A 144,179-nucleotide genomic window follows, 5' to 3' on the forward strand; every position below is an offset into this window, starting at 1 on the left:
AAGGTAGAGGGCTGAAATTTTCCACAAGTAATATCTGTTTTAAAAATTCAAGTACAGCGACGAAATTCGACATAAACACGTTTTATACGAATCAAAATTTTCCTAATAAATTTTATGAGGATCGGCCCATAATTGCTCCATATATACTAAAACAGTAATGAGCTGTTTTAGTATAGTATATTTATAGGAACCAAAATTTCTCTACCAAATTTATGATGATTGGCCCATAATTAACTCTATCCCCCATATAAAGTCCCTTACAGAATATGAGCGTTAAGCTCATTACTGTTTTTTGGCATAAACAAATCTTGTAGGAACCAAAATCTTTCTACCAAATTTTATGAGGGTTGGCTCATAATTGACCATATAAGGTCCGCTTCAGAATATAACTTTAACGTTCATTACGGGCTTAAAAAAATACGAATACAGCGATAAAATTCTGCATAAACAAGTTTCCTACGAACCAAAATCTCTTTACCAAATTTTATGAGGATCCGTTCATAACTGACCCAACCCCTTATATATGGTCCCATTTAAGATTATTAATGGCTTAATATTTATAGAAAAGGAAATCTTCCTACCAAATTTGATGAGGATCGGTCAATCAAATAACCCCTCTTGCAAAAAAACAGTTTGTGGTTATAAAAATTGAACAAAAACATTTTTTTTTTTAAACTAATATTTTTAATTCGGAAGAGCTCGGTTCATAGTTGACTTAAGAACTCATTAAAAGCCCTTCTCCATGTATGTATCACCCTGAGGTTCATATTTATATCGATATACTAATGATAAAAAGTCAACATAAAACTTATAAATGAGATAAAAACAAAAGCATAGATTCAAATATATCACAGTTTATTTACAAGGGAATATTCCTTTCACGGTATACGATTTGATGGTGGGCATATAAGATTCGGCATAGCCGAATATAACACTCTTACTTGTTCATATTAAAAATGGTTTTTTGGTAGAAAATTTAAATGATCGTTTCTTTTTTAGTGATATTGCAAAAGATTATTTATGAAAAAAGGGAGATTTTAATTATCGCTATTATTCCCTTGAAATTTTAATTTTTAAGTAAAAACTTTCATTAATGTAATTCTAAAAACTTTTTGCAGTATTTGCAGCTTTTAAAAAATTTTATATATTTTTAATATATTATGTAAAGTCTGTAGCACTTCCTAAAAATAAAAATTAAATTCCTTCACATAAATTAAAAAAAAAATAAAAATTTTAAAGCCAAAAAATTCCCCTAAAAAGTAAATGAAAAAAAATATACACACTTAAATACTCAAGATAAATCTATACACACAAAAAAACCAAAATACATTTTGAAAATTAACGATTAACAAGGAAATGACAAATGATGTTGTTATTTTCATTTTCATAGCTCCCGTTGTTGGTAACGTTCTTTACTACCCCACTAAGAAGTAAAAGAAAGACAAAGTATTTGTCTCTAAAACAGCAGCAGCAGCAATAGCAAAAACATGCTGATTAGCTGGCTTAAAGGAAGTTAAAATGATTGATAGAAATCTGATTTGATTTAAACAGACATTCAAACAAATCAAAATAAAGGTAAAATCGTTTTATTTGCAATTTTGTAAATCATCAGGGAACGCCTTCAGTAGACAGATTTTTAAAACAAGTAGCAAATATTTGAAAAATAAAAGGGGAAAGTGTAAAACTTTTCAAGGACCAAACCATTTTTATCTATACAACAAAACGAAATGATGTCATTGCGTTATATAGTATTTGAATTAAAACGCAATTTTATGAATAATTGCGATTTAACCCATGAGCAAATAGAATCTATAGATTAGTTTTCTTTTGTAAATACATATTTCTACTTTTGCTTTCTTTTGTCAAATATATGAATTATAATCAACATCCTTTGAACGTTTCTAAATGTTTTTGTATAATAAAGTTGTAGTAAAAAAGCGGAAACCGGAAATGGGAACGGATGCTTTTTACAAACATATCAGAGCGCAAAAATCAAATTGGTTGCCATTTAAAAATTACTCTTATGAGTTCACAGAAACATACATACATACATACATACATACATACATACATACATACATACATACATACATACATACATACATACATACATACATACATACTAACAACGTAGTATACAAAATTTACATTGACATGTGAGTCAAATAAATGTATGTAAACAAATTCTCTTCTTAGGTTTTTGTTAACAAAAAAAACTAAAACGTTTAACAGAAAAAAAAAAATATCAAAACAAAAACATTTCTGAAGACTTTCAAGAAGCCAATATTTGTGGAGACAGTTTTATTGTTTAGCTTTTTGTCTTTGGCCAAGTTAAAGCAACAATTGTGATTGGGAACAGTTTGCTGTCATGTTTACAGCAACAGAGAGTAAATATTTTTGAGAGAGAGAACGGTTATGTGTGAGAATAATAAAGAAACTAGTGATAAAACTCGTTGCTGTTTTTTGACATTTGTGTAGCTATTTTGGTGCTTTATTTAGCATATAAATGTACTTAAATTAACATTGAATTAAAATTGTTTAAAAAATAGATTTATGATTATAAGGAGTGAGCTAGAAAAAATTATTACAATTTATTTTAACAATTTGTTGACAAAAAAGTGAATTTATAGAAGAGAGGTTATATGTAGAAAAGTGGAAATATCGGTTATCATTATAAATTTTCATCGTAATACTAATGTTTATAAGTGAATTATTGATATTCAAGTAATTTTCTGAAGGGAACTTTGTATGGGGGATAGCGTCAAATGGGACTCAAAAGCCTATTCTTGGGGGCTAGGTGAGATAATGAACCGATTTTAACCATCAATAGGCTTCGTCCTTAGGTCAAAAGAAACGTTTGTGCCAAATTTCATCAAATTATCTTGCGACATGTAGTCATAGTCGTAGTCATAGCTAAATCGATTCAGAAAATATTTCTGAGCCGATTCGTATTCTTTAAGTGTAAAGCTAATAGTTCTATTATTCTATTTCTATATTCCTAAAGTCGGACATATCCTGGCACATATTTCCTTTGTTCTTTAATTCTTTTTCTACAGGAGTCATAGGCCGAAGTTCTGAACAGTTTTGTGGTTTTGCCTCTCGTGCTACAAAATTGTTTTTATTGTTTAAATACCACTTAAAAGTCATTTTCCTTAGTGGCATGTTGTCAAATCGGACATTCTGAATTGTATAAAGATAGACAAACTCCGTAATAGACATTTCTGTATTTATCGAGCCTGATGTCACAAATGATTGGATTCTATTACTACAACTGCAAATGGTTTGCCACACAAGAAACATCATGGGGAATTTTGTTTTATTATTCTTGAATATTACCTAGGCCATCAGTCACAGAAAAATATTGACCCAGAAGTTGTGAAAAGTCTCTCAATCCAAAAGTTTCATCTTCCATCACATAACAAGTATATTTTGTATAAAATTTAAACAAATTTTTTGCTTTTGAGTTCTTTACCGAATTAATCTGGAACTTCTGAACTTTAACTCAGCTTTAGCTTTGGCTCCGCGCACAAAAGAATCAAAGCATTTAACTTTACGAGCTGTTTTTCCAATGGAAGTACTCTTTGGAACAGTGGTTCGACTTAGTTTGCCTTATCAATATCTGCTAGATCAATATCTGGTCACTTTAGCCACATATCCGAATATAGATTTCACCGTGTATCGGTCATTTAACCAGCATTTTTTCCCACGATGTTGAGTTTAAACCACCCATGAGCACACTGAAGGACATCTACAATAAACGGGACAAGACAAAGTGCGAAACTCTGCCCTGCGAGCTACCGATTTCCGTGGTACAAAATTATATGGCTTTCTGGTTTGAAACCAGGTCAAATCATTATAAGGAATGGCCGAAGATAGTATATTTGACAGTACAAGTTTATAGTCCCGACAGACTGGAGATACTGGAAACACCTCTTTTCACCCGGAATGCAATCACACCAAGATAGGAGATGTTCATCAAAGTAACATGCCCCTTGAGGGATTTACACACATAATATAGCATTGTCTTATAAGATTTTTGTACTTTTATCCACCGATCCTATATTCGAGTGGTACTACATGTCTATGATTTTTTTATCCGTTCTCGTTGACAGCAAGATTATATGGTTGTCTGGTTCAACCCCAGGTCAAATCATTATAAGGAAAGGCCTAGGATATATTTGACACTAGCACCAGGATATATTTGACACTAGCACCTCTTTTACCCCGGATTACAATCACATCAAGGTGGGGGAAGTTTATCGTCCAATGTTCAGAATCTTAGTTTGCAGGACTTATATCCTTTGACCTTTCCAATCAGTGTGCCTGAGGAATGTAATATTTGAAATAACATTGCTTCCAAGATAGTTTGGTCTAACTTTCAGCGATTCACTGTCCTCTCCGCAAGCTCTACATTGGTTTGAATCCATTGGTCTAATTTTGATTAGTTGTATCCATAAACCGGTGTGTCTATTCAGAATACGTACCATTATACTAACCTCGGTCTTATTCATTCTGAAGTGATTTCTCGTTATCCTTTTTTTGGAGTCATCTAAATAACATAATTTTTTTGATACAATCACCCTTAAGAAGTGATAGGGAAAAAACGCTAAATTAACAACACCTAAAAACTGTTGGCTGGTCGACTGTGACTGGAAAAACTCAACACACTCTTGCATTTCGCAAACAAATTCAAACATTTCAGTCTTTACGCGTACGTTGAAGGCATATAACGTATTTGTGTTCGATTACGCATTGCATTGTATAACATTTACGTTTTTCTTTCGCAAAAGAAACCTACACACAGTGGAGTGGTGAATTACCGAAATAAAAATCGAAACAAATACACCACACAAAAGAAGTGAGAGCAAAAACCCAGAGACTCACTCACCCAAAACAAATCAGAAAATATTTTTAAAAAGCATCACACTCAGAAAACAACTAATAGTTGTTGTAAATACAAGTAGAATGTGATGATGTACGTAGCACGGGTTCTAAATTCAGTTGCACGGTGACTTGCAGTAAAAGCGGGTCTTGTTTTTTGACGCATTTTCTTAAAAATAATCAAAAATAACGTGTAAACGCGAAGCGTGTATAATATTAATGACGGTCGATTTGTTATTGGAATAAATATGAAAAATTATATTTTGCTTTTAGTATAACAAATAAAAACGCGTGTGAGTGTTGTGACAAAATTATACAAAATAAAAGGAAGTTATAAATTAAAAAAAATAATTAAAACAAAATTGTAGTTAAAAAGAAAATATTGAAAATTTAAAAGTGCTTTAAGGCAAAATAATTGAAGTATAAAAATTGAATTGAAATTTTTATTGAAAAAAATTATTGAAAAAAGGTAAATTGAAAATCTAAAAGTTTTTTTTTGTTTGTTATAAAAGAAAAATCCAGTTTTAAGTTGCAAGTTTTGTTTTTGTGCTGCTGTGTTTTGCAATAAAATAGAAGCAGAATTATGTGATGAATTTATTGTTGTGTAATGAATGAAACGAGGAAGGAAAAATGAAAACAAAAAAAAAATCCTTGTATTTTGGCACAAACTAAACCAAGGGTGGATTACTTACAAAAGAATGGTGGTATATAAATAAAATGAAGAAAAATATATAAAGAATAATAAAATAAAAACAAAATCAGTTAGTAAGAAGAAGTTTATTACATATTTATTTACTACTATACAACAGCAATAAAAAAATCCCCTTTTATTTAAAAAGGACGAAGTTTTGTATGTCCTTTTAAAAACAGCTTTTAAAGTTAACAGCTAATTTTTATGGAAATTTAATTATTTACTTTAAGAAATTACAAACATTTAAATCAATAGATAATTTGAAATTATTTTAACAAATGTTGGTCATAAGATTAAGCAAATTCCTTAAATTTTATTTTGAAACTCACACGCATACTTGAAAACACTTTTTGAAACTTGAGTTGGAATCATTGTACTTTAACAAGAATCTGATGCAGACCTTCCTTCCTTACAACCGCCCGTCCGTCCGTCAGTCAGTCATTGAGGCAACATCAGTAGCCACTTCAGCACTTGCAACATCAACAGCATTTATTTATTTTTTTTAAATTTTTTCCATCTTCAATATATTTTTTTTTTGCCATTTTTGCAAGCATCATCATAGCACAGTTGCCCAAGTGCCTGACAATGGGTTTTTTTTCCCTACTTCTCCTTTCCTACTCAATGAAATGCTGTTTCTTGTTTTAATTTTTTTGTTTGTTGGTTTTGCTGCACATGGTTTTAGCGGGTGTTATAGAGGCTCAAGTCAGTTGAGATTTTTTATATAAATTTTTTCCTTCAATATTTTGCAATTTTGGAGCGGATGGTGTGGGCGCCATATGAACTATGTACATATATATGTATAATTGTATATATTTCAACTATACATATTGAAAATTTTTGTGTGTTAAAAGTTTGGGTTCTTTTCATATTATTTAGCTTATAAAATTTTTTTCCTTTCATTATTATGATTACAAGTGTTAAAGCCACTTGATTTTGAAGAAAAAAAAAGAAATATACAATTTTAAGTAGTAATATGGTATGTGTGAATAAGTGGTTATTAAAATGTAGAATAAAATATGAATTTATATTTGGACAAAAATTTTGTGGGGAAAATGGCAAAAGTTGGTAGTACAAGTGTGTGATGATGAAGTGTTGAATGTGTGGCACAATTGATATGAAAAATTGTGTTATTAAAAATGCGTTATATGTATATTTGCAACAAGTATTTTAGAGTATTATATACAATATTTTTTCTTTCATAATGACAGACAGCAGTCGACCTCGTTTTAAAGTGGTTTGTTAAAAAAAATTTTCACGCCTTAAGTGTTGCTTTTAACTTGTGAGTGAGGCTGATTGAAGAATAAAAAAAGTTTCAAAGTAAATATTTATTTAAAATGTCCTTATTTATGGAAATGGAAATCAAAAAAATTTATTTTTAATTTATAGAATATTATTTAGTTTATCGAAAATTTTCTATAAATTTAAAATCTGAAGAAAATTCTTGATAATTTTTCAATTTTAACTTATAAACTTACTCACCCAAAACAAATCCGAATTTTTTTTTTTAAAAAGCATCACACTCAGCAAACAACTAATAGTTGTTGTAAATACAAGTAGAATGTGATGATGTACGTAGCACGGGTTCTAAATTCAGTTGCACAGTGATTTGCAGTAAAAGCGGGTCTTGTTTTTTTGAAAATAAAGAAATATCGAAAATTTCCTATAAAATTAAAATCTGCAGAAAATTCTTGATAAATTTTAAATTTCAAAAATTTTAACTTATAGAAAATATCGGAGTAATTTTTAATTTTTAGAAAACTGAAAAAAATAATTTAAAAAAAATGTATGTAAAAATTTTGTAAAAAAATTTTTTAAAAATATTTAATTTATGGAAAATTTTCGGAACATTTTTTATTTATACATAGACAATTTAAAATATTTGGATAAGTTTTTAATTTAAATTTTTAGAAAATTTAAAAAAAAATCTGTATTTAGAAATGATTAAAAACTTAAATTTTATAAAATTTTTGATAAATTGTTAATTTGAAATTTTTACAAAATTTTAAAAATTTTAATTTTTAGGGAAATTTAAAAAATTTCAAATTTTGGAAAATTTTTAGAAAATTTTAAAAATTTAAATTTTTAAGAAATTTTAAAAATTAAAATTATTTGAAAATTTTAAAAATTAATTTTTTTAGGAAATTTTAAAAATTTAAATTTTTAAGAAGTTTTAAAAATTGAAATTTATAGAAAATTTTCCTAAAATTTAAAATCTTTATAAAATTTTAAAATTAAAATTTTTATAAAATTCTAATGTTTAAAAAATTTTAAAAATTTTAATTTTAAAATTCCAATTTTTTGAAAATTTAAAAACTTTAAATTTATAAAAATATTGAACTTAAATAGTTTTTAAAAAACTTTAAATTTCTATATTTTTTTGGAAAATTTTCAGTCTGCAAAGAATTCTTGAAAAATGTTTTTATTTTTAGAAAATTTTCGAAATTTTTTAATTAATAGAAAAATTCCGATTCATTTTGTATTTAAATAGTAAATTTATAGAAAAAGTGTTTAACTTAAGAATTTTATAAATTTAAATTTTTTAAAAAAATTTGACTTTAGATTATACATTTTTTAGCAAAATTTTTAATTTCTATAACATTTTACATAAATTTTTAATTTAAAAAACTATTTTAGCAAAATTTAAATTAAAAATAAATTTGTATAAAAGTTTTAAATTAAATTAAATATATTAATTCTAAAAGTTCTCTTCAGAATAAAGTTCTATTACAAATTTTGAAAAATTAAAACTTTTTATGAAAATTTTCTATTAATTCTTTTTTTTTATCCAATTAATACAAACTTATGAAAAAGTACAAAGTTCTTATAGATGATTTTCGTTTAACTTCATTATAAAGAATTAAAATTTAATCGATTTTAAATAGCCGATGAAACAAATACGACACTTGTTAGGGATTCACCTATGGACCCCTAAAACAACTGAGGTATTTCGAAATCGCATTACAACATCTCCTATCTACACTTTTGATTGCAATACAACTTAAATAAACTTATCTAATTCAAACAATTATACTGCATTATGTAAAGTTAAAGTAAATAACTACACAGAGGAAAAAAAGCCGTTTTAAAATTATACACGTCTGGTACCAAATTGACACCAAAGTGTTTATAATTTTTCAATAACAACTGTTGTCAAAGTATGTACGAAAAGTTGTCAAACTATTAATATAAAAAATACACTACGTTATCAAATCAACAAAAACTTATGTGTTACCAAAATGACAACGTTATGTTGTCAAACAGAACGTTGCGTAATGGAAATGACAATAATGCGTTGTTGCAATGACAATGATTCGTTGTCAAAATTACAACGGTAGTTGTATACACATCCATTGTCTAAATATTAACAAACGTGATAAGCTCACCTTTGACGTATTTTCCTCTGTATAAAGCCAATTATTAAACGCTACCTTAGGCCGTTCCATAAATTTCCAATCTTTTTGCAAAATTCTCAAAATATCACATTTTAATAAACATACCTCTACTAGGTACTTCCTTGACTACCGTCAGTGGGTGAAATTTTTTTATTATTTTAACATTTATTACACATTTGTCTGTCATTTGCAAATTACAATCTTTTCACATTTACATTATTATACTTAAACATAAAATTCTCTTCATTTCTTGTATTGTTTTTGTAATTCTACTTAATTCATTGTTGTTGTTTTCTTCATACAACATTTAAATTATTCTCATTTAATTTTGTGTGTCTGAAATTGTTGTAAAAAAAAAATACGAGCAGTATAACTTGTATCAGTACTTGGGTACGTACTACTTACACAGAAATCTTGCACATTTGCACAACGACATTTATGTCGTTGGTATAAATAAAATCCAGCTGTGATTTAATTGTCCTCCATAGAACAAACTCGAAAAATGAAAAAGAAGAAGTAAAAACCTTCACTTGTTTTAATAACACTTGACAAAAAATTATTTTAAATAATTGTCTTATTGTTTTACATTTGCTTTCAACAACGTTCATTGTACCCCATACTACATCATACTTTTAAACGCTAGAATTTATTTTAAACATCTTCTAGCCACCTCTGAAATATAAAATTTTTTATCTCAATCCCTGAGTTTGTAGAATCGCTAAAGTCAAGCCAACGACATCAATGTAAAATGTTGATGAAGATGATGCAGCAGCAGCAGCGTTGTGGATGCTCCTACTTTTCTTCTCTTTTTTCATGAATTTTACCTAAAATACTTGTAGTAGAAGTACTACTTTTAAAAAATTGTGAAAATATTGTGCAAAAAAAAAAAAATAATAAATAAATAAAAGCATAACATTGTAAAAAGTCTGTCATGGTGAGGGAGCCAGAGTGAGAGTTAGAGGTAAACACAGTTTTTTTGACACAGATTGTTGTCTGTCATTTATTACATTCATGTCATGCCATTAAATGTTGGAATAACAACAACAGCGACAAAAAAAGTAAGCCAAAAATTAAACAAATACAAAAAATATATACATACATATTCACTTTTCCTTTTTATAAAATTTCACATACATACTTACAATACTTATGGTATTGTACCCTGAGTTTAATCGATTTGAATCTACAAGTATGATTTTAATTCAGGACGGAAGTGTGAAAAGTTAAAGATTTGCCTAGTTTTTCAAGGTCTTAGATTCAAAAAAAAAAAAAAAAAACATTGCAATCGATTCGAATTTGAATAAAATTTAACTTAAAGTTTTTGATCGATATCTTAATATGGTCCCAAGTGTATTCGGTTTTTATGCTGATCAGGCCCACATACCAGCTTGAGATATCTGGTCATAAAAGGTTATTCTGGTTCGAATGTCTGAAAAATAGAGGGAATCTGCTTTCTCTATGGATACCACACTGGAGGGCCATATCTGGACTCAGACAGATGTAGTGTTTAAGCAGGCTATCAAAAAAAGATCTCATGGGATTACTATGGATCAAAGGAGGCGATTGCTATAACAATGAGGAAATAGAAGAGCCTGTGTCTCTGTATCTAGTGTGAGATTTTCAGACACTATAACTCCATATTTAGCCTCAGACAAATGAAGAGTTTTATGTCGCTGTAAATATGGATTTCTTAAAAGATTTATTCACCCTATCGCCAATCAAAATTATACGTGACATACGTTTGCACTTTAATCGTTAATTTTCTTTTTTGATGATATTTTGTTCTATTTTTTTAAGATTAACGATATCCGTCGGTGGTTCGAAGCTGGAACCTTCGAAGATTTAGATAGATTAAGTTGAGTTTTTATTGGTACCCCAGCAGTAAAAGTTTAAGATCTTTTATGGTGACCGTGTCCACCGGTATAAAGTACGAGTTTATATGGTCTCCACCAGGGCATAATCTCAATATTTTACGGTCTCCATCAGTCAAAAGTAACCTCACTTTGAGGTAAAACGAAAGCACGCAGTTAATGGAGACAACGCATAACTTTGAACTGCAATATGAAGTAATCAGGCTTGGATGGTAATGACTACATTTTCAATTGCAATTACATTTTAAGTAATTGTAATTGAAACTTTACCAATTACAAGTAATTGTAATTGGAAAAACAACAATTGCTTATTGTTCAATAACATATTACAAGTAATTGTAATTGACCATGTAATGAATTACTTTGTGTAATCATTACCAACCATGCCTGGAAGTACTACATTACACCAGTGCGAATTAGACGTAAAACTTTCGAAAGCCAAGCATCAAACTCGAGCCTGGCCTTAAAAAATAATGACGATGACGCGAGAGTTGTTCCCAAACCCAGATCTGAATTACGACTGATGCAATTTTGTAAACAATGAACAGCTGTTCTGAATAAAATCAACTATTGTGAATGAATTGTTCACGACAAGTTAACGATGGAAATTTTCTATTCGAGGGGAATGAAGTAATTGTAATTGGTACAATAATTTGTAATTTTAAGGGAACAAAAATTTCCCTTTTATTGGCCATAAGGGTGATTACTTTGTTCAATGTCTATGTCCATAGAGAAGACCTGGCCCACTAAAGAACCTGATTGTTTGCCATATGGGAGTCTTTTACTCGAGGTATATATTTTTTTTATTTTTTTTAAATCTGCATTGGAAAATATAGGATATTGAAGTCTGAGAGGTTGTTCGCTAATTGTGAACTCAAATTGTGATGTACAACTGATGCATGTGAGCAGTAGTCTTAGTGGCCCCTTGAAATAATATATACGAAATATTAAAAAATCATAATAGTAGAAAAAACTGGTTCAATCTACCTGGTACCTAAAATATTTTATAATTCATAAACAACATAAATTGTTCACTTAAAAAATTTTCTTAAATTTCCGTTCATCCATAAAATTGTTGAAGTGGCGTTTCATAAATCAAAAAAAAAAAAAGTACTTCAGATTTAAAGCGGTTATAAACCAACATGACATTGTAAATAATATATTTCAAGAAGTAACACTTGTCAATTTAAAAAATATTATGAAAAATTTAAACACTTCACTTTACCATAAAGAAAATTTTTAAAGTAAAATCTTTCAAAATGATACTTTGATTATAGATTTATTTATGCAAATCACAGTATTAGACAACATTTTTTTTTAACGTCATATAAGATATATAATAGGACAAATTTTTCGTTGAATCGAAATTAAGTAGATTCAGTTTTGAATTTTGAATTTGAAGTTGAGGAATCGAATCCCAAACGAATTTTTAATTTTTGAATTAATCGAATAAAATAAATAAAATTCTTAGGATATTAAAACTTTCAACTCAGCTCTCGTTGAAATCTCAGCAACCCACGGGCTTTATTAAAATTAGAACATTTTCTGCAAAAAGAAATTCTAAACTACAATTTTCTGCAGATGGAAATTGAAGATTCAAAAATTTTGCTCATGTTATTGTTTTGTTTCTAGTAAAGTGATTTTATTGTTGTAAACAACAAAAATTATTTCTAAAAAAAATCGAAAAGACAATAAATTTTTTAATGAGTTGCACAGAAACAAACAATAATACACAGACTACTACATCGTCAAGATACATTACAAGATTTTCAAACAGGAATTAACTGAAAAAATTTCTTAGAAATCAACAATTGTTTTCTTTTTTTATTATTATTTTACAAAACAATAAAACGCCATAGAAAGCAACAGTATTTGGCAAAACAACAATAATAAAATTAAAACAATAGCAAATAATAATAATTTAAATCAATGATAATTGTTGTTTTTTTGTTGATTTTGTTGAACTTAATGAAGAATGCTGGCTGGCTGGCTGGGCTGTAAAATATCTATTTAAAAATATAAAAAGAAGATGAGTTGATATTTCAGTTGTTAGTGTTAATGAAGATAAAACTGATGATTTCCATAAAGTTGTCGCTGTTGAATGAAGATGATGATGGCGTTGAAAATCATCACTTAGTTAATTAATGTTTATGAAAATGTATATACAAATAAGTGTTAAAATTTTATTTCAAATTATTTTCATAATATTTGTAATTTTTCTTTTCTATTTTCTTCTTGTGTTTATTTTTGCTTGTTGTTTTATTAATATTATTATATTTTTGTTTTCTTTTGTTGGAATGGCAAAAAAACAAAAATAAACTTTTTACTTAAATATCTTTAGGGAAATTAAGAACAATTTATCTTTCGGGAATTTTTGCAAATTAGTTGCAAATAAGTAGGAGTATTTTTGTGTAAATGATGAATAAACTTGAGAGATCTTTTAGATAATTCTTGTGTAGTAAGAAGGCTAATAGAATAATTATGAGTTGTGGGGTTTTTGTAGGCTAGTCAGAGGTGGGAGGACATAAGGGATATTAGAGTTTTGGTTTTAAATTTAAAGAAGTTTTGATGCATGAATTTGTAATTATAGTTCAAGATATTAAAGTTTAAAGCTTTCATGGTTTAAAAGTTTTCTTGGAATGAAAATAAAGATTTATCCAAACCAAAATATTTTCCTGCTAAAAAAAGTTATTCTGTGAAAAAGTTCTTAAGCAACATAATTTAGTTTTTAACAAAAAAAACTTTCTATTAAAGGAAAACCCCTTTCTACAAAGTACCGTTTTAGGTAAAATAAATGTTGCAAAAAAGCTTCTTATAAAAAAGAGATTTTGTCCATCTTTAACATTTTCCAAAAAACTATATAAAAATGCTTACAGAAAAGTATAAATACAAAAGCTTTTATATGAATATATAGAAATATAAACTATATAAACGTTTTTAGAAAAGCTTTATACATAAAAGCTTTAAAAAAAAAAAACTTTATGAAGAAAAGTTTTTTACAAAAATTCTTTATACAGAAAAGCTTTATAGGAAAGATCAATAACAAACATGATTTTTCGAAAAGCGTAATACAAAAAAAGCTTTTTAGCAAAGTTTAATACAAAAAAGACTTTTTAGGAATGTTTTATACAATAATGCGTTTTTAATAAAAGCCTTATAAAGAGCTTTTACGATATTTACAAAAAGTATTTTATTAAAAATCTTACTAAAAAATCTTTTTATAAAATAAATAACCGCATTTCAAAAAATCTTATTACAATTGTTTTTTAATAAAAGATTTAAAAGAATTCTTTAGCTTTATTCAATAAGGCGTTTTTCAGAAAAGCCTTAAAAAGTGCTTTTTAGAAAATATTTCGACAAAATGTTTTTTTATAAAAAGGATTTCTTACAAAAAATTTGTCTAACGTTTTCCAAAAACCTTATAAGGACAGTATTTAGGAAAAAGTACTACTAAAAAGCTTTTTTTTGAAAAATATTAAGAAACTTTTTCTTAGACAAACTTTTAGGATTTTATCAAAATAGTTGAGAAACTATTACAAACAAAAAGCTTTCATGTATTAATAAAATTCGTTTTTACAAAAAGAGCTTTTTTAAGTTTAAAATATTACATTTAATTATCATCTTTATACAGAAAGTTTTTTATAAAAAAGTTTCTTACAGAAAAGCTTTTTCCAAAAAAATTCTTACAAAAAAGTTTTTACAAAAATATTTCTTATAGAAAAGCTTTTTACAAAAATTTTTCTTACACAAAAGCTTTTTACAAAAAAGCTTAATATAAAAACTCTTTTAACAAAAGTTTTATTAAAAGAACTTCTTAGAAAAGATTCCTATAAATAGTTTTATTTATTAAAAATCTTGCTACAAAATAAATCATTTTATAAAAAAAGCTTTTTACAAAAAACTGGTCTAATTATTTACAAAGAGATAATAAGCTTTAAGACATATTTGTTTTAAGTTTTTCTTAGAATAACTTTAAAGATTTAAACTATACAAACAAAGCTTTTTAATAAAATTTGTTTTAACAAAAAGAGCTTTTACAAGTTAAAAACATTCCATTTAAAAGAATCCTTTAATTAAAAGACAATATTGTTCTACTTGTTGCCTTTAATTACATAAATTATATTTTTGTGCAATTAAACTTAGCTACTAGTATCCGACTGCCCTTCTTTAAAAAACTTTTCTCTTAGCCTTGTAATTATTTATTTAACCATTTCTTTTTGATTGACTTAAAGGTTAAATATATGTATGTATACCTTTGAAAGCTATTTACTTTACAGCTAACACAAGATAACTAAATATTGAAAATGGGATTAATTTAAGTATTTATTTATCTGATACTCCAACTTAAAAACCAACAAACATACAAACGTAAATAAAAATTAAAATATCTATAGACTTTGCTTATCACGACTGGTATTTATTATAAGACATGATGATGAGACATACAATAACTTAAACAAATGATGAAACATTTTAAAGTTAAATATTTAAATGAAATCATTTAAAACTCTGCTCTAATACACATCATCATCATCTTGTGCAGTCTGCTCGATGAGGTAGAAAAACAAAACCCCCCTGCGCCTTAAAAAGGAAAACATCAAACAACAAGTGCACAATAATTTTTTTTGTCGTCGTCGTTTTTTTTTTTAATTTTTTTCTACTTTCTGTAAATATTTACCTACTTAAATCATTTATAGTCACAGTCGTGTACTTAGTGTATACAAAGTCTTTGTTTTGTATGCTGCTTATCAAACATCATCTTTTAATTTTCTTCTACAAAAAAAATTAGAAAAAAGATCACAAAAACAAAAATTGAAATAAAAAGTTATAATTTTTTTCTATCTTCAGCTGTAAGATTTTTTTGTATTTATACTGTTGCTGCTGCTGTTTGTTGCATGAATGAAAATAACGTAAAAATGATGTTGTTGGTTGTACGTACAGGAGTAGAAAATCTGTATGTAATAAAAAAATGTTTATTAAGTATAGAAAAATTTACATCTCGTAATTGACTTTTGAAATTAAGTCACTGTAATGATAACTTCTAAAGAGCCAGGGCAAAGAAAAAAAAAAAAATAAGAATAAAATATTATAAGAGGACCCCAAGGTAATGAATGAATGCTCCTGCAAGTCTTTGCTGCTGCTAGCTACTTACTACCCACATAAATATCCAAACATACCAACCATATAATATATATATAAATTATGAAGCAGCTAAAATAAGATGTAATAAAAAAAAAAGAAAAAATTCTAAAATATACTCAAGTACTTCATTAAGGTCTTTTAATGGTTCTTCAAATAAACAAACAAACAAACGTATAGAATAAAACAGAAGCAGTGAGAATATAAAGTGTATCAAAACATCTATAGAGTATTAAAAGAATTTTTGTAGTTTTAAAGGGGAGGTTAAGCATTATAAATCTAGATACTTTAAGTGTTTTCATTATTGTGCTTTAGTTTTATCATCTATTTATTTCTATTCATACTTTGACTTTACAATTTTATATGAATTTTAATTTTGTCTTGTCTTGTGTTTTTTTTTTTTTTTTTGGATTAGTCAGTAAAGTGAGTAAAACTAAAACAAACATAATCAAATTTACATTTTAAATCAATAAATTTTGTAATTATTCGTCTAGGTACTTGAGTTAAGAGAGTATGAAATTAACTAGTATTTTTAAGTAGCTAGGTTTTAAGTGTTTTTTGATCACTTTGGAAGATTTTTAGAGATTTACTCTATTGGGAGTTTAAAATTAGGGACCAAATTTATTAAAATAAAAATAATGTAAGGACTGTGTCAGAAAAAAACGTATACTTTTATTAAGTTAAATAAAACTTAAACCGTTCAATACTAAAATTGCCAAAAATACGTAAATTTATTCAAATATTGTAAAAATTCAGTAAACATTTCAATATTGATACACTTGATTTTATACCCAGCAAAAACTAACATTGAAAAGTAATATGCTAAAAAGCTAAAAAAAACAACTTTTCACTATATATTCATTAGCATTTTAACTCATTATTTTAACAAGGTGATAACATTGGAGGCAAGTACTTAGCTCGCTCGCTTACAAATCACTACTTAAATAAGTACTGACAAATTAGAGCTGGGCTTCTTGTTCGTTAGTTTACTGTCTTACTCAGAACATCACTGCTTAGTTATTATATTGTGCCCCAAATAATAGTTTTAACACACAATAAAATTGACAATAAAAACGTCAAAACTCAAAATAAAGTACTTACGTATCTGATTATATGTAAGTCATCAAAAGATTACTTAAAAGTAATACAAACAGTATGAAAAGTAAGTGGTTATATAAGTACAAGTCATTACCGAGTTTTTGCTGGGATAGTTGCTTCCCTGGCATTTTTTGATGATATAGTCCAGTGACGCAAAAAGTCGGTCATCTTCTGGGACACCTTTTCTGAGTTCTTGTTTTTTCCAAGAGTTTAATACTTCTCCACCGGCCAAAGTTTTGGACAATTTTGTGGATTTTCCTATCATGGTAACATAGAAAAATGTTTCTGTGCGTTAACAACAGCTAATCCAATGGAGCGATCCAATAAAATTGGCAATAAAAACGTCAAAACTCAAAATAAAGTACTTACGTATCTGATTATACGTAAGTCATTAAAAGAGTACTTAAAAGTAATACAAACGGTATGAGAAATAAGTGGTTATATGAGTACAAGTCATTAGCGAGTTTTTGCTGGGATAGTTGCTTGACTGGCATTTTTTGATGATATGGTCCAGTGACGCAAAAAGTCGGTCATATTCTAGAACATCTTTTCTGAGTTCTTGTTTTTTTCCAAGAGTTTAATACTTCTCCACAGGCCGAAGTTTTGGACAGTTTTGTGGATTTGTCTTTCGTGGTGACACAGAAAAATGTTTCTGTGCGTTAACAACAGCTAATCAAATAAAATTGACAATAAAAACGTCAAAACTCAAAATAAAGTACTTACGTATCTGATTATATGTAAGTCATCAAAAGATTACTTAAAAGTAATACAAACAGTATGAAAAGTAAGTGGTTATATAAGTACAAGTCATTACCGAGTTTTTGCTGGGATAGTTGCTTCCCTGGCATTTTTTGATGATATGGTCCAGTGACGCAAAAAGTCGGTCATCTTCTAGGACACCTTTTCTGAGTTCTTGTTTTTTCCAAGAGTTTAATACCTCTCCACCGGCCAAAGTTTTGAACAATTTTGTGGATTTTCCTATCATGGTAACATAGAAAAATGTTTCTGTGCGTTAACAACAGCTAATCCAATGGAGCGATCCAATAAAATTGGCAATAAAAACGTCAAAACTCAAAATAAAGTACTTACGTATCTGATTATACGTAAGTCATTAAAAGAGTACTTAAAAGTAATACAAACGGTATGAGAAATAAGTGGTTATATAAGTACAAGTCATTAGCGAGTTTTTGCTGGGATAGTTGCTTCCCTGGCATTTTTTGATGATATGGTCCAGTGACGCATAAAGTCGAACATCTTCTAGAACATCTTTTCTGAGTTCTTGTTTTTTTTCCAAGAGTTTAATACTTCTTCACAGGCCGAAGTTTTGGACAGTTTTGTGGATTTGTCTTTCGTGGTGACACAGAAAAATGTTTCTTTGCGTTAACAACAGCTAATCCAATAGTGCGATCCAATAAAATTGGCAATAAAAACGTCAAAACTCAAAATAAAGTACTTACGTATCTGATTATATGTAAGTCATTAAAAGAGTACTTAAAGGTAATACAAACAGTATGAAAAGTAAGTGGTTATATAAGTACAAGTCATTACCGAGTTTTTGCTGGGATAGTTGCTTCCCTGGCATTTTTTGATGATATGGTCCAGTGACGCATAAAGTCGGACATCTTCTAGGACACCTTTTCTGAGTTCCTAAATTGTTATTTTTCCAAGAGCTCAATACCTTTCCACAGGCCGAAATTCTGGACAGTTTTGTGGATTTGCCTTTCGTGGTACAACATTATTATTTAAATACCACTTTTTCCCATTGTGGTATGATGTCACATCGGTCCAGTAAATACATATAAAGACCTCCGAGCTGTTTAAAGATAGGTAAACGTCATTTTTTAGACTGTCCTTAACAGATATTTCTGTGTTAATCAAGCCTGATGTCACGAATGATCGGCTTCTTTTGACAAAACTGTAAATAGATTGATATCTCGTCTATCAGCGCCATACAAATTTTGACCTGGAAATTGTGAAAAGTCTCCCAGTAGAGAAGTTTTATCATTCTACCTAAAATTTTTAAAATTCTACCTAAACTTCTAAGTTATTAACCGAATTAATCTGAAACTTTCTGAACTTTATACGACTTCAACCCAGCATTAGCTTTGCCTCTGCGCAGAAAATAATCGAACTTTTCGAGCTGCCTTTCTAATGGAAGTCTTTAATGTTCTTCGCAACAGTTTTTTTTACTTATTTTGCCTTATTATCTGATAGACTCTTTCTTTCCGAACTAGCTTCTCTTTCAATGATCAAATCTTCCTTATAATGTTTAATGTTTTTGGAATAATCTTGAGACCTTTTGTGAATTTTATGAAAGTCCATATTGGACTTTTCGAAAGAACTGTTGGTAATTAATGTCATACGTTTTAAAACTAATGTGATCAACAAAATTTTTATTTGTTGGACCAGGGAAAAGTTTTGGCTATAATGGTTTGCATAGTTTTTTTCTGATTCACTATGTCTATTATTTCACATAGCACCCATACCAGCGAACGCCCCAAATAAATCTGTCAAGCACATAATTATGTTTATTATGTAAATATCTCGATAAAAATCGTTTTGTGTAAGTCTTGCTCATGCCAAATTTCGTTTTGACTCTAGAGCCCATACAAAGCCCCCCTTCAGAAAATGACTTGTCCACAATTCACTGACAAACATTTGTTTAGCGATGAAATTAAGCATAGAGAATTTTAGGTCCAAAATATTTTATGTTTATCGGTCCATATTTGCCCATGGTGAAGGCTGTTATATAGTCGGCCAAGTTGGACTATACTTTCTTAGTTACTTATCAACAAACTGGCACTTTAATTCTTCAGCTCACAAATTCCTACAAATACATACTCTACATTTTTAATAAATCTCGAAATTCCCTAGAATACTATTAAGCTGATAAAAGGCAAATATTTAAAAATATTTACCGTTAAAGAGATTAAAATCTGGAAAATTTCAAAAAACTACATAAAATATGTAATTCTAGCTAAAAAGGTAACATCATTCTAAAACAGAATTAAAATTTTTTAAAAAACATTTTCAACCTAAACTAGAACAATCAACAAACTAATTATGAATTATAACAAGCAATCAATTTGGAAAAAAATACATAAATATGAAAGTGAAATAGTTTCAACAATAAAAATAAAATCCAAAAGATAAAATCTACATACGTAAAATTGATTGGCTCTTATTTCCTAAAATTCAAAACAATTCTAATGTAATCTTCACATTTCACGTTATTTTAATTTTCAAATGAAAACTGGATAAAAAAAAACAAATTACAATTTAAAAATTAAAAAAAAGTTAATTTTCCATTTAATGCTTTAAATGAAAAACCAGAAATAAAAATCTCACATTACTCACACAGATACGCACGCACAACAACAACATTTTGAATATATCAAAAACAACGTCATAGAGAAAATATTTCCAAAATTAAGGGTGGTAAAGGCAACAATAAAGATTTTCACAAACCCTCCAAAAAAATACTCATGCAACAACAGCAACAATAAATAACTTTTTTTTAGCAGATGAGAGTTTTTTTTTTGGAAAAATTTGTGAATTTTGAAAATGAAACGTACAACAGCAACAACAACAATAATAATAATACCACAACAATAGCAACGACAACAACTTTGGCAGCCAGCAATAGCAACAAGATTTTTAACATCAATAGGAAATAATTGCGTAGAGAAACGCGTTGAGGCGTGTTGAACGCAATGAAAATGAAAAAAAAAAATATTGTTTTTCTTCTAGTTGATACTCTTCTACACACAAAATAACAACAAACATATAGAGAGAAAAAAAAAAAACAAGAATAAAAATTGTTACAATAGACTTAAACCAGACCGAGGGGAAAATACCTAATGAATGAATGACTGACTAAAAGAATGAATACAGTTGGACTGGCATGTAAATAACTGTAATGAATAATGAATGGGAGGAAATAGCAGCATCAACCATAATAATAACAACAACAACAACATCAAAACAACAACCATAGAACATTAAACAATTTAAGCTAATATGATTAAAGGTTTAAACAACAAAAAGACCGAAAACAAAATAAAATCATTTTTCTAAAGAGAGAATTAAAATCAGAAAAATCATATTCACATGAAATAAATTTTAGAAAAATTCTTTCCAATAGGATTCTGAAATATGTGAATTAATAAAACAAGTAAGAAAGTATAGTCGGGCGAGGCCGACCATATGATACCCTACACCAGTTATGAATATTAAATGTGATTTATTTTTCATAGTAAAGCATTTATTTTCAATATTCCCTTGTTCCGATACATTTAAGCAATTTATGGATGAAAAACTAATTTTCTGAAAGAGGCTTTATATGGGGGCTAGGGGCAAATATGGACCAAGCCCGATAAAATTTTGTGAATATATTTATATTTACATAATATTTTATTGTGCTGAAATTCATCGCGATATTTGTGTTTATAAGTTAATTTGGGACATTCAAGTAATTTTCTGAAGGGGACTTTGTATGGGAGCTAGGGTCAAATGGGGCCCGATCTTTATGAAATTTGGCAGGGTCATCAAGATTTCTATAAAACTTAGTTGTGCCGTATTTTATCGATATATCTGTATATTTAACATAATTATGAGCTCAGAAGCCCTTTTCGGGGGGTTCTGTTCTATGGGGGCTAGGTGAAATAATGGACCGATTTTAACCATTTTCAATAGGCTTCGTCCTTGGGTCAAATAAAACGTGCATGCCAAATTTCATCCAATTATCTTGAAAATTGCGACCTGTACCTTGCGCACAAGGTTTACATGGACAGCCAGCCAGCCAGACGGACGGACATAGCTTAATCGACTCAGAAAACGATTCTAAGCCGATTGGTATACTTTAAGGTGGGTCTAGGACGAATATTTTTGTATGTTACAAACATCAGCACAAATCCAATATACCCTCCCCACTAAAGTGGTGTAGGGTATAAAAAGTTTCTAAACAAATATATGGTGGAGTTTAAACAAATTTTAATATATACTAACTCTAGAAGTTCTAGGTATATATATAACATGTACTCGTTCCAAGCAATTTGGGGGTTAAGACTAAGTTTTGTAAGAAATTGACAACATCGGAACCATTAGTTCTGTGAATGCTTAAAGGAGTCGATAATCGCTTTACACTATCGTTTTGGAACCGGTTATTGATCGCTTATTTCACTCTCAAATAACTTCTACAGAAGCTTAGAGGACAAATACAACTTATTGAGAGCAGCTTTAGAACTAATTTTATTCATTGAATACTTACAAAGCGATATCACTAGTTCAAAATTCCTAATGGTAGTTTTCAAGAACTCATTTTCATAACTTTTATTATTTCTTAATTACTTTCGTTAAATTGTTTTTAATTCAGTTCCAAAAAGTTGTACTAGTAAGTCTTCTTTTGAACTAATGTAATACAAGGGTATAATTATCCAGTAAAAACTTTACTTATCCAAGTAATATTAAAGTAATATCGAAGTGGAAGTACTCACTTTTTGGACTAATAACTACTTCTTTTTGATCGACGAGGTACAAATGTTCTTATCCTACTTTCCCGGATTACAAACCAGCCTTACAGTTACCTATTGTATCTGTTAGTCTATCCGCTTACTCCATGTTTTATTAACAAGTTATTAGATCGAGCTATTTGGAATAGCTTTTAAACAAAACTATAAATCAATGTTAAAACAAATAAGTAAGAACGTATAGTCGGGCATGGCCGACCATATGATACCCTACACCAGTGAGTATGTTAAAAGTGAGGATTAGTTTTCTAACAATAAAGCATTTTTCCTGAATTCCGAAATATTTTATTTTACGATGACATTAATACCATAGTAGTGTTTAAAGGTGAATTTCCACATTCAAGTCATTTTCTGAAGGGGACTTTGTATGGGGGCTAGGGTCCAATTAGGCCCCATTATTATGAAATCACAAGAAAATAAAATTATATAAAACTAAGATTTGCCGATTTTTGTAGATATTGTACAATATCTAACATTCGGTAGGCGAAATAATTGACCGATTTCAACCATTTTCAATAGGCTTCGTCCTTCGTACGGTCAAAATAAGAATATGTGCCAAATAACATCAAATTATCTTGAAAATTGCGACCTGTAGCTTGAGCACAAGGTTTACATGAACACACAGACATACAGACAGGCAGACGGATGGACAGATGGACATATCTTAATCGACTCAGAAAGTTATTTTGAGTGGATTGGAATACTTTAAGGTGGATGCAGGAGCAATATTTTTGGGTGTTACAAACATCAAGACAAACGCATAATATCCTCCCCAATATAGTGGTGTAGGGTATAACTACTAAAGACGTTCAAGGCAATTGGCTACAATCCTGAAATTATATTATTTATAACGACAACTCATTACTAAGTAATGTATGAAATAACTATATTACCTTCAAAACTAATTACTAAAATTTTAAAATTTTATTTTATGCTTTCACCGAACGAGTTTGAGAAGTTATAGCGACATCACTACATACAAAGTTGGTATTCAGGAACTGGTCCCCATTAATTTTAATGCTAATCACTTTAATCTTTCATAAAAAACACTCTTTTAATCCACTGTCTTCAACAATAACATCAAATTTATGCTATTATTATTTGATATTGCTAAATTCAAAGCCAAAAGGGGTTAATTTTGAAATACATATGTATGAATCGATGAAAATTATGTTTGATACTCTACCACTGACTCCCTACCTAACTTCTTTGTTTTACCAGAGTGCCAAAAAACATACCCAACTAACTCTTAAATAAGGGGAAAGAGTTTCTGTAGTTTCACTAGAATTTAGTATGCACATATACATACATATATCTTACAAATACAGTCAGCAGTATGCAAATCGAATATATCTATGTATATTTCAGCCTTAGTATGGCTTGCCTTTTTGAATCGAGTTAGAGTACTACTATTCGATTTTATTCATACAATCTAAAAGCTGGAAGGCATTAAAGCATTAAAAACAAAAAAAAAAAAAAAAACTCGCCCCGCTTTTGCACAACATTAAACAATGAGATGATGATGATGTGGATGTTGATGATTATGATGATGTTGCTACAACTAAAGGCAATGATGACGACAAGCTTGATTCCTTTATCTGTGAGGGAGTGAGAGTGGCAATTGCAAAAATTTATACTCATAAATATGGTTGAATGAACAAACGTTACGTTTAAATGACCGAATGAATCTATTCTGTCCATTCTTGTGGCGCACAGTGGTATAGGAAAAAAAAAGAGGGAAATAATTCGGTAACTTCTAAACGGTTAATCCGATTTTAATGAAATTTGGTGTGCACAAAGAGGAGGTGTTGTCGAGTTTAGGTTTTGAATTTGGACCTTATAGGCCAACCAGGGGCCCGGCGGGGGGTCCTCAAATTAGGACACCTCGGCTATGTTAAATTTTTAAAACGATCCTATTTCTTCATTTGAGTTCCGATTTAAAAAAAATTTCGTATATAGAATCTCCTCATCGAGCACTATAAAAAATGTCGTCGTAGCAGTAAATTATCTCTTATAGTTTAGGAGATATTCGCATTTGAATATTAAAATTTTAAAATTTTTACCGTCCTTACTTTAGTTTTTTTGATAATAGCAGGTCCAAATATTTCCGATTTTCGCCATTTTTTTTTATTTGCTTAACAACAAGTTTATATACCAAGCAGTGAAAGAATTATGTAAAAATCATGACTGAGTCCAAAGTTATAGGCATTTAAATTTAAAAAATTAAAAAAAGGCGATTTTTTGTCATTTTTTTGGGAAAAAAGTATCTTTTTCTTTTTAAGTTATCTAAAAAGTTTCTAAGAAGATGTATATAGAATTTATACTTTTTGGAAAGCTGACTTTACATAAAATACGATAAATGAAACAAAACCTAAAAATTTTTGATACCGAGGGGACCAGGTCCATCCAAAAAAACCCTATTTTTTATGGAAAATTAAATTTTGAGCAAAAATTCTCAAATCGCATAGTCGATATCAAATTATAGTGACCTGTTTTATATGACCCAATAAGTTCTTAATCATTTTGTAACGGGTTTCGATAACCCCGCCCCTGGTATGGATATAATAGGCAAAAAACCAAAAATCCCATTTTTGGGATTTTTTAAAACTTTTTTGGGAATTCCGGGATTTCTAATAAGAAAATTCGAAATTTTTATTTAATTTTGGATTTTGAGTAAAAAAATCTACCTAACTGTAAAATTTCATCAAAAAATATTCATAAATAAAATTTTTATTGCAATTTGAAAAATTTGTATCTTCGCAAAAACTGAATAAAAAACATTTTTTAATTTTTTTTAAAAAAAGTATTCCGCGAATTTTTTAATTTTCAAAAATTATATACAGTTTTGAAAAATAGACAAAATTACCTTTCCATTGATATATAACATGCCTACCTAATGTTTTTTAAGTGACAAATTAATTAGGGAAAACTCAACATCTTTTAGAAAATTTACCTAGCACTATTATTTTCATCCATATATGTAACAAATTTAAGAGTTAACCTTATGGATGAAAATAATAGTGCTAGGCAAATTTTCTAAAAGATGTTGAGTTTTCCCTAATTAATTTGTCACTTAAAAAACATTAGGTAGGCATGTTATATATCAATGGAAAGGTAATTTTGTCTATTTTTCAAAACTGTATATAATTTTTGAAAATTAAAAAATTCGCGGAATACTTTTTTTAAAAAAATTAAAAAATGTTTTTTATTCAGTTTTTGCGAAGATACAAATTTTTCAAATTGCAATAAAAATTTTATTTATGAATATTTTTTGATGAAATTTTACAGTTAGGTAGATTTTTTTACTCAAAATCCAAAATTAAATAAAAATTTCGAATTTTCTTATTAGAAATCCCGGAATTCCCAAAAAAGTTTTAAAAAATCCCAAAAATGGGATTTTTTGGTTTTTTGCCTATTATATCCATACCAGGGGCGGGGTTATCGAAACCCGTTACAAAATGATTAAGAACTTATTGGGTCATATAAAACAGGTCACTATAATTTGATATCGACTATGCGATTTGAGAATTTTTGCTCAAAATTTAATTTTCCATAAAAAATAGGGTTTTTTTGGATGGACCTGGTCCCCTCGGTATCAAAAATTTTTAGGTTTTGTTTCATTTATCGTATTTTATGTAAAGTCAGCTTTCCAAAAAGTATAAATTCTATATACATCTTCTTAGAAACTTTTTAGATAACTTAAAAAGAAAAAGATACTTTTTTCCCAAAAAAATGACAAAAAATCGCCTTTTTTAATTTTTTAAATTTAAATGCCTATAACTTTGGACTCAGTCATGATTTTTACATAATTCTTTCACTGCTTGGTATATAAACTTGTTGTTAAGCAAATAAAAAAAAATGGCGAAAATCGGAAATATTTGGACCTGCTATTATCAAAAAAACTAAAGTAAGGACGGTAAAAATTTTAAAATTTTAATATTCAAATGCGAATATCTCCTAAACTATAAGAGATAATTTACTGCTACGACGACATTTTTTATAGTGCTCGATGAGGAGATTCTATATACGAAATTTTTTTTAAATCGGAACTCAAATGAAGAAATAGGATCGTTTTAAAAATTTAACATAGCCGAGGTGTCCTAATTTGAGGACCCCCCGCCGGGCCCCTGGTTGGCCTATAAGGTCCAAATTCAAAACCTAAACTCGACAACACCTCCTCTTTGTGCATACCAAATTTCATTAAAATCGGATTAACCGTTTAGAAGTTACCGAATTATTTCCCTCTTTTTTTTTCCTATACCACTGTGTGGCGGCTGTATAAAATTTTGAAGAAATCTACACAAATAACCAACAACAAACATCAGCATCAATCGACATTATCAACATCATTATTATCATTATTATTATTGTTATTATGCGAAATCATAATAATAATAATAATACAGCAATAACATCAAGGAGTATAAGTGTATTCATTCGTTTGGTACATTTAAATGCCAAACCGACCAAATAATATACAGCAATGAAAGGCGAAATGAATAAAAATGATTATTATAGTTATGTAGTAGTAAAAGCCACCAAAGGCTACGAAGATGCCATGGCGGTGAAGAGACAGGAGTAGAACAATTGTAGCAAAACACAGCTCAGTCAAACTCTGAAATGCAGGAAAACAAATCATCTATGTTAGAATGCCATATTGGTTTTAACAGGCGTAATATGTATTCAAATGGTGTGGTCACACTGGCAGTGAAATTTTAGAGAAAAAATGTATAAAACTTACTTAATAGAGGAACATTTTTCTAATAAAATCTTGCGGGCATCTTTCATAAAGAGAAAAATTTAAATAAATATTTTATAAAAAGAAAATTTTGCAAAAATTTTCTGTAAAAAGATAATTTTGCGCAAATTTTCTATATAAAGAAAATTTAACGAAAATTTTCTATAAAAAAATAAAATTTAACGAAAATTTACTATAATAAAGAAAATTTAACGAAAATTTTCTATAAAAAACGAAAATTTAACAAAAATTTTGTATAAAAAAAGAAAAATTAACGAAAATTTTCCATAAAAACAGAAAATTTAACGAAAATTTCCCATAAAAACAGAAAATTTAACGAAAATTTTCTATAAAAAAAGAAAATTTAACAAAAATTTTCTATAAAAAGAAAATTTAACGAAAATTTTCTATAAAAGGGAAATTAAGTGAAAATTTTCTATAAAAGAAAATTTAACGAAAATTTTCTATAAAAAGAAAATTTAAAGAAAATTTTCCATAAAAAGAAAATTAAGTGAAAATTTTCTATAAACAGAAAATTAAGTGAAAATTTTCTATAAACAGAAAATTTATTGAAAATTTTCTATAAACAGAAAATTTATTGAAAATTTTCTATAAACAGAAAATTTATTGAAAATTTTCTATAAACAGAAAATTTATTGAAAATTTTCTATAAACAGAAAATTTATTGAAAATTTTCTATAAACAGAAAATTTAATGAAAATTTTCTATAAAAAGAAAATTTATTGAAAATTTTCTATAAAATTAATTTAGCGAAAATTTTCTTTAAAAAGAAGAAGAAATTATAAAAAAAATATAAGAGATAATTTGGCAAAAATTCACCAAAACTTTTCCATAAAAGAGAATTGATCGACAATTTTCTATAAAGAAAAAATACCACAAAATTTTCTTTATAAAGAAATTGTATAAAAATTGTTCCCTAAAGAGAAAATTTACTTAAAGTTATTCATTCATTGAACAGGACCAGAGTTGCCCTCTTTTTTAATAGTACATACGACAAATTGAATTAATTTTCTTTTAAGACAATCAAAGATTATAAATAAATTATAAGGTTTCCTATAAATGAAATATAATCGCCATTTTTATTCAAATGCTAGACTGAGTGAACATGTTTTTCAAATAATTCTTCTATGTTAAGTATCCATTCGTAGATATAATCATAGTCGTAATAATTGTCCTCATCCATTGGATGGACTCTATACTATATGCCACACTCAATAATCACAATAAAAATCATGGCATCAAAAGCAAAATCATCATCAACTCAATTGAGTAGTACCAGCAACATAGAATAATCAAAGTAAAATCACAAATACGGAAATAGGTTTTGTTGAATATGTTTTCATATTAACATACATACATATGTACATGCACAAATGTTTGAGGACAAGTATGATTATAATGATTTCATACCGAAATATAATGATGAGCCATTAAAGATTGAAAAGAGTTACTAAAACTTTAGATACTCACAAAATATCCATTTACTACTATATTATTTTATAAGTTGGTCTTTCCTTTTTACCACTGAAAATACCCTTTACAATTCAATTTGCTACAAAATGTTGCAGCAGTCAACAGGCATTTGCCATTAAGGAAAGTATCCAGACTCTATTAAAACTTCAACTAAACACATTTTATGACCATCATCACCATCAATGTAAGCAGCAGCAGTCATCAGCCAAATAATAACAAAGAAATGAAAACAGAAAACAATATAAAAATATTAATATTATTTTTATACTTAAACAAAACTTCTGTGGTGGGGTATCTATCGTCTAATGTGCGAAAAAATCATTGATGCTTGAAAAAAATTAAATAAAAAATCATTAAACTTTAAATGAATCTCGCTGGCTATGGCCCAGTAAACACTAATGTGACATGAAATAAGTTTTGTTATTAAAAGATGAAGTCATTATAATTTAAATTTGTTTGTTGGGATACTTCTTGTGCAAGCTCCGCAAAGTCAGAATCATATAAATGTCATAGTATTATTTCCGCGGGTAAATTATGAATGAATGACTGAACCGCAGACCAACAAACGTACAAATTTTATTGTGTTATACGGCAGATTTATATATATGTATATTTTTTTTAACATTTCATTGAAAGTCGTGCCGGCAAATATTGTTGTTGTTATTTTAAACATATAATTTTCTTTGATGCCTGTTAATTTTTGTTAAATGTGGGGTACCATTCATTCAGTTTACAACATGTCATGTTAGGCCAGGCGATTTTATATGCCTCTGCCTGTAGCGGAAGGTGAAAATTAAGAAATTATACTCGTATTTCATTTATACGAAAAAAAGCTCTTTGGAAAGTTTCATATTTAATACCGCCAGCTTAATGGTTTAAATTATAGTGTTAAATTTAAAGCATAATTTTTAAATTGACATTGAGTACAAAAAAAAAACGAACACTAAACTGAAGAAGGGGAGATTGAATAAAGTATTTATTGTGAAAACTTATTATTACAGGGGTAGGCAGCTAATGATGAACGAGAGATTGGAGACAGAAACGGAAACCATTTATAGAATTTTTGTAAAAATAATATAAATTTATCAAAATATTTTTATAAAAAGAATATTTATCAACAATTTTTTATAAAAAGAAAACTTTTAAAAATTTTTTATAAGAAGAAAATTTATCGTAAAATTTCGTATATGAAGAAAATCTTTTGAAACTGTTGTATAAGAGGAAAATCTGCAAACATTTTCTGAAAAACGAAAATTTTGGGAAAATTTATCGTAAAATTTTGTGTTAGAAGAAAATTTATCGAAAATATTCATTAGAAAAAGAAAATTTAGTAAAAATTTTCCATAAAAAGAAAATTTAGCGAAAATTTTCTATATAAAGAAAATTTAGGGAAAATTTTCTATAAAAAGAAAATGTAGGGAAAATTGTCCTATAAAAAGAAAATTTAGGGAGAATTTTCCTATAAAAAGAAAATTTAACGAAAATTTCCTATAAAAAGAGAAGTTAACAAAAATTTTCTATAAAAAGAAAATTTAGGGAAAGTTTTCCTATAAAAAGAAAATTTAGTGAACATTTTTTATAAGAAGAAAATTTATCAAAAATGATCTATCAAATGAAAAAGTATCAAAAAATTTCCTATCAAAGGGAAATTAAACGAAAATTTTCTATTAAAAGGAAATTTAACAAAAATTTTCTATAAAAAGAATATTTTTGCGAAAATTTTCTATAAAAAGAAAATTTAATGAAAATTTTCTATAAAAAGAAAATTTAATGAAAATTTTCTATAAAAAGAAAATTTAATGAAAATTTTCTATAAAAAGAAAATTTAACGAAAATTTTCTATAAAAAGAAAATTTAGCGAAAATTCTCTATAAAAAGAAAATTTAGCGAAAATTCTCTATAAAAAGAAAATTTAGCGAAAATTCTCTATAAAAAGAAAATTTAGCGAAAATTCTCTATAAAAAGAAAATTTTGCGAAAATTTTCTATAAAAAGAAAATTTAACGAAAGTTTTATAAAACATTTACAAAAATTTTCTATAAAAAGAAAATTTATCTAAAATTGCCTATTAAATGAAAAATTATCAAAAATTTCCTATCAGAAGGAAATTTAGTGAAAATATTCTATAAAATGAAAATTAAAAGAAAATTGTCTACAAGAAGTAAATTGATCGAAAATTTTCTAAAAAAGGAAACTCATTGAAATATTTCTAAAAAATGGAAAATTTATCGAAAAAATTAAAAAATAAGAAAAAATTTAAACTCACCGTAACATTGCCAAATCTGAAACGATAAAAAATAATAAAAAAAAAAACATTTTTGAATCAATCAAGTCAATAAATTTTAAAATAAAAATCTAAATATAATTCTTTAAAACATCCCAGCACAATGTTTCATTACCATGTAATGAGTTAAAATGCTAATATTTACTTACGCAATAGTACTTTAAATCACTATGGTGATGACATTTGATGCAAGTACTTACTACAACAGCTTAGAAAAGGTAGTCAATTTAAATAGTACGTAAAATCATATACAGCTTCTATAGCTTTAGGGAGAATATGACTAATTAATTAGAAAGTATTTATATAACACATTATTAATAAGAAGTTATTAGACTACTTATATGTATGTAATCAGGACGATATGTAGTAGTTATTGAAAAGTATGTTAATTGGTAAGTAGTTACAACCGAAAGTCATTACCGAGTTTTTGCTGGAAGGACCCAAATTATATTTCGCATATAAATTGCACCTTTTTTTAAGTTTAAAACTTTTCTTTGGTGTTTAAATGAATATCAATAATAAACATTCATAGAAAGCTCTCTCTCACTCTCTTAGAAAGAGGAAAGTTAATGCTAATGATAGAACTTTTCGAAAACTTTTCAAATAAATGGATTTTTGTTTCGTCTATTTTGGCCTCACTAAATAACCTTGAAAAGTCAATAACCTGCAAAAAAATAGCATATCACAATGGCAAATAAACACACAACTGGAACAAAATCGTTGAAATTGCAACCAAATTGTTGGTCATTCAAAATGATTGCTGCTTAAGCAGGTTTTCTTATTCTTCTACTTTTGTATTAAAAATATATTAACGACAAAAAAAGAAAGGATTTCATTTAAATTAATTTGCAAAAAATAGTGAGAAAAAATGAAATAAAATGAATGAATTTCACACACACAATTCAATTCAATTGGGACAAATGAAGCCAATAAGCACTAAAAATACTTTCGAAAAAGCAGCAAAACAAACAACAATTGCTGCCATAATAAAAAGAACCATGAACAATGCAACAATAATATAGTGCACAACAACAGCAACAACAACAAAAATATCAAATTGAACTTTTGCACTTGAAACTCCTTAATAAAACTAATTGAAAATTGTGAATCTACAATTGTAAAGCATTCGTTGGTTGACGTTTTTCCATTTCATTTATATGCGCTAGTACTTGTTCATTTTTGTTGCTCTTCTCTTTTGTTTATTTTTTTAACTAAATAGTTTTAGCACTCTGCCCCGTTTTCCTCGAGAGCAGTGAACACCACCCCACTACTTTACTTAGAATTTTAATGGAAGTCATTTTTGTAAATTACAAAGAAAAGCTTGTTTTTTTTCTGCAAATTTACATTTTACCAATATATAAAGTCATCAAGGGTCTTTGGCTAAATGTGGGGTGGATAATATTGGGTGGTTGCTAAGTTAAATAAATTGCAATAAAATAAAATTGAAACGCTATTTTATAAAGAGAAATGCACATATTTGTAAAATATATATGCGATTTTAACAATGACAATAGAACAACAACAAAGACAATATGTATTATTGAGTTGATTTTAAATTCAGTCAATCCAAATGAAAAGCACATAGTACATGCAGAGAAATGACTGACAAATGATTTTAATCTCAACTAGTGAAGAGTACTTGTTCGAAGGACCACTATTAAAATAAATATTTGTTTTAGAAAATGGTTTAAATTTTTTGTAAATTAAAATGAAACTAATTTTTTTTAGAAAATGTATGAAACACATTTTTACCTTAAGAATTTCTTTTTTAGAAAACTTTTAAAAACTTTCCTATCAAAAACTAGTTAATGACTTTTTAGTGTAATTACTTACCTAACAACATACTTTTCAATAACTACTTCATATCGTCTAGATTACATAGAACTAGTCTAATAAGGTCTTACTAATAATAAGTTATATAAATACTTACTAATTCATTAGTCATCTTGCTAGTGAAGATGTAGATATAGCTGTATACAAATTTCGAAGTGCTTTACGTGAAAACCTGCCCTGAGGGCCTTATTTCCCGGTGGTCTTTTTCAACCGCTGGGCGAGCTTTTGTGACGACTGACCACCAGAGATACAATCCGAGACTGCTCAAATCGGCGACGGCTGGCCGCCTGTAATATTTTGGAAGCCGCGCCGCCGCCGACTTCTTTCGGCTCAAAAGCTAAGCAGGCTGAAACGTAGCCGCTGATAAAGATTGGAATCGCACATGTATTTCAGAATGTAATTTCATCAATTTAAGCCGAGTTGCCATGCCACTATTTTAAATTCTTATGGCAAATTGTGCTAATATTAAAATAGCGAAAACTGCTATAATAATGTCCATTTTCTGCGGAAAAAATTATATAGAGACAGGTTTCTATATAAAAGACATTTTTACAGCTTATAAGGTCAATTTCTGAAGAAAAAGTTAAATTGAACCGAAAATTTTGCCGCCACCGATATTTTCTATAATCAGCCGCCGCCACCGAACTAAAATGGTTGCGCCGCCGCCGATCATTTTGCATCGATTGAAACTCTGCTCACCACCGCCCCATTTTGTTTGTTACACACAGGTGGCAATTTACGTATATGGAAGTTCCGGTCCAGTATACGTGCCCTTTGCTCAAGTACTTGAGCTATCTAATCTCTGACCATTGCTGTCCCGTTGCTTAACTTCCGAGATGCAAAAACATCACTTCCGTTTACAAATACGCATATGGGATGGCCCCTGTTGAGTCGACAACAGCATATAGAGACGTAACCGGTAGACCGAAATTCGAATCTATCAAATAAGCCGAGAGTTTGTTCTTCCTCACAGTGACAACATACCTGGACCAGGAAGGAAAATCCAATGGTATTTCTTGTGTAAGATACCTTTCATCCATCATCATTTTATCCAACACACTTCTCATTCTTCCGACAAACTCATAAGAGAACAATATACGACACTCTTATTCCAGGTATACGGGTGGGTGGGGCTCTTATATCCCTAAATTCATCCCGTATCATATACAATTTACACCAACTCAATTCCAACGCTTAGTCCCATAGTCACTCCTCTGTGGGGTATATGTTGTCATTCGGCAACAGCAACGAACTTATCCCGAAATATAGACTTTACCGTACATTAGTCCTTTAACCGCAAGTACTCTTGCCCGCGAATTTGGGTTTAAACCACAGCCACTACGTGAATCCCGAAGGAACCTCAACCAACTGACCAGCCAGCACAAGTCTTGCGGGTAACTGACCACCCGTAGTAGGTGGTTTTCTAGAATGAAGTGACATCACCAGTTTATAGTCCCGGCAGACTAGAGGTATTGGTAGCAAATCTTTATCACGGTATTACAATACACTAAGATGAGGGTCTTTCATCAAGGAAACATGCCCCGGGGAGAAGAAGCTGTATACGTTTTTTCATGCGATTTACCATGACTACTTTTTCTAAATACTTGTTATCGTTTGTGGTTAGTACCTACTTGCCTCCAATTACAACGCCGTGTTAAAATAATCACTTAAAAAATGCTATTGTGTAAGTAAATTTTAGCACCCCTTACATGCTAATGAAAGTTTTTACTGGGTTTCTGATATATTATCTCCTTTAAATATATTTAAAGTAATTCTCTCGTTTGGAAGTTTTAAGAAAAAAAAATCCTTTCAATGAAAATTTCCTCAAAAGTCAATTTTTATAAATCGTAAAAAAATTATCATTTTTTAGAAAATTTCCCAAATATTTCTCTTTTTCAAAAATCTCTTTGTTCTTAAAACATTTTGAAAAAGTTGTCTTTTTGTAGAAATGAATTTTTTTTTTGAACATTTCGAAAAATTCTCGTATTTGTTTTGAATATTTTCAAAAATAAAGCTTCTTTTTGATTTCTTTTTCTAATTTTCCAAAAATTTTTCGAATATTCTTTCCGTTTCTTTGAAAATTTAAAAAAATGCTTGCTTTTAAAATATTTTAGATAAATTATCACTTTTTAAGAAAGATAAAAAAGTCTTAATTTCGAAATCTTAAGTTGTTTATATTAATTTCTCGCAGTGCAGAGACCACCCTGTTGTTATGACAAAGGTTATGTCTTACATGCCTGCATTTAATGTTTTTAAAAGTTCAATTATTTCACAAGACAGTTTCTTGTAGTAATATTTTTAAACAAACTCCTTTTTCAATTAACTAAAAACACAAAAAACACATTTATTGATTAACTTAAATTGCTGGCATTTGCTATAACATTTAAAGAGTTCGATTTGTTTTTAAAATCAATTGATTTTCAATTAAATAAATGACAGTTATTTCTCATATGACATCCGCATATAATACAACACAGAACTACAGCCATATCTCGTATCATGGACAATTACATTACAAACATTGTTAATAATATATCATAATGAAGTTAAATTTAACATGTATCGTCGATATTATAGGTAGTTTGTAATACATAGTTTTTTATAATAGTAAAGAGTATCGCATTTATGTGATGGCAAGTGTTTGAAGAAGCTGGTGTTGCAAACAATTGGATAATACCAAGCACTTGTGTGGTGGCATAAATGTAAAAACGTATGAAACGAAAGAACGATGATGAAAAAAGGAATGAGTATAATATTGTTTTTATATTGCGTTCAGAAGTGGTTTTTGGCATTGATGATTGATTGATTAAATTATAGTATTTCAAACTCTGTTGTACGATGTACACTTTTTTATATACAACATACATTCCACTTGATTCGGTATATTGCGCGATATGTACATACATACTGTATGTATGTACAAATTGTATGTAGTTTACATAAAAGTACTTGAAATGTATGTTAAAAGTCAGTTAAAGGTTAAATGTCTGTTTTTTTTGTTGGCCGAATATAATAACAAATTGAAAATAAAAATTTATTTACAAATAAGTTGTAAAAATAAATATTTATTTAATATTGTTTTAGGTGTAAATTTTTAAACGATTGCCAAATGAACATTTTGTAATACAATAGTGAATTAATTGGAATGGCTGCTAAAAAAACGAATGTTGCAAAATTATTTAAAAATATATTTTTTGATTAATTAAAAATTTATTTTTTTTTTAATTTCTTATTAAAGAAAATTATCGATTAACGCTTAACTTTTTAGAAACATTTTGATCAAATTTAATTGGTTTAAGAAATTTTCCATTCTAGTTCATTTCTAATTCAGTTCTAGTTCAGTTCTAGTTCAGTTCTAGTTCTGTTCTAGTTCAGTTCTCATTCAGTTCTAGTTCAGTTCTAGTTCAGTTCTAGTTCAGTTCTAGTTCAGTTCTAGTTCAGTTCTAGTTCAGTTCTTGTTCAGTTCTAGTTCAGTTCTAGTTCAGTTCTAGTTCAGTTCTAGTTCAGTTCTAGTTCAGTTCTAGTTCAGTTCTAGTTCAGTTCTAGTTCAGTTCTAGTTCAGTTCTAGTTCAGTTCTAGTTCAGTTCTAGTTCTAGTTCAGTTCTAGTTCAGTTCTAGTTCAGTTCTAGTTCAGTTCTAGTTCAGTTCTAGTTCAGTTCTAGTTCAGTTCTAGTTCAGTTCTAGTTCAGTTCTAGTTCAGTTCTAGTTCAGTTCTAGTTCAGTTCTAGTTCAGTTCTAGTTCAGTTCTAGTTCAGTTCTAGTTCAGTTCTAGTTCAGTTCTAGTTCAGTTCTAATTCAGTTCTATTTCAGTTCTTTTTCAGTTCTATTTCAGTTCTAATTCAGTTCTATTTCAGTTCTATTTTCAGTTCTATTTCAGTTCTAGTTCAGTTCTAGTTCAGTTCTAGTTCAGTTCTAGTTCAGTTCTAGTTCAGTTCTAGTTCAGTTCTAGTTCAGTTCTAGTTCAGTTCTAGTTCAGTTCTAGTTCAGTTCTAGTTCAGTTCTAGTTCAGTTCTAGTTCAGTTCTAGTTCAGTTCTAGTTCAGTTCTAGTTCAGTTCTAGTTCAGTTCTAGTTCAGTTCTAGTTCAGTTCTAGTTCAGTTCTAGTTCAGTTCTAGTTCAGTTCTAGTTCAGTTCTAGTTCAGTTCTAGTTCAGTTCTAGTTCAGTTCTAGTTCAGTTCTAGTTCAGTTCTAGTTCAGTTCTAGTTCAGTTCTAGTTCAGTTCTAGTTCAGTTCTAGTTCAGTTCTAGTTCAGTTCTAGTTCAGTTCTAGTTCAGTTCTAGTTCAGTTCTAGTTCAGTTCTAGTTCAGTTTAGTTCAGTTCAGTTCTAGTTCAGTTCTAGTTCAGTTCTAGTTCAGTTCTAGTTCAGTTCTAGTTCAGTTCTAGTTCAGTTCTAGTTCAGTTCTAGTTCAGTTCTAGTTCAGTTCTAGTTCAGTTCTAGTTCAGTTCTAGTTCAGTTCTAGTTCAGTTCTAGTTCAGTTCTAGTTCAGTTCTAGTTCAGTTCTAGTTCAGTTCTAGTTCAGTTCTAGTTCAGTTCTAATTCAGTTCTAGTTCAGTTCTAGTTAAGTTCTAGTTCAGTTCTAGTTCAGTTCTAGTTCAGTTCTAGTTCAGTTCTAGTTCAGTTCTAGTTCAGTTCTAGTTCAGTTCTAGTTCAGTTCTAGTTCAGTTCTAGTTCAGTTCTAGTTCAGTTCTAGTTCAGTTCTAGTTCAGTTCTAGTTCAGTTCTAGTTCAGTTCTAGTTCAGTTCTAGTTCAGTTCTAGTTCAGTTCTAGTTCAGTTCTAGTTCAGTTCTAGTTCAGTTCTAGTTCAGTTCTAGTTCAGTTCTAGTTCAGTTCTAGTTCAGTTCTAGTTCAGTTCTAGTTCAGTTCTAGTTCAGTTCTAGTTCAGTTCTAGTTCAGTTCTAGTTCAGTTCTAGTTCAGTTCTAGTTCAGTTCTAGTTCAGTTCTAGTTCAGCTCTAGTTCAGTTCTAGTTCAGTTCTAGTTCAGTTCTAGTTCAGTTCTAGTTCAGTTCTAGTTCAGTTCTAGTTCAATTCTAGTTCAGTTCTAGTTCAGTTCTAGTTCAGTTCTAGTTCAGTTCTAGTTCCGTTCTAGTTCAGTTCTAGTTCAGTAAATAAATAGATACACTTAATTAACCACGTTATAGTATAAATTATTTCACACAAAACTAATTAAATTACTATGCACAACTATCTTAAACCCTTTACTTTAAACCTTTCCATATGATTATCTAAATGTGTTTTATTTAAATTTATATTGCCAATATAAACTCTTAGCAAATTAATTAAAATCCTTAAAAATTATCCAAATGTATCCTATACATTTCGTAGGCCTATTTAAAGTTTAATAAATTTTTCATTACACAAATAGCTCGACAGAGTAGTAGCAGCAGTTTACTTGTTATAATAACGAAAGTAGTTGAATTAGTTTTGTGGGGTAGTAAAAAGTAACTCTACTGTGTAGTTATTAGCACAATAAATAACCTAATATGGTAACATATACATATGTAACAAGAAATGTATATAATAGTAATATATGGATGTACTTACATATGCATAGATGTATGTAATATAATATTTAATATATGTATGTATGCTTGTGTCTTTTAATGTAACAAAAAATATAGACATACATGGTATAATCATGTCACAAATAGTTTAATTTGTTTGCTAATATGGAAAACAATGTGTGCTAATACTAACACAAGTTCCACAAACACAATGACATTAACGACAACCTACACACATGGCTCTCGAAAACTATTCAAAGGAAATGGGCGAAAAAATATAGAAATAATTAAGGTGGTCATGATTGCCGAAAAAAATAATAATTAAAGTTTCTGACAAAAATTTTCTTATTAACCTATATGCAAAGCTTTAGACCTACAAATTTAATATGCAAAAGCTTTTAATTGAATTATCTGTAAATATAACAAGTTTATAGTGCAAATACTAGTTCATGGTGGTCGTTTAGAAAGAAAATTATCAACTTTTTCAGCTACCTTACTCTCCTCTTTGTTTTCTAATGTAAATAATATCGAACTAGCAATAATGTTGGGAAAATGTAATATATACAAGAAGACAATATTTTAAATTGCAAAAGCATTTTATACACCTAATCACCTGAGTTATTCTTGGAAAATATTGTTTATTATAAAAAATTCAAACTTTTTTGAGCTTTTTTAAGAAAATTAATTTCATTTGGTCACCTTAATTACTTACATCTGTATAGGTATAGTATATCTTAATATTATGTTAGTTTTTCTGAATGAAATTATATTTTCTTTCATATAAATTGAGTAGAAGGCAAAGAAACATTCTGCAAAGACTAAAGCAAAACCTAAAAAAATATATTATAATGGTTTCTATACAAACAACAAAGAGGTACAATAACAAAACTTGTATCTCCCTGAAAAACATATTATTAACTTTAATACAAAAAAGGTAGAAAAAAACATAAAGCCAAGTTAAAAGGCCAAGGCATAGTAGTTGTTTGTACTTCTTTATAATATTAAACCAAAAAATAAGACTGGATAGGAAAGGAGACACTATAAACAGGCCAAACTACCAACACAACACTCCTAGACCAGATCCCAGACACTTTTCATTGTTTGTATTTGAATGGACAGTGTAAAATATGTAGAAAAAGAAATGTTTACATTGTTGGTTCATACGACATAACAGGGCTTAAAGGAAGCTTAAGTTAAAAGGGACATTATGCTAAAAACTGTTCTGAATAAATGTATGCTGGTCTGTTTTTTTTTAGACAAAAAACCAAACATGTAACAGAATTAAATAGGTGGCATTAAATGCTTGAATAAAAAGAGACCACAGAACAACTGAAAATACTTTGTTGTTATTATTTGTTGGGTTTAGGGAAAAAATTTAAATAATACCATACACTTAAATAGTAAATTATGTTAAATATTAGTGGAAAATACTGAAATTAGCCAAACAAAGTTAAAAATAATTTTAGCTGAAAACACAAAAAAAAACTGGCATTTTTAAAGCCCTTTTATTATATTTATTAATAAGAACTTATTTTAGTAAAAAGCTCTTTTTAGGTTCAAATATGGTTTTAGTGAATCTTTTGTGAATAAAAATTATGAAAAAGCTTTTATTTCAAAAACAGCTTTATTTGGAAATTTTTTGTGCAAAAGCTTTTTTAGCTAAAGACACGACAAAAAAACGATTTTAAGTGAAAAAAGCTGTTAATATTCAAAAAAAGGTTTTAGTAATATGAAAAAGCTTTTAACTTGTAATATATTTATTAATAAGAACTTATTTTAGTAAAAAAGCTCTTTTTAAGTTCAAAAAAGGTTTTAGTGAATCTTTTGTAAATAAAAATTATGAAAAAGCTTTTATTAAAAAAAAACAGCTTTATTTGGAAACTTTGTGGAACAGCTTTTTTAGCTAAAGGTACGACAAAAAAACGATTTTAAGTGAAAAATGTTGTTAATATTCCAAAAAAAGGTTTTAGTAAAGTTTTTAAAAAGCTTTTAACTAAAAAGAGCTTTATTTCGAATTTTTTCTGCAAATTTTTATTAGGAAACTTTTAATAAAAAGCTTTATTCGACAGCTTTTTGTAAAGATAAATATTTAAAAAGGCTTGTTTAAAAATGAGATATTTAAAAGCTTTTTGAAAGCATTTTCTTGTAAAAAAATGATTTAAAAGATTTTTGAAAAAAAAACAACTTAAATTAGAATATTTCTGTAAAATGTGAAAATATTTATAAAACTAGAACTCAGTATTTTCTGTACGAAAGCTTTTCTGATCACTGCAATTTATGAAATAAAGCATTTTAGAAAAATTTCTTTAATGAAAACTTTCACATTGTGAAAATAAAGCTTTTAAATTGAGAATTTATTAAATACACTTTTTCTTCTTTCCCTCTTCCCTTGGAAAATATCTGCTGTTGGCCTTAATTTTATGAGATTTTTCTGTTTTATTTCCCTGCGTGTAAAACGTGTGGCTGACATAAAGATTAAGGACCGAATTATGTATGTATATAGTATGTTGGGTGCGTAAAAAGATGAGCGCTGTTTGGTAGTAGGTAGTTTTGGGCCAAATTAAAACAGACATAAACAAATATAAACACACGCAGTGGGATGTCAAGTTTAACAACAAAAACACAAAACGAAAAAAATCAAAAGCATTAACTGAGAAAAAGGACTTTGTTTAGAATATTAACTAACAACAGAAACAAGCAAAATAAAAGAAATAAAGACATAAAATAGACACAAAAGACCAGAGGCCAAGAGAGAGTTTAGCACAAGGTTGGTTGCCTGATACTCGAGGTCTGTTTTGTGTAGGCAGACGTGTTAGCCAGGTTGTTGTTGATGCTGTTGTTCTTGTTTAAGCATTTAAGTAATTTGCTCATTTGTCGCTTATTGTTGTTCTGCTGGTAGTTTAAGCGACTTGTTGTGTTTGTGTTTTTTTTAATCCTGTTGCACCATAATTTACATGCAACCATCATCTACCAGAACGTCAACCACTATAACATACACATACACTTTTATACATTTTGTTTTGTTTTTTGCTTTTCACCTTTTCTTTTGGTTTTATGGTAAAAAAGACCTATTTAAACTGTTTTTGTGTGTAACATGTATGTATGTCTTTTGTTAACTTTAGGTTAATATGAATATGTATGTCGGAAAAAATATATTGTAAACTTTTACCACATTGAGTGCCCGAATGAGTACAAGTACTTGGTTGTTTTAATTTTTTTTACCCGTTTTGTAAAACTTGTTTGTATTCCAGTAATTGCTTTGTGGTTATGTTGAATTTTTATGTTCCTGTGCTCTTGCTGCTGCTTCTTGTCTTACTTCCTTTTTGCATATGTATTAAAATACATACACATACGCTCGTTTTCCAACAGTTTTACTTTAGTTATTGCACTCTTTAGTTACTTCTTATTTCCCTTTGAGTACCACAGGCTCAGTCGTTACCAGCAGAGTAGTATGTGACATTATAACAGGCGACACTAATACCTGACAAAATGCCATTTATATGTAGAGTAAGTGAATAAAACGCCATACTCTCAAGTCAAATCAAAAGCTGCCATGGTGGCAAGAAAAGCCAGGCAGCCTTTCAACCAGCCAGCCAGTCAGTCACCCATTCAAACAAACGAAGTCAGACAATTTAAAATCTTATAGAAGTTTTCTGTTTTTCTTTTCCTGTTTTAATATGTTTCTTTAACATGTAGTACTAATTTGAAACTACTGCGTCGTTGGCTGTTAAATGCACCGGAAGAAACCAAAGAATATTTTAGGGATTTGTTGGTTGTAAATTCATAATAGATAAGGACAAAATACATATATTCTGGTTCTTTTTTAAAGCTTTTTATAAAAGTCCATTTCTCAAAAGCTTTTTACTAAAAGCTATTTCAACAACAATTAGAAGCATTTTTATAAAAATCATTTTCACAAAAAGGGTCTACTAAATATTTTCTAAAAAACTTGTGAAAGAGAAAGCTTTTCCATAAAATAGCTTTTACCCAGAAAGCTTTTTTTTGCAAGAAACGTTTCTGCACAAAAAATAAGGTTTTTTAAATCAATTTTTACAAAAAGCTTTTTTTAATAAAAAACTTTCACAGACGAAATCTATCAAAGCAAACACTTTTACGTTTCTGCACAAACAAAAAGCTTTTTTAAACCAATTTTAACAATTTAAAGCTTTCACAGACAAAATCTATTAAAGCAAACATTTGCACAAATAATTTTTTTAATGAGTATTTTTTAAACAATATAATAACATGAAAAACTTGTTCTCCTCAAAAATGCTTTTAAAAGCATATTTTTTTAAACTAGAGGATTAACGTAGAGGATAAACTTTATAAAAAATTGCAACTCTAGTTTTTCAGTGCAACTATATTTTTTCCCATTTTATGAGTCACTTAAGTCATTTGTATATCACAACGTGCTTTACCTCGTGTCTTGTATGTCTGTCTGTCTTACAAGAAAAAAATCCCTCAGTATATTTTCTTTTCTTATGTCTTCTGTCGCATGATTTGTGGTAAAGCGCGCATTATAAGGACTTTTTTAAACTGCCATTTGGCTTCATTTAGTTTCAGCTAACGTTTGTGCAATTTTCTAACAAAAAAAAAAAAAAAACTATAAAAGAAACTCTACCGAAATTAAAACTACAATTCTGCATTTTTAGTTATTTTTTTATTTTTTCCTTTCTACGCTTTTGTGTAAAAGCAATTAATTTTTAACTGCAATCTTTTATTTTAAAGTTACCACTACTCATACACATTAAACTCATTTCGAATGACGCCATAGATTAACATTTATATGCCACATACAAAAATCTACAGGCAACGCAGTCAGAGAGTCAGGCGAGTCAAGGTATAATTCGAAGGAACAGAAATAGTATTTGCACTATAAATTCTAAAAACACGTACACACAAATACATACATTTATAAACATACGGTTATATGACTCAGCAGCACCACCAAATCACAATTACGCGGCTGCGTTTTCATTATTAAAACATTAACTTGTGTGTGTGTGTGCTTACATTTACAAAACTGTAGTGTTACAATGTGTTGGCATGGTTGGTGGTGATTTAGTTAAGGCGACAACATCAATTGTGCGAGTAAAAGAGTTTGTATGCTGCACTTGGCCGGGGCCAAAGTAATTAAGTTAAGGTGTTAAACCTTTTGGATTTACTGATCCTTTTTATGAGTTTAATTTTTAAGCCATCTACCAATACCAACACTTATTTGCCTCATAGGACAGCTGCTGTTTAGATTTATTTATTTTGAAATAGTAAATTTAATTTCCTTAAAGAAAGTTTTCGTAAATTTTCTAGAAAGGATCTGTTTAAGTTTTTTTATTTAAAAATTACAAGTCTTACGGTTTTACGATAAATTTTTTAACATCCATTTTATTTGTAAAGAAATCTTTTCTCTTTTCTTTCTTTTGTAGAAAAATTAGAAATATTGTTTATATAGAATTTTTTTAATTTTTTCTCTTAAAGAAAATTTTGCGAATAAATCTCTTTTTATAGAAATTTTTTTAAAAAGTTAAAAAAAATTTCAAAATTTCTCTTAATAATGAAACTATCTCTTTTTCTAGAAAAATTTTTGGAAATTTTTTCTTTTTAGAAACTATTCGGAAATTTTCTCTTTTTATGGAAAATATTAGGAAAATTTCTCTTTTTATAGAAAAATTTCGGAAATTTCCTATTTTTGTGATAAATTTCAGAAAATTTCTTTTCTTATAAATTTTTTTTTAATAGAAAGTTTTTAAAGAATTGATCTTTTTATATAACGTTTTTGGATAATTTTTCATTTTACCAAAAATTTCTCTTTTTTCTAGAAAATTTTCGGAAAATTTCTCTTTTTTCTAGAAAATTTTCAGAAAATTTCTCTTTTTTATAGAAAATTTCTAGTTTTTACAGAAAATTTTCAGAAAATTTCTCTTTTTTATAGAAAATTTTCAGAAAATTTCTCTTTTTTTATAGAAAATTTTTAGAAAATTTCTCTTTTTTATAGAAAATTTTCAGCAAATTTCTCTTTTTTATAGAAAATTTTTAGCAAATTTCTCTTTTTTATAGAACATTTTTAGCAAATTTCTCTTTTTTATAGAAAATTTTCAGAAAATTTTACTTTCTTATAGAAAATTTTCGGAAAATTTCTCTTTTTATAGAAAATTTTCAGAAAATTTATATTTTTACAAAATTTCTCTTTTTTACAAAATTTCTCTTTTTTATAGAAAATTTCTCTTTTTACAGAAAACTCTCTCTTTTCTATAGAACATTTTTGGAATTTTTTCTCTTTTTTATAGAAAGTTGTCGGAAAATTTCTCGTTTTTATAGAAACTTTTCAAAAAAATTCTCATTTTTATAGAAAGTTTTCGGAAAATTTCTCTTTTTTATAGAAAGTTTTCGGAAAAATTTCTTTCTTATAGAAAATTCTCTGAAAATATTTCTTATTGTATAGAAAATTACTCTTTAAATTTTGCAAAAATTCTCTTTCTAGAAAATTTTGCAAAAATTCTCTTTCTATAGAAAATTTTGCAAAAATTCTCTTTCTATAGAAAATTTTGCAAAAATTCTCTTTCTATAGAAAATTTTGCAAAAATTCTCTTTCTATAGAAAATTTTGCAAAAATTCTCTTTCTATAGAAAATTTTGCAAAAATTCTCTTTCTATAGAAAATTTTGCAAAAATTCTCTTTCTATAGAAAATTTTGCAAAAATTCTCTTTCTATAGAAAATTTTGCAAAAATTCTCTTTCTATAGAAAATTTTGCAAAAATTCTCTTTCTATAGAAAATTTTGCAAAAATTCTCTTTCTATAGAAAATTTTGCAAAAATTCTCTTTCTATAGAAAATTTTGCAAAAATTCTCTTTCTATAGAAAATTTTGCAAAAATTCTCTTTCTATAGAAAATTTTGCAAAAATTCTCTTTCTATAGAAAATTTTGCAAAAATTCTCTTTCTATAGAAAATTTTGCAAAAATTCTCTTTCTATAGAAAATTTTGCAAAAATTCTCTTTCTATAGAAAATTTTGCAAAAATTCTCTTTCTATAGAAAATTTTGCAAAAATTATCTTTCTATAGAAAATTTTGCAAAAATTATCTTTCTATAGAAAATTTTGCAAAAATTATCTTTCTATAGAAAATTTTGCAAAAATTCTCTTTCTATAGAAAATTTTGCAAAAATTCTCTTTCTATAGAAAATTTTGCAAAAATTCTCTTTCTATAGAAAATTTTGCAAAAATTCTCTTTCTATAGAAAATTTTGCAAAAATTCTCTTTCTATAGAAAATTTTGCAAAAATTCTCTTTCTATAGAAAATTTTGCAAAAATTATCTTTCTATAGAAAATTTTGCAAAAATTATCTTTCTATAGAAAATTTTGCAAAAATTCTCTTTCTATAGAAAATTTTGCAAAAATTCTCTTTCTATAGAAAATTTTGCAAAAATTCTCTTTCTAGAAAATTTTGCAAAAATTCTCTTTCTATAGAAAATTTTGCAAAAATTCTCTTTCTATAGAAAATTTTGCAAAAATTCTCTTTCTATAGAAAATTTTGCAAAAATTCTCTTTCTATAGAAAATTTTGCAAAAATTCTCTTTCTATAGAAAATTTTGCAAAAATTCTCTTTCTATAGAAAATTTTGCAAAAATTCTCTTTGCGAACATTTTCTTTTTATAGAAAATTTTGCGAACATTTTCTTTTTATAGAACATGTTTCGAAAATTCTCTTTTGTAGAACATTTTTCGAAAATTCTCTTTTGTAGAAAATTTTTCGATAATTCTCTTTTGTAGAAAATTTTTCGATAATTCTCTTTTCCTTTTTATAGAAGATTTTACGAAAAATTCTCTTTTTTATAGAAAATTTAGGAAAACTTTTTACAGAAAATTTAAAAATAAATAATTTCTTAATGAATTTCGTTATAACATTTACATGTCACTCTATAACATTCATGCTTAAAATTAATTTTAGAAAAAATTTTATAAATAAAGCCACTTACTTAGCCAGACAGCCTTAAAAAACAATCATAATATTTACTTAAGTAATTATGGAAATGCCCATAGTTAAAAAAGGCGGTATGGCAGGCAGCCAGACACAAAACCAAATACTTAGAGAGTTAAGGGTAAAACACACTCACTCAAATATTCAACATGCCATAATCGAAAGGTCTGTATGGCAAAACATGAGAAATTCCATTATAAAGTATTTAAATATGTGTGTCAAAAGGACTGTTACACTTACTAAGTGTTTCAAGGGAATTTGGGTGTTTGAGTTAAAAAAAAATCAATAGGACCTGATTTTAAGCAAAATTTTACTTAAATTTGAAAATGCATTTCAAAGAAATTAAAGATAAATTTTATGTTTATTTAAGAAATAAACCCTCAAGTTTTGACATTATTACTTACAACCACTGTCTGTTAAAGATTATTTTATTGCTTTTTATTGGTGAATTTGATGAATGAAATATTGCTGCCAAAATATTTTGAATTATTGCTGACAGTCAGTGTGACAAGATGTAAAGAAGAAAAAAAGAAAAGTAAAAAAAAAATGTGGCAGACAACAAACAGGAGTTCCTTTTATATGGAAGATTTTTTCTTATTTTATAAGATTTATATGTACATATACATATGTATGTTTATGTTTTGGCAATAAGTCAATCTAATCGTTATTATCTTACAAACGTTGCCTTTAATTTTAATTTTTTCTTTTTTGCCTGCAACATTTGCTGCATCCATTGACAAGTCTTCAGACAATCCAGCCTGCTTACCAGACATATCACTGGTGGATAAAGAAAGTACCAATACAAACCAAATTACAAAAAACCGTCTTTGTCATGATTATCTTCTATCTGCATGTTACTTTCAACAATGTTTTACGTTTTTTTGTTGCTGTTGTTGTTGGTCGGTAGGTTAGGTTTACGTTTTAAGTAAAATGCAAATCAATTTGACTTCTTGTATGGTTTTATCACATGTTTGTGTTCCTTTGCTTATTTTGCTCTTTTCGGATCCATGTGTGTTTTAGGTTAAGAAGTTTTAAGGTCTGTGTTTTTTTGTGGTTTTAAAATGTTTCTCAAAGTGAATTTTAACAATAAAGAGTAAATTTCTAGCGGTATGTATAAGAATATGAAATTTTAGATATAATGTTCTATATTTCAAGAAAATCTTTGTTAAAATTTCCATTTTATGAAGACTTGAGATCGATTTTTCATTTTAATGGTAGAAAATTTGGAATCGATTTTCACTTTATAATAAATTTGTTATGAAATTTCTATTAAAAGAAAATTTACTGTCATTTTTTTATTTGAGGAAAAATTTGCAGAAATTTTTTTCTTTATAAAAAATTCACGATCAGCTCTGGTTTTATAGTTAATTTTGTGAATAATTTGCTATTTATTTAAAATATGTGAAGATTTTTTTATTTATAGAAATATTGCGATCAATTTCTTTTTATATAAACAAGTGAGTTAAATTTTTTTGTTTTTAAAAATTCTACATTTTTTGTAATATTTATAGAAAATTCGCGATCAACTTTATATTTATAGACAATTTATGATCAATTTTCTAATTCGTTAAAACTTCTGATCACATATCTATTTAAAATTTGCGATCAATATGTCATTTATATAAATATGTATTGCTATCAATTTGCTCTTAATAGAAAATTCTCAACCAAGTTCATTTCTGTAGAAAAACCTAGAAAATCTTTGTTAAAATCTCCATTTTAAAAACTAATTTTCAAAAAAAAATAATCGCTTTGAAAATTTGCGATCAACTTTATATTTATAGACAATTTATGATCAATTTTCTTAAGTTCTTAAACATTTCTGATCATATGTCATTTTTAGAAATATTGCAATCAATCTGCAATATTTCTAAAAATTTGAGATCAAACCAAATCTGATTATTACACAGAGAGAAATATACACGCCTGGTACCAAATTGACACCAAAGAGTTTATAATTTTTCAACAACATCCGTTGTCAAAGTATATATATACATACGTACGACAACACTATGTCGCATTATAACAATTCGTTGTCGAAATCTAAATTTTATACACATCCGTTATCTAAATGTTAACAAACGTGGTAATTTTTATTTTTATTAGATAAAATTTTGAAAGAAATGACCGCTTTGAAAATTCGCTATCAAATTTGAGATCAAACCAAATTTGAAAAAAGATCACTTTGAAAATTAAGATATATTTTCTTAATATTTATAGAAAATTCGAGATCAATTTTATATTTATAGAAAATTTATGATCAATTTTTTAGTTCTTAAAAATCTGTGATCATATATTTATTTAAAACTTGCGATCAATATGTTATTTATAGAAATATTGTGATCAATTTTTTCTTCATAGAAAACTTGCTATCAGTTTTCTTTATATAGAAAATTGTTTGATAAAAATTGTGTGTTTGATCGAATGTTTGCATGTTTAAAGTTTATAGACTACTAAACGGCTGAACCGATTTTTTTGAAATTTTCACAGTTTATTCCTGTATGTCTAGAAGAAGTTATAGACTACTTTTTATTTTTTAGTGGGCGAGGAACCATGCCCATACTAAGAAAATATTAAATCTGTACGTCTGAGATAATATAACATTAAGAGTCCTCAAATTTTGTCGGAGCCACTTTAGTGTCAATATGATTATTTAGGACAAAAAGTAGGCGGACTAGCAGCGGAACAAAAGGGTGGACTTTTATCTGGGGATCTTGAAGCTCCCATATGAATTAAAAATTCGTATATCTAAGAAATTATTAGAGCTAGAATTTTACATAAGAACTTTGACATTCATGTGCAGATTTAGAAAATAACGGGCGGACTTTCAATGGGGGGCTTGGCACCTCTCATATGAATTAAATACAAAAATTTTTTTTTGACTAAGTATTCCAATTGATGCCATATTTTCTATCTTAACTGTTTATTAAATTGGAAATATCAGTGTCTGGTTTTAGTATTTTGTGGTAAAAAGTATGATGAACATGGATGAAATTGAATGTGGCTGGTTGGTTGGAAGACAGGCAAGCCAGGCGGTATTCTTTATCTTAGGGGCGTTATCAATGTGTGGTCGTCATTATTTGTTGTTGTTGTTGGCATTGGTCGGGTTAAACTTTGAATCATTTGACTGGTGTTGTTGCTGTTGTTTGCAAAACGATAAATGAATAAAAGATTGTATGAATGAATTGTATTGTATATCAACACATAGGTAGTGAGTGTATGGTGGGATAAGGATAGATTTAAATAAAGAGGATATCAAATAACACAACAACAATAAGAATATTAAGTTAAAATAAGAACAACAAAAACAGATATAAAAAAGACTTTAGTTCGTACACTTGTTGTCGTAACAAAATCAATTGAGGGAAAAAATAAGAAATCTGACTGTGTGGTTGATAACTTTTGTTATATAGTGTTTACATGTGTGTGTGTGTATGTATTCAATATAAAGAAAGAAATCAAACTTATCTGCTTTATATAAAAAAAGTGTTTGCCAGCTAAAGAAGGGGTCTATGTTTCTATATAAAATAGAATATTGTAAATATGTATGTCTGTATATTGCAAAGGATTATTGGTAGTTATTTATTTGCTAAATTTATTCTTTCCACACAACTGAACAAAATTGCCAACCTTAAATATACAAACAACTTTACATACCTTTATACATGAGTAAAAGTAAAGCTGTGATAACTACTAACATTGTATTTTTGTTTAGATTTTCTTTTCTATTTGTTTTTCTTTTAAAGAAAAAAATCTACTTTTTTTTAAGATTTCTTTACTTCATATTGTATTCGATTGATGTTATTGCTAGTACGAGTAGTTTTTCTCTTAAAAAAAAGAAAAACAATTTAGATAAAAAAGCACAAAACTTTTGTTGTTTGTCGTTTATAAGAATATATGTTACAAAAAATGATGTTTGTTAGTAATATTTTTGATTCAGTTTTATACATTGTTTGTTATTAAGAAATAACACTGTAAATGTCTTTTGATTTTGTACTTTGTAGACAACATGTTGTTTTCAGATTGTTATTCTTTACAATTTTCTTACGATTTTTCGGGGAGGTTTGTTCACATTTTTTATGACAATTTCTTTTTTGGGAAATGTGTTAACAAAAATATCTCATTGTACTTACTAGGTGTGACATAATGTTTGAAGAAAAGTTCTTTATTTTATGGAAAATGTTTGATAAATTTTCTTTCAATAGAAATTTTTCTTAAACTTTTTTATAGAAATTTTTCCTATAATTTCTTTTTATATAAAATATTTATAATTTCTTTTTATATAAAATTTTTAATAAATTTTTCCATAAATTTTCTTTTTATAGAAAGAAAATTTTCGATTAATTTTCTTTTTATAAAAAATTTTCGATCAATTTTCTTTTTATAGAAAATTGTAGATAAATTATCTTTTTATAGAAAATTGTAGATAAATTTTATTTTAATAGAAAATTGTCGATAAATTTTTTTTATAGAAAAATTTCGATCAATTTTCTTTTTATAGAAGATTTTCGATCAATTTTCTTTTAATAGAAGATTTTCGAAAAATTTTCTTTTCATAAAAAATTGTCGATAAATTTTCTTTTTATAGAAAATCGTCGATAAATTTTCTTTTTATAGAAAATATTCGATAAATTTTCTTTTTATAGAAAATTGTCGATAAATTTTAATAGAAAATTGTCGATAATTTTTTTTTATAGAAAAATTTCGATCAATTTTCTTTTAATAGAAGATTTTGGAAAAATTTTCTTTTATAGAAAATTGTCGATAAAGTTTCTTTTTATAGAAAATTGTCGATAAATTTTCTTTTTATAGAAAATTGTCGATAAATTTTCATTTCATAGAAAATTGTCGATAAATTTTCCTTTTATAGAAAATTGTCGCTGAATTTTTGTTTAATAGAAAATTGTCGAAGAATTTTCATTTTAGAGAAAATTGTCAATGAATTTTCTTTTAAAGGAAATTTTCTATAGATTTTCTTTTTAAAGAGAATTTTGGTTAAATTTTCGTTTTGTTAGAAAATGCTAAGAGATTTCCCTTTAATAGGAAAATTTTTTATACATTTTCTTTTATAGGAATTTTTCCATTAATTTTTCTTTTATGGGGAAATTTTGGTAAATTTTCTTTTAATAGAAAATTGTCCATATATATATTTTTTTCTTTTTAGAGAAAATTGTCGATGAATTTTCTTATAGGAAATTTTTTATAGATTTTCTTTTTAAAGAAAATTTTGGTTAAATTTTCGTTTTTTAAAAATGCCGAGAAATTTCCTTTTAATAAGAAATTTTTGATAATTTTTTTTTATAGGAAATTTTCAATAATTTTCTTTTTATAGAAAATTTTCGATGAATTTTTTTTTATATAAAATTTACGTTAAATTTTCTTTTTATAGAAAATTTTTGATAAATTTTCTTTTTATAGAAAATTATTTTTGAAAAATTCTCTTTTTATACAAAATGTTTGATAAATTATTTCTTGATATAAATCTTTATCTTTAAACAATATTTTCTTAAAAAAAATTCCACAATTAATTACTTAAATCAATCTAGTTCTTAGAAAAATCAATTGCTATTCTTATAATCTTTCTATCACAACTTCATTACCACCAATCAATCAACTAAAAAAAACTCCCCATACAACTTTAGCTTTCATTCTAAAATATTTTTAATGCCACACACAAGTACATAAGTAGTTCCTTTTGCAACGTCTGGAATAACGCTTGAACGCATTTACAAGTTTTTGCTAATACGTAAATTAAACATGCACAAAATAATTGATATGCTAAAGTGATGGTGCACTTAAAAACAAAAAAAAAAAAAAAAAAAAAATACCGAGAACAACCAGAACAGTAAAAAACCTAATATTCTTAACTCATTTCACAAATTAAGTAAAACTTAAAATTTAAGTTAAACCAATTTGTAAATTAAGAAAAACTTCTACTTGGCACACCAAGACAAGTTACAAAAACGATTGCCAAAAACTGCATAAAAAATGTAAAAAAAAACTTAAAACTAAAGAATCCCTGAACTAAAACAATGTAATAACCCAAGAGTACTTACCAAAAAAAAAAAACACATCAACAACTAAGGAAAAAATTACGAAATTCATTTAATCAAAATCATGCTTTACACTAGAGAAATCCTTCTTAGTTTTTTACTGCAGCGCGTTCTGCTCGAAAGCTGTTGTTGTCTGGTGTCTTCTTTATGTTAGAAAAAAAATCTTGCTTTAAGTTGTAAATCATACAGACACTTGGCTATATACAAACATATAGTATAGCATTTCTGCTACTAACTACTATCTATATGTATACTTAAATAAGAATATATCACCGTTGCAGCAACATACACTTGCATCTAATAATATACAAGGAATAGTAGCTCATTTTCCTGAATATCATCTTGTCTAGTCAAGTCTCGTAAAGTTTACAAGTCTCGACGTCTAGCAACAACACATAAAGAAGAGAGTGAAAAAAATCGTACATAGTAGGGATGTTGTAATGTTGGGTACATTTGTACTTTTCTAAGGGGGAATTAGTAGGAACAGAACAGTTCCTATTAGACTATCCACGATCGCAACTATTAAATCCGAAGAACCAAAAATAGAAACCTTTTTGATTCACATAGAGGACCCAGATAAATGAAAAATGATTTTAGAACAAAAATCCAAAGAAATTACGAAACGAATAATTGAAACGAAGAGAGGATTAAATGTGGCGTAGGGTCAATTATGGACTGATTCTTATGAGAGATAGATTTTGGTTCTTAAAACACAAACCAATAAAGGATCTATTTAGGCACCGGTTCTGCTTACCAAAATTGGCCTACTGCTTTTAGAATGACAAAAAACTGTAGATCAGACTTATTTATAAACATTTACACAGCAAAAGCTTTCATTGCCAAGTAATGGGTTAAAATGCCAAAAACTTACAAAAGCTTTTTTAATCATTATCCTAACAAGTACTAGCCACAGTCGCTTACAAGTAATTATAAAAATTAGTTAATTGTAAATTGTATAAAAAAGCGTATACCGCTTCCAAAGCTTTACGAAGAAGACCACCAATGAATTAGAAAGTACTTATATAACATATTATTAATAAGAAGTTATTAAACTACTTCTATGTAATCAGGAAGTAGTAGTAGCATTGAATAGTATGTTAATTATAAGTCATTACAATTGTCATTATTAAGTTTTTGCTGGGTAGCTACTTAAAATAACTTTTAACGAACAGAAAATTTTAAACTTGAACAAGTAAGAATTTTTACGTTAATTCATCAATATTTTGACCATCAAATCATTTTCTGAAGGGGACTTTATATGGAGGATAGGGTCAAGTGATGGCCGATCATTAATCAGCAGTATCATTAAGACTTCTATAAAACGAAGTTTTGCAGATTTTTGGAGTGATACAAGAACAATTAACATATTTATGAACTCAATACCACTATTCGGTGGGGTACGGATGTTTAGAGGCAATGCGAAACAATGGATCTATTTTAACCATTTTCAAAAGGCTTCGTCCTTGGGTCAAAAGAAGAGAATGTGCTAAATTTCATTTAGCACATACTCATAATTATTTTGAAAATTGCGACCTGTAGCGTGCGAACAAAGTTTGCATGGAAACTCAGACGGACAGACAGACGGATAGCTAAATCGACTCAGGAAGTGATTCTGATCCGAAGTGGTGTATACTTTAAGCTGGGTGTAGGACCAATATTTTTGGGTGTTACAAAAACCACTATAGTGGTTTAGGGTATAAAAAAGTACAATTTTCCAATTTGGAAAGTACATTTTTCCATTTATCTCTCGCATGTCCGATTTCGTTTTACTCTAGTATAATAAAAAATAAACATAAAAAGCATTAGAGATAGAAAAATATACAAAGAGAGAGATAAAGAGAGCAAAAGGACAAAACAGTTAACAAGTATTAAGTTAAACTATACAACAATGTAGATTGTATTATAATATCCTGTATTTACATTTAAGTTAGTACATTTATTTTGACAAGCGGTTTGACCTTAAGTATTGACTTATATTGATTCCTATATTGGTGTTTTTCATACCAGTAAAGTTGGTTTTAAGTGGACTAACATAGACTTCCTAGATTTGCTAAATATTGGTTTCCAAAATGTACCGCTGTAAACTAAAGAAAATTCTTCACTTCTCTCTTAAATTTTTTTATATAAACAATTTCTAAAATCTCATATCTATCGGGCAAAAAATCTTAGTAAGAAAATTGTATAGAATTTTATTTATTTAACACATACACATAAACAAAAAAAAAAACACAAAGATAAGAATTTTTTAAACAAAACACAACAATACTCCAAAAGGACTCAACTTAAGAATATCTAGAATAGGTGAATGTGTGTGAAATACCAACACATATTTAGACATAGACTTTTTAACTAACACTTCTACATAATAGTATAGAAAGTTAAGAAAAGTACTTGTTGTATGTACATTATCAGGATATTTTCAAAAGGAATGTTAGGGAGAGAAATCTTATATAATGAAAATTAAAGCAGTTATAATGTATATTGTGACTATTGGCCATAATTTTGCAAATTATTTCCATTTTAAAATAGGTAGTTATTTATAAATTGTGAAATATGTTAATAGGAATTGTTTTAACATTTTATTCAATCTCCAACTAAAGACGAAAATCCGAAATTTATTGAAATTAAAGCAAAATTGATTAGTAACAAGTAGTTAAACTAATAAATCAATAAGGATTTAGTAACATAGAAATTTCTTGACGTGGATTTCAAATTTCAAACCTCCCCGTAATATATATTTCAACAACTAGTGCAGAAGAACATATTCGAAGGTCTCATTAGGTTAACCCCTAAAAATACTCTAAGATATTTCCATTGACCGCTTTAATAACTGCAACTGCTGTCTAATAGAGCTTGTCTATAGCCACCAAACTTTTCCACAGACAGAATAGTTGTTTCGGTAATGCTTGTCAAACATTCAGTTTCTGAAATGGCTGTCTGAATGAATTGTGCTGTAACAAATTCGATAATGACTTCAACTCAAACAAACACTTACTTTTCAATGACTACTATATACCGTCTGCATTACTTTTAAGTACTATTGTAATGACTTACGTATATTCAGATACATAAGTAGTTTATTTATTTGCATATTTTATTTGATCGATCATTAGCATCTGTTTTTATTACACAAACAGAAAGAAAATAGTTTTCTTGTGTAAGTACTCGATACTTGTAAGTACTTATTTAAGTAGTTATTTGTAAGAGAGCGTGGTAAATCAGCGAATTAACTTTTTTTTTGCTTTTCAAATCATACTTTTCACTGAAAATTTTTGCTAAGTATATCTGGATTAGTTGAATATAGGGATGCGAAAATAGTTAGCGACTCTAACTCTAATGTAAACTAGACGTGTGGATATTTAGACTACTTTAAATTAGATTCAATATTAAAATCCTTGAATCTATAATGTCTAGGACTATTAGCAAATAATTTCTTTTAAAATTTTCGTAAAATGTTATTCGTTTCTTAAGGGGATACCAATTATTGTTCCAAATAAATACTCTCCCAGTTCATTATTTACATTTAAGATCAAACACCAAAAATATGCCTTAAAGAAATTAATATTTCAAACAACGAATTCACTTCCCCTATATGTAGTTGCACACATACATACTACTTCTGTAGCAACTCTATTAAAAACTAATTATTACCTTAGGGATACCTTCCTTCTAAAGTACTAGTTTTCACATGAACATGTAAAAGAGTGCGAGAATGTGTGTATGAACATGAGCTGACTTTAGGGGAACTTTAAATGTCTGCCAGAGGAAAGTGTGGGTGTAAAATGTTAGTTAATTGTAATTCCTACTTTTTTTAAGTTGTTTTTTTTTTTATTTCATTTCTCTTTAAGTTTATTAAACAACACCTCCGCCTCAGAAAACTATTTGAAATGTGGAAGTGAATGAGTGAATGTATGTCTAAGCTTTTTTTTTACTTTTTAGTTTTACATCTGCCTTTTATTTTCAAGTTTATATACACTTTCAGTTTTTTTACTATTCGTGCTGCTTTGGTGCTGCAAACAATTTGTTAGTTTTGTAAATTTAAGGAAATGAAAAAACTAACCATAGTGCGTGCTAAAATTCCGGAAATTGCCAAGAATAAATACAAAGAACCGAGCAAAGTACAAAAAAAGTAGAAAATAAAATACTACATGAAAAGGTTATTGCTTTTGGCAAATAACAAATGCAAGGGTTGTCTAGAATTAGAAGTTTAGTATGTGTTTGCTTGTAAGTTTGTGTGTAGTTTTTGGTGAAATTGAAATTCCTACAAAGGAGTAGATGTAAAAAAAAATATAATATTAAGTAATTTTCCCTTGATATATTCAAGAACATACATAGTTACATATGTACTCAGTTTGTAAGAGAGTTAGTAAGTGTATACATACACAGTTAGATATCCTTGTAGTAGTGGAGAACCAAACAAGAAATATTATTATCTATGGGGAATAATCAAAGCAGGGATTGATAAAGAAATGGAGCGAAAATTTTTTTTTTATCTAACAGAGCTGCCCAAACCAAGGGGCCACTGGAAACATTAAAAGTAGGGGAGGAATCAGTATTTTGAAACTTAATTCTGTGATTTTATAATGCTAATTATGGACTTTGAGAGGTTGCAAAGAGGAATTGTGAAGGTAAATTTTAAAAGGGCTATAATAACAAGGATTGAGCCTCAATTTTCTCAAGAACTTGTGATGCCTTTTCTGATTAGCGCGTTTGAGATACAGGCAGTCAAAGTAAAACTCTAAAAGATACAAATATTAAGGGAAATCATCAAAGTAACTTTATGGACATGTTGACGACAACTCCATTATTCAAATGGCATAATACGGTGTCAAATGTGGATATACAGCTCTTTTTGTGATAAGACCCAGATTTTTGACAAATATGTCCAAATACTCCCTTTTATTTTGAGAATCGAACAGAACTATAACTGAACTAGAACTGAACTAGAACTGAACTAGAACTGAACTAGAACTGAACTAGAACTGAACTAGAACTGAACTAGAACTGAACTAGAACTGAACTAGAACTGAACTAGAACTGAACTAGAACTGAACTAGAACTGAACTAGAACTGAACTAGAACTGAACTAGAACTGAACTAGAACTGAACTAGAACTGAACTAGAACTGAACTAGAACTGAACTAGAACTGAACTAGAACTGAACTAGAACTGAACTAGAACTGAACTAGAACTGAACTAGAACTGAACTAGAACTGAACTAGAACTGAACTAGAACTGAACTAGAACTGAACTAGAACTGAACTAGAACTGAACTAGAACTGAACTAGAACTGAACTAGAACTGAACTAGAACTGAACTAGAACTGAACTAGAACTGAACTAGAACTGAACTAGAACTGAACTAGAACTGAACTAGAACTGAACTAGAACTGAACTAGAACTGAACTAGAACTGAACTGAACTAGAACTGAACTAGAACTGAACTAGAACTGAACTAGAACTGAACTAGAACTGAACTAGAACTGAACTAGAACTGAACTAGAACTGAACTAGAACTGAACTAGAACTGAACTAGAACTGAACTAGAACTGAACTAGAACTGAACTAGAACTGAACTAGAACTGAACTAGAACTGAACTAGAACTGAACTAGAACTGAACTAGAACTGAACTAGAACTGAACTAGAACTGAACTAGAACTGAACTAGAACTGAACTAGAACTGAACTAGAACTGAACTAGAACTGAACTAGAACTGAACTAGAACTGAACTAGAACTGAACTAGAACTGAACTAGAACTGAACTAGAACTGAACTAGAACTGAACTAGAACTGAACTAGAACTGAACTAGAACTGAACTAGAACTGAACTAGAACTGAACTAGAACTGAACTAGAACTGAACTAGAACTGAACTAGAACTGAACTAGAACTGAACTAGAACTGAACTGAACTGAACTAGAACTGAACTAGAACTGAACTAGAACTGAACTAGAACTGAACTAGAACTGAACTAGAACTGAACTAGAACTGAACTAGAACTGAACTAGAACTGAACTAGAACTGAACTAGAACTGAACTAGAACTGAACTAGAACTGAACTAGAACTGAACTAGAACTGAACTAGAACTGAACTAGAACTGAACTAGAACTGAACTAGAACTGAACTAGAACTGAACTAGAACTGAACTAGAACTGAACTAGAACTGAACTAGAACTGAACTAGAACTGAACTAGAACTGAACTAGAACTGAACTAGAACTGAACTAGAACTGAACTAGAACTGAACTAGAACTGAACTAGAACTGAACTAGAACTGAACTAGAACTGAACTAGAACTGAACTAGAACTGAACTAGAACTGAACTAGAACTGAACTAGAACTGAACTAGAACTGAACTAGAAAGCTTTCTCTTTAAATGTCTGAGATTACTGTTCATACTATGTTTTACTTTGTCATAAACACAATGACAGAGCTGACTATCTTAAAAAAATAATCTTCTGATTTAGTGAATTTAGGTTTGCAACGAATTATAGTGGACAATGAAGTTGTGGAAATCTTACATTGGAAAAATCCTGAAAAATGTATAAACATTGTTTTCAATGAAAAGCTTTCCCTTTAAATGTTTGAGATTACTGTTCATACTATATATGACTTTGTCATAAATTCAATGAAAGAGCTGAATATTAAAAAAGGTAGGAGTGATCTTTATGGAAACTGAAAAAAGACCATATTCCAAGAATTAAATCACTTAAAGCTAAAATCAAATATCACTTGAGTTAACTTTAAGAATTTTGTTATTATTTTGTGCACATATAAGCTTAAAGATTGATGGGAATTGTTAAATGTCAACAACTTTTTTAAAGCATTTTTTGAAATTCTAAACTTTCTTTTGCAATAACTTAAAACCTTAAAACTGGCTCATATCTTAAAGTTTAATCAAGCAAAAGAAAATCTTCAGACTTTTGCTTGTAATTTAAAATTTTTTTGTGATTATAATGTTCTAAAAAATGTTTTCATTCTCTTTTTTTATTCCTGCAGATTAAATTCGTTTCTTGGTAACCGGAGCAAAAAAAAGTAAATACAAAAGGATGACACTTGAACAGGTCTTAAATTAAACAGAAACAAAAGGCAACAGGAAAGGAACAACAAACAAAAAAAAAAACATGTTAAAAAAATAAAATAAATACCAACAAGATGACAACAATTGTAATAAAAAAGTAACATAACAAGAGTTAAAAAAAATTACAAAAAACAGACAAATACATGGTGACAAATAACACATACATGGTGCTACAAAAAACAACTGAGATTAAAGTATAAAAAAATATTTTAAATAAGTAAAAGTATAACAAAATAAATTCCCACCAGCAGTTGCACAAGGACTTTGCGTAAGGATTCTTTTTGTCATTTTTTTTCTTTTGGGTTACTCAGAATTTACGCCATTCCTTTTGCGACAGTGTTTGTTTAATATTTCCTGTCTTATTTATTTAAGAAATTGTGCTGAAATAAAAGCGAAACCATGATAAAATGTTTTTGTTAAATATAAAGGAAAATATTTGTTAGAAATTATTTTTTGTTTAAAAAAAGAACAACAACTGCAAAAAAGGACTTTCCTGTCAACTTCATTACCAAAACAGGAATCTGCTTTATAGTGTTCCATTATATTCTATTAGTTTTTCTTTTGTTGGGTTTGTTTACTGAGTTTTCGTAGTGTTGTTCAACGTTCATCTTTTATGTGATGCCCTTAAGGAGTCTAGAGTTGGAGATAGTTTACATTTAGTTCACTTTTACATGATTTGACAACAAAAAGGACATTATATTGTCACAACAGGATAAAAAACAATTACCTCATAACAGCAGCAGCTTAGAAGAAAAAAAACTCACACAAAAAACTACAACTCAAAATCATTGAAATAGAAAAAATAAAAGAACAAAAATAATAGTTGCAAATAGAGGAAAGTGTGGTTAAGAGGAACTGCAACCATTTTTTGGTGATTTTGAGACAAGTGACAACAAAGAGTAATGAGAAGAATAGACAAGGGTGCTGAGACACCCTCATCAACCGCAAGGACTTTAGCAAACAATATGCTGGCACAGGACTCATCTCACAAACCAACAGCCCCAGCAGCAACAACAGTAAAAGCACATCATCAGCAACAACAACAACAAGAACAGTATCACAGTAGTAGTTGTAGCAATAGTAACAAATTACAAACATATCAAGAAAATTTTAACAATGAAAAGTCCTTGAAAGATTCCACAAAAATGTTGCCAACACCTACAACAACAACGAATAACAAACAGCTACAAATGTCAACTACACAGCAAACAACAAAAGCTGGAACAGCAGCTCTACTTTCAGTAGCAGCAACACAACAACAGCAACAAACTAGTCGCCTTGATGGACTTAATCATACAAATAAAAGTCCCTCAAATAAAAACACAGAAAACCTTCAGCAGCAACAACATCATCAACAGCAGCTTACTGCTGAAACATATAAAAAATGTCCTGTAGTTATAAACAGCAAATCTTCCTCAACAATAGCGACAACATCCACAACAAAACAACCTCCTTCATTCCATATAAAATCTTTAACCAGCTCTTCATTCTTTACATCAGCAACATGTCCCTCTACATCCTCATCCAACAAATCAGCAACAACAAAAACTTCAATATCATTATTAAATTTATTTTTCTACATCATGTGCGTCACATCCTTGGGCTTCTCCTTGTACTGTAATGTACGACAAACGCATACGGAGCGCACATTACGACATTTAAGGGAATTCGATGAACGTCTAATGGATCTGGAGATGCAATTACAAATGCAACAACAACAATTGCAACATGTTAGCCATACACTGACACAAACTCAAGAGCAACTACGACAGGCAGACACATACAGCAGAAGCTACAGCAACAACAACAACAATAATAATGAAGAAGAGGACGATGAGGTGGATGACGATGATGATGAAATGGATACTACTGATATGGATTATACCTCTCGAGCACTGAGTGCTGGAGGTAATTTAAATATTTTACATTTGAGAGATGCCAAAGATGTTACACAAGCTGTTCGTTTATTAACACGGCAAGTGGGTGAATTACATCGTCTTAGACGTGATGTTTCCCAATTACAATTGAGTCGTCGACAACAGCATCGTCGTCAGACGGGTCTAGGTGGCGGCGGCAATGGTTCGAGTGGTTCGCATGAACGTTTAGGCAGTGCAGGTGCTGGCGGTAATTTCCAAGAGTGCGGTTGTCAACCAGGTGAGTTAGTTAATAGTTTATATCCCTTTTTCACCATTTCTGTTTTTGTTTTGTTTATGCAAATTAGTTTTAATAATTGCTGTCGTATTTTATTTCATTAAATGTTTTGCATTTAAGTGGTTTTGTGCCTTTTTGGAGACCTTTAAGGGTTGGTTAGTTGGAGGGTTGTAGGCCGTTATGTTTCGTTGGTTTGTTGGCCAACTACCAAAAAAAGTATACAACGTAATTGCCAAGACCTTTATTTGAATTAGTTAGTTAAAACGGTTTGATTTGGTTTTTGGTTTAGAGAAATAAAAAAATGCCAATTTAAGCGCTTTTAATGGCAGATGGAGTATTTTGTGGTAAAAGACTGTTTGTTGTTTGTATAGCCAAACATTTGGCAGACAACTTTGGTGGATTTTATTTTGTATAAATTACAAAAATTAAATGTTCTAGCTGCATACGACATGAATTTTAATAAATAATTTAACAAAAGATTTGATTAGACCCAACTTTAAAATAGTTATAAAATTTTGTACTTCAATCTCATTTCTTATTTAATTAAAAAATACGTTCATTCACTTCCTAACATATACATATGTCTTATTTAGTTATGAATAAGTAGTTGAGCTTTGAATAGCTTGACCCTGCAGTTCGACAGAAAGTCAATGCATCCGAAAAAGACAGTGATTTCCACTAACATCTAACCACCTGGTTGGATCAAATTCGTCTTTCGTCACGGATGTACTCTTTGTGAAGATAATCGTCACTTTAGAGTCCCCTTTGTAAGCGAGAGAGGGGACAAGCACTTGTGTGCCTCTTCGTAACCTATGTGGTGACGATTGACTTCCTCGTAGGAAAAGCACGTATTAAAATAGCTAGTCACCTGGACAGTTGGTGGCTAGGTGTAACCCTAGGTAGGTTAAATAGGGAGTTCGGGACTAGTAGGTTAAATAGGGAGTTCGGGACTGTCCGATCGAACTGCTGGGGAGTTTTTTAATGCAATTGTGTATGTATAAGTTAGTTAGTTAGTTAGTTAGTTAGTTAGTTAGTTAGTTAGTTAGTTAGTTAGTTAGTTAGTTAGTTAGTTAGTTAGTTAGTTAGTTAGTTAGTTAGTTAGTTAGTTAGTTAGTAGTTAGTTAGTAGTTAGTTAGTTAGTTAGTTAGTAGTTAGTTAGTTAGTAGTTAGTTAGTTAGTAGTTAGTTAGTTAGTAGTTAGTAGTTAGTAGTTAGTTAGTTAGTTAGTTAGTTAGTTAGTTAGTTAGTAGTTAGTAGTAGTTAGTAGTTAGTTAGTAGTAGTTAGTTAGTTAGTAGTAGTTAGTTAGTAGTTAGTTAGTTAGTTAGTTAGTTAGTTAGTAGTTAGTTAGTTAGTTAGTTAGTAGTTAGTTAGTTAGTTAGTTAGTTAGTAGTTAGTAGTTATTTAGTTAGTTAGTTAGTTAATAGTTAGTTAGTTAGTTAGTAGTAGTTAGTTAGTTAGTTAGTAGTTAGTTAGTTAGTAGTAGTTAGTTAGTTAGTAGTTAGTAGTAGTTAGTTAGTTAGTTAGTTAGTTAGTAGTTAGTTAGTTAGTTAGTTAGTTAGTAGTTAGTTAGTAGTTAGTTAGTAGTTAGTTAGTTAGTTAGGTTAGTTAGTTAGTTAGTTAGTTAGTTAGTTAGTTAGTTAGTTAGTTAGTTAGTTAGTTAGTTAGTTAGTAGTTAGTTAGTTAGTTAGTTAGTTAGTTAGTTAGTAGTTAGTTAGTAGTAGTTAGTTAGTTAGTTAGTTAGTTAGTTTTAAATGAGGATGTATATACATCAAATCAGAAGAAACACAACTAGGCCTCTATCGGGCCTGTTGTGCACTCCCTAACCAGTGACTCAGGTGGGAATCGAACACACCACCTCCGGTGTACCAGACTAGATCACTAATTACTAACCTACCGGATTAATTAGTAATTTAAAATTTGTTGCTGAAATGTTCTGAAATCAAGTACGATTCGAACTCAAAACAAGACCATTTTGAGATTAATTCAATCTTTACATTTGTAAAACAATCCTATTTTTATCTCAAATCATACCGGAAATTATTGAAAGTACATCAATTTGTTTGGGTCGCTTTGTGCACTGATATGTATGTCAATGAATTTCTCAACATACAACTGATCATACCAGATACTTTTTCTTTCAAAGACAAATTGTTACGATTAAGTTGGAAGCTTAAATACAAACCTAGAGCATGTTTGGAAAGCATTTCAATTTCAAAATCTATCAGTTAATTACTTTCCACTAAAGTCGCAATATTTCAAAGTTCTATCATGTCATTAACATCCCTTAATTTAAAAAAGGGAAATCCAATAAAATTTAAATAATCATTCATCTTATATATAGTATATTCATTCATCATCGTTTATCCTTAAAAACCAAACAATTATCTTTCAAAAGACTTTAGAATTTCTTTTATAACTTTCTTTATTGCCACACAAACTTTTAAAACTAAAATCTTTTCCTTTTACATTTTTTTAAAAGAAACCACTACCATAAAATCTAAATGTTGATAGATTAATATCATGATTATAAAAAATATAAATTCATTTAAGTGATAATATGGCCATTTTACAAAAAATCCCCCAAAATTCAAACATTTTATGCTTTTATACCACAAAAACCATATACTAAAAGACACGCAAGCTGTGGGAGGAGAAACAACTATCCAGAAGAAATACTGGCACAAGATGTTAGGATAAGCTGGAGAGAAAATGAGAGAAATACAAATAACAATTTAACCAACAAATGATGCTAATACATAAAACCAGTTGAGAAAAAAGGAACAATTTTGAAACATGAATACTCTAACAGACTTATAGACACAGATGTTCAAAATAATATTTCAAACGCATTACTATAGAAGTAGTTAAATGTGTGTGCCAGTAAGCAGTCGTATGTAGTATATGGGTGTGTATTAAACAAATGTCCTTTGTAAAGGAATAATCATTATATACACACACACAGAGGGATAAAATGTCAGAAATCCGTTTTTATAGAGTATAAAGTATCTACTAAATGTTCAAAGTTTTTTGTTTTATGTGTTAAATTTTTCAGCAAGTCTTTCTTTCATTCATTTATATAATCCGCATAGATTATATTATGAGTCTTTTTTTTTGTTTCTTCCAGTATTTGTTTGCTTTGCAAAAGTATTATTGTTGTTATTACTTTCAATTCATTACATTTGTGTGTTTCATGTTGTTAATTGTTGGCAAATGTCAACACCATTTGCTTACACACCAACCTCACTCCTCCCTCGCCATCTAGCTGCTTTTCGCAATTTTCCAAAGTGGCAAGTAACAGCAAAAATTGTGTTAATATTCTAATACTTAAAGAGAAAAGTTGTTCATTTTTCCAACTTTTACTTTTTTGCTTTTGTTTTTTTGGTGTAAATGTGAACATGTTAAGTATTGTTATTATTACTTCTTATACAACAACAGCAGAAACAAAAACAACAATTTATGCATATTTTACACGCAACATGTTGCTAACAATGCACATTTAAATGGGGAAGGTTGGCGAAGTTAAAAAACTTGTTTGAAGCGAAATTTGAAGAAGTTTCTAATCGTTTTTCGAATTATAAAATTTTAATTTGCTATAAATTTTAAATTTCTAGAGTAGCACTAGTCATTGGACTGGTCTATAAAATATTCTATGGACTAGTCGATTGACAGTGGTTTAGAAAATTTTATTTTTGGAAATAGTTGGATATCTTTGGAACTATTAGAGATATAGTAACGAAATGTTTGAGCTGAACAGTTGTAGATGATCACAGTCGAAATAGGGACTAATGGGCAGCGTCTCAAAGTTGGTCACATTGAGTATCACATATTTTATTTTTAATTCGCCAAAAGTCCACTTAAGATCTGAATGAGCCGAAATTTAAATATAACTACTTCTTGAAAAAATTTACAAAAGGTTTAAATTTTAGTTTTTAATTTTGCCAATATTTTTTGGGGATTTTTAGATGTGGGAGGCTACGCAGGATCATAAAGTTTTTTAAAAATACCTTCTGGTTTTCTTATAAAAAGTTCTTCGGGACACTACACAAATTTTATATGATCCGAAAAATATTTAATGCGTATATTTAAAATTAACTGGGGACTGGTTGTAATCCAATCGGATAATGAATATTCGTGGAAGAACGCGATTATCACATAATTAGTTAAAAATTAACACTTTTTTCCGCTTTAACCAAAATTTCGTTACTATATCTTTAATAGTTAGAGAGATACCAAATTATTGTTTAAAATAAAAATTTCTTAACCAATATGTGACTACCCTTTAAATCTAATCGTAAGGCAACATTCCCTAATATGTTTCGCAATAAAATTGTTCACATAAGAGCATAAATTTTCTCTCAAACCAAGTAACAGTAGCTGAGGCAATAACTTTAGTAAGTAGCAGTATGTTGAAAGTCCTAATCTAAAAAGTAATCAAAGTTTTGTGGTTCCGGCACAACAAACAAACCTCCTCCCCCACCACAAAGAGAAAAACAACAACAATATACAATATATAAATATGCAAGTATGTAAGTGTATGTATATGTTAATATCTATGATCACGTCTTATAACTAAAACAAACATTAGCAAATACTTAGAAAAATAAAACTTTGTCTGAGTTATTTTTGGGTTCTTTTGTTTATACTACTTTTTCTGTCTCATTACTTTAGTGGTCATTTTCATTATGTTCTTGTTTAGTTGTTTTTTTTTTTCTTTCTTTTCCCCCTTCCCCTTCCAATACTTATTTCCTTTCTAAGCATATTAATAAAAATCTGTAACAGTTTTTCCAATTAATAAAATCTCTAAACAACTATAAATTATTTCTCGCATACAAACACTTGTATGGGGTTTTATATAACGCAGGGAGACATTTTCATTTCATATACAATTTACCCTTAAAACAATTAGTTAAAGACTTAAGGTTTTAACTAATTGTATTATATATTTAAGGGTAGAAATTCTATATGTTTTTTTTCAAGAATTTGTTGAAATGTGACCAAAAAATTTTCACCAGGGACCTGTGACACTTGTCGTGTGATTATTTTACCACTAGATATAAAGACCTAATGTTGTCTATTAAAATAATTTAATATAAACGTTTTAAATTCATTCATATGAATGAGTAGGTTTAGGAGGAAAACAATTTTATTGATTTTTTTTTGGTTATAGAAAATTTTCTATTGATTTTCTCATAAATTTGAATTTTCTATAGAAAATTTTGTTCTCAATGGGACGAATTTTTTATTAAAAATGTTACTCTCATTGAGCCGAATTTTGTTCTCATTGTGACACATTTTCTATAGAAAATTTTTCTCTCATTGTAATACATTTTCTATAGAATATTTTGCTTTTATTGAAACATATTTTCTATAAAAAAATCTTGCTCTCATTGAAACACATTTTCTATAGAAAATTTTGCTCTCATTGAAACACATTTTCTATAGAAAATTTTGCTCTCATTGAGACACATTTTCTATAGAAAATTTTGCCCTCACTTGAGACATATTTTCTATAGAAAATTTTGCTCTCATTGAGACACATTTTGTATAGAAAATTTTGCTCTCATTGAGACACATTTTCTATAGAAAATTTTGCTCTCATTCAGACACATTTTTTATAGAAAATTTAGCTTTGATTGAGACACATTTTCTATAGAAAATTTTGCTCTCATTCAGACACATTTTCTATAGAAAATTTAGCTTTGATTGAGACACATTTTCTATAGCAAATGGTGCGCTCATTGAAACGCATTTTCTATAGAAAATTTGATTGAGACACATTTTCTATAGAAAATTTTGCTCTCATTCAGACACATTTTCTATAGAAAATTTAGCTTTGATTGAGACACATTTTCTATAGCAAATGGTGCGCTCATTGAAACGCATTTTCTATAGAAAATTTTGTACTCATTGAGACACATTTTCTATAGAAAATTTTGCTCTCATGGAGACACATTTTCTATAGAAAATTTTGCTCTTATTGAAACACATTTTCTATAGAAAATTTCCTCTCATTGAGATACATTTTCTAAAGAAAATTTTGCTCTCATTAAGACTAATTTTTTATAGAAATTTTTGCTCTCATTGAGACACATTTTATATAGAAAATTGTGCTCTCATTCAGACACATTTTCTATAGAAAATTTTGCTCTCATTGAGACACATTTTCCATAGAAAATGTTGCTCTGATTGAGACACATTTTCTATAGAAAATTTGCTCTGAAAATTTTGCTCTGATTGTGACACATTTTCTATAGAAAATTGTGCTCTCATTGAGATACGTTATCTATAGCAAATGGTGCTCTCAATGAAACACATTTTTTATAGAAAATTTTGTTCTCATTGAGACACATTTTCTATAGAAAATTTTGCTCTCCATGAGATACATTTCCTATAGAAGACATTTCTGGAAAATTTTACATTTCCATTGATTAAAATTTGTATAGAAAATTTTGTCTTATTAAAATCGAGATACGTTTTCTATGGAAAATTTTGGTTTTATTGTAATTGAGAAAAATTTTCTTTCAATGTTTAAAACGTAAAAATAGTTTGAAACCGAAAACTCCTATGTGTTATCCTTTCGTATTCTGCAATCTCTATTTTTAACGAGATTTTTATGAAATTTGTCCTTAAATAATTATATTTTTTCCGACTCTTGTCAACTACCGATGCTGGCGAAAGCAATAAAACATTTTCCAAAATAATTTTACAAAACAAACCAAGCACAAACATTTCGTTTTTTTTTTCATGCTACAACAAAATAAATTATTTGCCAAAAACGTGAAGCAAAGAAAAAAATACTTTTAGTACCAAAAATTTGGTATTGTTTATGAATGTTGTGCGGAATATGGAGCAATTTCAAATGTAGATGTACAAGAAATAAATTTATGTTTGTTTATCAAGGAGCAGGGGTAAGTGAGGTATAAACTGCAAGAGTGCGCAGGAAGAGTGTCACAAATGAAGGTGACAAGCCACAATGGTGTGTTACCCAAAACACAAATAATACAACTAGGAGCCAACAAACACATACTCCATCTGGTCTACAATATAAATGAAATAAAGGAATAACAAATTTATAAAATTTATTTTATTGGGAGCAACATATAACAACCGAACAAACCTGCAACTTTTCACAGCCAAATCATACGAGCCATACGAACCAGCACAATTAAGCCACTCTGGCAAGGAAACCCAACTAATATCATACAGTGTCAGCTTTTAAAAATGGTTTTGGTTTAAATGGTAACATGAGGTTTTTTTTGGCACTTTGGGAGAGATTTTGCTGTATTTACACATAACCAGATGCAAGTTTTTCGTTTTGCGTACATAAATAAATGGCAAACATAACGGAAAACAATAAATGACACTTTTAACACTTAAAGTTAGACATAACAAATACACAATTGCAAGGATATAACAATTATATATGCGGCAGATGATAAACGAAAAATATTCTGAGACAAATATCGGTTGGAAAAAATTCATATGATATGATATCCGTGTCTTTAAGAAAGCAGATGTACTGAATGACTGGCGTTATGATTTTTTTTCCTAAATATGTATAATACTTTGGTAATGGGCGGTTATACCAAGGAACAAAACTTGAAAGGAGCCATAACTGAACATCTTTGAAATGATTTAGAAATATCAGATTTTTGTTAATTTTTTTTAGAAAAGAAAATCTGAAAATTTGTAAATATTTTCTTTAAGTGTATTTATTTTCTTTCACTGCAATATGTTACCACTTTTATATGGTACCAAAAATGTATTTTAAACTTTTTATATTTTTGCTTTTCTAGTTTTTGGTTATGATTCTAACCCTAAAAACTAATTTCGGAATTCTTTTACTAAACATAGATTTTTTGTTGTTTATTTTTAAATTGTATGTCCTTTGTACTGAGATTCGAATACATACTAAGTCTAGTGTCACAAACAACACAAATATTTTAGTTTTTTTTTTTTTTCTCAACAAAAGAAAATTTATAGGATTTTATAGTGGTGTTATTAGAAGGGCTTTTGGTTGGGTTTTTAAACTAAAATGCGTTTTTGAGGGGGTTTTAAAAGTTATATAAAAATGATTTACTTACCGCTAATTTAAGACGATTTAGATTTGTTATTAAATCTGAAAATAAATAGAAAAAAGTTTACAATTAAAATCTATCTATATATATTAAAGAGTAACGTTACTGACTGACTGATTCATCATCGCACAGCCCAAACGGCTGAACCTAGAATCATGAATAGTAGATGTGTTTTTGGTTATGTAGATCCACTAAGGAGGCATTTTTGGAAATTTGTACATTTAGTTGTAAAAAATGGAAAAAAACGGGATTTCTTAATTATGTTACAGAATATTATTGATACAAAATTTTAAATGCGTGTCTGGTACTTTTTTGAAATTTTTACTTTTAAGGGGTGAAAATGTGTAACAAAGGTGATTTTGGTACCTTGTTTGGCCCTTTATAACTTTTTAACTAATAAACTTTAAAAAAAAAAAAAATTTAAATATTTTGAATATATCTCCTAGAATTAGGAGACACCTGTTTCGTACTTTTTTAAAATTCAGTCCTTTTTTGGGTGCAAAAGGGGGACTTTTTTAGCACACCCAGAAAACTTTTTCTTCTTATTGACGTATACCTATTAAATTACGTACTAAATCTGTAATATTTATTGCAGCAACATATTTGCTATTTCACTGGAGGAAAAAGTACCAAAAAACTAAGAACGGGATTTTTCATTTATTCAAACAAATTGAACCAATTTTTATAAAATTTGAATAAATAGTTAATTTACTCACACAAATAAGCTATTGGTATATTATTTAGGAATTCGGGCACTAAGGTCTATATAGGACCAAATTCGGGTAAATTGTTTGGTACTTTTTGAAAGCACAATTTTTCTGGAACAAATGTTTGAGTTTTATCTATGATATATAGATTTAAACACTGAATATTTTGTTAATTTAATTCTTGAAACAGTCTATTCCTATGTAGACGAAAAGGGGTAAAAATATTGAATATAAAAAACAGTAAGATTACAAAAAAACGTTTAATCAATAAAAATTTTCTATAAAAGTAATAAACATTTTGTATTTTAGGGTAGCGAAGCACCCGGGGTATTCTAGTATGTATTTTAATAAACATAACAAATTTTCTTTAGAAAATGTTGCTCTCTTGCAAATAAAAATTCTCCTCTATTTTCTATAGAAAACTCTTTTCTCATTGAAATGAAAATCAATTTTCTATAGAAAGTTTAGCACTCGTTGGAAATGGAAAACATTCGCTATAGAAAACTTTGCTCTAATTTAAATTAAGACAAATTTTCTAAAGAAAATTTTGTTTTCATTAAAATGGAAACAATTTTTTTAAAGAAAATTTTGTTCTGATTAAGAGTAGAATTGAAAACAAATCTTTTCTGTCTGATCGAAATTTTTGGCCATTGAAATGAAGAAAAAATTTGATATAAAAAACTTTGCTCTCATATTGAAATTGAGGCGAATTTTCTTTAGTCTCAATGTAATTTTCTATCTTATTGAAATTTGTTATAAAAATTGAATCTCTTTGAAACGAAAAGAAATTTTCTAAAGAGAAACTTCTCTCATTAAAAGTGTATTGCTCTCTCTAAAGAGAAACTTCTCTCATTGAAAGTGTATTGCTCTCTCAAAATTATTTTGCACTAATTTTAAATGAAAACAAAAATTTTCTATACAAAATTTTGATCTAATTGGAATATATTTGCTATAGAAAATTATGCTCTCTCTCTCAAATGTTCTCCAGAAAACTTTGCTCTCTTTAAAATTTTCTATAGTTAAACCAGGGTAGGCAAAATTTGTACAATTGTACTTTTTTGGTACAATTCGATCTTCAAATGTACAATTGTACACCAATGACCCATTTTGTACAATTTGAAAATTCCATTTGCCATCCGTGAGTTGAAATATAGATTTTCCATATAAAATTTTGCTCTCATTGAAATTGAGACAAATTTAAACAAAATTTTGCTCAAATTGTAAAGGAAATTATATCTTTATTAAAAATAACTGAGAGAAATTTTCTATATGAAATTTTGTTGTAATTAAAATAAATTTTCTATAGAAAATAAAGTTCTCATAGAAATACACACCAACTATCTTTAGAAAACTTTGCTCTCTTTGAAATTGTCTATAGTTGAAATATAAATTTTCTATATAAAATTTGCTCTCATTGAAATAGCTTTCCATTAACTTTTCTATAGAAAATGTTGCGCTCATTGAAATTGAGAATAATTTGTTATAAAAAATGTTTCTCTAAAAGGGATAATACTCACATTAAAAGCCATTGCTCTCTCACTCTCTCTCTCTCTTTCTGAATAATGATGGACAAAATTTTGATCTAAACGAAATTTAAAAATTAAGCTGTTATAGAAAAACATATAGATTTTCTACAGAAAACTCTGTTCTCTTTGAAATTGTCTATAGTTGAAATATAAATGTTCTATATCAAATTTTGCCTTTATTAAAAGAAAGAAATTGTATATGCATCAGGTATTATTACTTTGTATTCTGGGCGGGCACTTGTAGGGGAGTTAGGTGAAATCGAAGACCGATATTGCCTATTTTCAATACCAAATAACCTGGTTCAATATTTATGGAAAATGTCAGTTCTCTACCTCCTTTCGTTCGGACTCTATCGTGTTTTCAGCAGACAGAAAGACAAGGCGGACGGACGGACATGGTTAGAACGTCATATAGACCCAGAATATGTCTACTTTTGGGGGTCTTAGATGAATATTTCGATTTCACATAAAAACATTATCAATCGCTTTAAAAAAATCTCACAAAAAATCAAAATAAATTAACATTTTTATAGTTTTGACAATAAAATTAAACTATGTATTTGAAATAAATGTTGTGAAATTTTAAAAAATTCTTTCAAAAACAATAATTGTCCATTTTTATAATTAAAGATTAGCTATAATTATAAATGACATATTTACGAGTTTGCATGCATTTTTTAGATTTTCTTTCACATCTTTCATTAAATTGTCTCTATAAAATCACACTATCAAACAATTGAAATGCCATTTTAAAAGATGCATCAGCATGCAACTTTTTGTCTCAAGTATATAATGTTTTATTTAATTTTTTTGTTCTAGTGAAATATGTGACAGTAAAAATGTTGCACTCCCAGCTTTAATGTCTTAACACCGCCGCACTATGCCGAAATATTTTTTATACACATCCCCTTAAACAGCCACCTAAATATGTAGTACCCACGCCAGACATATAGTCACTCACTCACTCATTCTCAGAATTTCAAAAATCTTTGGGTAAAATCACTGAACAGTTGTTGTGTGTGGAACTATAAATAAAATTCCGCGTATTACTCTCATGCCGACTTTCCGATACGGTTTGTTGTCAGTATGCTTTTTTTTTTTGTAATTTTTTTCGGTTTCGCTTGAGCCAAAAATAAAACAAAATCGGAAAGAAAGGAAAATAAATTTGTCATCTGCGGGAAGTGAGTGTTAAAGGGGTGTGTTGTGAAAGGTATTGTTGACTCGTGTGATGTCAGTCAGGTTAAGGTAGTCGATTGAGTATAAGCGTGTGGTAGTGATGGTCAGTAGTAGTAGTATTTGTTTATTTTATTAAAAGTTGTTAAAGGCTGAATGGCTTGAAATATTATTGTTTGGCCATGTACAAATTGAATAATGTTTTGTTGGTTGGTAGAGCAAAATCAGGTCAGATGTGGTAGATCGTTTTTTAGTGCCAAGGAATTAAATTTTAACGGATTTAAAAATAAAAAAAATATGTTACAACAGAATGACACTAGACTAAATAAACATAAAGTGTCAGTCACATTGAAATGGATATGAAAGGTTTCTAAACTTATCTACTACATTCATTATTTGATAATAAGAGGCAATTTTACACATTTCAGAAAGATAACATTTTATAATAGAAAACAAAACTCTATAACAAATCTTTCTGCATTCTTTTACTTGTATAATTTTTCTTCTTTGATTAAATTTAAACTAAAGAACAAATATAAAACAAATTTAAAATATTATATAAATGTCTTTAAAAGACATTCACAATAAATCAATTCAGAGATAAAAATTTAATTAAATGCAAATTCATTTGCATGATTTATAAATAAAATACCAAACAACTCAATAATATTAAAAAGACAAAAAAAAAAAAAAAAAAAATAAATAAATAAAATAAAACAAAAAGAACACAATCAAAAATACATAAAGAATAATAAATTATTTATAAATGTACAACAATAAATAATTATTTAAAATATTCTATATGTTTAAGTATTTGTATCAAAACTATACATACACGCTTGACTCTCTGTGTGAATCTTGAATGCCTGCAGTTTTTGATTTAAATTTAAATTTATAAAGTCTTCAAAAAGCCAAAATGATAATGATTTTGACCATAACTAATGATATAAAGACAAATAATGATATTAAATTTACATTCGTTTCATAATAATGTAATTTTCAAATGCATGAATTATAAACTAATGAGACAATAAAATTAAGTCACAAAATTTCTACAGTTTTGTTTTTAAAGTGTAGGCCAAAATGATTGGAATAAATTTACAGAAAAGCTGTTTAAATATTTAAGAAAAAATAATACTTTATTATTTTAAGAAATTGTAACATTACTGCTAGTTAAGTTTACACAACTGCAAGGTGATTGCTCTTCAAATTTAATATTATATTTGAAAATTATTTAGAACATAAATAGAGCATGTAAAATGTGTCAATTGGAAAAGTTTAGAAAAACTAATTTTAAAATGTTCTCATTGAAAACGTATTTCCCCAAAATAATTTTGCTATCATTGAGAAGAATACAATTGTTGTCTTATTGAGATAACTTTTCATTGGACAAGTTTGCACTCATTGAATTAAATTATCTATAAAACATTTTGCTCTCTTTAGAACAAAATTTTTATAAAGTTTTGCTTTCATTTCAGTCAAATTTTCAATATAAAACTTTATTGCTCTCATTTTAATTACGACAATTTTTCATAGACAAGTTGTGTCTCAACATTTTCTATAGAAAATTTAGCTCTCATTGAGACCGAATTTACAATTTTTCCAATTTTCTATCGAAAATTTTGCTCTCATTTAAAAATATGTATTGAAATGAGATCAAAAATCTATAGAAAAATTTGCTCTCATTGAGACATATTTTCTATAGAAAATTTTGTCTCATTGAGACATATTTATAGAAAATTTTGGTTTCATTGAGACACATTTTCTACAGAAAATTTTTCTCTCATTGAGACACATTTTCTATAGAAAATTTTTGCTCTCATTTCGATACATTTTCTACAAAAAAAATTTGCTCTCATTGAGACATATTTTCTATAGAAAATTTTGTCTCATTGAGACATATTTATAGAAAATTTTGCTTTCATTGAGACACATTTTCTATAGAAAAATTTTCGCTCATTGAGACACATTTTCTATAGGAAATTTTGCTCTTATTGAGACCTATTTTCTACAGGAAATTTTGCTCTTATTGAGACCCATTTTCTATAGAAAATTTTGCTCTCATTGAGAAACATTTCCTATAGAAAATTTTGCTCTCATTGAGAAACATTTCCTATAGAAAATTTTGCTCTCATTGAGAAACATTTTCTATAGAAAATTTTGCTCTCATTGAGAAACATTTTCTATAGAAAACTTTGCTCTCATTGAGACATATTTTCTATGGAAAATTGTGCAATCATTGAGACATATTTTCTATGGAAAATTTTGCTCTCATTGAGAACAAATTTCTATAGAAAATTTTGCTCTCATTGAGACCAAATTTCTATGGAAAATTTTGCTCTCATTGAGACCAAATTTCTATGGAAAATTTTGCGCTCATTAAGACCAAATTTCTATGGAAAGTTTTTCTCTCATTGAGACCAAATTTCAATAGAAAATGTTGCTCTCATTAAGACCAAATTTCTATAGAAAATTTTGCTCTCATTGAGACACATTTCCTATAGAAAATTTTGCTCTCATTGAGACATATTTTCTATAGAAAATGTTGCTCTTATTGAGATACATTTTCTATAGAAAAGTTTGCACTCAGTAAGACAAAATTTCTATACTAAGAACAAATTTATATAAAAATATTTTCATAGACAAAATTGCACTCACTGAGATAAATTTTCTATACATACAAGAACATACAATGCAGACAACTTTTTTGCTCTCTTTGAAAGTGATATAAATTTTCTATTAAAAATTTTGTAGAAAATTTTAAAATTTAAAAAATTTTCTTTAAAAAATTTTGTGCTTATTAAAAATAACACAAAAAAGTTTGGTCTCTTAAATATAAGTTGTAATTTAATTTCTATTAAAGATAGTTTTTTCTCATTTAATAAAATAAATTGGCAGTACTGACAGTTTTTATAACTTCTCCTTATCTGGTGCTAAAATTTCCTACAGTCCTTCTTTTTTTACAAAGACCCAAAACATGTTTAAATAAATCAAATCAAATTTTCTTGCAAAAACACAAGTTTAGCCCAACTGCCAAACTTAAGATAAATTAAGGACAGGACACCATAATAAATGTGGTTTATAATAAATCTGAGGGTGTACTAGATTTTGTCTATGTCAGTATATTCTCCATACAAGGATAATAATATGTGTGTGTGTGGTTAGTAATAATGTGTACGTGTGTATGCTTTAAAACCTAAAGATTGTGTGGCTCTAAAACCATACACATATACTTTAAATTATTATTTCTTTGCTATAAAATATTAAATTTCTATCAGAAAAAACACTAAGTGCCTACAGAAAAATTCTAAATTAAATCAAATTTTTGAAATGATAAACGATAATGAAGAAAAAACAAAAAAAAATGGAAAATAATATTTATAGAAAATAAATCGAACACAAAAAGTGAAATAGAAATCATGCAGAAATTTCAAACATCCATTATTTCGTATACTAGAAAACAATCATAATACAATCAGGAACATTGGATTTTAAGGATATTTGTCTGAATATATGTGTATATACATATATATGTAAGTGTAAGTACGTGTGTGTTTGTGAGTTTGTATTGGTTTGGTAAATGACGTTGACTATTTGTAATGTCATGGGTGGCTGAAAATATCTGCCATGCATAAATACATTTATGATAGATACAAAATCATGCTCGAACACACATTTGAAATATTTTGCCATATGTGTATATGTATTTATATGTAGATATATCCTGTGTGTGTCCGGTACTAGTGTGTATTTGTCTATTGATGATATGTTTGGTCATTGATTCTCTATATGAGTTTGATTAAGAGTTTTTAGCTTGTAAATGACATTTTTCATTTTTATATGCTCTTACAGGCATCATTACTAATCGATGAAAGTGGAGAGAGTGGAACTAGATAGATTTGTAGTTTTATATGACCATGAGTTTTCAATTCTATTCGTAGAAATAAGTAGTTGGTGGCAATTGCATTGTACTCTATTTTTCTGGTGCCTTTACTTCTGTTTAGGGATTTATGACTCTTGATAAGGACGAAGATTGGTTAAAATTGGAAACGTTATCTCTTTTATAAGGAATTTTCGAATTTTTTTCTTTATAAAAAATTTTGGGTTTTTTATACAATTTTCGGAAAATGTTTCTATTTTTACAGAAAATTTTTGAAAAATGCATCTCTTTTTAAAGAAAAATATCCATTTTTATAGAAATTTACTAAAAAATGTCTATATTATTACAAAATTTTCTCTTTTCTGTCCCTTTATTATAGGAAATTTTCGAAAAATTTCTCTCTTTTTTATAGGAAATTTTCCACAAATTTCTCTCTCTTTTTTATAGGAAATTTTCGACAAATTTCTCTCTCTTTTTTATAGGAAATTTTCGACATATTTCTCTCTATTTTTTATAGGAAATTTTCGAAAAATTTCTCTCTTTTTTATAGAAAATTTTCGAAAAATGTCTCTCTCTTTTTTATAGGAATTTTTCGAAAAAATTGTCTCTCTTTTTTATAGGAAATTTTTGAAAATTTTCTCTTGCTCTTTTTTATTTCTCTATCTTTTCATAGGAAATTTTCGAAAAATTTCTCTCTCTATTTTTATAGAAAATTTTCGAAAAGTTTCTCTCTCTTTTTTTTTATAGACAATTTTCGAAAAATTTCTCTCTCTTTTTTATAGAAAATTTTCGAAAAATGTCTCTCTTTTTTGTAGGAATTTTTCGAAAAATTTGTCTCTTTTTTATAGGAAATTTTCGAAAATTTTCTCTTGCTCTTTTTTCATAAAAAACTTTTGGAAAATTTCTCTTTTTCATAGTAAATTTCTATTTTTATAGAAAATTTTCGAAAAGTTTCTCTGTCTTTTTTTATAGACAATTTTCGAAAAATTTCTCTCTTTTTTATAGAAAATTTTCGAAAAATGTCTCTCTCTTTTTTATAGGAATTTTTCGAAAAAATTGTCTCTTTTTTATAGGAAATTTTTGAAAATTTTCTCTTGCTCTTTTTTATTTCTCTATCTTTTCATAGGAAGTTTTCGAAAAATTTCTCTCTCTATTTTTATAGAAAATTTTCGAAAAGTTTCTCTCTCTTTTTTTTTTATAGACAATTTTCGAAAAATTTCTCTCTCTTTTTTATAGAAAATTTTCGAAAAATGTCTCTCTTTTTTGTAGGAATTTTTCGAAAAATTTGTCTCTTTTTTATAGGAAATTTTCCAAAATTTTCTCTTGCTCTTTTTTCATAAAAAACTTTTGGAAAATTTCTCTTTTTCATAGTAAATTTCGTAGTAAATTCTCTCTTTATCTCAATTTCTTTCTATTTTTTTAAAAGAAAATCTTAGCAAAATTTCTCTTTCGTTTTTTTTAAGAAAATTTCCTTTTATAAGAAAAAATTATACAAATTTGTCGAAAATAAGTTCTTTTTATAAAAATTTTTCTCTTTTATTATAAAATTTTTGCTGAATTTCTCTTTTTATAACAACTTTTCCAAAAAAAGGTTCGTTTTATAGAACAATTTTTGAAATTTGTTTCTTTTATTAAAAAATTTTTGGAAAAAATTCTCTTTTTATACAAAATTTTCTAAGATTTCGATTTTTGTAAAATTTTGTTAAGTTCCTACTTTTATAGAAAATATAACAAAAATTCTTTATAACTAACCGTCCTCCTTATTTTATAAAATCAAACTCTAGACTAATAGTAACCTTCCTTTATATGAGTTTAGCTGTATGGACATTTTGGAATAGATATAACTAACACTTCAGTCAACAACAAATTAAATTATGCACCAAACTGGATATTGAAGATTTCCCTTCATTTATCATGTGCTCATACATACAAATTTTTACTTTTGGACAGATTTTTGAAAAACGACTAAAAAAAATCAATTTAAATACGATTTATAGGAAATTCCATTAAATATGCGTTATTTTATTTTTAATTCAAATACTGATGATGATGGACAACAGCAAATAGAATCAATGATAAACATTTGGTTGTTTCTTAATTAATGTTATTTTCAAGTGAAAATGTCACTAACAGATAAATGAAAAGTGATTTGGATATTTTAGCAAATAAATGTTTTCAAAAGTATAGAAGTGGAGTAAATTATTAGATTTAAAAGGTATTTCATTATTTATTCATTTAAAAAAACTCTAAAAAAAACTTAAATCTCAAGTAATTTTCTATTGAGTTACCCATATCGTTTGATCACACATTGTATTGTAATTTGTACAAAAGAGAGGGTGTTAAAATCTCTATACATTTACATAATATGACTGCAAACATACGTACTCATATAAAAATTTTTTAAACAATAACATCCATAGAATGAGACAAACCAAAACAAATTCTTGCCCCTGTATGTAACATGTTGTGTATGTGTATTTGTCATGTAAAATACTAAGCAAACTTTTAAAGTTTTACATGAAAGCAAAGTTATAGTATGAAAGAGAGTGTTGATGGCTAAAAATATGTCATATTCATGCAACACTAACTAACACTCATATACATAAGTTTTGTTGCAAGGCTATACTTTACAACAATGTGTGCAAAAACTATAAACTTTCATACTTACGCACACACATACATATTTAGGATCCTGTTGATGACAATGATGAAATATACAAACATACATACGTACATGGATTTCTATGACGACATATTCATACATACATTTGTATGTATAAATATGGTAAAAGTGATTATTGAGAGTACAAGACATCAATTATCTACAACTTGCCAGGTTGTGTATGTAAATTCATCTGTAACAAAAAGAGTTCACGTATACATTTACATTTGTATGTAGTTAGAACCTGATGTTATGGATATTTGACTTGTGTAAATGAAACCATGGAAATTTTCAATTATGGTTAAATTGTTCTCTATATATCTGGCATAATTTGAAATTTTATTTACGAACAAAACTCAACAAGACCATAAAATAGAGGGGAAACAAAATAAAATAATCACTGAATACATAATATGAAAATTTGTAAATTTCAATTCGAACTTTATTTATGAAATATTTATCTTTGGTTTAAATTGGTATTTAGCTTAATTTGTTAATTATTTATATGTATAATCGTATTGAATACACGATAAACTTATACAACAATTATAAGGTTTTGTTTTTGTCAATAATGTCTACTGTTAATTAATTTTGGATTTATTGAGGTATGAATAAAGGTTTAATTATGTTAAACAACTATTACAGGAAGATAAGTATTTTGATGTACTTATTAAAGGCCTGCATAAGACAACAATAATGCACAGAAGGAAATAAAAATATACACGGCTGGTACTAAATTGACACCAAAGAGTTTATAATTTTTCAATAACATCCGTTGTCAAAGTATATACATACAGTGTATATTTCTTTTTCCCTCTGTGTCCGACAATTTGTTAAAAAAAATATCGTGTGCGCCTAGATAAAATTTGAGAAAAGCTTGAAAAATTTAAAACTATATACGGATATGAAAAGAAATAAACTCTTTATGATCGAGATTTATTTAAAAAATATTTTTTTATAAAACTTTTCTATTAATCTATTTAGAAAATTTATTTATTTTTAGTTTTTTTAGAAAATTAGCGTAGAAAATTTTCGAAAAATTCTCTTTTTATTATAGAAAATTTCTTTTTTTTTTATTATAGAAAATTTTCGAAAAATTTCTCTTTTTATTATAGAAAATTGTCGGAAAATTTCTCTTATTATTATACAAAATTTTCGTAAAATTTCTCTTACTATTATAGAAAATTATCGGAAAATTTCTCTTTTTATTATAGAAAATTTCTCTTTTTCTTATAGAAAATTTTCGGAAAATTTCTCTTTTTCTTATAGAAAATTTTCGGAAAATTTCTCTTTTTCTTATAGAAAATTTTCGGAAAATTTCTCTTTTTCTTATAGAAAATTTTCGGAAAATTTCTCTTTTTATTATAGAAAATTTTCGGAAAATTTCTCTTATTATTATACAAAATTTTCGTAAAATTTCTCTTATTATTATAGAAAATTATCGGAAAATTTCTCTTTTTATTATAGAAAATTTTCGTAAAATTTCTCTTTTTATTATAGAAAATTTTCGGAAAATTTCTCTTTTTATTATAGAAAATTTTCGGAAAATTTCTCATTTTCCTATAGAAAATTTCTCTTTTTATAGAAAAAAATTCTTTTTTGAAAATTTTCAAAAAACTTATAATTTTTAGAAATTTTCAAAAAATTGTCTTTTATAGAATTTTTTGAAAATTTCTCTTATGAAAGGAAATTTTTGGAATATATCTCTTTTGAAATAAAAATTTTGGAAAATGTGTATTTTTTTAAAGAAAATTTCTCTTTCTATAGATAACATTCCTTTTATTCTACTATTTCGAAAAATCTCTTTAACAGAACAATTTTAAAAATGTAATAAATTGTTCGTTTAATGGAAAATATCGAAAATTCCCCTTTTTTACGTTAAGTCCATATTAACATGTAGGTATGCTTAGATTTTTTCATACACTGCTGTTCGTTCATTATTCTTGTGTTAAGTGTTTGCTCATTAACATAGTTGCAGCTAACTTGTAAGCAATTGAGGATTTTTTTTTTTTCTAAACCAATCAAGCCCCAAAATCAGATGAGAAAATTATCTACTTTATAATTTAGCAGCACACTAATATTTGTTCATAGCATAAGAAATTGAATAACTGCAACATAAATTTAGTTAATCTAAGCCATAATATATCTTTCCAATCAACTGTATAACAAATCAGTGACTGTAATTACGTTCGTTTTTTCTTCTATCCGTTTTGAGGACAAACAACAAAGGGTTAAATAAACCAAGCCCACAATTTGACAATGACAATGATAGACTAAAGGCAGAAGTAGTATTTTATGTAGTTTTCTGCTGTTTCGAAAAAATTTAGACATGTATAAACATGTTTACAACCTGGCAACAGAAATTGACTACAAAATATGACCAGCATTTCTTTTTCAACCATAGTCTAAACATCAGACGACGTGTATTTTTTCTTTTTTGAAAATTGAAAAAAATTGTTGTCTAGTTATGTGTTGAACTACATGTAACAACTACTCGCACATTTAAAAAGCAAAAAAGAATCATAGTTTTTCATATTAGCCTGGCTATAACAATGTTGTTCATATGAATGACTGACTAACTGACTTGACTTTTATAACTGATTGTCTACAATTGTCTCTGGTTACTCATACATACATATGAATTTGTTTGTAGCAAAAGTGTATATTGTCAGTTAGTCAGTCAGTCAGTCAGTTATTTATGCAATGTAGTACCTAGTTTATACTTTTGGTAGTTAGTTACCAATAATTGGGTCTCTTTTGTTATGGTTTTTCCTTTACAATTTCATGCCTACCACTCCTCAAAGCTTGACAAAAATGTGTCTTTCGTTTTTTTTTTTTTTTTTTTGTATTGTTCTTTCGAAAATTATCCATACTTTTCATTAGCATTAAAGTTAACAATATTTTTTTTCTCTGCTTTAACCAAATCTCATACACTACTACATGCAGTTTGTATAAAAATTGTATGAAACAAGCCTCAAACGTGCTTTCAATATTTGAATTAGTGTGTGTGTCTTGTGTTGCATGCAGATATGGAACATTAAAATTTTGAAATAGTACAAACCTATAACAAAAATAGTACTTTTTGTGTGTCTAAAGTACTAAACTAATTTTCTGCTAGACAATGAACTGACTATATAATAGACTACACTAAAGTTTATACTATAGACTAGACTATAGACTAGACTATAGACTAGACTATAGACTAGACTATAGACTAGACTATAGACTAGACTATAGACTAGACTATAGACTAGACTATAGACTAGACTATAGACTAGACTATAGACTAGACTATAGACTAGACTATAGACTAGACTATAGACTAGACTATAGACTAGACTATAGACTAGACTATAGACTAGACTATAGACTAGACTATAGACTAGACTATAGACTAGACTATAGACTAGACTATAGACTAGACTATAGACTAGACTATAGACTAGACTATAGACTAGACTATAGACTAGACTATAGACTAGACTATAGACTAGACTATAGACTAGAATATACTAGACGAGAATACTAGACTAGACTATAGACTAGACTATAGACTAGACTATAGACTAGACTATAGACTAGACTATAGACTAGACTATAGACTAGACTATAGACTAGACTATAGACTAGACTATAGACTAGACTATAGACTAGACTATAGACTAGACTATAGACTAGACTATAGACTAGACTATAGACTAGACTATAGACTAGACTATAGACTAGACTATAGACTAGACTATAGACTAGACTATAGACTAGACTATAGACTAGACTATAGACTAGACTATAGACTAGACTATAGACTAGACTATAGACTAGACTATAGACTAGACTATAGACTAGACTATAGACTAGACTATAGACTAGACTATAGACTAGACTATAGACTAGACTATAGACTAGACTATAGACTAGACTATAGACTAGACTATAGACTAGACTATAGACTAGACTATAGACTAGACTATAGACTAGACTATAGACTAGACTATAGACTAGACTATAGACTAGACTATAGACTAGACTATAGACTAGACTATAGACTATAGACTAGACTATAGACTAGACTATAGACTAGACTATAGACTAGACTATAGACTAGACTATAGACTAGACTATAGACTAGACTATAGACCAGACTTTAGACTCGAAAAAGTACCGAAAATGTCGTGGGGGTTCCGCAGTATTGTTTGATATCGAAAAGCACCAAATAAAGTACTAAATTTTCCAGACCTGGTTGCATACATTCTTGATGTAAATGGTATTATGTTTATAAAATTCGTTTTCGGTTGTCTTACATTTAAATTGGTAACAACTACAAGTACAACACATTTATATGTTTACCACATCATGTCCAACATGTAGTCGTACCATACCAAAACAACGACAGACAGACAAGCAGACCTGCCAACAGACAAAAAGTCATATGGAGAGACTGTGTGTCGTTCTATGTGATGGACAGACTTTTATTTAAGAATATTGCAATTCGTTGCACATTTTCAATGTTTTTTTTCTTTACTTCTTCTCTTTTGTAACTTTTTGCATTTTGTTTTTTTGCAACATGTGATTACAAACATGTTGATGGAGGCCAATAAATGACAGTTTGATGTGTTGAAAAGAAGGAAGAAAATAAAAAAATCAAAACAACAATATTGAAAGACACAAATTTTACCGTTTTTTGAACTTTGTACTGTGGAAAAGTGCTGGCAAAGGAAAACAAATCTAAGCATACAGTATAAAAAGCAGGAAGGATATGGGCAAGTTTTGCGATCTGTAGCATTATATGATTAAAATATAATCTTCTTTAAAGAAAATGTTTTTTTTTATATTTTCTATTTATAAAGAATATTTGATAAATGCTTTAATTTTTGATATTTTATTCATTAACGTAACAAATTAATCTTCTATAAAGAATTAAGTATTTAAACAAAAATATGTTGTTTAATCATTCTATAGCTATCCATTATTGAGGGATAAGCCTCATTTTTTCTTTTGTCTTTCTTAATCATTTAATTATTGATTCTCAGGACTCCCGCTCTCCACATCCAATACCATTTACGTAAAAAAATTTCCTTTCAATGATTTCATTCCAAGACAAGCAATGTAAAGAATAAAATAAAAAGAAATGAAAAATAAATAATGATGACAGTTTTCATTATTAATTTCATCACTAATTAATGATAATTTGTTTTCGTGTTTTAACCACAACACAAGAAAATCTGCTTGTCGCAGCTACGACAACAACTTGCCACAACTTTACTGATGAATCAACTTCTGCTGAGGTTGCTGTGGCTATCGATAGGATAGTGAAGATGATGACGTTGTTGTTGGTGATGATGATGGTGTGTTGTTGATAAAAAAAGAGTGTGATGTTTGAGTAGGGGGGATAAAAGTAAATGATGAATTGTGTTTATTGGCCAGCTATTAGGAAACATTTAAGACTTAACAGGGCGTAACCCCAAGCATATACAAAATATACAAACAGTAGTAAAAAAAAAAATAAATAACACACACTAAAAGGCGACAAATCGTACAAAGGCACGCGATATATTTTTCTTTTATTTCGTAGGAGATTTCTTTTCAATTTTTGTTGTTGTGTGGCTCCCTACACAAGATAAACAACATGCAACCCAAATTAAATACTATTATCATATATAAAATTCTACAAAAATAAAATTCCCCAAATAACAACAAAAACATAAAAATAATATAAAAAAAATATTTATGAACTTAATGAAAAAATTCTTAAAATAACAAAAAATTAACACGTGCCTTTAATAATTTTCATATAAATTTATTAGTTAAATAAATATTTGTGAAAAGTATTTGTACTCGAAAGTAATATTTAAAAGAAATCTTTTTAAATTTTCTTTGATATTTTTTTTTTTTTTTTTTTTTTTTTGAATGATGTTGAGTGATAGATTTAACGAAAAACTCAAATTAATATATACAAACAAAAATCAATTGACTGTTAAATAAAAAAAATATCGATTTCATAGATAAAAAGATATCAACAGATGTGTACAAATTAGTTTGAAAAAAATGCAAACACTAAGTTTAAGTTGTTGAAATTTCTGATTTCTCTTCAAACTTATAAAACTTTTCACAAAAGCATTTAAAAGAATCTTTAAATAGAAAATTCTATAATAATTCAGTTTAAATAGAGAATTTGCTTAAATTACTCTTTTAACAATATAAATTATTACTCTTTTAACGCAAAATTATTTTCAATAGAAAATTTTCAAAATCTTTTCGAAAATTTGTCTTTATATAGAGAATTTTTGCAATTTTAACAGCTTAATTAAAATTGGAACCGTTGTCGACAAACCACAAAAAAAGCTAGCGACGAATTAAAATTAAATTAAAAGCGACTCTCGACAGACCACATTTTCTGACGTTTATTAAAATTAAAGCAAATGATGTTCTTGTTTAAAATTAGAATTATTTTTTAAAAAATAAATAGAAATGGTTAAAAAATTAATCAGAATAAACTAAAAGAAATAAAACAAAGTGTTTTCGCATTTTATTTTTTATAATTTTCATTTAATGTCTTCTGTTAATAATAACACATGGCGAAAAATGCGCATTATAACAATCCTGTTTTTCAATTTTGCAAGATTTTTAGCAAAATATTATGAACATATGCCAACGTTACAACATGAAAATAAGAGAAAAATTACAGGAACACCATAGAGCGCAATAAAAATAAAATAGAATCTATCTCAACCAGAATATCGCCAACCACATGACGATATTTTGCTCTCCATACAAAATGTATGAAAACTCATTGTCGACAGCGGTTGTAGTTTCAATTGTAATCAAGCTGTATCTCAACCACAATATCGCTAATCACAAGACGATATTTTGCTCTCCATACAAAAGGTATGAAAACTCATTGTCGACAGCGGTTGTGGTTCCAATTGTAATCAACCTATAAATTATAGAAAATTTTGTCAACTTTTTCTTTATAGAAAAATTTTTCAGTTTTTTCTTTTTATAGAAAACTTTTTTAATTTTCTCTTTTTAAGGAAAATTCGCAATTCTCAGTTTATAGATAATTTTCGCAATTTTCTCTTTTTATAGAAAATTTATGAAAATGTCTCTAATTTCGAAAATTTATCCTTTTTTATAGAAATATTTGGAAATTTTTTTATTTTTTTGAAAGATAATTTTCGAAAACTAAAAAAAATCTAAAATTTTTTATTTTATAGAAAATTTATAACTTTATAAAAAATTCTTGAAATTTTCTCTTTTTTTCTATAAAAAGTTTTCAAAATCTTCCCTTTTAATAGAATATTTTTGAAAATGTCTCTTTATATAGAAAATCTTTGCAATTTTAAATTATAGAAAAATTTCAAAATTTTCTCTTTTAATAGAGAAAACTTTCGCAATTTTCTCTTTTTACAGAAAATTTTTGAAACTCTCTCTTTTTTTATAGAAAAAAATTGCAATTTTCTCTTTCATGAGAAAATTTTTGCAAATTTTACCTTTAATAAAATCATTTCTCAATTTTCTCTTTTTACAGAAAATTTTCGAAAATTTCTCTTTAAAAAAATCTAAAATTTTTTATTTTTTATAAAATTCTTGAAATTTTCTATTTTTTCTATAAAAATTTTTCAAAATCTTCTCTCTCTTTCTCTCTTTATAGAAATATTTGTCAATTTTTTCTTTTTATAAAAAAACTCTTTTTATGGAGAAAAATTTCGCAATTTTCTCTTTTTATAAAAAAATTTCGAAACTCTCTCTTTTTTATAGAGAAAATTTGCAATTTTCTCCTTCAATAGAGAGTTTTGGCAAATTTTATAGAAATTTTTTTATAGAAAATTTTCGTAAATTTCTCTTTAAAAAAATCATATTTCTTTTTAGAAATTTTATAAAAATTTTTTTCAAATTTTCTATTTTTTCCAAGAAGATTTTCCAAAATGTCTCTTTTTTATAGAAAATTTAAACAAATTTATCTTTTTTATAGAAAAATTTCTCATTTTGTAGACAATTTTCAAAAAGTTTCCTTTCTATAGAAAATTATTTAAATTAAATTTTTTGAAAAATTTTCTTTTTTATAGAAAATTTTCTAGTATTTCTTTTTTATTAAAAAATTTACCAAAAACTTTATTTTTAATAGAGAATTTTTGAAAATATTTTACTCGAAACTTATTGGCAATTTCTTTTTGAATTTGAAATTTTCCAAATTTTCTCTTTTTCTGGAAAACTTATATTTGAATAAAAAAAAAAAAGCGAAAGAAATCTACGGGTAGAATGTAAATATCTCTCAGTGTACATGATTTATTGACGATGATGTATATCAAAAATTTCATAAAATTTCAATATGTTTTATTTTCCAAACTAAATAAACATAAAAATGTTAATGTTGTGTTAACAAATAGAAATAAAAAACTTTCTGTTGATTGTTGTAAAAGAGGGAAACGGAAACTGCTAATTTACACCTGTATGTGTAAACGAGAAATGTATACTGCTACATACATGATAAAATAAATATGTATATAAACATAATAATGATAATAATATCATAATGTTAGCAAAACATACTAATAATATAATAATGATGCTGATGATGATTATGACAATGTGTGGCGGATGGTTTTGTTCCATTTTTAAACAATTTTACAATGATGTTTAATATTTCTGGTTCATGTTTCAAGTGCGGTTGCTTTATTTAAATTTCTGCTTTTTTTCTTTTTGTTTTCTTTATATCTTTTGTATGTGTGTATTTCTGTTTGGTTAAGAAAGGAAATAGCAGGAAATTAGATTTTTCCTTAACAGCAAAAAAAGATATTTCTTTTTATTTACTTGGGTATTTCAAAAAAAATAATAATAAACATTTGAAAATAACAAATAAAATAAATAATAAATAGCTTATCCATTTTATGTTAAATTTATTTGCTATTGAAAGTTAATTGAAAGCAATTTCTTTTTCCATTCTATTCTATTTTTTGTAAAATACATTTTAAATAAAAAAAAAAACTATAATTAAATATGCTTTGATGTTATATATGAAAAATTTTGGTTTGGCTTAAGCACACAGTAAATTGCTGATGACAAAGACTGAAATTAGAATCTTAGCAGTCGATCCAATAAAATATGAGCAACATTTGCTATATAAAATTTGTCAGAATAGGAGAAAATTTGAGCAACTTTTATTATAAAAAAGTTGTTAGCATTTTAGCAACTTTTTATCTAAAGAATATGTCAAAATCAAAGCAACTTGTATAATAGTATAGTTGTCAGAACCTGGTCAATTTTTTCAATAGTAATGTTGCCAGAATCTGAGCAGAACGAAGTTTTCCATAGAAAAGTTATTTGAATTTCAGCAACTTTTTCCATAGAAATGTTGTCAGAATTTGAGCAACTTTTTCACAACAGAAAGGTTGTCGGAATCTGTGCCACGTTTTCCATAAAAAAATTGTAAGAATCTGAGCAACTTTTTACATAGAAAAGTTGTCTGAAGCTGAGAAATTTTTTCCATAGAAAAGTTGTCAGAATCGGAGCAACTTTTTCCATAGAAAAGTTGTCAGCATCTGAGCAACTTTTTCCATAAAAAAGTTGTCAGAATCTGAGAAACTTTTTACATAGAAAAGTTGTCAGACTATGAGCAACTCTTTCCACAGAAAAGTTGTCAGAATCTGAGCAACTTTTTCCATAGAAAAGTTTTCAGAATCTGAGCAACTTTTTCCATAGAAAAGTGATCAGAATCTGAGCAACTTTTTCCATAGAAAAGTGGTCAGAATCTGAGCAATTTTTTCGATAGAAAAGTGGTCAGAATCTGGACAACTTTTTCAATAGAAAAGTTGTCAGAATCTGAGCAACTTTTTACATAGAAAAGTGGTCAGAATTTGAATAACTTTTTCCACAAAAAAGTTGTCAGTTTCTGAGCTACTTTTTCTATCGAAAAGTGGTCAGAATCTGAGCAACTTTTTGCATAGAAACGTGGTCAGAATCTGGGCAACTTTTTATGTAGAAAAGTTGTCAGAATCTGAGCAACTTTTTCTATAGAAAAATTGTCAGAATTTGAATAACTTTTTCCATAGAAAAATTGTCAGAATCTAAGCAATTTTTTACATAGAAAAGTGGTCAGAATTTAGGCAACTTTTTCCATAGAAAAGTTGTCAGAATCTGAGCAAGTTTTTCCAAAGAAAAGTTGTTCTTTTTCATAGAAATGTGGGCAAAATCTGAGCAAATTAGAAAAGTTGTCATAAAATCTGGTCAACTTTTTCTATAGAGAACTAAAGAGCAACTTTAAACGATTTCTGTGCTTCCCGTATATTAAATAGTAAATGTAAGATTTTAAAAGTAAAGCGAAATCTTTTTGTTCTATACAATGCAAGCATAAATCAGAATATGTAAATTTATCAATTCCTATAATTGCTGTTAAGATTTTAAGTAAACAGAGGCAAGCGTTAAGACAGACATTTCTACTTAAGTTATGTATGAAACAGGAAGAAACAAAATAATCCTTGTAAAAAAAGGAAAAAATAAATTAACATAAATTTTCGTTTAAGATGTTGTTTAAAGATTATAAAATCTCTACACACATTTGAACAACAAAAGTCGAAGCAACAATATGATGAAGTAAATAAATTTTTTTTTTTGTTGTTTGCCAATGACATGGAGGGTGGGTGGCAACTGTGGGGGGTTTGGAAATAAATTAATATTAATACTAGATTTAATGGCAGATTTTAAAAACGAGAAGCTTTTAAATGAAAAACTATAGGGGGTGAAATATGTTCTAGTTTATTGTTAATAAAAAGAAATGTATTTTATTTTATAGAGACACAACTACAGTTTACAGAGAGAAGAAGAGGAATTGGAATTAATAAGTATATGTAAACTTTAGTTAAATTGTAAATTAGGATTGTAGTTCAAAAACTTAAATAGTTTTGTGTGTTATTACAATTTCTCCTTTATTCTATTTTCATTTACTAGTAAATTATTATACAATTAAAGGCTCTTCCAAAAGGTTAATTTCCATGATTATATTTTTATTTTCTCCACACAAAAACTGTCATTTCTACAGTTAATAAACATGTCCATTTCTTTGATGTCCAGTTGTGTGTAGGCGCATTGCCTGTAGACTGTCTGACATGTATACACTTGTCATAGAATATTTTATTTGCAACAAAACTTAATTTTTATTTTCATTCCACATCTCCTGGTTGTAGTAGCATACACATTTTTCTTTATTTTGATCACAAACCAGTTGTCACTTAAATATAATGCACTTTGCTGTCATCCCAAAACATATGAGTGCAATTACAATCGTAAGAGTAACGAAGTACACGGATGGAACTGCAAAACTGGTCAGTAGTTTTCCTTATGATTTTTTTTTTTCAGTAATTTTTTTCATATAGTTGTAATACTTGCCCATATAAACCAGACTATTACATGGATTTTCCCTCACCACTACATGCATACTTGTCTGTAGTTGTGCTCCTTAGAAGGAAAGAAGAGTATGTAGAGTCCATATTTATATGTAAAAGAAGTTCATGTAGACAGGGAATGTAGTATTACTAGTTGATAGTTGAAACAGAACGGAAAAAGAGTGCTATACATTTAAGATAATATAGTTCCTAGCTCTATGATAGCTTTGATATAATTAAAGTTGCTTTTTTATAAAAATAAGTTGCTCAAAGCCTATCAAGTTCTATACAGGAAAAGTTGCTGAAAGTTCTATTTAGGAAAAATTGTTGAGAGTCTGACAAGTTTTACATAGGAAAAGTTGCTCAGTTTCTGACATTATTTCTATACAAGTTTTCTATAGGAAAAGTTGCTTAAATTCTGACAATATTTCTTTAAAAAAATCTTGAACTCTGAATGCTTTGATATATGCAAAGTCGCTTAAATTCTGACAACTTTTTCTAGGAAAAAAGTTGCTCGGAGTCTAACCAGTTTTCTTAAGGAAAGGTTTCTAATTTGATTCTGTCAACTTCTATAAGGGAAAATTTGCTTAGATTCTTACAACTTCACTACAGAAAAAGTTGCTCAGATTTTATCAATTGTAATTCAAGTTTTGTATAGGAAAAGTTGCTCGAATTGTGACAATTTTTCATTAAAAAAATTCTTGAACTCTGAAAAATCATTGCTCAGAGTCTAACAAGTTTTCTACGAAAAAAAGTTGCTCAGAGTTTAACTAGTTTCTTAAGGAAAATTTTATCATTTGATTCTGTCAACATTTGCTTAAATTCTTACAACTTCACTACAGAAAAAGTTGCTTAGATTTTGTCAACACTATTCTAAAGCCAAAGTTTATCAAATTGTGACAACTTCTCTGTAGAAAAATTTAATCAATTCTTGACAACTTTTTCTAGGAAAAGTTTTTCAGATACTGACAATTTTTCCTATGAAAAATTGCTAATTTTCTATAAAAAAGTTGCTTAGTTGCTCAACTTTTCTAAAGTAAAATTTGTTCAGATGCAGACAACTTTTATAAGGGAAAAGTTGCTCAGATTTAGACAACTTTTATAAGGGAAAATATGAACAGATTCTTACAACTTCCCTACAGAAAAAGATGCTCAGATTTTGTCAATACTATGATAAATTTTCTATAGAAAAAGTTGCTCGATTATGACAACTTCTCTATAGAAAAAGTTACTTAGATTCTGACAACTTTTATAAAGGAAAAGTTGCTCAGATTCTGACAATTTCTCGCAAAAAAAAGTCGTTAATATTATGACAAGTTCTATACAGAAAAAGTTACTCAGATTCTGACAACTTTTATAAATAAAAAGTTGCTCAGATCCTCACAATTTCTCTATAGAAAAAGTTGCGCAGATTTTCACAACACTGATTTGAGGAAAAGTTACTCAATTTCTGACAACTTTTATAAAGAAATGTTTCTCAGATTCTGAGAATTTTTCCTATGAAAATTTGATAATTTTCTATAAAAAAGTTGCTCAGATTCTGACAACTTTTCTAAAGGAAAATTTGTTTAGATTCTGACAACTTTCATAAGTGTAAAGTTGCTCGATTATGACAAGATCTCTAAAGAAAAAGTTCCTTAGATTCTGACAACTTTTATAAAAGAAATGTTGCTCAGATTCTGACAACTTCTCTACAGAATAGTGATCACTTTTCGCTAAAAAAAAGGTTGTTAAGATTATGACAACTTCTGTACAGAAAAAGTTACTCAGACTCTGACAACTTTTATAAAGGAAAAGTTGCTCAGATATTTACAAAAAGAAAAAGTTGCGCAGACTTTTACAAGACTGATTTAAGGAAAAGTGGCTCAATTTCTGACAACTTTTTCTAAGAAATCTTTCTGACAACTTTTATAACGGAAAAGTTGCTCAGATTCTGACAACTTCTCTACAGAACAGTGATCACTTTTCGCTAAAAAAAGTTGCTAAGATTATGACAACTTCTGTACAGAAAAAGTTACTCAGATTCTGACAACTTTTGTAAAGGAGGAGTTGCTCAGATGCTGACAACTTCTCTATAGAAAAAGTGGCTCAGCTTAACACAAGACTGATCTGAGAAAAGATGAGTTAACTATTCCTAAACCGGAGAGAGTAACTTTTATGAAGAATACAGAATCTTTGTTTAAATCATTAATTCTTTTAAATCACTGAGAACAACCAAATATTTGTGTATATGTATAGTGTTAAAGCTAGTAGATAGTTTTACATATGTTGTTATTGCCACAACTATAGATGAGTGTATGTCTGTAGTTCGTGATGTTATAGCTGCCGTTTTTATTTTTTTACTCTGGTCAGTCACGTTGCACCACAATGTTCTTTAACACTATTTTACGGTTTTAACAAGTCAACTGCTAAATTAAAAGCCGTATAAGCAGTTGCTGCCTTGTTATGATGTCATTTGCATGTGTTATATGATGGTATGTAAATGTAAGGAAGGACAGACATAATGACAGAGGACACCGACCGAAACAGAGACGACACATAAATAGACAAATAGTACAATATTAAAGTTAAAAGACTTCTATTGGGTCGTCGTATGTGATTCTACAGATAAAGAGAAATCCAGTAGAAAAAATAAAGCTGAACAAAATAGTTTTAAAGGGGACTTAAGATATCCTTTTTGGACAGCTTTTTTTTTAATGTTCAAATATTTGTTTGATTTGAAATTAAATTTGTTTAAAACATTTAAGAAGTAAAAAGAAAATGACAAAATTTTAAATAAAGTTAATAAATGATTTAGTAGCTACAAGTAGTATTCGTGACAGTCTCCCCGAATTGCAGGGTATATTTACTATCAGTTGAGGCATGAATGAATAAGATGTGTGAAAGTATATGTGTTTACTTATCAAACATGTGAAGGTGAAAAAATAAAAGGTGTTCGTTCTATTCTATTGTAGGGTACTAGTTGCATGTAAGTCTTTGCTGTTAGTATTTATGAGTGTATGCATAATGTTGTTGTTAATGAGCTCTGATAATATTCTCATACACAATGCACAACAACCTTTTTTTATTTTATTTTTCCAACAACAGAAAGGTGTGAAGTTTTTCTTTGGTTCTACATTTTTTTTGTCGTTGTTAAGGTATAATCAAGTGACCAAAACCAATTCACTTTATGAAGTAGAAAAATGTTTTAACCACAACTTTGACTATCTATACAACTAGCGAAGGGTAAAATATTGTACTTGAATGTTTTGTGGTTTAAAGATGCATTTAGACCTCAAACGTTTATCTTACTTCTTTTTTTTGTTGTAATTCCTTTCAATATTATTGTCTTTCATTATACCTTAAAGAGCTTTTTACACTTTCATTGATGCGTATTACAACTCACGTTTTATTTATCACTAAGAAATGCATTATTGTTGAAAGAAGTTTGTAATATATTTTCTAAAGAATTTATACCTACATAATATATTCGGAATACAAACACTTACATATTATAGGTTGGGAAATGGTTATGGAAATATTTAGTTAAATAGGTTTTTTTGGGTGTGAAAATATAATACAAAAAGACAAACATTTCGTATTTATAATAAATATATATTTGAGTTTTTGGTGTAAGATTTTAACACGTTTTTGTTTGTTATGTGTATTAAATATAAAGCGTTAAATATTTTATTTGTGTAAACATACCGTTTAAAGATTTAAATCAGATTAATCAGTGAGGCGTGATTTGAATTAAAAATACCATGTGTGAATTGAAGGCGAAATATTTTCCAGGGGGCATTATTAAAGAGGGAAGTAATAGGAAAGTGGACTTTATTTAGCAGCTATGGTCAATTATGGAACGATCCAGAAAAAAATCGCATAATGATTTGTTTATATATAGAATTTTACCCCGATATCATAATTAAGTAATGAGTTATTTACTATTAAGTGAATTTCGGAAATGTACTTTATATGGTAGCTATGATCAATTATGGGACGATCCGCTGAATAAATTTTGTATATACATAATATGTATATTCGTGTAGAATTGTATGCGGATGTCCTTATTGATTCATCAGTTATTTACTATTATGTGATTTTCGGAAGTCGACTTAATGTGGGAGTTATGATAAATTATGGACCGATTTGAAAAAAAAAATATCACAGAATGATTTGTATAGAAACACAATATAATCGTGTATAATTTTGTCATGATACCGTTATTAATTCATGATTTATTTAGGATTATGGTATAACGGAAATTGACTTAATAATTAAACTATGACCAGTTGGGGGCGGATCCGGAAAAACTGTTCACTGAATAATTGGTATATGTATACAACTGATTTGTTGCGATATGGTGATTTCTTAATGAAGTGGACCGTTTACATATTCCGGGATTATGTAAATCTGTATGCGATTTACAAATTAGAATCGGTTCAACCATGTTAATCACTGGTCAAAAGAAATTATGAGAAATTATGGCTTGTGACAAAATTGGTTCAAATAGCTGCTTTAGCTTCATTAGCAGTTTTCAAATTTGGCTCATAACTCCCTTATTTATGGACCGATTATGGTGATTTTAAATAGCGCTCCTTGCGAAAATATATCTGATAGAATTAGTAAAGATTCGGATCTCACAGATATCTGGGGTATTCAGAAAACTGATTTCAACATACGGACAGACAGACTGCCAGTCGAGCATGCCTAAATCGACTCGGAATATATGTACTTTATAGGGTCGGAAAATTATATTGTATATTGTATTCTCTCGAAGGTGAAAGGTGAATTTGTTTGCATTAGTTTTAGGTTTAGGGTTTAAAAGTCGAAAGAGTGGGTTTTTAGATGACATAACAGATTTAAATATTGCCAAAAAACGGGATATTTTCTATCTGAAAGCATTACGTTGGGTCCATAGTTCTGTGAGTATATTGGCTAACTAGTTGAGAAACACTTTCATCAAATGATATTATAAAATTAAAAGATATATCTATCATATAATATAAGTATTTTTGTTGAAAATGTAAGGGTATTTCTAACGAAAAGTACACTTTTTGGCACATCACGCACATTAATTGACAATATCTTAAGACCATTCCTCTTTATCCTATGCATAGAGCTTTTAAAGATTTACATAAAAATAATTAAAAATATATACATACATATATATTTTCCCCAGATACAGGCAGTTACTGGTGCGTGGCGTGATGTGACAAAAGAAGAATTTTCGAACGATTTTAACAAATTTCAATAGGCTTAGTCCTTGGGTCAAAAGAAAAGTACGTGACAGATTTCATCAAGGTTTATGGACAGACTGACAGACGGACATAGTTAAATAGACTCAGAAAGTAATTCTGAGCCGATTGGTACATTTTTACATTTTACATTTACAAACATCACTATGGTGGTGTAGGGTATAAAAATGTTGATTATGTACATATATGTGGGTTAAAATATTACTTTTTTTCCAAATTTTATAATGACCTTACCTGATTTTTGCTGAAAATAAACAAAAAAGCAAACAATTAGTATGTTAAATACAAAGTAAAAAGTAAGCACAGCTAGTAATTTATTATAAGATTTGGTAAATAAGAAATAATTGCACAGTTCACAATCGGCGTTGTATGGTAGTATGTCATAATTTTTTTATTACATTATTTCGAAACAAAAATAAAACTATAATAAAAAATTACAACTTACAATAATACACACTACTACGCCGATTGTGAATAGGGCAAATGTTTCGAGTGGACAAGTACTATTGGTTATGTAAATTACTTAAAGTTAATTTTACTATAATATACAGTGGACGTCCAATAGTACGTATACTCTTTATTACGAATATCCAATAATACGAATGGCAAAATTGTTGCATTATCTACTCTATAGTACGAATAAAGTCACAATTTTTCTGTTCGATAGTACGAATAACGCATTTTTTATGGGAATTTTGGTTTTATTTACGTATGAATGAAGTTTTTATTATGTTTTTATTTTTTTATTTCGGTATCATTCACCTTAAGCTCAGTAATTTTGAAGTTTTTTTGTATTTATTACAAGTGTCTTGTATTTTTAAAAATCCTATACACACAATTTACTGCATGTATATTTACAAATCAACAATTATTTAGTATTATTAATTTATTTTATTGGAATTTTGTTGACCCCAGAGAAGAAATTAAATTGGATGATAACGCCAATGAGGAAAGTATTTTATTAGTTCCCGACAATAACTCTGCTGAGAACAATATTGAAGCCTCAAAAGCGCTGTTATTGAAAAAGTCGTAAAAATCATTTTACAATGTAATAAACATCGATGTTAAATGATGGATTTTTTAATAAGTAAAATGATATTTATATACATATGTATGTATGAACTGTTAATTTTGAAAGTAGTGTGACTCCACATTCCAAACAATGGGTTTAAGGATAACTATTCTAATTTTTAAGAGAAAATTATAAATTAGAGAATTGTGGTATATTCCATTCAAGTTTCTAATAAAAGTTTTATGTAATCTGAACATTTTAGAACACATATGTAAATTGCAAATTGTCTTTGGCACACATCTTTTTAAAAACATTAAAATTTAAAACCTTCTACATATATCTCATTTCAACCATTGGACTCACGATACTTTCAAAATTAACAATTCATATACGTAAATATGTCCCTTTTATGCCTGTTTATGTACAAGAAATTTATTTAAAATAATACACATTTATTATATTTTGTTCCGTTATGTAATTTTTCATGAAAAATAAATAAAATCCAATATTTTATGTGTATTATTTGAATTTAAACATACAAGATGTGTTGTTCAATAATACGAATTTTTCGGTATTACGAAAGGGCCTGACACTATATAATTCGTACTAGTGGACGTCCACTGTAATTAGCAAAAACAAATTTTAAATAATTTAATAAATGTATTAAATGTATTATTTTTCTATTTTCTCTTTCCAGGTATGTTTTGCAAACTATAATTATAAAACATAATAGCTTGTGTAAGTACATACTTAAAATCTAATAAAAATACTCAAAATTATTTGCACAAAATTTTGGTAATTTATTGAAAACCATTGTATTCTGACCATTTGTTATTAATGATACTTGTCATTCAATTACAATTTTCATTCAAATGCATCAATCTAGATCAAAAAACATTAACAATTAATAAAGCTTGTCGTCTCTAAATAAGTCAATAAAAAATACGCACTACAAGAATTTTGAAAACAAAAAAATTGAGACCACAAAACCACTACAAACAATCAAATAAATTTTGTAGTCATACTGTTTTTCTATACAATATTTTTTTATGACATTTTATTTGTGGCGAAAAAGAAATACAAAACCAACTACTACCACTGCCACTGGTCATACAAATAAAAATAATAATAAAAATTCATAGACCAAAAATACAATACAGATGTCATGTTTAAATAAAATTAATAGTTTTATATAGTCCTGCTAGGAGTACTACGTACATGTGCAACAATAAAAATAAAAATTCAAATTGAAATAATAAAAATAATAAAAACTGAATAAAACATTGAAACAACAAAGTGAAACTGCACTTCAATACATCATTTACATTGAATAACAACTTAATTTTATAAAAGAATTATATCAGGACTATACATACATAAAACAACAACAATAAAAATCCGAAGAGAACAAGACATTTTTATTATTATGCTAAAGATAAATTTTCTAAAATATTTTTTTTTTGTTTTTATTAAAAACTTCATCATAGCAAATGATGGAGTGCTAGTAAATGCAGTCAGTTAGTTGTGCTACCAACCAACATACAGACGTCGACAAATATGTATATAAACAAAAAAACTCTTTGAGACTACCAGAAGGGAATCAGACACAACGACAGACATAACTACTTGACAATGATCGATGATTGTCTTGAAAATTTGAAATACGAATATAAAAGAAAAAAAATCATGAGGACAGAGATATTGTCCAAAGATTTCAGACAATTAATGAAACACAAGGTTCAAAAACATAATAATGAACAAAAAAAACTCAAAAAACTGATTTTAACTTAAAAAATTTTTATTAAAAATCATATTAGTTTTTTTTTTTATTCTGAAAATCCAATGTTGTGTTCAGGAAAAGAGAAAATAACTTCATTTAAAATGTAAAAATATAAAAATAAGTAGAAAAGAAATAAAAATAAAATAAGTAATACCACGAAATTGATAACATCATCTTGGTATTTTTTCCAGCATTACGCTTCAACAGCACAATAAACTACTATGAACAAAAAGTAATGAAAAAAATGTGTAAAAAATAACTGGTTAAAGGGGAAAAAATTGTTCACAGGAATAAGTTGTAAAGAATGTAATAATTGGCATGGAAATATGCGCTACGGTAGCAGAACGAGAGTTAATACTTTGAAGATTCTTTCATGATTCAGGACTATCCTAAAGATGTGTTAAAATCGAATCTAATTAAATTTGTTTAAAGTATTATTATGCTCTATCTGTGGATATTTCTCTCAATTGTCATCTTTCCACAAGCAACCTGAACCGTTCAGATTCAACATCTTAAAAAACAATTAACACAGTGACTAGACTAGACTATAGATTAGATTAAACTATAGACCAGACTAAACTATAGACTAGACTAAACTATAGACTAGACTAAACTATAGACTAGACTAAACTATAGACTAGACTAAACTATAGACTAGACTAAACTATCGACTAGACTAAACTATCGACTAGACTAAACTATCGACTAGACTAGACCATAGACTAGACTATAGACTAGACTATAGACTAGACTATAGACTAGACTATAGACTAGACTATAGACTAGACTATAGACTAGACTATAGACTAGACTATAGACTAGACTATAGACTAGACTATAGACTAGACTATAGACTAGACTATAGACTAGACTATAGACTAGACTATAGACTAGACTATAGACTAGACTATAGACTAGACTATTACATTAGACTAGACTATAGACTAGACTATAGACTAGACTATAGACTAGACTATAGACTAGACTATAGACTAGACTATAGACTAGACTACTATAGACTATAGACTAGACTATAGACTAGACTATAGACTAGACTATAGACTAGACTATAGACTAGACTATAGACTAGACTATAGACTAGACTATAGACCTATACTATAGACGTAGACTATAGACTAGACTATAGACTAGACTATAGACTAGACTATAGACTAGACTATAGACTAGACTATAGACTAGACTATAGACTAGACTATAGACTAGACTATAGACTAGACTATAGACTAGACTATAGACTAGACTATAGACTAGACTATAGACTAGACTATAGACTAGACTATAGACTAGACTATAGACTAGACTATAGACTTGACTATAGACTAGACTATAGACTAGACTATAGACTAGACTATAGACTAGACTATAGACTAGACTATAGACTAGACTATAGACTAGACTATAGACTAGACTATAGACTAGACTATAGACTAGACTATAGACTAGACTATAGACTAACTTTTAAATATGTAATTGCTCTTCTCTGGATATAATTTTTTGTAATCGATTTCAAGCTCTACATTCCTGATTATATCCAAGATATTTCTTTTCGTAGTGATAAACTACTTATGCCTTTCCCTTTCCCCAAATAAGAGAACAGCAAATCCAATAAAAAAACTATATACAAGATTGATTTTAGTTTGTAACAGACTGTGTCTAGCAAAACTAAGTAATACTTTGTTATTGCTGACAACAAACCCCAAAACCTAGAAAAAAAAAACGAAAATCGAAAAAGAATGATAAAGAAAATAATATTTTTATGGAATCCTGCTAAAAAAACGATGCCAGTATGGTGATGATGATGTTGGCCAATGAAGAATAAAGCAAAAAAAAACAACTAGTGGTGATGAGTTAAGGAGACAAGTTAAATAAAAGACTTATCAAGAGTTTTATAGAAGAAAAAAATTTTATATAATTTTTCGAAACGAAAGAAATACTCAAAAGAAAATGAAAATAAAATACTACAGAGTAAAGTGTTATGCAGTGGTTTTTCAACTTAAGAGAAACCAAGGGAGAAATGAATAATAAAAAAAAAACAATTTATATTATTTGTTGGACATATTTGTTGGACATTGGCTTATTACATGCAGATTATGTTACCAAATTGTAATGCATTCAATTTAATACCACATCAGACTGACTGAAACTTACCACAAGACACACAGAAAAAAAGCGTTTCACTTAAAGGAGCAGAGTAAGATGAAGTCTGGTTGGACAATAAGGCCATCGTGAAACATAATGAAAAAGTTGTAGTTGTAAGTAAAACAACCATCAGTTTTTTCTTACATTTTTCGTCATTGAATTGCCATTGGGTGTGTCAATTCAATTCATTTCTTTTTTATTCGTGTTTTTTTTTTCTTCCACATTATTTAAATTTTTGTCTTTCTACTGTTCGAAATATACATAAGTAAGTGTATATGAATGAGTTTTTATTTAATGTTTAAACATGATGTTCAAACATGCTTCTTTCTTTCAGAAAAAAAATCTGTAAGAGAAAAAGACGAAATTTTTCAAGTGATAAATTTCCATTTAAATATTTTTACACTGGTTTAATTTGTTGCTGCCTTTAGCGCGCGCCTTTCTCTGTCTCTCTGTGTCATTAATTAATTGGGCTTTAAATCATTTAATTTAATAATGAGTTGAACAACACCAAAAACAAACAGTAAAAAAATACAAAATAATTTTTTATAACTCTTTGGTTTAATGTTTGCTGTTGGATCAGGAATTAAGTTTATTTGATCGTAAATTATTGTATTAAAGATTATTGATATTTGATATTTTATTTTCATATAACTTAAATTATATTATTATGATTTATGTTAACATGATTTCAGTCTTTATGGTATTAATATCAAATTAAGTTCATAAATTTTATAACCTTTAAGGTCAATTATGTATATGTGGGCTTAAATTTTAAATAACTTCCGTGGAAAGAAGTAAGAGGGCTTTTTGTGAAGCGATTAATTAATCCCATCATAGTCTCTTCAAAAATATTTTTTTTTAATTTTTTATAAAAATAGAAATTTCTAACGATTTATTATAAAAAGCGATTTTTTTTTTAATTTTTAAAAAAAATATCTTTTTAAAGAGAAATATTCTTAGAAAAAATACATTTTTCGTAAACTTACTACGAGAAAATTTTTTTTAAATTTTTTATAAAAAGAGAAATTTTGCGAAAATTTTATATAAAAAGAGAAATTTTGCGAAAATTTTATATAAAAAGAAAAATTTTTTTTAAAATGTGCTATAAAAAGAGAAACATTTGGAAAATTTTCTATAAAAAGATAAAAATTTCGAACATTTTCTATAAAAAGTGAAATTTTTCGAACATTTTCTATAAAAAGGGAAAATTTTCGAACATTTTCTATAAAAGAGAAATTTTTCGAAAAATTTCTATAAAAAGAGAAATTTTTCGAAAATTTTCTTTAAAAAGACAAATTGTCTAAAAAAATAGAAATTTTTCGAAAATTTTATATAAAAAGGGAAATTTTTCGAACATTTTCTTAAAAAGAGAAATTTTTCGAACATTTTCTATAAAAGAGAAACTTTTCGAATATTTTCTACAAAAAGAGAAATTTTTCGAAAATTTTCTATAAAAAGAGAAGCATTTCGAACATTTTCTAAAAAAGAGAAATTTTTTGGAAAATATTTCTGTAAAAAAAGAAATTTTTTGAAAATTTTCTATAAAAAGAGAAACATTTCGAAAATTTTATAAAAAAAAGGGAAATTCTTTGAAAATATTCTATAAAACGAGAAAGTTTTCGAAAATTTTCTAAAAAGGGGAAAATTTTCGAAAATTTAATAAAAAAGAGAAAATTTTCGAACATTTTCTATAAAAATAAAATTTTTTCGCAAATTTTCTATAAAAATGGTAATTTTACGAAAAATGTCTATAAAAAGAGATATTTTCAAAATGTTTTATTAAAAGATACATTTTTCGAAAATTTTCTATAAAAAGAGAAATTTGTCAAAAAATGTCTATAAAAAGAGAAACCTTTGGAAAATTTTCTATTAGAAAAAAATTTCGAAAAAAAAAATAGAAAAATTTCCCAAAATTTTCTGCTTAAAAAGAGGAATTTTTGTTCTATAGAAAGATAAATTTATATAAAGATAAATTATATAAATTTTTTATAAAAAGATAAGTGTTTCGAAAATTTTCTATAAAAAGATACATTTTCCGATTTTTTTTTCTTTTTTTAAAACGTTACATTTTCATTAAAAGCTCTAAAAATATATAAATAAAAGTCCTCTTCACATCATCTTAAAATTAATGATCACCTTGCTGTCATGATCTTTTTGAAAAATGTCAAAAATTTACAAATTATGGCTCCTCTTTTAAAACCTACTTGTTGTCCCAAACACATCTTCCCTTTAACAAACCCATAGATCATTTCAAGTGTACCAAGGCGTTACTTAAACTCCTCCTTTTAGTGCCTTAAAAACAAAACGCACACTCATAGGCAAAATAAATAACAAATCTTAATCATTTGGCTAGAAGAATTATTTTAAACTGAAAATAAATAAATGCCAGACAAGACAGTTGACATAAGAAATAAAAACAAAATAAATAAAAATATATATATATATATATTTTTTTTGCAAAATCAACAATATCAGCAACAGTAACACATGAAACAATAACAAACCGGACTATTTGTCACCCAACAATGAAGCCATTTATTATTTTTACATCATCATCCTGCTCCTCCTCATCATCGTACTCGGCAACATCCTCATAAAACGTGTATTTATCTATAAAATGTGGCAAAAAAATCTGCAGATACTAGAACAACAACATTAAAAAATATTTATATTTTTTTTATTATTAATAAAAAATAAAAAACCAGCAAAACGGTTGAAGGTTGTAAGAACCGGTGTAATAGTAAAAAATTGTAAATATATATGAAATTGAAAAATACCAGGATATATTTTTATTTGCTTAAAGGTAAAGGAAAAAGCTATTTTCCTTATGGATTGAATTTAACGACATCTTTTTATTAAAAGAAAATTTAACGAAAATTATAAAAAGAGAAAATTTCGAAAAAAATTTTTTTATAATATTCAAAAAGAGAATAAGCCCAAAAATTTCTATAAAAAGGGAAATAGTCGAAAGAGGTTTATACTTTATTTAAAAATCATCGAAATTCGAAAGAAAGATCAAATTTTGGAAATTTTTCTATAAAAAGGGAAAATGTGAATTTTCTATAAAAAGTGAAAATTTTTGAAATTTTCTATAAAAAGAGAAATCCTAAAATATTTTCTGTTACAGGAAAAACTTTTCGATTATTTTCTATATTAAGCGAAAATTTTGGAAAAAGGGAAAATTTTTTTAAATTTTCTATAAAAAGAAAAAACATTTTTTTATACAAAAAGTTAAAATTTTGTAAATTTTTTATAAAAAGAAAAAAATATAGAAATTTTGGAAAATTTTCTTAAAAAAGGTATTGTCGAACATTTTCTATAAGAAGATAATAATAAAATATTTGAGGAGAAAATTGTTTGTCAAATGCTCCTTAAGAGTATAAGAGAAAATACTTTTTCAAATTACTTCAAACACCAACAAGTCAGTTTTATGTTGATGAATAAATAAGAGTAAAAGGTAAAGTCTCTAATTTTAAAGGCATGTAAATATTAAAAAGGTTTTATATTAAAAAAAATATGATAAATCCTGCAAAAAACATCATTTAATATATATTTTCCTTCAAAAATAAAAAAGGAGGGGAATTAATAAATCTATGCTCATATGAGCGAAATGGTTTGGTAGGATGTTGACTGCTGATGATGAATTTTGTTGATTGTTTTTTTCTTATAACCAAATGAAAAATTGTACATTTTTGTCTATCTTTGTGTAGATCTGCTGCTGGTTGTTAATAATTCTATTGTGTTGTTCAGCATTTACCACCTCGAATTTTGTTCTTTTCTCAGGAGGCGAAAACTGCGTTTGTGTATTTGTAAAACACAAAAAAACAAGGTACAAGACTATAGTAGCATCATAAAATAAAAGCATTGTTATAGCAATAAATCATCATCTTTCACACAGATACCAAATCCATACAAACTGATTCATAGTACACAGAAACTTCCAACAAAACACATGCATACAAAGCCAAATGTAAAGCATGGATTTGGTGTTAACATATTACATACATACACACATATAGACTTACATTTACAACATATAAGCCTCTTGACGACAGTCTGGAGTTTTTTTTTTTTTCATTTATATTTTTGCTTTGTTTGTTGGCGAGTTTTCTCTCGTTTGTTTTCTTCAAACTTTTGCAAATGACATACCGATGATAATCAAACTGAAAATGACATAAAATGGCAAATACTTTTTCTCCACAAATAAAACAAACACCATAACGACATCTAAATCTTAAGGACTTTTTTTTTTATATATTAGATGATGTGCTGATGATTAGAGGCAAAATAAACTTGGGAAAGTAAGAAAAAAAGAACAAAAGAAAAGATTAGAAATGAAAGATTTGACTTAAGCTAAAGAGCATTTTGTGTAAAATAGAATTTAAGTTTAAAAAAGTTTTAAAAAAAATTTAATTTTAAGTTAAAGAAAAAATTTTCCGAAAATTTTTTTTTAAAAAGTGATAATTTTTCAAAATTTTCTATAAAAAGAAAACTTTTTCAAAATTTTTCTATGAAAAGAGAAATGATCCTAAAATGTTCTATAAATGAGTAATGTTCGAAAATTTTCTATAAAAAGTGATATTTTTCGAAAATTTGCTATAAAAAGAGAAATTTTCCGAAAATGTTCTATAAAAAGAGAAATTTTACGAAAATATTCTATAAAAAGAGAAATCTTTCGAAAATGTTCTCTAAAAGAGAAATTTGCCGAAAATTTAGTATAAAAAGAGAAAATTTTCGAAAATTTAGTATAAAAAGGAAAATTTTTACTATAACAAGAAAGAGTGTTATATTCGGCCGAATGTTATATACCCACCATCGAATTTCATCGCTGTATTCTTATTTCTGAGCCAGTAATAAGCGTTAAAGTAATTTTCTGAAGGGGACCTAATATGGGGAGTAGGGTCAATTGTGGACCGATCCTCACAAAAGTTAGTAGAGAGATTTTAACTCATACAAAACTTGTTTATATCGAATTTCATCGCTGTACTCGCATTTTCTGAGCCAGTAATGAACGTTAAAGACATTTTCTGAAGGGGACCTTATATGGGGGATAGGGTCAATTATGGACCGCTCCTCATAAAATTTGGTTAAAAGGTTTACGTGTACATAAGACTTATTTATGTAAAATTTCATCGTTATACTGGTATTTTTAAACAAGTTATGACTGTTAAAACTGTTTTCCGGGGACCACTTGTATGTGGGCTATGCGAAAACGTGGACCGATTTTGCCTTTTTTAAGAATATTTATGCAAAATTTCAGAAGTCTGGCTTCTCCCGTGTGGTCCCTATCGTGATTTTAACAGACAGAAAGACGGACAAATGGACGGCCGAACAGATGGACGGACATGGCTAGATCGTCTCAGTATCTAATAACGATCCAAAATATATATACTTTTATGGGTCTTAGGCGAATATTTCGATGTGTTACAAACCGAATGACAAAAACAATATACCCCCCATCTTTTTTGAGGGTGGGTATAAAAACAGAAATTTTTCGAAAATTTTACTATAAAATTTTCTGAAAATTTTCTATAAAAAGAGAAATTTTCCAGAAAATTTTCTATAAGAAGAGAAATTTTCCCTATAAAATGAGAAAGGTTCCAAAAATTTTCCATAAAAAGTGAAATAAAAAAAATTTCCGAAAATATTCTATAAAAGGAAAAATATTCTGAAACTTTTTTTTAAGTTTTTTCTTCCAGAATATCAAAATATGAAAAGATCCAAAAAATGTGTTTGACACCAGTTTGGATAGATGTAGAATTTCCTAAAAGCTTTTCCAAGTACTTATCTTTATATCCTAAAACAAATATCAATTTTGTTCTTTTTGTTCACCAGTATAATTTCTATTTCTCATTTCTAAATAGAGTTATTATAATAACAGTTCTTTAAAATATCAATATAACTGAGAGCCCACAAATTATTTCATTGTTAGGCTAAAAATGTTTTAGAACAAACAAATCTCTTTCAAAACGCATTACAGGCAATACCTGCTGTTAAGCATTTTTGTGTTTTATTTTCAATGATAATAAATTAAAAGACCTTTAAAGTACTTTATTGTGTCAATATTGAATAGTTTTTAGGAATCATAGACACTCGAAAAAAAACTATATTTCACACTCTTCTAGTTATAAAACATAGCACACAATCAGTGACATTTCCATACTTCCCAGCAAACAAAATAATTATAAATTTATCGCATGTTATTAAATGTAGTTTGTACAATTTTTAGGTAAGTTAAAAAATTATTCCAATTGAGAAGGATTATGTTGTATATTCTCAGTTCTCTCAGTTTTAGTTGAGGCTTTTTTGATTTTTTTTTTTTAAGTTTTAGATGTGCTTACACTTAAGAGAAGTTGAGTATGGAATTGCAAAAAATCCCAAGAAAATCTTACATTGAAAAGTAATGAATTGAAAAGCTAATAAAACCACTTTTCACTACTTACTTATTGGACTAATTATTTTAACACGGCGGTGGCATTTGAGGCAAGTATTTGCTACGCTAGTTTACAAATAGAGAAGTTACATAAGAACTTACAAAGAGTTAGTTAAGTAAGTTGTTTTCTTTTTGAAAAAAAGACTCCTTATAAGTAGTGCAGACGATGTGTAGTTGTCAGTGAAAAGTAAGTTATTGAGTTCACTACCTGGTTTTTGCTGGGATTCCTGGTATTTATAGATAAAAAATCCTTATATCAAATGACTATCAAAACTTTATGTTTGTTGGGTATTGCATCTGTCTACAACAATGTATCACTACCAAAAATAAGCTACAGACTAGACTAGTGACATCAGGAGAACAAAAAAAAAATTAAAAGAAAAATTAAAACGCAGTGTCAATTAACTGATCACAGCGCGTAAAAACGTTTATAAAAAACTATCAATACATACGATAGAGCAGTAACTGCAACTAAAAATCTCTAGAGTGTTAAAGTGTCAATGCAGTTAAAATAAAAACAACTGCAACAACGACAACAAAGACAACATTAAACGAGTAGTGTAAACTAAACTGAACTAAACATTTACATGAGTCTTTCCTGTCCGTCTGTATGTCTAGCGTCTGCAGCCCCAACACGACAACACTATTGAATTTCATGATACGGTTTTAGTTTTTATTTTAATTTAGTACTGGGGATACAGGTATTCGATATACAGACTAGTTGGATGGATGAATGGATGGTTGGATGTTTGGTTGGTTGGCTGACTGGCTGCTTAGTTGGATGGTTGATATGCATATTAACACTAAATTATAACACGCTCAACTGTAGGTATAGTATAGAGATATATGATTTAAAAAAGACAAATTAAAAATATACACTTTTAGAAAATATTTTAAATTATTTGAGGTAAGGTAAAATTAGGATTGATTGATTGAAAACCTAAGTTTCTTTCACATTGGCTTAGACGGGATCAAGAGCTCTAAATTTCCGTAAAAAATATTAGCTCTCAATATGATTACATAGAGATCAAGTATACTATGCTAAAGGATAGAGGTGCGCCGAATCCGAATCTGGCCTTAATCTCAATTACGTCAAGTTTTCAAGATATCGTGTCTTAAAGTTTGAAAAACTTAGTTTTTTGTCCATATTTCAGATGTTACAATAAAGCGAAGACACCTTTGTTTATAAAATGTGTTATGTCATCTAAAAGTGCAATGTTTCGACTTTAAAACAAAATTTTAATCTCTGCTATATATTCTTCCTTCTTCGAGATATGTTAACCGAAAGCTTGGAATAACCATAAATTGACAAAATGAGAATTGGACTATCAAATTACATAAACAATTTTATAAATTAAGGTGTCTTCGAGCTGTTATAACGTCTCTAAAAGGGTAAAAAACGAAGGATTTTTTCTAAATTTAAGACACGATATCTCGAAAACCTGATGTTATGGGGAAATTCTGAGGCTAGATCGGGATGCAATCCTTTAGAAGTTTACATGGACAACCAGCCGGACAGACGAACTGACGGACATGATTCTCAGAAAGTGATTCTGAGTATACTTTAGTCTGTAACTTATTTTTGGTAGTGATACATAGTTGTAGACAGATGCAATACCCAACAAACATAAAGTTTTGACAATCATTTGATATTCATCTATAAATAGCAGGGATCCCAGGAAAAACCTGAAAAACTTTTCACTAACAACTACACATCGTCTGCACTACTTATAAGGAGTCTATTTTTCAAAAACTATATTACTTACATAACTACCTCTTTGTAAGTTCTTATATAACCCCTCTATTTGTAAGCTAGTGTGGCAAGTACTTGCCTAAAATGACATAGCCGTCTTCAAATAATGTGTCCAATGAGTAAGTAGTAAAAGGTGGTTTTATTAGCTTTTCAACTCATTACTTTTCAATGTAAGATATACTTTAAGGTGGGCGTAGGACCAATATTTTTATGCGTTACAAACATCAGCACAAACGTATAATACCCTGCCCACTATAGTGGTGTAGGGTATAAATACAGTTTAGATAGTTCATAAATATGAGAATGTGCACATATATATTTCTGCCGCCGATGTTTTGATTAGGTACAGTTATACGATAAAAGCCTTTAGATTTTTCAAGTGTAACTCCTGATACTCTGAAGCCCCTATTGTTTAGTTTTGTGGTCATTAAAAACAGTGAACACATGTAAATCGCCGCCACACAACGTCATACAAATAGTTACAACTAAAAAAAAACAAGAACATGCACCACAACTATAACAACAAAAAGGGACAGGAAAATAATAACTTTTTTTTAACAAAAAATAACAAAAACAATAGTAAATAAATAACAAATAGCGCAACATTAGCATCATTGTAGAACAGAATATGGAAAAAGATGGGTTTCTAGATAAACTAAAGTGGATGGATGAAACAAATGAATGAATGAATGAATTGGTCTTCACAGCAGTCAACAATTTAAATAAAAAAAATAAGTCTGGAAAATAACATAATACCCATTAAAGTTATAGTTTTTTTTTTTAAATCTCCATATTCTATTGTTGTTGACACCTATTTAATTTTGATACCCAGATCGTGTTGGAATTTAAATATTGTTTGGATGTATGATTATGTTATATAGAAGTTGTTGTATTTGGTTAGTTTTACATAAATTTGTTTGTAGCCATTAAAATCCCACAATATGTTGTTGTTGTTGTTATATGTTCAAAAGTGATTTGATCAGTGGTCATTGTTTGTTAAGGGAAGTCCACTTAATTCTCATGAGGTTTTATGTTTTAATGGAACTTAGTTTTTTTTCCAAAAAAAAAAGGAAATACATATTTGATTATGGTAAAGTTTCATGCAAGATGAAAAAAAAAAAAAAAAAACTAAATGTTGTCTATTAATTCCCTAAAACCATTTACACATAACTCGGGACCCAGTGGACTGCGGTGACAGTGATTGTGATAACACTCGTCATAGTGATGCTGGCTGATTGGTTGGCGGTCTGGCTGGCAATATCAAATTTAGTATTAATAACATTTCCGTGTGCATAACTAGCTACAAATGTATTTATGTATGTATGTATCTACAATAATATAAAGTCATGTACATTATACGTTTTGGGGCATTTGTGTTTATCTAAATGTATAAATATTTTCACATAACAAATAATCTAGAGTGTCTAGGGCCACCATTAACGATAATGAAATAATGACCATTTCACACCATTTTACCCAAGGAGGATGAGGAACTTATTTACACACAACAACAAAAAATATACAAAAAGACTTAAACATATCTACTTGCAACACAGTCAAACAGGCATTTTCACACCGAAGTAACAACACAGACATGACTGACACCAAATAAATGAAGAAAAAAAAACGAAGCAAAAAACGAAAAATAAAATGAAACTGACATAAATGATACAATTTTAGTATCAACAACTAAATTAATGTTATTTGTTGTTGTTAAACATGATATTTGTTAAGGGAGTTGAGTTTATTTATTGTAGATGGGATATACATATGTATGGCTGTATTGTCCGTATGAATCTGTAGTTTAACAGAAATATTAAGTAAATGACTGTCACACACACAAGGTTTCTTCTTACTGCCATACAAGTTGACATTGATTAAAACAAGTTTGATGATTACAAGAGATTTGCAAAATATGGGGCTTGAGCGGAGGCAAGTTATTGTTACAGAGTAGAAGTTGAATTCGTAATGCCTTAAAGCTACCAAGGGAATTTACAATGTGTTAACTATAAAGGAAAACTTTACAAACTGTCCATTCGAAAATATTGGCAGCATTAGAGGAAATGATTCATTAAAGTTGTCTAACAGTGTTGAATTTTTTTTGGGAAAGAATTCAGACATAAAAAAATATATCCAAATTCACAAACTTCTTCTTAAAAACCGGAGTTTGTAATCCGTACTCAAATCAGTCGGGAGCGTTTTCAAAATGCAGTTTGCCTTAAACCAAGCTCAAAATACTTACTTCAATTACAGATCCAAAGCATGTAATATAAGCATTTTTATGGATTAAAGTGATTTCATAATGTACTAATAATAAGAATTTTTGGATCGTATTTAAGCTCAAGTGCATACTTTTTCTATATGTATCTTCCATCTATATCTATATAGATAAAAATGAAAGTGTGTTTGTTTGTATGTTTGAACTACTACTATGTTAGACTACTAAACGGCTGAACCGATTTTCTTGATATTTTCACAGCGTATTCCTGTATGTCTGGAAATTGCAAGTGGGCGAGAGGCCACGCCCATATTAAAAAAATATAAAATCCGTATATTTGAGATAATATAACAGTTAGAGTCCTCAAATTTTGTCGGAGCCACTTTAGTGTCAATATGATTATTTAGAATAAAAAGTGGGTGGACTAGCATTAGGGGGCGTGGCACCTCCTATATAAATTAAATACAAAAATTCGTCTATCTTGGAAACTATTACAGTTAGAATCTTAAAATTGTGCACTATGAACTTTAACATACATGTCAACATTTTGGGTTATAAATTGGCGGATTAGTAATGAGGGGAGTGGCAACTCCCATATGAATTAAATACAAAAATTCGTTTATCTGAGAAACTAATAGAACTAGATTCTTTAAATTTTGCACGAAGAACTTTAACATTCATCTAAACATTTTGGAGAAAAATTGCGGACTTTTATTCATATGGGGGCTCCAAAATAGAAAAATTCGTATATCTGAGAAACTATTAGAGCTAGAATCATCAAATTATACATGAAGAACTTTGATATTCATGTGAATATTTAGAGAATAACGGGAGGACTTTCAATTGGGGCTTGGCACCTCCCATAGGAATTAAATACAGAATTTCGTACATCTTGGAATCTTCAAAATCACTGGCTAGCTGGTTTGAGATAAAAATAAGATTGATAAGGGAATGTAAGAGATTGAAAAAATCCCAAAATGGGCTTGATTCAGAACAAGTTCAAGTATAGCTCGCTTTATACTATATTTTCATATCTGAAATATCTGTTATATAGTTTAATTGGCCTATGAAGGCTTTTATATTACTTTGTTTGAATAAATAAATATATTTTCAATTCAATACCGATGTATAATAATGTGTCCCAAGGAATAGCGTTTTTATCTGGGTATGGTTCATAACTTATTCTATCAAAAAAGAAAGTAGAAGTATTGAATATTACCTTTTAACATAAGCTTATCATGGGATTGTTAAAAGTATATTTTCGAAAATTTTATGCTTTAAGGCATAAAATTCTAGCCCTCATATCATATTGTAGGAAGATTTTTGCCATAATCATGCCAATTTCTTTCATCATTTTTGTCTCAGTGTAATTTAAACCTATTTCTTCTATTCAATATTTGCAAACATTTAAAGGCCCCCCTCTTAGTTTTTCTATTACAATGAAATTGTTTCTTAGAATTACTAAAAAAAATTTAAATTAAATAGAATACAATAACAATTTTCACAAACTATATATATTGTTACTGTTAAGACAATTTCGATTGTGTGTTTGTGAGAGTTTTTTCATGTGACTCTTAAGCAACAAGGTGGGTTTTTTGTTTAAAAACCTAAACAGAGACGACACCTGAGGCTGTATTTTGTTGTCTTTTTATATTTGTATTAGAAAGATACACACTTATGTATTTTCTCATACCCATTGATTTGCAGTCAAAGATATATGGACTATATTTACTTTAAATCACAGACATATTTTTTAGTTACAGATTTCTTGGAAAATTTTTACAAAATATAAAGTGAAAAAACCTACACGAAAAAATATACAGTTAAATTGTTTTTGTGTTACAAATATCATTTTTTGGTTTGTGGGTTAGAGGATTTTTCATACGGTTTTGTCTCTTTTTGTTACCTTTTATAAGGAAATTGTTTTAGAAATTTAATGGCATAGTAAATGTATCAACGTATTCTTAAGGGTAATATGTATAAAAAAACACATAATGTGAAAATTAAATGAAAGCAAGCCAAAGGCTGTTTATTCGTCGAAAATATATATAAAAATAAGTTTTTGTAAATTTACTTACATATTTAAAGATTCTGAGTTTTTTGAAAATTGGTCCTTCGAACCTATTATATGTCTGTATGTATAATAATTTACATATATTAACAACTTTAATGTTGTGTATGTAACTGTAGCATTATCCTTCGAACACCCTCAAAGCTAAACTTCAACACTAATAAGCTCTGTTGCTAAAATTATTTTCTCCTTTTTTTTAACACTATTTTAATTATATCCACAACTTCTGCTTTTTAAACCTTTTTTCGCACTTTAACAGATCTCTAATCTCCTTTAAAGTTTTTGGCAATTATCATAAAAAATAAAACAAAATTCTTCCACTGAAAATGTTAAAGTGTTAAAATTATTTTAATGACTACAAATAAAATGCTAAAGACTGACATAAAGAAAATCCAAAAAAAAAACAGATCAAATTACAAACAAGTAATTTGCGTAAAATTAAAAAACATTTTTATTTATTTTTTTCTTGAATTACAAAAGACCACACAACCCACCCATAAACATTTGAACTTTATTTAAAAACCAACACTAAGCTACAGTTGAGGAGGCATAATCTTATGGGATAAAGATCAGATACAGAGAGAAAAAAAAAAAAAAAATTCAAGGCTTAGCCAAAGGAATTTTTAAGGTAGACTTTGAATGGATAGAAAAACAAGTTACACAAGAAACAAACAAATATTTGCATGCCAATGAAAAATTGTATTATTGTTGCCTTTGTCAAAGCAGGGGTGTTCACAGGTTACAAAAAAATCTAAAACATTTTTAAGTATTTTAAGATATGGAAGAAATCTTAAAAGATTTCTTCTAGTTCTAGTTCAATTTTAGTTCCATTTCAGTTTAGTTCTAGTGCAGTCCTTTTTCAGTTCTAGTTAAGTTCTTGTTCAGTTCTAGTTTAGTTCTAGTTCAGTTCTAGTTCAGTTCTAGTTCAGTTCTAGTTCAGTTCTAGTTCAGTTCTAGTTCAGTTCTAGTCCAGTTCTAGTTCAGTTCTAGTTCAGTTCTAGTTCAGTTCTAGTTCAGTTCTAGTTCAGTTCTAGTTCAGTTCTAGTTCAGTTCTAGTTCAGTTCTAGTTCAGTTCTAGTTCAGTTCTAGTTCAGTTCTAGTTCAGTTCTAGTTCAGTTCTAGTTCAGTTCTAGTTCAGTTCTAGTTTCATTCTAGTTCAGTTCTAGTTCAGTTCTAGTTCAGTTCTAGTTCAGTTCTAGTTCAGTTCTAGTTCAGTTCTAGTTCAGTTCTAGTTCAGTTCTAGTTCAGTTCTAGTTCAGTTCTAGTCAGTTCTAGTTAGTTCTAGTTCCAGTTCTAGTTCAGTTCTAGTTCAGTTCTAGTTCAGTTCTAGTCAGTTCTAGTTCAGTTCTAGTTCAGTTCTAGTTCAGTTCTAGTTCAGTTCTAGTTCAGTTCTAGTTCCAGTTCTAGTTCAGTTCTAGTTCAGTTCTAGTTCAGTTCTAGTTCAGTTCTAGTTCAGTTCTAGTTCAGTTCTAGTTCAGTTCTAGTTCAGTTCTAGTTCAGTTCTAGTTCAGTTCTAGTTCAGTTCTAGTTCAGTTCTAGTTCAGTTCTAGTTCAGTTCTAGTTCAGTTCTATTAGTTCAGTTCTAGTTCAGTTCTAGTTCAGTTCTAATTCAGTTCTAGTTCAGTTCTAGTTCAGTTCTAGTTCAGTTCTAGTTCAGTTCTAGTTCAGTTCTAGTTCAGTTCTAGTTCAATTCTAGTTCAGTTCTAGTTCTAGTTCAGTTCTAGTTCAGTTCTAGTTCAGTTCTAGTTCAGTTCTAGTTCAGTTCTAGTTCAGTTCTAGTTCAGTTCTAGTTCAGTTCTAGTTCAGTTCTAGTTCAGTTCTAGTTCAGTTCTAGTTCAGTTCTAGTTCAGTTCTAGTTCAGTTCTAGTTCAGTTCTAGTTCAGTTCTAGTTCAGTTCTAGTTCAGTTCTAGTTCAGTTCTAGTTCAGTTCTAGTTCAGTTCTAGTTCAGTTCTAGTTCATTTAAGCCGGTTTAAACCCCATTATCTCAAAAACTGGCTATAGTTTAAACGGTAGATATGAAAACTGTCAATTCAATGTTAGGAAAAATAACCGGACACAGAGATAATGGACGTAAATCATGTAACTTAATTTAGAGTTTATTAAATGTTATTACTACATAATTATTTATTAATTTTATTATTAAATCATACATTTTTTCCTTTTCTTACAGGTATGTTCATGTTAATACAAATATTCATCTTGATAGATAAGTAAGTAAAATATTTAAAAAAATAGGATTTTAGTTCCTGTGAGCGAATAATTCTGCGGGGAAATAATTAAGTATAAACAAACCCTGGATTTCCTTAAAACATTTTTTTAAATTTAAGTAACTGCTTAAATTTTAAAACATAAGGTCTAGCGGGCATGTTTAAAAAATGAAAGGCTTTTTTAGTATATTAATCAAATTTGGCAGTTTAAGTATAACCGCCAGAGAAATTATGTGTTCTGTATAACATAATAACTACATTATTATTTTCGAAAAGATATTATAAAACAAAATACATGATATCAAATAAATAAAAATAAGTATTATAAATATGAATACGTATTTAAATTTGTGTTACTTATTATGTTTTCGCTTTATATGGAAATTTGTAATTTTAAAACACAAATCTCATTAACATGAAAAATGTGTGAACATTCACACAATTTTTACATTAAATAAAAAGTGTTGTAAAACAAAATTTCCCCGAATAGCAAATCTTCTTAGAGACATGTTTGTTTAATGATTTTGTGCTAATTTTGCCAGACAATGTAAATATGCATTGCGAAAAGGCAATAGTTCAAGGTTTTATTAAATAGGACATATATTTCTTAGTTGAAATGTTTTCTGTTTCATTAGTTAAATAGCACCCACATATTCTAAGAAAAAATACAAATGAAACTAAAAATAAAGTTTGAAGTTTTAATAAAATCTTGATTGTAATAAGATACTTTGGAAGTTTGAGTTGTTTTAATTTTACTTGTATTATTTCTATTTAAGTTGCCTTTAATGGTTTAGAATGTCTGGCTGTAGTTTTTATTGTTAATATACCTTCTAGCCTTTCATGGCCGCAAAAGATATTTAACCCGCCTTGACACAATAGCAAGATTCGACCACATCATAATAAGTCATAAGTCTTGTTTAAGTGTTTCAATCATAAAAAGTAACAACCAAAAAATTATTTTTATTTTTTATGTTTTTCATTTTCATCATTTTTATGATTCTTTCTTTTTTTGGGTGGTAAGTGTGAGGTTTTATTTGTGGCTTCAAAAGGATTGTTTAGTACTTTCCATATTACATTTGTAATTATTTTGCTTTTTTATTGAAGAGGATTTTTATTTATAAACATTTATTTAACACACTCTTTGGCTCAGTTTTTCATTGGATTATTTTCATACACTTGAACAATTAAAGTTTATTACATGTGTGTTTTCTTATTAGTACACTGAGAACATTTTTGTGTCAATTTTAGAAGTCCTGATATATTTTTCACATTTTTTGTCATCCTTCTTAATATGTTTAGGGAAATGTCATAAGTCTGATCAACATTTTTAGTAGAAAGCTGGCCAAATTGAGATGAATGTACAAAATCTGAGTCTAATAAATTTTTCAAGCAAAAAGTTACACAGAAAAGTTGTTCAGAGTCTGATCAACTTTTCTAAACACTCGCTATAGCGCTCAGATTCTGAACAACTTTTCTATTTTCAATCAAAAAGTTGCTCAGTCTTTCCAAGTAAAATATTACTCAGAGTCTGAAAAACTTTTCTAGTAAAAATTTGCTCAGATTCCTAACAACTTTTCTAGTAAAAAACTTCCCAGAATCTGAGCAAATTTTTACTAGAATAATGTGTCATGAGTCTGAAAAACTGTTCTAGTAAAATATTGCTCACAATCGAACAACTTATCCAGTAAAATGTTGCTCAGAGTCTGAACAACTTTTCTACTAAAAAGTTGCTCTGAGTCTGAACAATTTTTCTAGTAAAAAGTTGCTCAGAGTCTGAACAACTTTTCTAGTAAAAGGTTGCTCAGAGTCTGAACAACTTTTCTAGAAAAAGGTTGCTCAGAGTCTGAACAACTTTGCTTATAACAAGTTGTTCAGAGTCTGAACAACTCTTCTAGTAAAAAGTTGCTCAGAGTCTGAACCACTTTCCTAGTAAAAAGATGGTCAGAGTCTGAACCACTTTCCTAGTAAAAAGATGGTCAGAGTCTGAACAACTTTTCTAGTTCAGAGTCTGATCTAGTAAAACTTAGTTCAATGAACTTTAAAACTAATAAGATTTTGTATGAAAATTCCAAAATATATTTAAGGTTTTTGTCCCACGTTTTCATAATAAGGTAAATTTTTCGAGTGTATACCATTATTAAAATCCTTATTCTCTTTTATTACATATGCATGTAAAAGTATTTTATTCTTTTAACTCATAAAAACTGAATTTTCCTGTTTATAATTATGACGAAAAAGAAACATTCAAAAATATATTTTTTTATGACTCAAAATAAATTTGATTTCTCAATTTTATTTTCATATATGAATGAATCATTTACAGTCAAAGAAACATAAACACATGACACCCATTTAATGGCTCTAAGTAGATTTTCCCAAATTCCCTAGTTAATAAAAGAATTTTTCTAACTTTAAGATGTATGTTTCTAAACAATTGTCTGGTAATAATTACTTTCAAGTTGTCTTCGTAAAATATCAAGATGAAAAGAAACAGAAAAATAGAAGTTGTGAAATGTTTCTAATAAACCTCTTTGTAAGATTTAGAAGAGAAGAAGTATAGATATTTTTCATTACATTCAAACACAACAATAAGAAATCAATTTTATTGACCTATAAATCTATTAACAATCCAATAACAATAGTGTTGTATTTACTCGGTAAAAGAGGCCTATAAAAGTAATAAATTATTGTTGAAAATGAACGAAAATGTAGAGAAAAACAAACACATGAAGGTTTAAACAATTGTTAGGCCACTATGAAGAGTATTAGAAAACAAAAAAATCTTAAAGAAAAAAATAACCAAAAATTTCCTATATATATTGTTGAATCAAATTTATAAATCATTTAATAAATTTATGACACATTATTTAAAAATGGACATTAATAAAGAAAGAATTAATATTAATAATGACTGTTGCTTTTTTATATATATTTTTTTTGCTTTTGTTTAAAAAATTATTGATCTGTTAATAATAGAATAACAGCTTCAAGTACCTACTCAGACATTTATATCAATAAAAATTATTATATCATGTCTCTTTAGAATTCTAAAGTACAAATTCAAACTATACTTGATTGATAATTAATTTTCATTATTTTATAAAAAAAATATTAAAGCAACATTTATAAAACAAACTCGAAGTAGACAGCTAATTCGCCTGAAGACATGCTTTCATAAAAATCAGTTAAATAAACAATACATATACAACTTTATGAAAGAGTCTGAAGAATTCTTCTAGTCAAAAGCTGCTCAAAGTCTGAACAACTTTTTTAGTAAAATGTCCCATTCTGATAAACTTTTCTAGAAAAAAGTTGCTCAGAGTCTGAACCACTATTCTAACAAAAAGTTGCTCAGAGTCTGAACAATTCTTCTAACAAAAAGATGCTCAGAGTCTGCACAACTTTTCTAGTAAAAAATTTCTCAGAGTCTGAACAATTGTTACGAACAACTTTTCTAGTAAAATGTTACTGAGAATCTGAACAAATTTTCTAGTAAAAAATTACTCAGAGTCTGAAGCACTTTTCTAGTAAAAAGTTGCTCAGAGTCTGAACAACTATCCTGGAAAAAAGTTGCTCAGAGTCCGAACAATTTTTAAAGTAAAAATTTGGTCTGAGTCTGAGCAAATTTTCTAGTAAAAACGTGCTCAGATTCTGAACAAATTTTCTAGTAAAAAGTTGCTCAGAGTCTGAACAACTTTTCTAGTAAAAAGTTGCTCAGATTCTAAACTACTTTTCAAGTAAAAAGTTGATCAGAGTCTGAACAACTTTTCTAGTAAAAAGTTGCTCAGAGTCTGAACAACTTTTCAAGGAAAAAGTTGCCGCGAGTCTGAACAACTATTCTAGTAAAAAATGACTCAGAGTCTGAACAACTTTTCTAGTAAAAAGTTGCTCAAAGCCTGAACAACTTTTCTAGTAAAAAGTTGCTCAGAGTCTGCACCACTTTTCAAGGAAAAAGTTGCCCCGAGTCTAAACAACTATTCTAGTAAAAAGTTGCTCAGAGTGTGAACAACTTTCCTAGTAAAAATTGCTTAGAGTCTGAACAACTTTTCTAGTAAAAAGCTTCTCAGAGTCTGAACATCTTTTTTAGTAAAAAGTTGCTCAGAGTCTGAACCACTTTTCAAGCAAAAAGTTGCTCAGAGTCTGAACTACTTTTCAAGCAAAAATTTGTTCAGAGTCTAAACAACTTTTTTAGTAAGAAGTTGCTCAGATTCTGAACATATTTTCTTGTAATATGTTGCCCAGAGTCTAAAGTTTCATGTAAAAGGTTGCTCAGAGTCTGAATAAACCTTTAGTAAAAAGCTGCTCAGAGTCGGAACAACTTTTTTAGAAAAAAGTTGCTCAGAATCTGAATAACTTTTATAGTAAAATGATGTACAGAAACTAAAAAAATATTCTATAAAATTTTATTTCTGATTATTTTTTCCAAACCTATAATTATTTTCCATGCTGTAAAAACCCTTAAATCCTAATTTAAAGTATTCTTTTTCAAGTCTTTTTTTTCTCCAATTTTTAAATCCTGGTATTACAATTTGTTTTTATCCGAATAATAATAATTTTTTTTGTATATATGACCATAATAATTTGAAAAGGGTACAAAATAATTTTGTTTTAATTCCTTAACTGCCGGAGAAGAAGGTCAAATACATAAAAAAACACTAAATAAAAAAATAAAGTAACAAACTGGAAAAAAAATCAAATAACATCACGACAACATAATCGGATCAACTTTAAATGTGACTGACACACCTTTTCGAAAAAAAAAGAAAACATAAATTTTTTTTAAATAAAGAATCCGACAAAACAACTACAAAATTCTGTCTGTTAAACATTTGTTAATGTTAAATTATTGACGGTGGATGTGGATGGATGGATGAATGGATGGTTGAGGTTAAAGAGGACCCTAGAGATTAAAAAAAATAACAACAACAACAATACTAAAAAATAATAATGTTTTACAAATAAATAAATAAGTGTAGTGATGTCGAAATAACAAACCAAATACAAAACAAATAATTTTGACCCTTAAAGGTTAAAAATATTTGTTAAAGATTTTTTTATAATTTTGTGTCGTCTGTCTCTGTTTCAAAAAAATTGTTTGGTTGTTTTTCTATAATGTTTTAAAGTGTTAATTACAAATTTATTAAGTTGAAATTCATTGAGGTTTTTTTGGTATAATATTGAAAGCAGCCACAAAAAACATTTGAAATTGAAAAGAAAAAATTCTCTTAAAAATAATAAAATTAAATGTGAAAGAGGATGATGTTGTTGATGTTGGTGTTTTTTTTTTTATTCAAAATTAAAATTTAACGGTGGTTTTTATTCATTCATCTTACGTGTTTGGAGTAACAACACCCCCTGACAAATCTATATATTTTTAATTTACTTTACAAAGGAATATGTATAAGAAATGTTGGAAAAAGAAATTCAATTAAATGTAAAACCAAACGAAACTAACCAAATAATCGTCATCCAGCAAATTAACGAAACTAGTGAAGCGTAATGCTGCTGCTGCTGAGAAGCTGCTATCTTGCTAATTGATTTCTAAGGAGTCAGCCAATGAAAATTCACCACTACATTTTTATTTCTTACCTTTTTAAAAAATAAAAAAAAACTTATTTTGAAAAAAATCTCTTCTTATGGGAACTAGTACTATGTAGTGGCTTACAATTACAAAGTATTTTTAATGAATATCAGGTACTAATAATGTAAATGTATTCAAAAGCGAGTAAAAAAACATTTTTTAAAATTTTATTATATTTCTATCCTGCAGGGCAGGGAGCTATGTGTACGTGTGTTGCAATCCTTAAAGTTATGTGTAAATGAAAAAATACCCTTAATTAACCTTCATCAATCATTGTGATAAAAAATACACTCTTAACCATTTTTTTCTCATTTAAATGTCAGTATCATTCATTGATTACTAAAATAATATAAAGCAAAAAAATAGAGAATAATTTATTTTTTTTCTAAATTAATGAAAAGTGAGTCAGGGAATAAGAAAAAATTTTCAAGAAAAATGTTTTAGTTTAAATCAAAAAAGAGTCAATTAAATGTAATAATGCAAATCGTATAGAATAAAACAAGTTAGAGTGTGAAAATTTTTTATCATAAAATCGTACCAACTTTTCTTCGCAGAATATTAACAACTCTTTCAAGTAAAAAGTAGCTCAGAATTAGAACAATATTTTCTAGTCAAAAGTTGTTCGGAGTCTGAACAACTTAAGTTCCCAGAAGCTTCAGGACATTTTTTTGTAAAAGCTGCCAAAGTTAGAACAAAAATTTTCAGTCAAAAGTTTCTCAGAGTTTGAAAACATTTGTATCAAAAACTCTTCGGAGCCTTAACTATATTTTTAGTAAAAAATAGCTCAGTGTTTCAACTACATTTTTAGTAAAAATTGCACAGAATTTAAAAAACTTTTCTAGCAAAAGTTACTCCAATTAGTTAGTTAGGTACTGAGATAGATAAGTGGATGGATAGATAGATAGATAGATAGATAGATAGATAGATAGATAGATAGATAGATAGATAGATAGATAGATAGATAGATAGATAGATAGATAGATAGATAGATAGATAGATAGATAGATAGATAGATAGATAGATAGATAGATAGATAGATAGATAGATAGATAGATAGATAGATATATAGATATATAGATAGATAGATAGATAGATAGATAGATAGTTAGTAGTTAGTAGTTAGTTAGTTAGTTAGTAGTTAGTTAGTTAGTTAGAGTAGTTAGTTAGTTAGTTAGTTAGTTAGTTAGTTAGTTAGTAGTTAGTTAGTAGTTAGTTAGTTAGTTAGTTAGTTAGTTAGTTAGTTAGTTAGTAGTTAGTTAGTTAGTTAGTTAGTTAGTTAGTAGTTAGTTAGTTAGTTAGTTAGTTAGTTAGTTAGTTAGTTAGTTAGGTTAGTTAGTAGTTAGTTAGTTAGTTAGTTAGTTAGTTAGTTAGTTAGTTAGTTAGTTAGTTAGTTAGTTAGTTAGTTAGTTAGTTAGTTAGTTAGTTAGTAGTTAGTTAGTTAGTTAGTTAGTAGTTAGTTAGTTAGTTAGTTAGTAGTTAGTTAGTTAGTTAGTTAGTTAGTTAGTTAGTAGTTAGTTAGTTAGTTAGTTAGTTAGTAGTTAGTTAGTTAGTTTGTTTGTTTGTTTATTAATCTGTATATAAGGTTAGAATCGAACCCACGACCTGCGGTTTACCAGACTAGAACAATAAAGACTAACTTACTGGTGGCCACTCCAAGCACTATGCTGCTCAAAATGTAATCATTGTTTCTAGTGATTTCGATCTGTTTCAAGTAAAACATCGCTCCATTTCGCAGCAACTTTTAAAATAAAAAACTGTTGGAGTCTAAAAAACCTTTCCTTTACTACTTCAAAATTCTTTCTCAGCAAAAGTTGAAATTAATTGAAAACCTTTTATTAACATTTTTTTTTTTGGGGCAGCTTTTATTTTGTTGTAACTTAACTTTATATTGACCCTTAAACACAGCTCTTTTAACACAATGTCAACAATTTCGACAATTTGCAAAGATAGTATACGCCATGAAAAATGCAAAAAAGTATAAAGAGTAAGAAAATTACAGAATAAAAAAACACAACAAAAATGTTCGAGAAACAAAATATAACACTACAAACCCAAACATGATGTGAAAAATTTATCTTTTACTTGTCTTTTTTTATTCTGGCTGCTGCATCATGCTAAGGTTTTTTTTTTTGCAACTAAAAGTAAAATATATATAACTACAAAAAAATGGTTATTTAACCAAACGAGTGTAAATTGTTAAAAAAACACTACTGGTCTTGAAAACACTTCAAGAAGCGGCGGCAGCAACTAAAGTGGCAGCAGAAACCAAAAAAGAGTCAAAACCCAACCAATTCCAGTATTGTAGATATCCAACACTACAACCAACAGTACAGTACAAGTATGAACGTTCATTCCAAGTCATTCAGAATAGAGTCAGTTGTGAGTTGTCTGTATGTTTGCTTATACTAGTTGTTGTATGACGATGACTTTTACAACATTTTGGCAATTAATTAAAAAAGTGTTACTTTGTAAAATTCATACAATTTGTTGTAAAATATTGCTACCCGAAAAAAAGAGAAGAAACCAAAAATTTCTTCTGAAAAAAAAAAATACATCTTTACAGAAAAACGAGTACAATTTTAAAACATGGCAGCAACTGCAAAATAACTATGTAAAACTTTATTAACCATACTACTGCTATATGAAGTAGGTTTTAGTGATTTATGATTTAAGGAAGGCCTTATTTGATTTAAATTTGTTTACAGAGGAAAAATGAGAGCAGCATTGTTATTAGATTAATAAGTCCTAAAATTGCTGTATGTTGATATATTTTTGGTACAAATCAACTTGTTTGCTAGAAAGTTGCCCATATTCTGATCAACTATTCTAGTAAAAATTTTCTCAGATTTTGAATAATTTTTCTATGAGTACTAGAGAGTGTTCTTCATAGTTCTTCTTCTTGACAAAATTGCTAAGATCAACTTTTCAAGTAAAAAGTTGCTAGTATAATCAACTCTTCTTGAACAAATTCTTAGAGTCTGAACAACTTTTCTTTGCTTATAGTATGATCAGCATAGCTAGTAAAATGTTGTACAGATTCTGAACAGAATTTCATGCAAAAAATTGCTCAGAGTGAACATATTTTCTAATTAAAAGTTGTTCAGAGACCGAACAACTTTTCTAGTAAAAGTTGCTCAGAGTCTGAACAACTTTTATAGTAAAAGTTGCTCAGAGTCTGAACAACTTTTCTAGTAAAAAGTTGCTCAGAGTCTGAACAACTTTTCTAGTAAAAAGTTGCTCAGAGTCTGAACAACTTTTCTAGTAAAAAGTTGCTCAGAGTCTGAACAACTTTTCTAGTAAAAAGTTGCTCAGAGTCTGAACAACTTTTCTAGTAAAAAGTTGCTCAGAGTCTGAAAACTTTTCTAGTAAAAAGTTGCTCAGAGTCTGAACAACTTTTCTAGTAAAAAGTTGCTCAGAGTCTGAACAACTTTTCTATTAAAAAGTTGCTCATAGTCTGAACCAACTTTTCTAGTAAAAAGTTGCCTCAGAGTCTGAACAACTTTTCTTGTAAAAAGTTGCCCAGAATCTGAATAACTTTTCTAGTAAAAAGTTGCTCAGAGTCGAACCACTTTTCTAGTAAAAAGTTGCTTAGAGTCTGAACAACTTTTCTAGTAAAAAGTTGATCAGATTCTGAAAAAACTTTTCTAGTAAAAAGTTGATCAGATGCTGATTAACTTTTCTAGTAAAAAATTACTCAGTGTCTGAACAACTTTGCTAGTAAAAAGTTGCTCAGAGTCTGAATAACTTTTCTAGTAAAAAGTTGCTCAGAGTCTAAACACTTTTCTAGTAAAAAGTTGCTCAGAGTCTGAACAAACTTTTCTAGTAAAAAAGTTGCTAGTTTAAAGTTGTTCAGCGTCTGAACAACTTTTCTAGTAAAAGTTGCTCAGAGTCTGAACAACTTTTCTAGTAAAAAGTTGTTCAGAGTCTGAACAACTTTCTAGTAAAAAATTGCTCAGAGTCTGAACAACTTTTCTAGTAAAAGTTGCTCAGAGTCTGAACAACTTTTCTAGTAAATGTTGCTCAGAGTCTGAAACACTTTTCTAGTAAAATGTTGCTCAGAGTCTGAACAACTTTTCTAGTAAGAAGTGGCTCAGTGTCTGAACAACTTTTCTAGTAAAAAGTTGCTCAGGAGTCTGAACAACTTTCTAGTAAAAAGTTGCTCAGAGTCTGAAAAACTTTTCTAGTAAAAAGTTGCTCAGAGTCTGAACAACTTTCTAGTAAAAAGTTGCTCAGAGTCTGAACAACTTTTCTATTAAAAAGTTGCTCATAGTCTGAACCACTTTTCTAGTAAAAAGTTGCTCAGAGTCTGAACAACTTTTCTTGTAAAAAGTGCCCAGAATCTGAATAACTTTTCTAGTAAAAAGTTGCTCAGAGTCCGAACCACTTTTCTAGTAAAAAGTTGCTTAGAGTCTGAACAACTTTTCTAGTAAAAAGTTGATCAGATCTGAAAAACTTTTCTAGTAAAAGTTGATCAGATTCTGATTAACTTTTCTAGTAAAAAATTTACTCAGTGTCTGAACAACTTTTCTAGTAAAAAGTTGCTCAGAGTCTGAATAACTTTTCTAGTAAAAAGTTGCTCAGAGTCTAAACAACTTTTCTAGTAAAAAGTTGCTCAGGTCTGAACAACTTTTCTAGTAAAAGTTGCTCAGAGTCTGAACAACTTTTCTAGTAAAAAGTTGCTCAGAGTCTGAACAACTTTTCTAGTAAAAAAGTTGTTCAGAGTCTGAACAACTTTTTCTAGTAAAAATTGCTCAGAGTCTGAACAACTTTTCTAGTAAAAGTTGCTCAGAGTCTGAACAACTTTTCTAGTAAAATGTTGCTCAGAGTCTCTGAACAACTTTTCTAGTAAATGTTGCCTCAGAGTGCTGAACAACTTTCTAGTAAGAAGTGGCTCAGTGTCTGAACAAATTTTCTAGTAAAAAGTTGCTCAGAGTCTGAACAACTTACTAGTAAAAGTTGCTCAGAGTCCTGAACAACTTTTCTAGTAAAAAGTTGCTCAGAGTCTGAACAACTTTTCTAGTAAAAAGTTGCTCAGAGTCTGAACAACTTTTCTAGTAAAAAGTTGCTCAGAGTCTGAATAACTTTTCTAGTAAAAAGTTGCTCAGAGTCTGAACAACTTTTCTAGTAAAAAGTTGCTCAGAGTCTGAACAACTTTTCTAGTAAAAAGTTGCTCAGAGTCTGAACAACTTTTCTAGTAAAAAGTTGCTCAGAGTCTGAGCAACTTTCTAGTAAAAAGTTGCTCAGAGTCTGAACAACTTTTCTAGTAAAAAGTTGCCTCAGAGTCTGAAACAACTTTCTAGTAAAAGTTGCTCAGAGTCGGAACAACTTTTTTAGGAAAAATTCCTCAGAGTCAAACCGACTTTTCTAGCCAAAAGATACTCTGATTATAATCAACTTTTCTAAGTTGCTACCAAATTTATAAAATTACAATTTTGTCTGGTGAAAGTTGCTTTCTTTAGGGCACTTTCGTAATTTTCATTAAGGTGGTAGCTTTCTCGATCTATATAATTTTATTTTGGAATTGTGCGCTTTATTATTGTTTTCTTTATCCTTAGTAGATATATATTGCCTGCATTTTTGTTTTTTTTTATTTGATGTCCTCTTTAAAGTTTTGCCATATTGTTGTTTATATACACTCAAATAGATATACAGTTTTATATAAAATCAATACTTTGTATTGTTTCTCGTTGTAAGGAAAATTGTAAAACGAGTTTTATTTAAGGGTCTCTAAAGTATAATGCAGGAACTTTTCATTTGTCTCTCTGTATTTTTAGTTTCGTTTTTATTTATTTTATTTTTTTACAAATTTTCTAGCAGAATTTCCGTTTTGTGTAACATTTGTTATCGTTTCATTTTAACTTAATTTACAATTTTCTTTTTAAACAATTTTCGTTTTGAAAATTGCTATCGCGTTTTACTTCCGTTTTGGCAACAAATTTCTTACTTTTATATTTTTTTGTTTTATTACACTTTTTTATTGTATTTTAGTACGTATGTATTGTGTTTTGTGTAAAGCCGGTTACACTTAGTTTAATATTTGTTTTAGTTATTAGTTTTTCCCAAAATGTCTTTAAATGGTTGTTAAATTTGTCTCTAATGTTTCAATGTTTGCTTTTGGTTTGAGGGTGTCTTAGAGAGAGAAGAACACACATTTTATTTTAGTAGCCAAACGAACGTAGTACATATTGTCTTGGTAGCGAAAAACTTTTCTTGTTACGAAAAACTTAAGTTAAATATTGTAAAAGTATTAGGTAAATTCTATATAAAATGTTTTTTTTTGTTAATACTCTTTCTTTTTGTAAGTTTCTGCAGTTAAATTGACATTAAATATTTAGGACAAAATGTTTAGAAAATAAAAAGACAAAAAAGGAAATATGTACTAGAAAGAGAAACAAATGTTTTAGTAATTCATTAAGGTCATTTGTATCATTGTAGTAATTGTCATTTTGGTCTTTCTTAACATTTTTATAGCAGTTTTAAAAGAGAATATTCTTTGTATTTAATTTTTATAGCAGTTTCTTAATGCTAATGCTATTTGTTTAGGTAATGCGTTGTTTAACTTAATTTTAATAAGATTTTAAAGTCATTGAATTTAGAATTAACACTAAATAGTTTTATGGTCTTTCACAGCAAGTTAAGTAGGATTTGAATTAATTTTAATGGAAGTTTTTAAAGTAATTGAAACTTTTTAGAAAAAATAATAAAATAATAATTGTTAATGTTGGCAAAATTTTAATGCAAATAGCAGATAAATTAAGTTCAGAAATTTTGTTATATTTTGATCCTTAGTGCACGAAAATTAATTTGATTTGGCTATTTCTATAGCAAATCCATTAGGATTTCTTAAAAGTAGTTTCTTTATGTTCCTTCTTCAAGAGGCTAAAAATAGATGGAAATAGTCTGAACAGATGAAGTTTTAGAGGGGATATATCAAGGTAGGGATCCTATCGCAGCAAAAAAGATCTTCCAAAGAAGCGAAAAATAATTAGAATTTACTCCATGGAAGTACTGAAAAACACCTGAAGTAGTGACAGGCTTGTCATAGGAGGGATGTCCTTTTTATTTGATTCCAAATTCACGACTTCTGAAGTCATTCTTAAGAAGTAATTTTTATGCTCTTTTTTGGAAGTTATTCGGAAGTGAATTTGTATTATTCTGGAATACAACTAATTTGACTTAAATAATATTAACATGAATAATGTTAATAGATACATTAAAAACAGAAGCCCAAAAAAATTTTTGTTCATCTCACATAAATGTAGAAGCAAAAAAAATATCTTCAGCATTGAAAAAATAGAATTATTTTCGCTTCTTCGAAAGTCATAAAACATCACTTCCACAGAAGGTAAAAAAATTCACTAATTGCTACTTTTGAAGTGGTGATAAATGCTATTCTTTTGGAAGTACTTCGCTTTATTTTTGCTGGGATTCATCGAATTCTGTCACAGTTGCAAGAACAGGGATGCGAATGCTAGTAAATTCCTGGGCAAATACAAATCACACCGTGTTAAATAATCTGGATCCAAAATCTAAAAGTTGTCCTACGAACCTAATTTATAATTTTTTTTCATAGTTTGAAATATTTTTTTAAATTTAATTCGAACAATATAAATTATATGCAAAAATCATTAAGATGCTGAAGGATATTTTGAAATCAATCAAACAATTAATTAAACTCAATGGTCCTTCGAACCATTTCATGATTTTCAAATAATTAAGATGTTTAAGGTTTTGGTCGTATAAAAAAGATGAAAATTAAGTGTGAATTATGCAAAAATTTAGACTACTCCGCAAACGCATATAAAGAGTACTACTCAAAGGACTAGGACTGGTCCAAAACTAATCCAAATACATATATGGAAAAACATACTCCATTTAAGATTGTGATGTCCTAGGTGAGGACCACATAACCCATCAATGCATTACATCGGAGTAATCCCAAAACTAGTCCCTTGCTAAAATTATGGCTGTAAATGATTCGCAACATGATCCTATGTAATGCAAGCTATGGACAATGTTTTCAAAAATAATCCATGCCTGCATTACACAGGACTACTAAACGGATCTAGTACTCCAATAATGTTATATGTGAGTAGTTTTTGATTTACTTAAATGGATTATGTACTCCATTAATTTGTGCCGAGTCATTTCAGTTGAATAAATTTAACATATGAAAATGGTCCTTCGAACCGTTTAACATAAGTAATTAATTTAGCTGATATATTCACCACAATGTATTTAAATAAAAACTAAGAAATATAATGAAAATTATTTTCTTAGTTTTAGCACTTATTAAAACTTAATCGAACTCTATTTACAACTAATCAGAGTTATAAATATGATGGTCCTTCGAATCATTTTGACATTGACATTCAAAGTTTTTTAATTGTTAAAAGTTTTTGTATATTTCAAAAAGATAATAGATTGATATGTATTAATCAGTTTAGATTTTAATTTAATTAATGTCATATTGATGAATAATGTAGATTTTTGCACATCTGAAAATGGTCCTACGAGCTCAGTTTTAACAAAAAATTTCATTGACATTATCAAAGCATTAGAGGCTTTTAAATTCGTTAAAATAAAAAGAAACGCCTCTTTGAATACCAAACAGTTTCAGTTACTTCAAACCCCTTTTTAAATTATGGTATATATTTTTATTCTCTAATTTTTTGCTGAAATTTCACTTTTTAAATTAAATTTCAACTTTAATATTATATAAAAAAAAAATAATAAAAAATATCATCAATTCTCTTGTTATATTTTTATGCAACTATATAGTACGTATTTATATGTATTTTACTGGAAAATATAAAAAAAAAACATAATAAAATATAAAAAAGAACAATTGTTAAATACAACAATTGTTGATTTTCATATGTTGCATATTTTTATGTAGTTAGTATGTGCAGCAACATAATAACAGTGCAATTCCATATATTTAATATTGTATTGAGCAGAAATATCATGGTACAATACAAATATTCATAGGAATCATTACTGCAGCAATATCAGCACAATAACAGCAAAAAAGAAAACGACCCTTAAAGTCAGACATCATTGTAGACTTGGGTAAAAAAAATTGAAAAAAAATAGGGGAAAAATCGTAAAAGCTCTCAGTCAAACGCAGTAAATGAGCAGAAATACATATATGTATATAAAAAGTGTACATAAAAATAGTGATTAAACTGTATATTTTTGCATGTTAATAGTACAGAGTAAAAAAATATAAATACAAATATTAAATAAAACTCTAAAAAAGATTTATATTTTTATATGGATGTAAATAAAAACGTACTTTTTTGGAGAGTATAAAAATATATGTATATATTTTGCTTGTCCAATGTTAATAATTTTATAAACCCAGCAAAACAAAATATATGACGATTTCAAAGCCATGATAGCTAAAATTTGATATTATAATATATTTTCTCTTTAGCTCATGAAAAGCTTTCAGAAGAAATTAAGCTTTTTGAGAAGTAAAAAAAGTTTTTATAAAATCTCATTAACTGCTGATTTTTAAAGCAATTACATCTTACTTTTTAGCTTTTTTAACATTTTTAGCTTTTTAAGCTCTTTTACGTTAAAGAAAAGTGTGCTTCATTATACTTATTGTTTATAGATATTTAGCTTAATGCTTTATTTACATTTAATTTTTAAAAAGTTTTGTTTGTCAATAACATTTTTTTTAACAGCTAAAGCTTTAAATTGCTTATGCATCAACTACGTTGCACTTTGCCTTAAACAAAAGTTTCATTTCATATTCTTCAATTAAAAGCTAGACTTTCTTCTAACTTTTTAAAAGCTTAGCGATAGAGACATATACATACATCTATACGAATTTAAAAAAGTTTTCTTTGCAACTAATTATAAAGTAAGCATTCAAAAGAAATTAAAGCTTCCTGAGAATGAAGAAAACTTTTACGTACTAAACTTTTATAAAATCAAACAATTTCTATTAAGTAAAACTAATGATGCTGACTTTGAAGCAATCATAGCTTACTTTTAAGCTTCTTAAGAAATAAAGCTTTTACAAAAGCTTATAAAGTTAACAGTAAAAGAAAAGTTGGTCCATTATTTTGCTTAAAGCTTTTAATTGCTTACGCTTCAACTAGATTTAACTTTGCCTTAAACAAAAGTTTCATTTCATTTTCTCCAATTAAAAGCTTGAGTTTTCTCTTCCTTTTTTAAAAGCTTAGAGATAGAGATACATAAACATATACGAATTTAAAAAAGCTTTCTTTGCAACTGTTAATAAAGTAAGCACTTAAAGTTTATAATTTCATTTCCCTTTAGTTACATTTTGGAAAGCATTCAGAAGAAATTAAAGCTTTCTGGAAATTAAGAAAACTTTTACTTTTTAAAATCAACAAATTTCACTTTAGCAATAAAAATATTGCTGACTTTGAAAAGCAATTATAGTTTATTTTTCAGCATTAAATTAAGCTTTTTTTAAAACTTTGTTTATTTAGAAAAATTTTAGGTAAAAGCCCAAGCATTTAATTGCTTACGTTTCAGCTACATTCCACTTTGCCTTTTGCCTTTTATTTCATATTCTCCAATTAAAAGCTGGACTTTCTTCTCCCATTTTTAAAGCTTATGGAGATATGCATTTAATAAAATTTAAAAAGCTTTCTTTGCAACTAGTAATAAAATAAGTACTTAAAGCTTTTAATTTATTTCCAAATCATTTACATTTCATATTGTTGGGTATAAAAATGATGACTTGATGTCTATTTATCATGTATTGTAATATAAATTACCAAAAGTTATGAATATTTTATTTGTTTAATAAAACAAACAAAAAATTTGTAATAAATTAAATATATGGAAAAAGTAAATGTATCTGTGTGTTCTGGAGTAAAAAAAATCAAACCAAATATTGAACATACAATTTAATGATGAAATGTGATATTTGCCACAACATTACACTATTTGAATATTATGTGATGTGGCATAATAAAATATTGTCCCCTAGAGAATTGAAATTGATAGTGTATTGAGGGTTAGGTCACTCACAGACACACACATACAAAATAGGATTAAACTGAAGGACCATTTGTGGTATAAAGCGAAAAAATATTGTTGATAAAGAATTTAATGGTCAACAAAGTGTTGGAAGTAAGAGGGCTTAAAAGGATTTAAAAGCAACAAAATTAGAATGGAATAAAAAATCTGGATTTTACAAAGTCGAATATGGTCCTACGAAATTTAAGATTTAAAAAAATCATTTGAATTTGTTTTGTTCAAGCTGTAAATTTTCTTTTGGGTGCAGAAATTAAATTTTTACATTTATTCAAATTCTACCGTCATTTAGCACAAATAACGTACTGCGGTTTGGCCAAAGTAAAATACAATAAAAATTTTGCTGCAACAGCAACATCATCAACAATACATAACAGCGAAAAACCTCCAACAAACCTCATTTGCTGACTTTAAAAATACATCATTTTATTTTTTTGTTAATTGCATGGCTCTTGAAAATAAATTACTGTAATCAATTGAACTCTTGTAATGTAAAAATCAATAAAAATGCCATTTTTATCCAGCGACAAAATCAATTAAAAACTTTAAACGGAATGCAAAGTAATTACAAAGTGTGGGTGTATAGAAGGAGTAATTGAAGTGGCAAGCAACACAGCACCAACATTGGCATAAAAACATAATCAGTTGCAACAAAAACAAATACAAAACTGACAGACAGACGCTGTTGCAAAACTACTACAATACAATTATTATGGAAACGAAATAAAAAAAGAAGTAGAAAAAGAAGAAAATCTACTTAAAATGCATGTATGCAATGCAATTCATCTCCGAAACAATTTGTCCATAATTGCACGCACGTATTGAGCTTCTTCAACCATTTACTTAAGAGTAAACACACAGTAATATATTGTGAACATAAACATATCAGTAGTGGTCAATTTTTGCATATTCATTTCATAGGTGTAGAGGTAGTAGAATGCTTAGTGAGAAGTAAGAAAATGTAATTAATTGAAAACAAATTTTATATTCTACTGGCTTTACAGGTTTATATATAACTATAGGTAATGGGCAACACTGCAATACAGATATGTATATATTTATGTATGCGTGTTCATTTGTATGAAGCAATACGTGTGCTTATGGTCCAGAGAGAATTGTAAAGCTAAATACTTCAAAGGCATATTGAACATCGGGGGATAAAAAAGCTGTGGAAAAATCATTAATGCAATACCACAGTAAATGGAGAAAAAAATCAATCCTCATTGTAGTAAAGATGAAGAATGATCAATACCACAAAATGTACACTTAGAGAAAAAAATAAAATCTTGGTCCGAAGGACCAATTTATCAATTTTCAATAGAATACGAAGTAAGAATAATTGATTTTTGGTATAATAAAATAAATTGATTGATTGGTTTCGATGAACAGTCTTACTGAAAAGAACTAAGGAATTTTATAAAAATTTAAGGTTCGAAGGACCAATTTATATATTAGTATTATTATTAACCGAAAATGAGGTTGAAACAAAAGATTAGGAATTAATTCATCTAATCTAATTCATTTGATTAGAAAATTTTTTTAAAAACAATTAAATATGCTTATATAATGAACTGTTTAAGATGTTTTTTACCTTAATTTCGAATTACTTTAAAGACAAAAGATAAATTTTCTGAAAGAGGACAAGGCTTCCTCATAAATTTTGGTACAGGGATTTATGTTTACATATAATTTCCTCGTTATACTAGTGTTTAAGAGTGAATTATAGACTTTTATGTAATTTTCTAAAGAGGACTTTCCCAGCAAAAAGTGGGAAATGGCTTTCAATTGTAATTACTTACCTAACAACATACTTTTCAATGACTACTACATATCTTCTGGATTCCGTAGAAGTAGTCTAATAAGGTCTTACTAATAATGTGTTATATAAATATTTTCTAATTCATTAGTCATCTTGCCAGTGAAGATAAAGCTGCTGTATAAGTTGTTTCATGTGATTTACAATGACTACTTTTTCTAATTACTTGTAATCGTTTGTGGTAATTACTTGCCTCCAATGACATCACCATGCACCAGCATTTTAACCCCATGAAAGTTTTTACTTGGTTGTTTGTCAAATGATGATCGATCATTAAGGGCAATATCATTTAGACTTATATAAAACTAAATTGTATCGATATTTAACACACTTAAGCCCTATTCGGGGATAGGGTGTAGGGGTGCTAGGTGAAATTATTGATCGAATTGAAACCTTTTTAATACGATTCGTCCTTAGATCAAGAAAAGAGTATTTGTCAAATTTCATCATATAGCATTTAAGTTGAATTGTACCTTGTCTCAGATATACTTAAGCTATTTATTGTTGAATAAAATTGTGGACATTTAAGTCAAATTTTGAATGGGGCTTTGTATAGGGGCTATGGTGAAATGAGACCCTATAATTATAAAATTCATGAGTGTCATCAAGACTAGTATAGAACTTGGTTTTGCAGCTTTTTGTAGAGATACGAGTATATTAAACATAATTATCAACTTAAAAGCCCTATTCGTCGGGTTCAGTTGTATGGGGGCTAGGTAAAATAATGGACCGATGTTAACCATTTTCAATAAGCTTCGTCTCCGGTACCATAGAACATCATGTGCCAAATTTCATTGAATTATCTTCAAAATTGCGACCTGTAGTTTGATTACAAGGTTTACAAGCCCTATTCGGGGGTTCTGTTGTATGGGGGCTATGTGAAATAATGAACCGATCTTAAATTTTTTCTATAGGCTTGGACACTGGGAAATGTAAGATCATGTACCAAATTCCATTGAATTATCTTCAAAATTGCGACCTGTATTTTGATTACATGGTCAGACGGATATAGCTAAATCGACTCAGAAAATATTCTAATATTCTAAATATATTAAGGTGGGTATAGAAACAATATTATTGTGCGTTACAAACATCAGCACAAACCCAATATACCCTCCCCACTAAAGTGGAGTAGGGTATGGTATAAATAGAAAATTTTATAAAGTTCGAAGGACCATTTTTTACAAATAGACCATTTTATTGACAAATTTTAAAATTTAATTTCTCAAAAATAATTTAGGGGAGTGCATTTCTTTTTGATTTCATGCCAAGTACATCACACCCCCCCTCCCCCTAAATTTCGTAAAAATTGAAAAACCGAAATTTTTAATACTTTTAAAGTCAAATTTTAAACTAAATTTCACTAGAGAACGAAAATTTTATTTTCTAGGGATCGAAGGACCATTTCAAATTATGAAAATGTATTTATATTAAATGCGCTACCAAGAAAACTAAAATAACATTATTTTGTTCAGTTAATTTGGCAAATTTAAAAAAAATATATTCTAAGGATTTTTTTTTTCCATGTACATTTTTTTCTCACTCCTTCACTTCCCCAAAATGTTTAAGTGCCTCGAAGTGTATCACATAAAAACAACAATGAAATGAAACATAAAACATCAGCAGTAGCATCATATAAATAAATAAAAAAATCTTCAACATTGAAGCAAGAAAAACAAATAAATGCCTTCAAATAAATATCGAAAGAAAAAAAGCGAAATTTTAAAAACCCCAAAACCAGAGAAGCCAATGTAAATAGTAGCGCAGTAATTCATCAAATACTGCCACCGTATACTTTTTATTTTTGTAAAATTTTATTGAACATCATCAACGGCCCACCGCGCCAACAAACGTCCTGCTGTATCAAAGTCCGTACGTCCGTTTAGCCGTCTATACAAACATTCGTCAATCTATCGATAAGCTGGAGTATACGCAGTTTTGTATAGATTTTTTATTTTTTTTTGCTTGGGGACGTATTTTGTATATTTGAGTGGGAAAAAGTGTTGAATGAGAAGCTTGTTTTTTCTGTAGATATATATTTTTTGTTTTTGTTCTAGAAAGAGAGCAGACATTAAAATAAACAAACATTATACCGACACTATGTATACATACGATAATTGCGGCTCATTGGATAGAACAAAAAAAAAAAAAAAAAATCGGAAAAAATGTTGGATTTTTTTTATCGGTTTAAATTTTGCAAAAAGCCATGAAACGCACATACGAGCGTAAACAAATAATAATAAAAATTTAAACGAATTGAAACAAATTTGTTGTATTACGCGTGTTCAATTGATTGGAAATGTAGAACAATAAATGTAATGTAATAAAAAAAAAAGAACATTGTTTGGAAAAAAAAAAAAACAATAAAATTGATTTTTTTTTCATTTTTGGGCCATTTTATTTAAATTTTTGGTTTAGTAAAACGTAAGCATAAATACATTTAATATTTATTGATTATTAACAAATAGAAATAACAAAAATTTTCCTTAAAAATTTCCAGTTTACAAGAGCTTTACTTTTTCATCAAAAATTAATCAAAAAATATAAATTGTCTTAAAAACGACAAACTTATTAATTAAAATTCTAAATATAATTTTCAATTTAATTCTATGACCATTACTCACTCATTTAATTCAAAATTAAGTTTTATTGTCATTCAAAAAAATGTATGTCCTAAAAATGCTATTTTAATTCCATTAAATCATTATTGTTTATATATAGTCTTGTTCTATCAATTGACTTACTAAATTACGTTCAAAATTTAATTATGACCCTCACCTGTTCTCTATCATTTTAATTCCACGAAACAAAAAAATACAACAACATTTCATTCATGTTATAATATTTTAAATAACTTGAATCTATAAAATTTTATTGTTTAATAAAATTCAAAAGTGTTTTTCACTGTTTTGTTGCTCTAAAAGTATTATTTTATTCCTTTGTCTAACACTTAATTTCCCGTCTTACTTCTATATCACCCTCCTCCCACAACCATTCTGGTCATATTCATTCAGTCATTCCTGCTCATTATTTTAAACTATTGTTGGTATGGAAAAATCTAAATGAATGTGAATGAGAAAAAAAGTTCAAAAGTTTAATTACCATTTTCAGCAAAGGAATTTCATTTCAAAATCTATTGCCATCACTATCATCTACAGCATCAGAAGCAACGGCAAAGGCAACTTAACTTCATCATCAACATTATTTTGTTGTTGTTTTTTGTTAAGAGACTTGAATAAATTTTATAAGACTCTTTTTCATTTCATAAAAATATAATATTAAATAACAAATGATGTTTGTAGTTTTTGATTACCCTGTCATTTATGAGGAGAATGTTCTAAAACAGAGGTGGTTAGGCTAGGGGCCTAGTGGAAGAAGGACTAGATATAAGACTGGAATTTTTTTTAACTTAAAAGTAGTTGAAATAAATTTGTGGCTAATATTATAAAAGTAGTATCTTCATGGTCTGGAAATAGAATACTTAGTAGAAAGGACTTTACTTGAGGAGCTCGAAGGACCATAACATAAAAATCTGTTCAGTTTATCGATTACGAACAAACATTACTTTTTTTATTTATTTATTTAGATAGATATATTGATAGATAGATAGATAGACAGACAGACAGACAGACAGACAGATAGATAGATAGATAGATAGATAGATAGATAGATAGATAGATAGATAGATAGATAGATAGATAGATAGACAGATAGATAGATAGATAGATAGATAGATAGATAGATAGATAGATAGATAGATAGATAGATAGATAGATAGATAGATAGATAGATAGATAGATAGATAGACAGATAGATAGATAGGATAGATAGATAGATAGATAGATAGATAGATAGATAGATAGATAGATAGATAGATAGATAGATAGATAGATAGATAGATAGATAGATAGATAGATAGATAGATAGATAGATAGATAGATAGATAGATAGATAGATAGATAGATAGATAGATAGATAGATAGATAGATAGATAGATAGATAGATAGATAGATAGAGATAGATAGATAGATAGATAGATAGATAGATAGATAGATAGATAGATAGATAGATAGATAGATAGATAGATAGATAGATAGATAGATAGATAGATAGATAGATAGATAGATAGATAGATAGATAGATAGATAGATAGATAGATAGATAGATAGATAGATAGATAGATAGATAGATAGATAGATAGATAGATAGATAGATAGATAGATAGATAGATAGATAGATAGATAGATAGATAGATAGATAGATAGATAGATAGATAGATAGATAGATAGATAGATAGATAGATAGATAGATAGATAGATAGATAGATAGATAGATAGATAGATAGATAGATAGATAGATAGATAGATAGATAGATAGATAGATAGATAGATAGATAGATAGATAGATAGATAGATAGATAGATAGATAGATAGATAGATAGATAGATAGATAGATAGATAGATAGATAGATAGATAGATAGATAGATAGATAGATAGATAGATAGATAGATAGATAGATAGATAGATAGATAGATAGATAGATAGATAGATAGATAGATAGATAGATAGATAGATAGATAGATAGATAGATAGATAGATAGATAGATAGATAGATAGATAGATAGATAGATAGATAGATAGATAGATAGATAGATAGATAGATAGATAGATAGATAGATAGATAGATAGATAGATAGATAGATAGATAGATAGATAGATAGATAGATAGATAGATAGATAGATAGATAGATAGATAGATAGATAGATAGATAGATAGATAGATAGATAGATAGATAGATAGATAGATAGATAGATAGATAGATAGATAGATAGATAGATAGATAGATAGATAGATAGATAGATAGATAGATAGATAGATAGATAGATAGATAGATAGATAGATAGATAGATAGATAGATAGTAGATAGATAGATAGATAGATAGATAGATAGATAGATAGATAGATAGATAGATAGATAGATAGATAGATAGATAGATAGATAGATAGATAGATAGATAGATAGATAGATAGATAGATAGATAGATAGATAGATAGATAGATAGATAGATAGATAGATAGATAGATAGATAGATAGATAGATAGATAGATAGATAGATAGATAGATAGATAGATAGATAGATAGATAGATAGATAGATAGATAGATAGATAGATAGATAGATAGATATATAGGAAGTCAGGGATTCTATTTCCCAACAGAGCTCTGGTAAATGATCGCGCAACAGGACCGATAGTGGCCAATTTGTTCGATTATTCCGTATGTTGTAACTACACGAATTCAAATTTATTTAAAAAATGCTATGATTCCTGAAGGACTTATCTATTGGCAAAAAAGATTTTAACTCCGTTATAGGTTCCATCCTTGAGTTACGTATCTTAAACTAAAGTTAGAGTTCGAAAATGTCCGCCATCTCAAAAGAATTCTGTAGAATCTCTTTATGTTAGCTTCAAAATTAAAAGATAATACAGTTCAGGTAGGTAGAGTGTATAGACTTTTTGGTTCAATGTTATTATACCCTACACCACTTTAGTGGGTAGGGTATATTGGGTTTGTGCTGATGTTTGTAACGCACAATAATATTGGTCCTATACCTACACCTTAAAGTATACCAATCGGCTCAGAATCATTTTCAGAGTCGATTTAGCAATGTCCGTCCGTCTGTCCGTCCGTCCATGTAAACCTTGTAATCAAATTACAGGTCGCAATTTTGAAGATAATTCAATGAAATTTGGTACATGATCTTCTATTGTCGCAGGACCGAAGTCTATTGAAAATTATTAAGATCGGTCCATTATTTCACCTCGCCCCATACAACTGAACCCCCCAATAGGGCTTGTAATCCTTGTAATGAAACTACAGGTCGCAATTTTGGAGATAATTCAATGAAATTTGGCACACAATCTTTTATGGTATCGTAGACGAAGCCTATTGAAAATGGTTTACATCGGTCGATTATTTCACCTAGCCCCCATACAACTGAACCCGGCGAATAGGGCTTTAAGTTCATATACTCATATCTCGACAAAAAGCTGCAAAAAACAAGGTGTATACAAGACTTGATGACCCTCACGAATTCCATAATAATAGGTTCTCATATGACCCTAGCCCCTATGAAAAGCCCCACTCAAAATTTCACTTAAATGTCCACAATTTTATTCAACAATAAACGGCTTAAGTATGTATATCTAAGGCAAGGTACAATTCAACTTAAATGCTTTATTATGACAACTAAATCACATTATATTTTTGTCAAAGGTGTAGGGTATTATATGGTCGGCCTCGCCCGACTATAATTTCTTACTTGTATTATAATTAATTTTGAATCAACTTTGTTCTAAAGTCCTTCCTGACTTCCAACAAACAGCATTTTCATAGATTTTACTTTTAGTTTGATGTAAGTTTGAGTTTTTCTTCTCTGCAAAAAAATGATTTCCCTTTTAGTGTTCCCATATTTTATGACTTTCAATCAAAAGAAATCTAAAATTTTAACCCAGCAAAAACTTAATTGAAACAGATTTTAAAATTTAATTACACAAAGCATTTGGAGTCATTATTTTAACACGGTGATGATATTGGAGTCAAGGACTTACAAGTAAGGAGTTAGGTAAGTCCTTACTACAATTGCGTGTAAATATATAAAATAAAGTAAGTAATTTTGTTTTTGAGAAAAAATAGCCTACGAGAATACATCCACTGCGTGCACTATTAGTTTTTACTAAAAAATTTTTTCGTTTGTATAAAAAACAAAATTCAAAACCAATATTTTAACTCTAGTTATTGAAAATTTTTAGTTATTGAAAATTTACTGGGTATGTACAAGTCATGACCATGTTTTTGCTGGGTTTATACTCCAGCAGTCAATAAGCATGATGACGTACTGTACTGATGATGATTAGTTTTCTGTCAACAACAAATATATACATATGTATGAACTTATTTCTCTCGACAAAAAGGAAACTGAAACTATTTTAGTTATTTTATTGTTTTTGTTACAAGGAAACATTTTTTTGCAGCAAAAAAGGGATCCTTTTTCAAAATTGTTATTCACTTAAACAAATTGATTAGAAAGAGTTGCAAAAAAAAAAAACTGAAACTAAAATTTCTTAATTTCAGCCATATAAATTTTATATAGCAGTCCTTAAAATATAAAAACAAAAAATGAATGAAACTTTTTGTTTCTTCTCTGTTGCAAAAACTTAAAGAACAACATTTACTGATTAAGGTCAATTTGAAACACTTTATGGTAACACAAAGTCATTTTTAAACATTGTACGTTTTGATTTTTATTTTACAAGTTTTTTGCCAAGTAGCTAGTAGTGGGCTATAAAAAGTTTTTCTCTTTCGATAAAATTTTGCCGCAGTGTAATGCAATACCTCTTTATTTTGGGTGGCTGTGGAAGGGTTATAAAACCTAAAAAGGGTCGATGTCATCGTCCTTCATATCGTATACATGTTTCAAGAGCTAAACAATGAAATAAATTGAATTTATTTAATGTTTTGTTGGACTAGTCATTTATGGAAAAGGGTCTTTATAGATTTTTAACTGCAAAAATAAAGTTTTAAATAAACAACAGCAATACAAAATTCAAATTTAGCAAAGGGATGTGATAAATTTTTGAAAAATTGAAAGGCGTTGAAATGTGACTTTTTTCTCTACTCTTTACGAGGCTACTAAAAACAACAATGTAGTAATAGGGAAATTGAATTAGAATAAGTTATAAGGCTGTACTCAGCTGTGGTAAATTTAAAGTTACCTCCTTGGTGGTAAAGAAATATTTAAAATAATATATTTAGTTGTGCAAAATTGTATATATACTTCATCCGAAGAAACACACTTAACATAATATGGTTACTTGAAACAATAATATGATTACTTGAAACCATTATATGATTATATGAAAGCATAATATGGTAACTTGAAACTACAATATGATGCTACAACATCACATTATGATTAATAAAACTATATTATGATGAAGTATTCGGACTATATTTAATCATAATATGATATCTTATTATACTAATAATGATCATAATATGATATTTCTTGATGCTAATAATGATCATAATATGTTGTAACTTTAACCATAATTGTAACCATAATATGTTGCTCTTAGATTATTGTTACCACAACTATATTTTTTCTCTGCGTATAAGATCTAGTCTCTAGACTAATTCCCTAAAATTTGCCCTCCCAATAGGGTGATTTCTTCTATATATGTATGTTCTACTACTCGCTTGTTAAAGAAAAAGTGTAAATTTCAAATCTATCAAAAGAGGCAAATCATGGCAAATTAGAAAGAAGACTATATTATCCCAAAAAAATGTGAGAAAAAAAAAATAAACCAGACACAAAGTCCGAAGAGTAGGCGGGTACAGATTTTTTTGCTGTCTGCAAATCAACACACCACCACTTTGAATTTAATTCTACACTAGATTTAGATTTTTTTTGTAACAAAATTTTTCAGATGCGTTTTTGTCTAGTGATTGTTGTTGTTGTTGTTAATATACGCGAGTTGAAAACATACTCTTGAATTAAATTGAATTGATTAATGGACGCAAATGATTGAAAACCATACAAACCATAACAAAAAACCACTATAGAGCGTCGTCAGAAAAGCTTTCAACAGCATCAATATCATCAGCCTTTTAACAATCAGCTATAGAGCTGCAACATCATCACCATTCCATCCTAGTAGTAGTCGTCTATACTCATCACCGTCATAGACGTCGCCATACATGTTCTGCACTTTTTTTATTTATTTGTTATTTTTTTGGGTTCTTTTTGGATTTATTTACAATATTGTATGGAAATTGTTTTCCTGTTCACAGTTTTGTTATTTGTAGCAATTCATACCCCCGAAAACATGCAAAGAGAATCTGACTGAATGACCATCCATAGATTCTATTATGATGCTCTTGTTCATTTGCTTTTCCGCTTTTTTTTTTCTTATTCTGTTTATTCTCTATTCCTTTCATCAAGTTTTACACGTGATGAGGTCTATTCAGAAATTTCGAAAAAAAAAAACAACTGGTTATAGTATAAAGCTGCAAAACTGAAAATATGTGGTCAATTCTGGAATATATGTATACTTTTTTAATGCTTTGGTACTTTATGGTTAATCAAAAAGGATTAATGAAGCTGAAGATCAAACTGGCCAATATAAGGGTTTTGAAGTTCAAACATAAAGTTGTAAAAAGCTTTAGAAAGTCAAATATAAAGGCGGCACAGAAAGAGCACTTCCAAAGAAGTGGATAAAACAGTTGAGTAAGCACATCAAAAGTGAAGAAATGTTATTTTTTTGTTTGTTTTTGATTCCATTACAAGTGGTGTTTGTAATTTTAATCAAAGAAGAATTTAGTTTGTACTCTTTCGGAAAGTGGCTGGTACACTTAGGCGCGAAGTTTAGAAAATTAATATTTGTGAAAAATTTAAATTTTGAAAAAAATTATTAAATATATTTCCAATAAAATTTATACAATTACCCATAAATTTCTCTGGCAACAAAATCAGTACGTTGTTGTTGTTATTGTTCTTGCACTTCATGCACAAAACTTTTAATTTTTTAAAACTTTCATAGGTTGACTCGTATTTTCGCTCAAATCTCTCTTATTTATGGGCCGATTTTGCTGTTTTTTTTTAATAGAAAACTTCTCGAAAGCATGTCTGACAGAATTATTGAAGATTTAGATCCTGCAGATATCTAGGGTCTTAAGAAAATTTATTTCAACAGACACACAACCAGACGTACATG

The 144,179-nt window shown here is 28.1% G+C and overlaps 1 protein-coding gene across 1 annotated transcript; it reads left to right on the forward strand.

Annotated features, from left to right (window-relative positions):
• Positions 1-4,723: 4,723 nt before the first annotated feature.
• On the forward strand, positions 4,724-61,708 carry LOC119603644 (probable serine/threonine-protein kinase DDB_G0278901; the record flags this gene model as incomplete). Its single annotated transcript, XM_037955751.1, has 2 exons — positions 4,724-5,350; positions 59,473-61,708. A coding segment is annotated over exon 2 (1,252 nt), but the record flags the coding sequence as incomplete, so codon positions are not given.
• Between the last annotated feature and the right edge of the window lie 82,471 nt (positions 61,709-144,179).

This window comes from Lucilia sericata, unplaced genomic scaffold (assembly GCF_015586225.1).
Source record: "Lucilia sericata isolate MDLA Ls3-8-SP2 unplaced genomic scaffold, ASM1558622v1 Contig000323F_arrow, whole genome shotgun sequence".
NCBI lineage: Eukaryota > Metazoa > Arthropoda > Insecta > Diptera > Calliphoridae > Lucilia > Lucilia sericata.